Source organism: Lissotriton vulgaris, chromosome 3_2 (assembly GCF_964263255.1).
Source record: "Lissotriton vulgaris chromosome 3_2, aLisVul1.2, whole genome shotgun sequence".
Taxonomy (NCBI): Eukaryota; Metazoa; Chordata; class Amphibia; order Caudata; family Salamandridae; genus Lissotriton; species Lissotriton vulgaris.
Window position 1 is genome coordinate 231,200,234 of NC_141690.1, and position 144,179 is coordinate 231,344,412.

A 144,179-nucleotide genomic window follows, 5' to 3' on the forward strand; every position below is an offset into this window, starting at 1 on the left:
CCTTGATAGAAGGTAACACAAATCTCCACAATAGCACTAAATGGATTATAGGTAGCTATTACATAATCAATAATAGAAGATTATACCCACCTTTTCTTTTTAGCACAGCTAATTTATAAGGGTTCACCCTCCTATTTATTATTATCCCTTTAATTCTGCTGAGCGATTGCAAATGTTTATCGCTCCTTTTGCTTACAAACTAAATTCAGTGTTTTTATTAATAATAAATAACTGTCATGGTTTAAAATTCCATGTTTTACTTTACTTTGTAAATAAAAGTTCTTTAACTCTGAAATTTAACAGACATCTACTGGTTACCCCTATGTTTACTCTAGGGGGCTACACTGACGGGCCGATTTGGATGTCGGTCGGAAAGCGGTTTAAATTATGACCGCTGTATTATGAATATTGTGGTCAGAATTCAAACCGGCCGGTCATTCCGGCTGTATTCCGACAGGCTGAAGTAGTCCGTCGGCCAGTTGGAGACCGGCCAGTAATCTCTATGGACGGCGTTTCCGCCTTAGGGATTACGAGGTTGATTTCCAACAGGCTTTCCATGTCAGGCTTTCAGACATGGAAAGGCTGTCGGAAAGCAACATTAGGGGGCCCTTCAGCCTCTGGTTGGGGGCCATTGGGGCACCTGTAGTGCCCTCCTGTTAATCCCTGTACGGCGAGGTGCCTGCCACGCGGTGCAGGGATGAATAGATCCACCCATTTTTCTATGGGAGATTGTGCTACGGTCGGTTTACAGCTGCAGCACAAGCTCCCATAGACAAATGGGAGTATGTCCGTCAACAAAAGGAGAGGCAGGGTTCAAGGGCACTCTTAGTCCCCAATCAGTAAATACATAAACAAAGGAAGAGTGTCCGTCAGTATAACGTTTTATATGGTGGAGATAGCACGTAAGAATATGAGGCCAGCTGTTGTTGGTCAAAGGGCTGGACCAACTTTCAAGAAAAAATACATGATTTTTTCAGGAAACCCTCACTCACCCTAGTGGTGACATGCTTCATCATCGGGTCCACAGCACCATGTGCGGTTGCATTGTAATTCCGGTGTTGGGACCACCAACCGGAGGTAGGTCAGTCCTGTAACCGCAACCGTGTTGGTCAGAGGCAATTCCAACCGACATCGTAATGTGGCCCTAAATATCATTGATCTTTGTCCTGATGAAACCCCCATCAACTTTAGTATTTGGGATGAAATATTCAGTTGACTTTTCAATAGTTTCAGACTGTGTATTTTTTAATAAATTAAGTATTCTGATTATTTGAACTGCTGTATGTTCATTGTATTATACCACAGACAAACTATTCTTCTTTGTTGTAATCATTTTGTTGTCCACTGGTTTTCAACACACTTGCAATGCTCCGTTGCCTCACTTTATGTTTTTTGTAGCACCTTTGTCATCTTAAATGTATATTTTTTCCTGTTTACTCCATAGGATACATTTATATTGTTTACTTGGAATTAACTTTAACATTGTTCTCTGAAAGTACCTTGTGGTCTCTCTCTTTTTTACAGCTATAATAGTACAAATGAATTAATTCTTTAACTTATGCATGGTCCTTTACTCTTCTGGGGCTGCATTAATTGGTCCTTCTTAGTTGCTAAGTAAATCTTAAATTAAGCCAAATGAACCCCAGTATTACTATATTCTGTAATATTCCTATATTTCTGGGGATATAGATCAGCCCCTTGTTTTTTAGACTCATCCATATGGCAGCTGGGCATTTTTTAATGAAAGGGCACAGACAACTTGCAGTCCTCAACAGCTCCTTTGACCATTTCCCCCACTTTGGGCAGAATCATTACTGCCCCACCAAGGAGAGCTTAACAAGTGACAGCTTTTGAGATGCATCCCCCTTCAAGGAGTGCATCAAATATTGTTGACCAACCCTAGACACTGCTATGGAGGCTAGTTCCATCAAGCTTTCAGAATCCATGTCTGCAGGACAGGGGACCCTACTAAGAGACATTTCCTCATATTTATCTAATGGATCCAGAGGCAAGCCAACTTCTACAGTTTCATTAATATGTCTAGCAGTGATATGGAGCAGAGGATCAATACACAAAGTGCTTGGAACATAATCTGTGAAAAATGGGGAACCACTACCCTCGCTGACTCATCTCATTCCTTCAAAATAAGAGAGAAAATGTTTTATGCGTAAGGGGATTTGGAGCAGCGATAACGGATGGCAACAGAACCTCCTGCAGGCACCCATTGCCATTAAGGTGGAAGAGAATTTCAACCATGACAACCCTGCACATGAATGTATTTCCTAGCACCTTGAAGATTCACCATCTCCTTTGGAGTTTTCCCAAGGTGGAGAGGATCATCATAATCCTCCACACTAGAAATCGTAGGTGCAGTGAGGTGAGGAAATAACTAAGGGCCTTATTATGAGTTTGGCAATGTGGGAGCGGGACCGCCCCATTTCCGCACCACCAAATACATCTACAAACCGCTCACAAGATCAGGAGGTTTCTACTGTCTGGCAGACGGTTCTTTGGCTTTCCCAGGGCGGTGCTTATGAAATAGGCACCGCAATGGGAACGTCAAAGGCAGTACCTGCATGACATAGACTGTTGCAGTCCATGCCGTGCGGGTACTGGTGTGCATGCACACAGGGGGCCACATGTGGTGCCCCTTGCATGCATCCACATGGCGGGAGGCACCAGGGGGCACTTTGTTTCCTCACCACCACACTTTTCATGACAGTTGCACCGCCATGAAACGTGTGGCGGTGAGTAAACTTGTAATAAGCTCAGCGGGGCCTCAGCGGCCTTAATACCTGCCAGTTGCCATCGCGGTTAGTTCAGCGGTGCTGAAACTGGTTTTGATTCAGCGGTGTCGAGTCGCCATTGGTTAAGAATAAACATATGGGACTTCTGTTTGCTTGGCAGACATGAACTGATGCTCTATGAGGAAGCAGAATCTGATTGGTGGAGGACGTGACGTGAATAGAATGTGGCACAGCTTCATAAGTGGAAACATCAAGAGCTAACATTGTTGTAAATAGGGCAATTACACCTATACAACTTCAGAAATACAATGTTCATACAAAGCAAATGTTCCTAAAATAAATATTTCACATGAATCGTTTTATATGCAGTGTCCCTTTCTGGCCTTTTGGAGTAAGTCAAGGGGCATTTTCACCGAGGGGGAGTCAGCTTCCTGTGCACTACACAAGATAATCATGTTTGCTGCAGCCTTCAGGCGCCTCAGCCCTGATGCTGGCTAGGATTTCATGTGCACTTATGACCTTTCGATCATGTTAAAATTCCTCTAGTTAACACCGACGAATCGGGTCACACAGCAGGCCCAGATGACCGCCGTCTGCACCAGCTGCAAGGGGGAGCATTAGAGCAGCTGGGCCCAGCAAGCAGACTCCTCCGACGGAAAAGAAAGCGAAGCTCAAGCCATTATATTGGATAGACTCAAGAGTAAACAGGTTGTTTCTAGGACGACAGTGAATTGTATACTTACTTCAATTTATACAAATTACATTTTCTTCAACCGCTAAAGCTGGGCTCTTCTGGCTGAAAATGTAAGAGAACAACTTAAAAGAGTGCACAATACTTTGCACGCCTCACCGAACTCCTGGGAACTCAAAAGCCAATTACCACAATTAATGTTTTTAACATTGATCCTATGTCAAAATCGTCCCAATCATCACAGACCACTGGGGAGCAACCAGATTACATAAGACCCCCTCTTAGAATGGGTGGTCACATACCAGAGTGCAAACGCTGAAGACCATAGTGGAAATTGACAAAAGTAGGTATAAGGATATGTATTCTCGTATTTAAGAGATAGTCAAATCCATGACAACTCTACGCTAATTCGGAGGCACTGCTAATTTCCTTTTTTAGCACAGCCCTGGCAGATCCGTCTGTCTGCTCTACTTTATCTGTCCTTCCTTCCGCCTTCAAAGAAGAAGTCATTACTCCTACAACTACTGTCATCTGTACTCCCTACCCACCCCCTTGAAGCACCCTGAAAGGCACGCCTTTAAGAGACTTACAGACACCTCACCCCCAGCAGTGAAATCCCTTACCATTTGGACTCCAAAGTAATTAATAATCTCTTCCCAACACCAACCATCTCTCCTTCATCATAATTCTATTTGACTTCTTCCACCATCAATTACCTGATATTGACTTACTACAACCTGCTCTGTCAAGCTTGTACCTAACTGATGCTGGGATGCTGCACTTTCCTAGTTATTCTCCCTCTCCACCCCCCCCCCTCCTCACCCCCCCCCCCCTTTTAACTTGTCTATCTTGGCAAATCTGATGGGTTCAAACCATGCCCGAAAGCCTACTTGTGCTAATATGATATTTTTTCACTTTTTGACTTCTGACTTGTACCTTGTTCATTTGATTGTTCTACATGTTGTTCTACAGTAAGCGTTGCATTCCTCTTTTTAACGTTGTCGCCTTCTCTGTCTTGTTATTTGTTTTCTGCTTTGAAGGTATGGCTTATATGGTATTTTGATGGTATTTTGATGCGTACTACGAAAAATCAACAAATCAGATAAATCTAGGGCACGGTGCTTGATGAGTAAAAATCAATAGGGTCCACACTATTTGACATCCAGTTGAGCTCCAGCTCCTACTCTTCACTGGAGTAAATATCTTAGATACCAGTGGACATCATTAAAGGCCCCATCCTAGGCCTTTCCTCTTCTTTGCAGGCAAATGCTCTCTGGAAGGCATCATTTTACGGGTCTGATTTCCCTATAACCTCTTTTTTAAGGATGAACAACGCTCTTCATTCTCTTTCCCTGCCAACATCTTCTATCTCCCTCTACCTAACGTCTCTCTACCATTTTGTATGTCACTAGAATACTTTGTGCTGGTCATTGCCAAGGCCACGACTATTTCTTACTTCCAACCGCTGTTAAATGTATCATTCTATTAGATGCCATCTCAGGGCAAGCAAGGGGTTGAACAGCACCTGGAGACACCTGTGTAGACTGTGATGTACAAATATCATACATATATTTATCATCATCATAACCTTCATTGCCATCTGTGAGCACCCAGCTTAATTTGTGCGTTTGGTGACATTGGAGCAGGAGAGAGAATTTCTGGGCCTAGCTGTATGATTAAGGTTTTCCTAATCCACCCAAACTTTACCAACTTAATGCATAAGTGGTAAGAAAAACATGCAAGTGCCTTGGCTTGCTGCAATTGTGAATATTTTTGCATCTGCAAATTCAGGGGTGATGACCAGTGCCAAGGGCGGTTCCATCCCTAGAGCATTTGAATGCAGCCCCCCAGTATGAGGCTCTGTGCCATGCAAAATTTACAAAATGATGTGTGCCTTTGGCTGCTTGCTCCATACTTAGGGGGTTATTTATGAGAGTCTTGCTTCAATTTTGCACCCAGTAAACTGGTACATGTATGACACCGGGCTCTGAATCAAATGTATGAAGCCATGCAAATCCACCCGCCGTGGCTTTGAGTGAGCTCATAAATCTTAAATAATGCAACGCAGTGCACATCTCTGCATCACCTTAGTCTGCACTCTGGGGGCTGTCCATGGGCAGTGCGGTGGGTGTTTCCACGCAACACCCAGGGATTTTGACACCACCTCAGATGTACAAAATCGTGTAAACCTGGGAAAGTGCCCAATCCCCAGGTGAGGCGAAACAAGGGGAACTATCGTTATTTCCCCTCATTGTCTCCTCTTTCTACGTGTACTGCAATCGGCTGCACACTTAGAAAGAGGAAAACGCCTCTTAGGATTGTTTCTGTGCAGGAAGGGCAACAATCCTACATGCAACAGATGCACCCTTGCACCATGGTGCAAGAGTGCCTACGTTGGTGCTAGGCTGCCAAAACAGCACCAGTGCAGGGAGAAAGGACAAGAACGCACCGTATTTCATAAATATGGTGCATTCCTTCCCTTTGGCGTGGGGCAGCGCAGCAAGGTGACTTGCAGTGCCGCCCTACGCCAAAATCCCATAAATGAGGGTCTTAATATGGTGCAGCTTGCAGGGAGGGATGGCCAATCCAGGTGAGTGGCAATGTTGATAAGCAGCATCATCTTAACTTCAGTGCGTATGACAAGTTGGACACGTCTCTGAAACCAAGCTCTGTTAAGGAGATAAGGGCAACACACAACAACCTCCTTGGTCTCCTTTGGAGCGCTGCATTCACGTGCTTGGACCAATCCTCGCTTTGCACTCATGCAGCTTTAATTATTAAACAAGCATTTGCAATGCAATAGGTCTCGTATTTATTCGAGTTTGAGCTATTGACATTGCAAATAACAATGTCTTTTATTTTTGTTTTCGTTTTTAAAACATAAATAAAAGGCATTATCATTTACAATGCCAATAGCTTAAACTTGGGTAAATGAGAGACTTATTGCAAGGTTTTTTACAATACTGATGTTGTTTCGAAGGCATAACATTTGGTGGCCAGGATGTTTAAACATTTTGCTATTTCTAGGCCTGCTCCTTCCTTTTTCAGCTCCTGCGTGGGATTTGTCGCTGGGTTTTAAAGCCTTTAAACCTTTAAGCACAGTGGATTTAATATTTTTATCATATAAGGTTATGTTCTTGGTGGCTATCACCTCTACTTGAATTTTTGGGGAACTGTCTCCTTTACTATGTCATCATTCTTTCTACACTTTCTTGTTGTGGCTAAGACGTAGGCCCAGTTCCACGTGAGTGTTCTGCCAGTGGTGACGGGCTGTAGAGTGCAGTACTGGGAAAGCTTACAACCGCTCATCAATACTGTTCCAGACTCAGCATCTTAAGCCAGACCTCCAAAAGGGTGAACACGTCTAAAAGGCAAAATTAAGCCATTAAATATTTTATCTCTTCCTGAATAATGGTATCTTGGATTGCCTGTTTATCATCTGTCCATTTGGATGGAGAACAACAGATGAGCAGCAGAGACATGTAATACTGCAGTGGCACCAGAAAATGATCATTGTGCAAGTCAAGATTGAGTTGCATTGAGCCTCTAGTACTTGGAGTTAGGAAACATTCCTAACCTGTGCCAAGTCGAGCCCGTGGGGGAGTGTTCAAGAATTTAATTTCTTTATAGATTGTATCACATGATGCAGTGTTAAATCCCTGTTGCCGCTGAGCATTTCTCACTTCTCTGCCCTTAATCTTGTTTAAATGTACGCCAGGCTAATTGATGTATTATTCCTATCTTTGACCATGCCTCCTTGAGGGGCAGTGCTTTTGTGCTCCGTAGCCTGGCTTAAGGGCCCCCGGGAAGTTAGCCTGTTTCTCCTACAGTTTTATAAACGTCCATCAGGGTAGTCAACTCTACTTCAAATCTTTGCCTTTTGGCCTCAGACTGGGTTCTCACTGTTCTTTCTCAACTCCTCTGTGGGTCATTCATTTTGCTCTCCATAAGAACGTTTAAATCTTAGTGGTGTGATCACTTTGCTCTCCCTATCTTTGCATAAGTCTCATTCAGGGACTGTCCATTTGCTCTCAGTGAAGTCTCCTTCAAGGGCAGGCAATTGGCTCTCCATTCCCTCATGTAAGTCTTATTCAGGGACATTGTTTGCTTTCGCTATTGTCTCAAGTCTCCTTCAGCGGCAGTATTTCTGCCCTAATCCCTCTGCCGACTACTCAAATTGGCTGCCCTCTGTAGCTGCGAGAGCATTTTAAACTGTGTAACTCTCCTCGAACTGTGTGGCTGGAAGAGCAGGACTGGTGTGGAAGGAATGGCAGCAGTGGTGAGCTAGATTACTTCATGCTTTGATGCATTGGGAGTTTAAGACTTGATTCTGGTGTGAGTTCAGACTAGAGTAACAGCGTAGGGCGAAAAGGTACATTGTAGTTCTGCACAAATGTGCCATAGTCCATTTGGATGCAGGCTCCACCGTAATAATAATGGTGAACTTAAAAGTTGCATAATTGTTGTCAAAAGGGCTCCCATAAATGAAGGCAGGCAGAAATTTGCTAACACTGTCTATCCTTTCATGACAAGGGCGTCTGTATTCCAGTGCATAGCGGCATTCAATACCTAAAGACATTACACTGTAGGCCTAGAAAGCTGTCAGGAGCAGTGTGCATTAAGAGCATCATGACTTTAGAAAACAGGATAACATAGAAAAGGAACTATTCATTAGCTGTACTTTGTTTAGCAAATATCAAGTGTCCAGCAGTCTGTGTAACCTATAATGTGATTAAATAGCGTTTAGTGCCTGCAAGAGGTCCTGAACTGCAGACTGACATCAGTGTGTATAGGCAATAGGAGTGGGTTTATATATTTGGAGGTCTGGGGAAGAGCAGACCCAGGAGTGCTGAAATGGTCTCTTAGGGCCATATTATACTTTCCCTGCTCTTACAAAACTACCCAATCCAGTGCCTCACATGCAGAAGTTCTCCACTTGGCATCTCCTTCCCAGCAGATGCAGTGTGCTCCCTCCTCCCAAAGACAAAATCTGCCAGTCAGTCACATACTGCATGGTGCCTGTAAACTTGCTCACATCTATCCCCTTTCCCGGCCCATGTAATCAGTTTTTACTGTTCTTACCCTGTCATATGGATACTTCATTACATATATTGCGTTAAGTTAGCATGAGTGTATTACATGTTTAAACAGCCGGTTTGCCTTCGGCTTCAGTTTTGCACACGACACATACTTGTTGTTGTCGCCTTCACCCTAGAAGTGGTGAGGTGGTTTATTTGAGAATAATATGTTATTTCTATGCTATCAGCTTTGCCTGGTACACTTGGTACAACTGTCTGCACACTGAGAGCTGCACACTCTGAAATTAACCTAACACAAGGTTGCTGGGAGGCTTGATCCTCGCACCACATTAGACATAACACAAATAATGTTGATGCCAACATTTTGGGCTCTACGCGGGTTTAAGATAGAGTTACACGGAATGAACGCGGACACTTGGTGCTGCGCATGAAGAGAGCTGGTAGCTGTTGATGTGAACTGCTCCTACTGACATTGAGAGGTATGGGGCCGCCCTGCTAAAGCCCAAATGAGACCTTCTTAGATATAATATAATATGCTAGATAGGGTGCGCGAAATATAGGTGATATAGATTTCTATAGAAATTGCATTATAACATGCTAGCACCTTTTGCTTACTATGGATTAGTGACTATGCTGCTGACTCTGATTTTTATAATCTGCATTTTGGTATTATACAAGATACTGCGTTTGAGAACTTTGCATTGAATAATAAATATTTCAAACTTGCACTTGTGTTCCTTGACTCTCAGTTTTGGTTTGAAATGATTATATAACGAAAGAGTGTTCATGTGTTCCACGACTCCTGAGGTATTCTAAAGATCATGTTCTGGTTTGTCTAAGACATGGATCATTCCATAATGATCCATGAGACACTGTAGCTAGCTAGGTAAGGAGATTTCTGACACTGAGATGAGTTTTTGGATCATCCTAACTCACTGAGGTTCTAGATCTCTATGCACAGTTCTGTGGGAGAACGGAAACCCTGCTACATGGCGCCCAACGGATTGGTTGGCCGTATTTCATGACACTCGAGTAGTATATCATTCTAACCTCAACACCTTCATTCCCGTTTCCGGTAAACGGTGGTGTCGGAAAAACCTACCTATTTTTGAAATAGGTCTTTTCAAGCTTGAATTCTTCTGAAAACGGTTTCTTTGAATTACTACCCAGTTGCGCTACAAACTGTTCTTTGTCTCTTTTGACTTCCTGTGCTAACATGGCCGTGGAAATTGCGCAGCATAGCCGAGTCGCGGTTCGCGATCACTTGCGGGCATATAATGTCCCTGCGGAAGGCTTGGCTGTGGTTCTAGTGGTGAGTGCGGAACATGCGTACCCGTACGAATTGTTTTATTCCTGGGTAACATTTCCGGGTGTGGCCGCTAATTCGGGTGTCTTCCATTCATACACTGCCACGGATGTACCGGCGGCTTATGCTCCGTACAGAGCACTGGAAGTACCTATTGACGCTTGGCAGCACGGAGTTTGGTTTGGTGGCGCCCTACCCCATTCTTTAACGGCTCCGAGGTTAGGTCCTTTGTCCATTCCGGGCACAAATTGGCCCGCTTTGGGTGGATTTACTCCTCATCCTAATCGCACCACTTGTAACGTGGGTGACCTGCGGCGTCTTCATGAGGTCGCGGTTGGAGTGATTAGAGCGCTTGTTCATTACATTGGTCGTAATATTCATAGCGCAGCCCCCGCAGGTGCGCAGCTTCGGGCAGAACAGGCTGGTTTGAAAATCAGTCCTGTCTTGGTGAATTCCGTTATGGGCAGGAAGCCAGACAATAAGGATGATTTTCCTTACTGGCTTGCCGAGAAATTCGACCAGCTGGAGGCTGTGTTTCCTAATACGACTCCGGGTGAAAAACACCGGATTCTTACGCTTAGTTTACCGAAAGATTTAGCCCCGGAACTTGCTGACTGTGAGACATGGGGTAAGACTTTTGCAGCGGTTTACTCGAGGTGCTTTGGCACACCGTCAGTATCGAACCTGTCTGCGATCCTCAAACGTGTTCAGGATGATCACGGACCTGAGTCGGCGGTTGAGTTGGGTATGCGCCTGAACGGTTCATTTGAGACAGTTTGCGGTATTATCCTTGCCAATGTAAAAGGGGATGCAGTGAACTTTCAGGTGGCCAATGGTCTGGCGTTAATTCCCGATGCCGAGAAACCCCGTCAGCTGGCGAGAATTATTGTGGCGGCTTATAAAACGGTTGGCCGCAATTCTAAGGGCGCGAAGGTTTTTCTTGAAAAAGAAAAGAAGCAGCCCCAGGGACAGTCTTCGGAAACAGGTGGACAGCCCAAGTCCAAAAAACAAAATTGGCCTAAAAAGCAGAATCAGGGTAAGCAACAACAACAACAGACACAGGTTTCGAGTCCGGCGCCTTCACAACCTGCGCAGTCAGAGCGAGTTTATGAATTGCGCGATCGCGCTACGATTAAATCGCCTGACAGATATCAGGCATCTGAGCAACGCTCTCCTCGTTCCTTTCAGGGCTCATCGGCTCCATCAACCGGTGGTGGAGGGGGCGGCAGGGGCAGGGGTGGTCAGCAAGGACGTGGCCAGCCCCGCACGCGAAGTGAAGGGGATCAGCGGGACGACTCTACGCCAAAGAGACCGCAGTTTGCCAAGAAGAAAGTCGCAGCCTTGACGGCGCATCGTTATGCCCCAGATAGTGAGAACGCGGCTTCGGAATCTGACGTGGGCTCTGACCTTGCTGGACAGCGCGGCAGAGATTACCATAGTGAGAGAGGCCCTCCGTCCACTGTTGAAGGTGACAGCGACTGACACTTATGTTGTAATCGAAACAGCTGATACACATGTTGCTCCCCCTGAAAGACTTTTTGAAATTGTCCTGTTAATTGAAGGTGACATGCAGCGAACTGTAAAAGGGGTATTTTGGGAGAATCTTTCGGATACGTATGACATTTTGCTTTCGGAGGCTGACTGGCCCCCACCTTTTGTTCTCGCAGCTCCGCGAGGGGAGGAGGTGATCCTCCCCAGTTTCGCGCACACTGTGCCGAGAGTGGAAGCGCTGCATTTTGCAGAAGAGTGGGCTCTGGCGCTTGCGCCGGCTGTGTACCGGAATCAGTGTGGCTGGGATAAATTGTCCCCTAGCCATGAGATTCCGTTGCGGTCACAGCCGCAGCCACAACCCCAGTATCCCATACGGCGTGAAGCTAAGGCTTCGGTCGCGGCTATCCTTGAACAATTGGAATATCAAGGTGTAATTGAAACGTGTGTGTCACCAATGAATAATCCCCTTTTTACTGTTAACAAGCCGGACGGCTCATTTCGTCTGGTTTTGGATTACCGGCATTTGAATTCGCATTGCCGTAACTGTGCAGTACAGAATACTCACGGCTCTGCCCTAGTGAATAGTCTTGAGCGTAAACGGTTCAAAACCACGCTTGACATTTCCAATGGTTTTTATGCACATAGATTAGATGGTCTAAGTTCCCAATGGACCAGTTTTACATGCGGCGGCGTACAAAAAATGTTTAAAAGACTCCCAATGGGATTTAAAAATAGTCCTGGAGTGTTTTCCGCCCGCATAGTCTCTCTTTTGGAGAGTTTCGATCCAGTTGCATGTTCGTATGTGGATGACATTTATCTCACAGACGACGAGCTTTGGGTGCATCTGTGTCGAGTAAACAGCATAATTTGTAACTTTGCAGACATGGGTTACAAGTTTAACTTTGCAAAATCACACATTGCGGAGTACACAGTGTTGTTTCTTGGTTATGAACTTATCCACGAAGGAAAGGGATTGGCTCCTCATTTCCTGGGGAAATGCGCGCAGTTGCGCTCTCCGACAACGCTGAAAAAATTACAGTCTTTACTGGGCTTCTTAAATTTCGGGAGAACATACATTCCGGAATATGCCCAGCGTATCAAGTCTTTGTATGCTTGATACAACCATCTTTTTCCAAATCATGCTGGCTGCCTGAGCATTCAGCCATTCTGCAGTCTTTGCAGGCTGATTTGCTCACTTCTGACTACTTACAGACCCGTGATAACCAGACCAACCTGGTGATAAGAATTATCCCTGGGACGGTAGGTTTCACGTACCTGACTTTTAATGAGGGGGATACTGTACCTATTGCTTACAAGTCACACTTGTACACTTCGGCTGAACTGCGTTTTTCCACTGTGGAGAAAGTTTTAACGGCTGTGCAGATGGCAATTCTTAAAGAACGTGCCCTGTCGCAGGGAAAGCGCATGTTGGTTGTTACCCCGTGTCCTGCCTTGGAGGCGGTCACGAAAGCCAGTGTACCGAGTTCTAAAGCTCTGCACCCTCGGTGGATTCAGTGGGCTACATCCTTGACATCTCAGGATGTCACGTTTATTTTTGACGCCGCTTTACGGTCGCAGGAGTATTTACAGTATGAATTTGTTCATCCTGCTCCTTTAGCAATGCGGCCGTTGGAGGATTTCCACTGTATCATTTACACGGATGGTTCGGCGCAGGTTGCGCATGGCTCTAAACATGCCTACGTTTCCGCTTGCGCCATTGTGGTCGGTGCCATGGTGAACGATGAGTTCAAGTCCAGCGTCGTGCACACGCAGACGCTTGGGGACTGCACCGCACAATTAGCTGAGCTGCGTGCTCTGATGCTTGCATTGGAGTACGCTGATCCTAGTGTGACGACTTTAATCGTAAGTGATTCTTACTACTGTGTCCAGTCTTACAATGAGAACTTGTTCTTTTGGATTCAGAATGATTTTCGTGATTCCAAGGGTAGCACAATAAAACATAAAATGATCTGGGTCCGAGTGGCGGAACTTAAAGAGAAACTGCCGCTCGTGTTTGTGATTCATACTCTCGGCCACCAGCGCGTGGGAGTCCACGCTGTTGGCAACTCGCTTGCTGATGAAGCAGCGAAGTCAGCGGTATCAAAATACTTAGTTGCAGCAGTCACGAGGTCCAAAAGCAAAATAGATGATGACATCTTGGCAGCTGTTGCTGCCACGGCGAAGGGAGGTAAATATCCTGCGGGGTTCCCTTCGAAGTACACATACCACTTAAGTCCCGATAAGGTTCCTTATGTGAAAATTCCTGAAGTTGGAGAGCGTCTAGTTCCCAACTCGGATCGCAGAGCTTCTCTGATTACAGCGGCTCATGAAGGTGTGGCGTCTGCGCATGCGGGCGTCTCAGCCACTGTATCTCAGCTACAACAAAGGTTCTGGTGGCGGGGACTGTACAAACAGACGCGCGATTATGTCCTTATGTGTGACGTTTGTCAGCAGATTAAGCCTTCTACTGCTGCGCGTCCGCCTCAGACACAGTTGTACATCTCTAATAAACCACTTGGTTGTGTTTATTTGGATCACTGCGGTCCTTTTTCTTCTGATACTGCGTATAAATACATCTTAGTAGCAGTTGACTCATGCACACGCTTTGTATGGGTATGGCCGCATCGAAGCGCTGATTCGCGAACTGTCATTAAGGATTTGCGTGTCTTTGTGGGAATCTTTGCTTGTGGTGCTTTCCATTCGGACCAGGGTCCGGCTTTCGCCTCTAAGGCGTATAAGGATGCTATGGTTTCGTTGGGAGTACAGGTGAAGTTTTCAAGTCCATACAGGCCTGAGGGCAATTCTGTTGTAGAAAGAATGAACCGCGACTTAAAGCAATCTTTGACAGCCCGTGTTATAGGCACTGGTAGAAACTGGCTGACCCACCTCTATGGCGTGCAGCGTGCGCTTAATAATCTCCCTAGAAGGTCTCTGGGTGGGCGGACCCCATACGAAATGCTCTTTGGTATCAAGATGTACGTCCCTGACCTTGATGGTGCAGACTGCCAGGCCCAGGCCGCGGCCTTTGACGTAGATGAACATTGCAATGTTTTACAGGATCTACAAAAGACCAGAGACAGTCTTGCAAAAGAACACTTGCCCTCCACGTCGGATGATGCGTTGCAGATCCCGGTAGTTGGCTGGCTACCCCAAGTTGGAGAACTGGTTCGAGAGAAGATCGATAACAAGAAAGAGTTTGGTCCCTCATATCGTGCACCAGTTCGAGTCCTTGGAGTGAAGGGCACAAGAACAGTCATTTTACCACCACTTCCAGGTCGTAAAGAAAACAGATTTATTTCTATTGACAATGTCAAGACACACAGGGTGGCCGATTCTTCATAGCATGACACCGGCTGTATCCTGTCCTTCCATGGTGAGGCACTCTGTGCTGGCTATTACATCTGGTGCAGATCAGGAGGTGTCCCTCGAGATGCCTGCCATATCAAGTCCTTTATTAAATACTATTCCTGTTACTAACATTGATGAGGTGACCTATGCAGATCCTGCTGATTTATCTATGTCCGATTTACATGCTCGTTTGGCTAACCAGTCCAGATTCTCTTTTGACTCTGATTCGGAACTTTCAAAGAAACCATCGACTATTGCAAAATATGCCACGTTGTTTAAAAAACATTTTTTAGTTCCACCTTGGACATACATTTGGCTGATACTATTTTCATTTTATCTTTTTATGTCAATTGGTTTTGTGTTTTATTTTTTCCGCCTGATTGATGGCCATTATGTGAAAGAAAGAACAGGAATTCGGTACCTTAATGGAACATTGGCCCCTCTTTCCTCCTCACATTCAGCACACAGACTAAAGAGAGACTTACATTCAGTAGAGATTACTGCTTGGCCTGTCCTTGATGGGATTGTGTGGGATGCGGTTAGGTTTCAGATACATGGCCCCACAGAGGTTATTAATGTTCCTAATGTGCTTAGAGTAAACATGGGAGATGTGATTAAGCAAAATATTCGCTCTGATGATTGGGATCTTCAGGCCGTAGAAGCATTGTTCTCTGATTTGAAATATTATGCGGCCTTTGATGATGAGGATTTGTATTTCGATTCTGTCAATTATGGTGATTTGTTTTGTTACCAACATTATGGAAATCATTTCTTGCACAAGACAAGTTCCAGGCGGGTTCCTGTGAATTACACTCAGTGGGAACATTGCCCTACTCCTTTACAGGGGAGCTCAAGTACGTTTCTGGGAAAATACTCTTACTTTACAGATTTTAATCAATCAAATCCTGAGTCGTTTTATTTTAAAGTGAACCAGAAATTCATGCCCAAAGTTAGGCTTACTGACACAAAATTGCTGTATTCAAAGTCCTTTCTAGAAAGGTTATCTGTGGATGGCTATGAGTTATGGAAGGATGCTATTGACCTTAAATCGGTTTGGGGTACCAAAGATTGGCAGGTACAAGGCACTGAGGCTTTGCATCGTGCATGTCTCATCCCGAATCACATGTTGTTTTTAAATTCGACTGTTTCCCAAACAACATGTTTTGGATTGGCTACATCTAAAAAATTAAATACCCCTACTATCCCTGATTTGGAAGAATATTCAGGTTGGAGTAATTTCACTACATTATCCATAAGGGAAATACAAGCACTTTTGCAGAATTCCTCCTTTAATATTTCAAGTTTTGATCCAGATGGGTGGCTTTTATGGCAAAGAAGCTCTGATTCTTGCCAACGTCGTTTTTTGGGTTTGTCTGAAGGTTTTACACACATCAGGTCAGATCCCAGGTTTGACACAGATCACACTGTTACAACTTATTCAGTAGGCAAATTGTGTCAGAACTGGTTACAACATTCCACTTTAGCTGCAGTTAAACTGCATCTGTCCCAGTTGAATGAAAATATAGAGCTAAATGATTTTATAAAAGGCCCGACTATGGGTAGGTCTAAACGCTTTATTTATGCTGTTTACAATGAAATTTGGAAATTTTCACAAGTCGAAGCAGCTAAACGCCTGAGGGCTATTGATCAAGCCAATTTGGAAAAAGTGCTTGCAGGGGTCGATAATAGTATTAACATGCTTTCTTCCAGAATTTACACATTGGATAATATTGTGTCTTCTGTTGTTGATATTGTACATGATGAAGTGTCCACGTTATACCATGGTCAAAATCAATTGCGCTCTGTAATGCAGTTTGCATGGACTCTACAGACAATTAAGGCTGGTCGAGTTCCCTGGACCTCATTGAACGTTTCATCCCTTTTCGCCCCTTTTAATCTTACTGAAAAACAGCGCATGCTTTCAATGCGTGATGCATCATTTTCTATGTTACATATTGAGAAACTAGAATCCTTGCCTTTTTCTGTTGCTGAAACCACTACTGCCACGTGGCTTATTCATGGTTTAATTACATTACCATTTCCTTTATATAAATTTACTAACTGTATGCGGTATATTGCTATAGGACAATATGAACCACTAGGCAATGCATTCTTACATGAGGCATGGTCATTACCATACACATACAGATGTCTGAAGGATGGGAAAGAAGTGAATCTTAATGGTGAGGAATGCACACAGTCACCTGACCATTCATTAATATGCAGACACATTCAGTTACACGGTTCTTGTAATCAGGACCGCCCAAATTTAGCATGTGTTTTAAAAGGCACGCCAGTTCCAGCAGTGGTTCCCACATTTACATTATTAGCTAATGGTAGTTATTTGCTTTTAAACAACGAATTATGTTGTGGTTTATTAATTGGTGTGGCTTATGTGGTAACTGTATCGGAGCGTGTAGTGTGCTGCAAGAATGTTCTATACCCACCCACGCATGGTTCTTCAGATGTCTCCATCTGGCCACGGATTCCAACCTTGGAAGCAAAATTCAATGGTTTAAGCAGAATAAGGGCCCTTTTGTCTCAAAAACAAGTGACCCTGAGTTCGGCCCGGGAAACTTATGTCCTTCACATAGCCAACACCCGCACAGAGGTGCAGGCGCTTTTAAATACTGATTTGCCGTTTCATTTCTGTGAGCTGGTACACCAGATATTGATTGCTTCTTCAACTACTGGGCTGGCACATTTTTTCAAGTTAGTCAGCAGTGGCCTCGTGACTACGTTTGAAAAGGTTTTTGGTATAATTCCCACGTTTTTCCACACTATTTTTTCGAGTTTGTTTGGTGGACTACCTGTGTTACTGGCTGTAGCCGCAGGGATTCTGTTGGTATTTTTCTTCATAAAACATGGATGCCCATCCTGCGCAAGACGCCGTTCAACGCCTCCTGACACTGTGCCGTAATCGGATGCTCAATTACTATGGAACATTGCCGCTTGCAGCATTAAGCACGGCCTATAGATTGTCATTTCGGTTCACCGACTTCACGTGTGTCCAACCTGTGTTTCACTGCCTGAGCTGCGAGTTCGATTGGGCCATTGATTTGTGCCTATGCTTGAGGACTGCTCCTGACGTCGATTTTGATCAACTAATGCGTCCCGTGGTGGCTCATGAGCTGATCTGTTCTGGCGAAAGAGTTATGGCCTTGGCAGCGATAAATGGAGTTCTGGGCCAATGGGAGATCTCTGCAGCGGCGGACGCCTTTCTGACACACAGCGATCTGGTGAACCCACCGAGTTGTCCTCTGACGTTACAGGAGGATCCGATGCTGGAGGAGCACGTATGTTCTTTCCCATTGCTGAATTGGATTGCTGAACTATTTTCGGATGATGGCAGTGATTTCATACTGGAGGCTGTTGCAACTTTCTTTGCATATACTTTCCAATCATGACATGCCTGAAGGAGTGCTTTGTTGTGAAATATGACTTTCCCCTCGCTGAATTGGAGGGATGGACTGTGTTCAGCTGATGGAGAGTTCAATCACGTGATGTCGCTGAAGATTACGTCAATGTGGCACATGACTTTGGAAATCGGATAAGTGCCTTATTTTTCCTATTTTGCAAACATTTGAATTGATGCGACATGGTCCTACATATTCATATTTTTGAGACCTGGCGGATGACTTTTGGTTCAAAAGTTTTGTTTTTATTTTTAGCTTTGAGGCCACTGTAGGCATTCATACATATTCATTCATACATATTTTTAGCTTATTTTTGCTCAAGATTATTGAACTTTGCTTTCAATTGTGGTGTCTGATTTAGTATTGCCTTTTCCCTTATGTTTGACGGTGCTCGGACCAATGGGGGGGTGTCATATGGATACTTCATTACATATATTGCGTTAAGTTAGCATGAGTGTATTACATGTTTAAACAGCCGGTTTGCCTTCGGCTTCAGTTTTGCACACGACACATACTTGTTGTTGTCGCCTTCACCCTAGAAGCGGTGAGGTGGTTTATTTGAGAATAATATGTTATTTCTATGCTATCAGCTTTGCCTGGTACACTTGGTACAACTGTCTGCACACTGAGAGCTGCACACTCTGAAATTAACCTAACACAAGGTTGCTGGGAGGCTTGATCCTCGCACCACATTAGACATAACACAAATAATGTTGATGCCAACATTTTGGGCTCTACGCGGGTTTAAGATAGAGTTACACGGAATGAACGCGGACACTTGGTGCTGCGCATGAAGAGAGCTGGTAGCTGTTGATGTGAACTGCTCCTACTGACATTGAGAGGTATGGGGCCGCCCTGCTAAAGCCCAAATGAGACCTTCTTAGATATAATATAATATGCTAGATAGGGTGCGCGAAATATAGGTGATATAGATTTCTATAGAAATTGCATTATAACATGCTAGCACCTTTTGCTTACTATGGATTAGTGACTATGCTGCTGACTCTGATTTTTATAATCTGCATTTTGGTATTATACAAGATACTGCGTTTGAGAACTTTGCATTGAATAATAAATATTTCAAACTTGCACTTGTGTTCTTTGACTCTCAGTTTTGGTTTGAAATGATTATATAACGAAAGAGTGTTCATGTGTTCCACGACTCCTGAGGTATTCTAAAGATCATGTTCTGGTTTGTCTAAGACATGGATCATTCCATAATGATCCATGAGACACTGTAGCTAGCTAGGTAAGGAGATTTCTGACACTGAGATGAGTTTTTGGATCATCCTAACTCACTGAGGTTCTAGATCTCTATGCACAGTTCTGTGGGAGAACGGAAACCCTGCTACATGGCGCCCAACGGATTGGTTGGCCGTATTTCATGACACTCGAGTAGTATATCATTCTAACCTCAACACCTTCATTCCCGTTTCCGGTAAACGGTGGTGTCGGAAAAACCTACCTATTTTTGAAATAGGTCTTTTCAAGCTTGAATTCTTCTGAAAACGGTTTCTTTGAATTACTACCCAGTTGCGCTACAAACTGTTCTTTGTCTCTTTTGACTTCCTGTGCTAACATGGCCGTGGAAATTGCGCAGCATAGCCGAGTCGCGGTTCGCGATCACTTGCGGGCATATAATGTCCCTGCGGAAGGCTTGGCTGTGGTTCTAGTGGTGAGTGCGGAACATGCGTACCCGTACGAATTGTTTTATTCCTGGGTAACATTTCCGGGTGTGGACGCTAATTCTGGTGTCTTCCATTCATACACTGCCACGGATGTACCGGCGGCTTATGCTCCGTACAGAGCACTGGAAGTACCTATTGACGCTTGGCAGCACGGAGTTTGGTTTGGTGGCGCCCTACCCCATTCTTTAACGGCTCCGAGGTTAGGTCCTTTGTCCATTCCGGGCACAAATTGGCCCGCTTTGGGTGGATTTACTCCTCATCCTAATCGCACCACTTGTAACGTGGGTGACCTGCGGCGTCTTCATGAGGTCGCGGTTGGAGTGATTAGAGCGCTTGTTCATTACATTGGTCGTAATATTCATAGCGCAGCCCCCGCAGGTGCGCAGCTTCGGGCAGAACAGGCTGGTTTGAAAATCAGTCCTGTCTTGGTGAATTCCGTTATGGGCAGGAAGCCAGACAATAAGGATGATTTTCCTTACTGGCTTGCCGAGAAATTCGACCAGCTGGAGGCTGTGTTTCCTAATACGACTCCGGGTGAAAAACACCGGATTCTTACGCTTAGTTTACCGAAAGATTTAGCCCCGGAACTTGCTGACTGTGAGACATGGGGTAAGACTTTTGCAGCGGTTTACTCGAGGTGCTTTGGCACACCGTCAGTATCGAACCTGTCTGCGATCCTCAAACGTGTTCAGGATGATCACGGACCTGAGTCGGCGGTTGAGTTGGGTATGCGCCTGAACGGTTCATTTGAGACAGTTTGCGGTATTATCCTTGCCAATGTAAAAGGGGATGCAGTGAACTTTCAGGTGGCCAATGGTCTGGCGTTAATTCCCGATGCCGAAAAACCCCGTCAGCTGGCGAGAATTATTGTGGCGGCTTATAAAACGGTTGGCCGCAATTCTAAGGGCGCGAAGGTTTTTCTTGAAAAAGAAAAGAAGCAGCCCCAGGGACAGTCTTCGGAAACAGGTGGACAGCCCAAGTCCAAAAAACAAAATTGGCCTAAAAAGCAGAATCAGGGTAAGCAACAACAACAACAGACACAGGTTTCGAGTCCGGCGCCTTCACAACCTGCGCAGTCAGAGCGAGTTTATGAATTGCGCGATCGCGCTACGATTAAATCGCCTGACAGATATCAGGCATCTGAGCAACGCTCTCCTCGTTCCTTTCAGGGCTCATCGGCTCCATCAACCGGTGGTGGAGGGGGCGGCAGGGGCAGGGGTGGTCAGCAAGGACGTGGCCAGCCCCGCACGCGAAGTGAAGGGGATCAGCGGGACGACTCTACGCCAAAGAGACCGCAGTTTGCCAAGAAGAAAGTCGCAGCCTTGACGGCGCATCGTTATGCCCCAGATAGTGAGAACGCGGCTTCGGAATCTGACGTGGGCTCTGACCTTGCTGGACAGCGCGGCAGAGATTACCATAGTGAGAGAGGCCCTCCGTCCACTGTTGAAGGTGACAGCGACTGACACTTATGTTGTAATCGAAACAGCTGATACACATGTTGCTCCCCCTGAAAGACTTTTTGAAATTGTCCTGTTAATTGAAGGTGACATGCAGCGAACTGTAAAAGGGGTATTTTGGGAGAATCTTTCGGATACGTATGACATTTTGCTTTCGGAGGCTGACTGGCCCCCACCTTTTGTTCTCGCAGCTCCGCGAGGGGAGGAGGTGATCCTCCCCAGTTTCGCGCACACTGTGCCGAGAGTGGAAGCGCTGCATTTTGCAGAAGAGTGGGCTCTGGCGCTTGCGCCGGCTGTGTACCGGAATCAGTGTGGCTGGGATAAATTGTCCCCTAGCCATGAGATTCCGTTGCGGTCACAGCCGCAGCCACAACCCCAGTATCCCATACGGCGTGAAGCTAAGGCTTCGGTCGCGGCTATCCTTGAACAATTGGAATATCAAGGTGTAATTGAAACGTGTGTGTCACCAATGAATAATCCCCTTTTTACTGTTAACAAGCCGGACGGCTCATTTCGTCTGGTTTTGGATTACCGGCATTTGAATTCGCATTGCCGTAACTGTGCAGTACAGAATACTCACGGCTCTGCCCTAGTGAATAGTCTTGAGCGTAAACGGTTCAAAACCACGCTTGACATTTCCAATGGTTTTTATGCACATAGATTAGATGGTCTAAGTTCCCAATGGACCAGTTTTACATGCGGCGGCGTACAAAAAATGTTTAAAAGACTCCCAATGGGATTTAAAAATAGTCCTGGAGTGTTTTCCGCCCGCATAGTCTCTCTTTTGGAGAGTTTCGATCCAGTTGCATGTTCGTATGTGGATGACATTTATCTCACAGACGACGAGCTTTGGGTGCATCTGTGTCGAGTAAACAGCATAATTTGTAACTTTGCAGACATGGGTTACAAGTTTAACTTTGCAAAATCACACATTGCGGAGTACACAGTGTTGTTTCTTGGTTATGAACTTATCCACGAAGGAAAGGGATTGGCTCCTCATTTCCTGGGGAAATGCGCGCAGTTGCGCTCTCCGACAACGCTGAAAAAATTACAGTCTTTACTGGGCTTCTTAAATTTCGGGAGAACATACATTCCGGAATATGCCCAGCGTATCAAGTCTTTGTATGCTTGATACAACCATCTTTTTCCAAATCATGCTGGCTGCCTGAGCATTCAGCCATTCTGCAGTCTTTGCAGGCTGATTTGCTCACTTCTGACTACTTACAGACCCGTGATAACCAGACCAACCTGGTGATAAGAATTATCCCTGGGACGGTAGGTTTCACGTACCTGACTTTTAATGAGGGGGATACTGTACCTATTGCTTACAAGTCACACTTGTACACTTCGGCTGAACTGCGTTTTTCCACTGTGGAGAAAGTTTTAACGGCTGTGCAGATGGCAATTCTTAAAGAACGTGCCCTGTCGCAGGGAAAGCGCATGTTGGTTGTTACCCCGTGTCCTGCCTTGGAGGCGGTCACGAAAGCCAGTGTACCGAGTTCTAAAGCTCTGCACCCTCGGTGGATTCAGTGGGCTACATCCTTGACATCTCAGGATGTCACGTTTATTTTTGACGCCGCTTTACGGTCGCAGGAGTATTTACAGTATGAATTTGTTCATCCTGCTCCTTTAGCAATGCGGCCGTTGGAGGATTTCCACTGTATCATTTACACGGATGGTTCGGCGCAGGTTGCGCATGGCTCTAAACATGCCTACGTTTCCGCTTGCGCCATTGTGGTCGGTGCCATGGTGAACGATGAGTTCAAGTCCAGCGTCGTGCACACGCAGACGCTTGGGGACTGCACCGCACAATTAGCTGAGCTGCGTGCTCTGATGCTTGCATTGGAGTACGCTGATCCTAGTGTGACGACTTTAATCGTAAGTGATTCTTACTACTGTGTCCAGTCTTACAATGAGAACTTGTTCTTTTGGATTCAGAATGATTTTCGTGATTCCAAGGGTAGCACAATAAAACATAAAATGATCTGGGTCCGAGTGGCGGAACTTAAAGAGAAACTGCCGCTCGTGTTTGTGATTCATACTCTCGGCCACCAGCGCGTGGGAGTCCACGCTGTTGGCAACTCGCTTGCTGATGAAGCAGCGAAGTCAGCGGTATCAAAATACTTAGTTGCAGCAGTCACGAGGTCCAAAAGCAAAATAGATGATGACATCTTGGCAGCTGTTGCTGCCACGGCGAAGGGAGGTAAATATCCTGCGGGGTTCCCTTCGAAGTACACATACCACTTAAGTCCCGATAAGGTTCCTTATGTGAAAATTCCTGAAGTTGGAGAGCGTCTAGTTCCCAACTCGGATCGCAGAGCTTCTCTGATTACAGCGGCTCATGAAGGTGTGGCGTCTGCGCATGCGGGCGTCTCAGCCACTGTATCTCAGCTACAACAAAGGTTCTGGTGGCGGGGACTGTACAAACAGACGCGCGATTATGTCCTTATGTGTGACGTTTGTCAGCAGATTAAGCCTTCTACTGCTGCGCGTCCGCCTCAGACACAGTTGTACATCTCTAATAAACCACTTGGTTGTGTTTATTTGGATCACTGCGGTCCTTTTTCTTCTGATACTGCGTATAAATACATCTTAGTAGCAGTTGACTCATGCACACGCTTTGTATGGGTATGGCCGCATCGAAGCGCTGATTCGCGAACTGTCATTAAGGATTTGCGTGTCTTTGTGGGAATCTTTGCTTGTGGTGCTTTCCATTCGGACCAGGGTCCGGCTTTCGCCTCTAAGGCGTATAAGGATGCTATGGTTTCGTTGGGAGTACAGGTGAAGTTTTCAAGTCCATACAGGCCTGAGGGCAATTCTGTTGTAGAAAGAATGAACCGCGACTTAAAGCAATCTTTGACAGCCCGTGTTATAGGCACTGGTAGAAACTGGCTGACCCACCTCTATGGCGTGCAGCGTGCGCTTAATAATCTCCCTAGAAGGTCTCTGGGTGGGCGGACCCCATACGAAATGCTCTTTGGTATCAAGATGTACGTCCCTGACCTTGATGGTGCAGACTGCCAGGCCCAGGCCGCGGCCTTTGACGTAGATGAACATTGCAATGTTTTACAGGATCTACAAAAGACCAGAGACAGTCTTGCAAAAGAACACTTGCCCTCCACGTCGGATGATGCGTTGCAGATCCCGGTAGTTGGCTGGCTACCCCAAGTTGGAGAACTGGTTCGAGAGAAGATCGATAACAAGAAAGAGTTTGGTCCCTCATATCGTGCACCAGTTCGAGTCCTTGGAGTGAAGGGCACAAGAACAGTCATTTTACCACCACTTCCAGGTCGTAAAGAAAACAGATTTATTTCTATTGACAATGTCAAGACACACAGGGTGGCCGATTCTTCATAGCATGACACCGGCTGTATCCTGTCCTTCCATGGTGAGGCACTCTGTGCTGGCTATTACATCTGGTGCAGATCAGGAGGTGTCCCTCGAGATGCCTGCCATATCAAGTCCTTTATTAAATACTATTCCTGTTACTAACATTGATGAGGTGACCTATGCAGATCCTGCTGATTTATCTATGTCCGATTTACATGCTCGTTTGGCTAACCAGTCCAGATTCTCTTTTGACTCTGATTCGGAACTTTCAAAGAAACCATCGACTATTGCAAAATATGCCACGTTGTTTAAAAAACATTTTTTAGTTCCACCTTGGACATACATTTGGCTGATACTATTTTCATTTTATCTTTTTATGTCAATTGGTTTTGTGTTTTATTTTTTCCGCCTGATTGATGGCCATTATGTGAAAGAAAGAACAGGAATTCGGTACCTTAATGGAACATTGGCCCCTCTTTCCTCCTCACATTCAGCACACAGACTAAAGAGAGACTTACATTCAGTAGAGATTACTGCTTGGCCTGTCCTTGATGGGATTGTGTGGGATGCGGTTAGGTTTCAGATACATGGCCCCACAGAGGTTATTAATGTTCCTAATGTGCTTAGAGTAAACATGGGAGATGTGATTAAGCAAAATATTCGCTCTGATGATTGGGATCTTCAGGCCGTAGAAGCATTGTTCTCTGATTTGAAATATTATGCGGCCTTTGATGATGAGGATTTGTATTTCGATTCTGTCAATTATGGTGATTTGTTTTGTTACCAACATTATGGAAATCATTTCTTGCACAAGACAAGTTCCAGGCGGGTTCCTGTGAATTACACTCAGTGGGAACATTGCCCTACTCCTTTACAGGGGAGCTCAAGTACGTTTCTGGGAAAATACTCTTACTTTACAGATTTTAATCAATCAAATCCTGAGTCGTTTTATTTTAAAGTGAACCAGAAATTCATGCCCAAAGTTAGGCTTACTGACACAAAATTGCTGTATTCAAAGTCCTTTCTAGAAAGGTTATCTGTGGATGGCTATGAGTTATGGAAGGATGCTATTGACCTTAAATCGGTTTGGGGTACCAAAGATTGGCAGGTACAAGGCACTGAGGCTTTGCATCGTGCATGTCTCATCCCGAATCACATGTTGTTTTTAAATTCGACTGTTTCCCAAACAACATGTTTTGGATTGGCTACATCTAAAAAATTAAATACCCCTACTATCCCTGATTTGGAAGAATATTCAGGTTGGAGTAATTTCACTACATTATCCATAAGGGAAATACAAGCACTTTTGCAGAATTCCTCCTTTAATATTTCAAGTTTTGATCCAGATGGGTGGCTTTTATGGCAAAGAAGCTCTGATTCTTGCCAACGTCGTTTTTTGGGTTTGTCTGAAGGTTTTACACACATCAGGTCAGATCCCAGGTTTGACACAGATCACACTGTTACAACGTATTCAGTAGGCAAATTGTGTCAGAACTGGTTACAACATTCCACTTTAGCTGCAGTTAAACTGCATCTGTCCCAGTTGAATGAAAATATAGAGCTAAATGATTTTATAAAAGGCCCGACTATGGGTAGGTCTAAACGCTTTATTTATGCTGTTTACAATGAAATTTGGAAATTTTCACAAGTCGAAGCAGCTAAACGCCTGAGGGCTATTGATCAAGCCAATTTGGAAAAAGTGCTTGCAGTGGTCGATAATAGTATTAACATGCTTTCTTCCAGAATTTACACATTGGATAATATTGTGTCTTCTGTTGTTGATATTGTACATGATGAAGTGTCCACGTTATACCATGGTCAAAATCAATTGCGCTCTGTAATGCAGTTTGCATGGACTCTACAGACAATTAAGGCTGGTCGAGTTCCCTGGACCTCATTGAACGTTTCATCCCTTTTCGCCCCTTTTAATCTTACTGAAAAACAGCGCATGCTTTCAATGCGTGATGCATCATTTTCTATGTTACATATTGAGAAACTAGAATCCTTGCCTTTTTCTGTTGCTGAAACCACTACTGCCACGTGGCTTATTCATGGTTTAATTACATTACCATTTCCTTTATATAAATTTACTAACTGTATGCGGTATATTGCTATAGGACGATATGAACCACTAGGCAATGCATTCTTACATGAGGCATGGTCATTACCATACACATACAGATGTCTGAAGGATGGGAAAGAAGTGAATCTTAATGGTGAGGAATGCACACAGTCACCTGACCATTCATTAATATGCAGACACATTCAGTTACACGGTTCTTGTAATCAGGACCGCCCAAATTTAGCATGTGTTTTAAAAGGCACGCCAGTTCCAGCAGTGGTTCCCACATTTACATTATTAGCTAATGGTAGTTATTTGCTTTTAAACAACGAATTATGTTGTGGTTTATTAATTGGTGTGGCTTATGTGGTAACTGTATCGGAGCGTGTAGTGTGCTGCAAGAATGTTCTATACCCACCCACGCATGGTTCTTCAGATGTCTCCATCTGGCCACGGATTCCAACCTTGGAAGCAAAATTCAATGGTTTAAGCAGAATAAGTGCCCTTTTGTCTCAAAAACAAGTGACCCTGAGTTCGGCCCGGGAAACTTATGTCCTTCACATAGCCAACACCCGCACAGAGGTGCAGGCGCTTTTAAATACTGATTTTCCGTTTCATTTCTGCGAGCTGGTACACCAGATATTGATTGCTTCTTCAACTACTGGGCTGGCACATTTTTTCAAGTTAGTCAGCAGTGGCCTCGTGACTACGTTTGAAAAGGTTTTTGGTATCATTCCCACGTTTTTCCACACTATTTTTTCGAGTTTGTTTGGTGGACTACCTGTGTTACTGGCTGTAGCCGCAGGCATTCTGTTGGTATTTTTCTTCATAAAACATGGATGCCCATCCTGCGCAAGACGCCGTTCATCGCCTCCTGACACTGTGCCGTAATCGGATGCTCAATTACTATGGAACATTGCCGCTTGCAGCATTAAGCACGGCCTATAGATTGTCATTTCGGTTCACCGACTTCACGTGTGTCCAACCTGTGTTTCACTGCCTGAGCTGCGAGTTCGATTGGGCCATTGATTTGTGCCTATGCTTGAGGACTGCTCCTGACGTCGATTTTGATCAACTAATGCGTCCCGTGGTGGCTCATGAGCTGATCTGTTCTGGCGAAAGAGTTATGGCCTTGGCAGCGATAAATGGAGTTCTGGGCCAATGGGAGATCTCTGCAGCGGCGGACGCCTTTCTGACACACAGCGATCTGGTGAACCCACCGAGTTGTCCTCTGACGTTACAGGAGGATCCGATGCTGGAGGAGCACGTATGTTCTTTCCCATTGCTGAATTGGATTGCTGAACTATTTTCGGATGATGGCAGTGATTTCATACTGGAGGCTGTTGCAACTTTCTTTGCATATACTTTCCAATCATGACATGCCTGAAGGAGTGCTTTGTTGTGAAATATGACTTTCCCCTCGCTGAATTGGAGGGATGGACTGTGTTCAGCTGATGGAGAGTTCAATCACGTGATGTCGCTGAAGATTACGTCAATGTGGCACATGACTTTGGAAATCGGATAAGTGCCTTATTTTTCCTATTTTGCAAACATTTGAATTGATGCGACATGGTCCTACATATTCATATTTTTGAGACGTGGCGGATGACTTTTGGTTCAAAAGTTTTGTTTTTATTTTTAGCTTTGAGGCCACTGTAGGCATTCATACATATTCATTCATACATATTTTTAGCTTATTTTTGCTCAAGATTATTGAACTTTGCTTTCAATTGTGGTGTCTGATTTAGTATTGCCTTTTCCCTTATGTTTGACGGTGCTCGGACCAATGGGGGGGTGTCATATGGATACTTCATTACATATATTGCGTTAAGTTAGCATGAGTGTATTACATGTTTAAACAGCCGGTTTGCCTTCGGCTTCAGTTTTGCACACGACACATACTTGTTGTTGTCGCCTTCACCCTAGAAGCGGTGAGGTGGTTTATTTGAGAATAATATGTTATTTCTATGCTATCAGCTTTGCCTGGTACACTTGGTACAACTGTCTGCACACTGAGAGCTGCACACTCTGAAATTAACCTAACACAAGGTTGCTGGGAGGCTTGATCCTCGCACCACATTAGACATAACACAAATAATGTTGATGCCAACATTTTGGGCTCTACGCGGGTTTAAGATAGAGTTACACGGAATGAACGCGGACACTTGGTGCTGCGCATGAAGAGAGCTGGTAGCTGTTGATGTGAACTGCTCCTACTGACATTGAGAGGTATGGGGCCGCCCTGCTAAAGCCCAAATGAGACCTTCTTAGATATAATATAATATGCTAGATAGGGTGCACGAAATATAGGTGATATAGATTTCTATAGAAATTGCATTATAACATGCTAGCACCTTTTGCTTACTATGGATTAGTGACTATGCTGCTGACTCTGATTTTTATAATCTGCATTTTGGTATTATACAAGATACTGCGTTTGAGAACTTTGCATTGAATAATAAATATTTCAAACTTGCACTTGTGTTCTTTGACTCTCAGTTTTGGTTTGAAATGATTATATAACGAAAGAGTGTTCATGTGTTCCACGACTCCTGAGGTATTCTAAAGATCATGTTCTGGTTTGTCTAAGACATGAATCATTCCATAATGATCCATGAGACACTGTGGCTAGCTAGGTAAGGAGATTTCTGACACTGAGATGAGTTTTTGGATCATCCTAACTCACTGAGGTTCTAGATCTCTATGCACAGTTCTGTGGGAGAACGGAAACCCTGCTACAACCCTTTGCAGTCATCTCACAAAGATGAAAAGCTGAGCCGTCCCACATAGGGATTCGAACAGGAAGCATTCAGATAAAACAGTTCCTGACGGAGGGGGTAATAGCAGCCTAAACTCTCTTATCAGGCCAAACACCTTATGTTGTCGTTAATACGTTACTTACCTTACCCTGCAAAAGAGTTCCTGCAGCTATATTTTTTCTGGTCATTTGCAAGTTGGACAGTGGTTTCAGGAAACCACAAATACAATCTGCAACTAAAAACGCTTTCATTGCAGGGACTCCATTTTGGCAGTGCCAAATTTATAAAATGGCATTTAGTCGAGTTATGTGGTATGGTGAATGCTTTATGAACAACTTTCAGCCGGCACACTGTGGAATTAACTCCCTGAATAACTTCCTGCTCTCCATCAGGAACAACTTGCTTTCAGTCGCAATATTAAGAAAGTCTTCTGATGTATTGGTAGCTTGGGCGGTCTACCGTGGTTTTTTTCCGCTCTCTATCCAACACTGATGCCTTATTTAGTACTGTGCACATTTTAGTTTAAAGCCAAACCACAGCCAGTATTGGTGCCCCTTTCCACAAGTCTAGTTCTCTTTCGCTTCTACGATTGACGTGACTTCCTGCTCATTTGTGTTAGTGGCTATTGACTGCAGAGGCAGATTGAGTACCTACTGCGGACATTTTGAATTAATTGATGGTACGTTTGGCTAAAACGCCATGTAAGCTAGAATTGCCCGGGCCTCCTCTGGCAGGTGGAAGGGCCGCAAATAAAGAGTGAAGAGTTACAAGTGAGATATGGTGCCAAAGGGCTTCAGAGACGTGTATTGAAATGGCAGAAGTGGAAGACTTAACGACATAGCGTGCCTCCTAGGGCGAGGGCGGTAAGGTTTATTAAGATTGCATCGGAAACGAGCAAGCCAAACTGACTCCACTTCAAACCACATACTCTGGAAAGATCCCAACCAATAGTAGAAATCGCTAGTAAACAACTGCCAGGGAAGCAGTATTGGGCATATAGATATAACAAGCTCCGAGGGGCCACGAGTTGCTGACACGGAGGAGGACGCTACGGCGCGCACCAGTCCTGAAAACGAAAGCTATGGTGGGGGCGGGACTTCCGCTTTGTGCGCGAAGCCCGCACCCACGAATGCCTTGCCTGAGGAGCAGCGGTGACGCGGGGCTGCAGATCTCCGGAGTGGCGGTAAGTGCCCTTACTTGTAGGGGGGCGGCAGGGGGGCTGCGCTTGTGTGTGTGTATGCATGTGTGCGATGGGGGGGGGGCTTGGTGCACGTGTGTGTGTGTGTGCGCGCGTGTGTGTGTTTGTGTATGTGCGTGCATGCATGGGCGCTTGGGGGAATTGTCAGGAGAAGAGGTGCGGCGTAGACAGAGTGTGAGGCGAGGTGGGGGAGGGGTGGGTGCAGTATAGTGGGCAAAGGAGAGAGCGAGCGAGGCTCTGGGCGGCATGCGAAGGGGGGCGAGAGGTGCCGGGATAGTGGGCAATTGAAGATCAGCGAGGTGAAGAGCATTTTCCCACAAGATTAGCGGAGTAGCAACGGCATAAGGGGCCCGTTTGCTGGAGAGTTTTTAGAGGTGCGCATCTGTTGGGGGGGGCGGGCGGCTCTCGTATTGGTGGGGCTCTGTTTTCGGAGGAAGGACTCGGGTGGAGACAAAAGGTGGATGTGTGTGTGTATGCGTGTATGCGCATGCATGTTTGAAGCTTCTCAGGAGACAGCAGCTGAGCCCGCGGAAATCGCCTCCTTCAACAGGAAATGCGCGTGGCCGGTACTTTCTCCTGGGAAGCACAGTCAGTGACAAAAGATCTCTGGCGAGACACAGCGCTTACGCGCTGTTTTCGCTACGAGACCTAAAAACATGAGAGCAAAGCCTGGATTGGATATGGGCAGGCTAGCCTGACCCCGCGGGCTCAGGCGTTCAAAGCAGTGCGGGGTAGGATGAAAGGACATTACCAATCACTGTGGGCTTTAGTTTAAAGCGACACAGCAATTTATATGACGTGATTGCGCTGCTTTTCCCCCCTCATGCACAGTGCTTGTGATGGCCATGTGCATGAAGGTACTGGAGAAAGCAGGCGTCTTCTTGAATGATGCCTCCGACTCAGGCCCAGAAAGAGCACGTGCAGCATGCCTGGTGGTTGTAAACGTGTACTGGCAGAGGCAGGCTATTGTAGGCAATCGTTTTGAACAGTGAGAATAAACATGAAGAAAATATAGAAGAGTGGCTAATATATATTAAAACAGATTTACCAATTATCTGTACTTGCAAGGTTATATTCCAATGTGTTTGAAACTGACACCAATATTTTTATTTGAGGCCATTGTTGATGAAGCTCCCTGAGAGTTAATGTGGTGCACCATTAAATCGAGTACATATAATTTACTGTCCAGTGTTTAAAACAGATTAGAGGAAAGTGTTTGAATTCTAAATGTGTGTCTCCTCAAGTCTGCACAGTCCAATTTGTCATTTTAGATCATTCATTTGAAGACGTGCGTTCTATAGTACAACCTATCAATCATAAACAGTTAACTGGTTATAACACTGCCATGTAACGGCAAAAAAAAACTATAGGTCAAATGTTAATGTAAAAAGAGTTTCTGTTTCACTCTGCATTTTTTCTCTCAACAGCAGCGCTCTGTAAACTGACGAATAACAGAACAATTAAAGACAACCATTTTACTTTAAAAGAATGTGTTTGTGCCAGAATTACAGGCAACTAAATTAGCATACTTTTTTAGGTCTCGCCTAGGCAGCGCATGCGCTGTCTCGTCGAGAGATGCTGTATACAGTATAGCGGGGGAAGCTCCACCAACTTTCCGCCTATCTTCATTGACCAAAATTCTAAATGCTGCATTCTGACTGGTTTTACGCAACTTAATCTCGCCTCCTAAGGGCCATGTCATAATTGTTCTCCTTCCATGGCTATCGGCCCCTTTACTTAAAAATCTCTTTTGTTCCCCTGCTTCCCCCCCGTTCCCTCCCACAGTCCGTGACTTCTTGCCCACCACCACCTCCCCATCCCATTTGTACGTTCCTAGACGCCCGCACTTTTGTTTACAATGCAATAGGTCTCACGTAATTACGAGCCCTATTGCATTTGTAACTGCTTGTTTTCTCCTGGGATTGGCTGGGTGAGTTTGCACTATATTTTGCCTGACCTGTCCTGCCCAGAACACATGCGCATAAAACGTCTTTTTTTATTCAGAAGGAGTTGCTTTAATGTTTGCAACAAGGGACAGTTCACGGCGGGAGGCCGAGACAGCACAAGCAACGAAACGAAACAGGACAAAGTCAAGCGCGGTGGGTTCCACTCCCTCCTCCTCACTCCCAGATCACTCGCCTGACCACTCTTCTTTGGTGTGGCGTTTATCTTTTTACATTTGTACCAAGGGGTGGTGCGGCAATTTTATTGCCTGTTTATTGAAATGCTGTGCCTGCATGTTTACACTGCAAGGCTGGACCGGTGTTATTTGTCACTTGTACGGCGTCTGTCTGTGTGTTTTATAGCCATAAGCTTTATGTGTAGGTGCCCATCTGGGTGGCAACTTGGGGGCTCTACCATAGCAACAGGGTGTGGGCTCTTTTTAGGCACCTCCGATCCAGCTCCGGCATAACAGATTGGCTGGGATGTGTGGAATCCTCTCTGGCAGAGGGTGTCTGTTAGACTTTGCAATTTTTGGCGTGTTTCCACTGAGATTTTGCTTTCTGCCCTTCCGGTTTTGACTCAGTTTTTGCTGGCGTAGTGTTTCTGCGCACTTTTCTCACTGCTGATCTGTTGTGAAGTGCAAGTGCTCCTGTGGTAAATTGTGTTATGGATTGGTGTTTCTATGATTGAATATTTGATTTACTTGTTAGTCCCTAGTAAAGTGCACTGCATGTGCCAGGGCCTCTAAATAAAACGCTACTAGTGGGCCTGCAGCACTGATTGTGCCACCCACGTGAGTAGCCCTAAAAAGGTAACTCAGACCTGCCATTGCAGAGTTTGTGCGCAGTTTGTAACTGCCAACTTGGCAAGTGCTCCCACTTGGCAGGCCCTAAACCTTCCCTTTTCTTACTTGACAGGAACTCCTAAGGAAGGCCCAAGGTACCCCTGTGGGCATGGTGCAGTGTATGTGAAGGGTAGGACAGGCCCTGGTGTGTGTGCGGCATGTCCTGATAGTGAATTACAGCCCATTTTGTTTTTCACTATTGTAAGGCTACCTGTTCCCCATATGACAGAATGGGACGTTTGTTTATAATATCCTATAATCATACCAAGCCCTGGGAACTAGGTAGGAAAATAAAATTTATTATGCCTGAACTCAGAATCTAAAGATGCATTTTTAGTGAAGGTGATTTTTACATTCTGTGTTTGAAAATACCACTTTTAGAAAGTAGGTATTTTCTTGCTCAGTCATCCTTGGTGCCTCTCTAGGAATGTGGGTTGTCTGTCTGGGTTTTGGATGACAGAAGGCCGGGGAGCAGGAGTCGCTCCAGATAGTCTAGGTGGGTCAGGAAAGGGCTGAATAGACTTGGGCTGCGATGGGGGAAAGGGGAGGAGATTTCTTTGCACCTCAAAGGGCCTGGTCTGCCTCTGAGAAGGCAGAACTGATTCTGGCTGGGCACAGACACTCTCTGCTTAAGACATTAAAGGATTTTTAAATATAAATATTGGGGCCCAGACCCCTGAACTTTAGAACTCTTTTGGATCAAGAAGACTGCCAACATGAAGAGGTGGAGAAGCTGTGAGGAGGACCTACCCCTTTGCTGTGTGCTTTGCTGTGTTGGCCCACAGCAGCTGCTTCGCTCTTGGGCAGTGAAAGGACTGGACTGAACTTTCTGCAATCTGCTTTGTGAGTTTCTCCAAGGGCTGAGGTAGAGCTTGCCCCCTGTTCAAGAAGTCTCAGGAACAACAAAGACTTCAAGCTCTTCTGCCCTCAGCACTGGGGACTTTGTGTTTTGTGCTGCAACAAAGGGAAAAGCAACTCTACGACGTCTACAGCTCCGCGTCCTGACAACACCACAGAGGGCACCACTGTAACGCCGCAGCGTGACCTCGGTCTCACCGATGACGCCTGCTAATGCCGCCATTGACATAGACATAGATGGGTGTCTGAGTGAAGCTTGCTTATATGTTCTACTAATGTTAATCCGCTTGCAAATAAAATGGCTGCTGCTATGATGGATTTCTTACTGCACATGTGTCAGTCACACTCACGTGACATGACGTATCTTTCGCTTGGAGGGAAACACTTGCTTCTGCGCACTAGAACTAAATGGCTGCACTGTGTAACCACGTGCATGAAGCTTGCTCAGCTGCTTTTGCTAAGCTGTAGATTCTGCCTAATCTTAATGCTATAGGTAAATATAAAATAATGGGTACAGAGTAGAGATAAGTGGTATACAGAATACACTTTTATTTTTTGTTCTAAAAGCGGTTGTCTTCTATTTTTAACTCCTTTGGGCCTGACGAGATCCCACTGCATCCGTTTTGAACATGCGCATAAGAAACCAAGGGACGCTTCAGAAATGGCATTGGATGGTTGCCAGGAACAGTCTCATCCAAGATGCGCCTGGGAAACTGACCCTTTACCTCTGTCAGAGGAAGCTCAAATGTACAATGTTAATACAATGTATTTACTAATAGAACATTCATTGTTGGGTGGAATAAAGATGTCATGAGAAAATAAAATGATGGGCGGGAACTTTAATTTAATTATGATATGCAGAAAGTTTCATTTTGGTAAGGTGTGATGACCTCTCCTCATTCCTTGCCCAATCAAAATTGGGAATCCTTACACTTGCAACATTGGGGGGTGGTGCACTGACCTGAAAAATAGTATAACTAGGGTAGGCTTAGTTAGTTAATTTGTCTGACTTGTCCGAATAGCTGACCTGTCACTGACCCAGCGCACTCAATAGGTGACAAAGAGCAGAGGGCTGCGGAGCACTCTGTCAGAAGATTCGCTGACCCAATCAGGGTTCTGGGAAGCTGAAGAGCTGGCGAAGCACTTTGTTGGTGAAATCGATAACCCAATCGGGGTTTTGGTTGTTAGCTGCAGAGAGGGAGTAGCGCAGGCGTTGCAACTGAACTGCGGGTGCCGGTCTTAATCCTTTGGTGGTCCTGTCCTGATCCAATTTGGCTTTACCTGTCCTGATTCTGAATCTGCACCTGCTGGCCTACTGGCAACTGCAACTTCTGGGGTTTCTGTCCTTTTGCCCAGCCCGTGGCCAGGGTTGGTCTTCACACTGTTCTAGGTAAATATAAATACGTGTGGGTTTGTCATGGTATTATTTTTTTCTCTTTACCCTTCCTACTGTTAAAAGTTTTTCATTATATATTGTTCCCCTTTCTTACCCTCCCTATTGTTGAAATCTTAAGACAGTCTTGATTACGTATTTCCTTTTTTTTCCCTGACTCTTCCCTGTTGGTAAAATGACAAATCGTTTAATTATATAGCATGTTCCTTTTCTTACCTTCCCTTATTGCTAAATGTTCAGTATAATATATCTTTTGCATAGTTACACATTAATTCTGATCTTCCTAATTGAAAGTCTGTTGGTGTTTAATCTTTGGATCATGACCATTTAAGAAATTTAGATAAAGATTTTAAAAGCTTCCCGAGTCTGTGGTTATTATATGAGTGCAAATATTATTTTTATTCTAACACCCTTGATCCCTTAGGACTTTAGGTACCAATCACGTGGATTGGTAAGTCAATGGTATAGGTCCTAAATGAAAATTATAATTCACTGATTAGAGGATGTGCACAGGTTACCTGATTAAACTCGCGAGAATAAGTTGGTGTTGTTTATGGGCCCAGGTGAGTATGGTAAACTGAGTCGGATGACCTGCGCGCTCTATCAAAGCTATTTCCCAGAGTCACATGGTGTTGGGCAGACCCCTGCTGCCATCGATCGAACAGTGATCCCCAGCGTCCGGCATCAGTCGCCCTGGCCGCTGCGACACACCTCCTACAGCCATGCTTAAAGTCCTGTGGGTGAATAAATGCAGCGATGAGGGTTTTTCACACAACTCAGTAAAACTACAGCGCTCTGCCTAGTGTGTACGTCTCAAGGTATCAATAATTTGGTGGTAGTGTGGTGCGTTAAGAGCGAGCGGAGAAGCCCCTAACCGCTCAAAGGTGAAATTCAAAGGAATCCCACTGAACTGAAAACAGCATTGCTCTCGCACACAACAAACATAGGGTTTGCAACTGGTAAGTGATTAATTTAAACACAACAACAGTATCATCAAAGGACAGATGCAGAATCTTGAAAGTATGTCTCAAGGTAGGTCGTTTTAATAGGTCCACAATCAGCCGACACGTGTTTCGTCGTGTAGGTATAGTCCACAACGACTCTTCAGGGCTTGTGGCAAGCCTGCACGTGAGCAGGTTTAGTGGAATAAAGCTCAATGTAGATATCAATCAAATATTCATTGGGAATCGATAAGTTGTGTAGAAAGTATGGCAAGTGTGTATGCCTCTGTTAGCAGTAAGATCGTCGAGTTGAAGGTGGTAGTCGTATGCTTAATAGGTGTGTGTATTAGGCCGTAACCGGGAGGGGATCTCAGAAACATCAACTCAGTCTTGTCGCCGTTTAGTTTGAGATGAGACAGATTCATCCATTCGGCTACTGCTTTAAGGCAACTGCCTAGAGAGCTGGATGCACAAAGTTCAACACAAAGCGGGCAGTATAACAAATGAATGAACCAGCAAAGTCTTGCCCGCAGATTTCAAAAGGATATCAGAGTCAAGAGGGGTGGCCCTGCCCTGCCTCTTCTTGGCAATAACGGGCAAGGACAGGACCGCCCTTGACCTGGATTTCGCCCGGGCGCGGCTTGCATGCGTCCCACGTCACAGTGATTCTCTGTGCTTTTTGAAGCGTTGCCTGGCTCCTCCTCCTCCCTCCTGGGAGGTAATACAGCAGTGGGTTATGGGGGTTGCAGTCCCCCAGCCACAGCAAAGCGCGTCCCGCGCTGATTCTCTGCACTTTTGAAGCGCTGCCTGGCTCCTCCCCCTCCCTCCTGGGAGGTAATATAGCTGTGGGTTATGGGGGTTGCAGTCCCCCAGCCACAGCAAAGCACGTCCCGTGCTGATTCTCAACGCTTTTTGAAGCGCTGCCTGGTTCCTCCCCCTCCCTCCTGGGAGGTAATATAGCTGTGGGTTATGGGGGTTGCAGTTCCTCAGCAACAGCAAAGTGCGGCCTGCACAGCGGTGATTCTCACTGCTTTTTGAAGAGCTGCCTGGCTCCTCCTCCTCCCTCCTGGGAGGTAATACAGCAGTGGGTTATAGGGGTTGCAGTCCCCTAGCAACACCAAAGTGTGTCCCGCGCTGCGGTGATGCTCTACGCTTTTTGAAGCGCTGCCTGGCTCATCTTCCTCCCTCCTGGGAGATAATAAAGCAGTGGGTTATGGGGGCTGCAGTCCCCCAGCAACGCTCAACTAAAAACAAAAATAAAAATAGGCCTTTTAAGTACCATTTTACCATTTCTGGTATATATAACATTGGAAATGGCTTGCTTTCAACTTTTAATACCAAGTATTTACTTTAATACTAACATATCTTCAAACAGCAGAAACAACAGAAAAAACAATCAATGGATATGTTTGTGCTGCTGGGTAACATCTGCCCCACTGCGTTAACCACTGTATCACTTTTTTTTGTGCTATTCAAGCTGTGTCTGCGACATGGTTGGTATCTTTTGAGGTATGTGGGTGGGTGGATGCTCGCCTCTGCAAAGTTGGGGTGTGCAAGGAGTGGGTGGGGGGAGGTATGCCTAATTGGGTTGTTTGTTTTCTTATTTTTTCTTTTATGGATCACATGCTCACCTTTTGTATGCATGGTGGGAGGAGTGGATGGTGGGGCTAGCTTACCCGAACAAATGACCTTCATGACATGGAATGTCCGTGGTTTAAATGACCACAGCACGTTCCGGAAAATCATTGCCTATCTGAAGCGTAAAGAGATTGACGTGGCATTGGTTCAGGAGACGCATTTGTATCCGGGTTGCACACTTCTTACAGGTAGCAGATTGGCAGGGTTCTCTCATGCAACTTGTTTCACCTCCCATTCTAGAGGTGTGTTGACGTAGCTTAACCTCAAAGCAGGTCACAAATTAGAACCATTGACGATCGACCCGACAGGCAGATATGTTGTGTCCCGCCTGTCTTCTGTTTTGACTCTGCACTCTGTATTTCATTGTATTCTGTTTTATTCATTGTACTTCCTTTGCATTGTTTGTGTCCATCGTTTTCTCTGCCTGATCTGCTCTCCTGCTGCTCGCCGCTGCGGCCCACCCCCCGCTCGCCCATTTGTCCCGCTCCCGCCTACCAGCTTCTCCTCGCTCCCACCCCCCCTTTTTATGGCGGCCACTGCACGGCCGCGCGCAGCGGGCACGCCTAAGGCAATACCGTCTGCACCCGTTCACCCCTGGACCGTGCCCAGCACCAGACCCCCTGGCCCCCGCGAACGCCAAGACACCCGACGGAGCTACAACGCCAACACACTCCACGCACTCAACACCGGTCGATCACACTCCTGCATCCGGGTCACCCCGAAGTGGACCCATGGACCCTTCTACTGCTGGAACTGCAGATACATCATCCTCCAAACCACCACCACGCCCACTTGGGTAGGTCGCAACAGCCTCCGATGCTTTCTACTCAACACCCGCTCCGCCCGCAAACACACCATGGAACTTTGGGACCTACTCGACTCCACCTCCCCAGACGTCGCCTTCCTGACGGAGACCTGGATGAACCCCTTTTCTGCACCCGATATCGCCATAGCCATCCTTGACGGCTACAAGATCACCCGCAGGGACCGCACCAAAAGAACAGGAGGCGGAATCACCATCGTCCACAGAAACACCCTCAGAATCTCGACCAGCACCGAGGACACGCTTATCACCGCCGAACACCTGCACTTGCAGATCCACACCGACCTCAACACCACCCTCAGAGGAACCCTCATCTACAGACCACCCGGCCACCGGCCGCAGTTCAGCAACTCCATCGCCAACTTTGTCAGCATGCAAGCCCTTGCGTCCACGGACTACATCCTCTTTGGTGACCTGAACTTCCATCTCGAGAACACCAATGACAGCAACTCCACCACCCTGCTCGACTACCTCGGAATCAAGCAGCTCGTCACAACTCCCACCCACTTCCCCGGACACACGCTCAACCCTATCTTCTCAGCCAGCAACCACGTCATCTTCAGCCACACCACCGAACTCCACTGGACTGACCACCGCTGCGTCCACTTCACCTTCAAGAAGCCTACCACACACCACACACACAACGGGCCCCCCACCGCAGCTGGAGCAAAGTCACCGAAGACCAGCTAGTCACCACCCTCGCCCGAAACCCACCAACGGACACAACCGACTCCGCCGCCCCCAACCTCAGGGAATGGTTCGACGACTGCGCCAACCGTCTTGTCCCAATCAAGAAACCCTAAAAACAGATGCACCCACAGAAAAGCCATCTGGTTCACCGCTGACCTCCAGGCATCCAAGCAGGCCTGCCGTAGTCTCGAGAAGAAGTGGCACCACGAACAGATTCCGGACAGCAACACAGCCTACAAGAGCACCATCTGCAGACACCACCAACTCATCCAAACCGCCAAAAGGACCTCCTTCAAAAAGCGCATTGACAACAATGGACACAACAGCAAAGACCTCTTCAACATCGTGAAGGAATTCCTCAACCGCAGCTCCAACTCCAATGACATTCCGCCATCACAAGACCTCTGTGACTCTCTAGTCACCTTCTTCCACTGCAAGATCGCAGACATCCACAACAGCTTCAGCAACCAGACCCCCCGACATACACAGACACCTCTGACTCACCGCCCCCCAGCCACATCAACCCCCTGCTTTCTTGGATCCACGTCAATGGCGAAGACACAATCAAAATCATGAAAACCATCCACTCCGGTTCACCATCTGACCCCTGCCCGCACCACATCTTCAACAAGGCAAACTCCACAATCGCACCCCATCTCCGCAAGATCATCAACAGCTCCTTTGAGACCTCCACCTTCCCGGAGAGCTGGATGCACCCCGAGATCCACGCCCTACTCAAGAAACCCAACGCTGACCCCAAGGACCTGAAGAACTTCCGGCCCATCTCCCTCCTCCCGTTCCCGGTGAAAGTCATCGAGAAGATCGTCAACAGGCAACTGATCTCCTTCCTCGAAAAGAACAACATCCTGGACTCAACCCAGTCCGGATTCCACAGCAACAACAGCGCTCATCGTCGCCACCGATGACATCAGGGCCATGATGGACAACGGAGAAACCGCGGCCCTCATCCTCCTGGACCTCTCGGCCGCCTTCGACACTGTCTGCCACCACACCCTCCGCACATGCCTCCACAAAGCAGGGATCCGTGACAATGCACTGGACTGGACCACCTCCTTCCTTACCAGCAGAACCCAGAGTGTCCGCCTCCCCCCATTCCACTCTAAAGACACCAAGATCATCTGCTGCATACCCAAAGGATTGTCCCTCAGCCCGACACTCTTCAACATCTACATAGCATCACTCGCCAACATCGCCAAATCGCTCGACCTCAACATTGTCTCATAAGCTGACGACACCCAGCTGATCCTCTCTCTCACCAAGGCCCCACCACCGCCAAATCCAACCCCCACGAAGTAATGAAGGCCATCGCCAGATGGATGACGAACAGACTCCTGAAACTGAACTTGGACAATCATCGGATCCACCCCCTCTGCGTGGGACGACTCATGGTGGCCGGCCGCACTGGGAGCTGTACCGACGCCCACTAACCACGCACGCAACCTGGGAGTCATCCTGGACTCCACATAGTCTATGACCCAGTAAGTGAACGCCGTCTCCTCCTCCTGCTTCAGCACCCTCTACATGCTCCGCAAAATCTACAGATGGATCCCCACCAGTACCAGAAGGACAGTCACCCAGGCTCTCGTCAGCAGCAGACTGGACTATGGCAACGCTCTCTATGCAGGAACCTCAGCCAAACTCCAGAAACGACTACAACCCATACATAATCCCTCTGCACGCCTCATCCTCGACATCCCCGCCACAGCCACATCACAGCCCACCTGAAAGACCTTCACTGGCTCCCTGTCAACAGGAGGATCACCTTCAAGCTCCTCACCCACGCCTACAAAGCTCTCCACAACACCGGACCAGCGTACCTCAATGAATGACTCACCTTCTACACCCTGAACCACCCAGCTTTGCTGCGCTAACCTCACCCTCGCCACCGTCCCCAGCATCTGTTGAGCGACCGCCACCAGCAGATCGTTCTCTCACCTCGCCTCTAAAACTTGGAACACCCTCCCCATCCGCCTATGGCAGACCCAGGACCTGCTGACCTTCAGAAGACTCCTCAAGACCTGGCTGTTCGAGCAGTAGCAGCACCCCGCATCCCCAGCGCCTTGAGACCCTCTTGGGTAAGTAGTGCGCTCTACAAATGTACTGATTGATTGATTGATATATCCCAGAGTAGAAATTCTTGATTGTCAACTCCTATGGTCCGAACTATGACGATCCAGGGTTTTTTCGCTCACTGTTTACATTAATCAGAGATCAGTGTTCTCTTCCGATATTCTGGGGGTAGAGATTTTAATTGCATAATAGATACGACTTTCGATCGCTCGAAGGTCCCAGCTTGTCCACTTTCTGACTCAGCGAAGGCAGTGGCAGACATTGCTTTACAACTACAGCTGGCTGATGTATGGAGGTCTCGTACAAGTGCCCATGGGGGTTATACACATTATTCTGCGCAACATGATATCCACACGCGCATTGACTATTGGTTTATTTCACAATCTCTGTTGCCTAAGGTGCTGGATATCACTGTCTTGGCCCCCTCTTTTTCAGACAATTCATCGGTCATTGTTACTATAGCAGTGCCCCCTCGTTCCCCTCCTCCTTTTTTGTGGCGTTTTCAACCTTATTCGCTATTAGATTCCGTTTTCCACTCCGAGCTGAGCGACGTGATCTCTGAATTCTTCAATATTAATGTACGATCGGTCGACTCCTTCACCACGGTGTGGGAGGCGTTTACGGTCTTTATAAGGGGTGTTGCCATTAGTAAGCATGTGGGTCTTCTCCGGGCTATTCGTGGTCGCCTTGCTTTGCTAGAGACCCGTCTATCAGGCCCCAAGGCACACCTATCTCTCACGAATGATCCTGAGCTGCGTGAACAACTTAAGGCCACACTGGCTGAATTCCATGAGGAGGCTGACAGTGAGGTCAAACATATGGGCAAGTGTGCTTCTGCTAGAGCTTATGGAGAGTCTGACCAGCCGGGCTTCATGCTTGCGGCAATGGCCCACCACCGACTAGACTCTGGAGGTATTGTAGAATTGAGGGCGATGATGGGTCGGTCCTGACGGAACGCACTGAAATAAATGCTCAATTCCGCTCATGTAATCAGTAGCTGTATTGCTCTAAACTCGCCCCCAGCGACGATGATATTTCTAACTACCTAGAATACATACAGCTCCCCTGGTTACAGAACTGGCAGCGTGAGTTTTTGATGCGCCCCATTGAGGAGGCGGAGGTTCAACTCGCTTTGGGGTGGATGTGTGAGGGCAGTGCCCCCAGACTTGATGGCCTTATGGTCACATTCTGTAAGGGCTTCAGCTATCTTTTTATCCCACATCTTATATGTTTATTTCATGAGATAAGCGCAGACGGTATAATGCCCCCTTCCATGTGTGAAGCGTTGATTATTACTCTGTTGAAGCCCAATAAAGACCCTCGTAGGTGCCCATTTTATCGTCCGCACTCTCTACTTAACGTGGACACCAAGTTGTTTGCGAAAATTTTGGTGAACCGTCTGTCGCCGCTTTTCCCTCAGCTTATAGACCCTGAAGAAGCTGGTTTCATCCCGGGTCGCACGCTATCACATAACCTCCGCACGGTTTTTGGGGTTCTGTAGCATGTTCGTCCCGAGGTCAAGGTTGCTGCGGTTTTTTTAGATGTCGAGAAGGCTTTTGATTTGATTGAATGGAAGTTTATGCATTCTGTTTTGCGACAAATGGGGTTCGGCGAGGTCTATTTGCAACTGTTTTTCGGTACTATATAATTCCCCAGTGGCTCAGGTGCGCACATGAGATGTAGAGTTTGCCCGCTCCCAATCTCACGGGGTACTCAGCAAGGGTGTCCGCTGTCCCCGTTGTTATTTGCGGTGTCTGCTGAGCCCCTGCTGCGGGCATTGCGTGAATATCACGGGCACAGGGGACTTTGTTTCCTCATTACAATTTCATTACTTCTACTTGCGCGGATGATATGCTTTTATATATTAGAGATCCCGAGATCCATCTATCTCCTGTGATTCGTGAGGTGCAGTGCTTTGGTGTCTCTCCAGCCTAAGGATTAATTGGGATAAATCCATATTGTTCCCACTGACACCTTCCACAATGCAGTTTCCGCTCGACTTCCCACAACAATGGACCACTGAACCGGTGCGCTATCTGGGCATTCAGGTCCATTCTTATGCGGATGTGGTGATTAAAGCTCATTACGGTAAAGTGGTTGATAAGTTCGGTGATGACATAGACAGATGGATACGACTCCCATTGTCTTTGGCTGGTAGAGTTTCTTTGATGAAAATGGTTGTGCTCCCTCGCCTGCTCTTTCTTTTTATTAATATATCAATAGTGGTGCCATAGTATCTGTTTCGAGCACTCCGATATCTCATGATAAAATTAGCGAAGGCTGGCAAGTCCCCTAGAGTTGCTTTGGACACTCATGCTTCCTTACACTGCCGGGGGACTGAATGCTCTGAATTTTGAACTGTATCTGCCTCTCATGCATACAGTTGGGTGCACCAGCCCCATGATTTACCTCATCTTCAGATTGAGAGGGTTGCCGCTGCCCCGCACTCCCTGCCTCGCTTTATAAGTAAATGCTCCTTCCTTGTAACCGCCCGAAGAGTTTTTGGGGTACGTTTGCTCAATATCAATCTGTGCAACGAGCCACGGCAGATGCTCCTGAATGTATATGATTGTGGTTAATCTCTGTAAAATCAATTCCTTACAATGTTACTGCAGATGATTTTGTATTATCCTGTGATGTTCTTATGTCCATTTGCATTCTTTATAACAGTATTGTGCCCGCCGTATCATTCAATTGTGTTTTTTTTTCTCTCCAGCTGTCATGTCACTCGTGCCTCATTTGCCCTCCCTCTATTCGCCGCCATGCTCTGTATCGACACTGTTAAGTTTCATATTTGCCTTCGATTTAAGTGATCCACATTTGTATTATTGTATGTGTGTTGTTTTTATCTGTGTCTTAAATTGCAATAAAATACAATAATACAAATCAATCAATAACACAAACATTAACACAACAAGTACTATTAACAAAGCATTGTCAATCCTCATGAAACTGGCATCCATAAACTTATGTAAAAAGATAACAGTAAAGAAAAAGATTGACACACCCAGTTAGATCAGAAACTATGTATAAGTTTGAAAATGAGTTTAGGTTGTGCAGAATTCCAACACAATCCACATCTGTCTAAACCAGCAACTATGTACATCAAAATAATCTTAAGAATAATGCATAAGTAGAGTAAAACAACAATACACAAAAGCAGGAATATCTGAGATACTACTTTTCACTAAGTGAAAAAAAACACAACACATATGAATAAGCCCGGAGATCCAGTGAAAACATTCAAAATGCCAGAAACTTTGTAATATAAAATGTAACCCAAGCAAAACCAAAAGAAACAAGAGGGGGGATATTGTCTTTTTATGGCTTTTTCAGACGAGAGAGAGGGCAACCCCCTCTTTCTTAAAAAAAAAACCACCCCAAAACCCATGAAATATGTATTTCATGGAAAGTAAAAAGTAGTTAACAAAAAATAGTTTTTGAATTGCCTCTCCAAGTTATCTCTTTACAAAAATCTTGCATATTTGATCCGTAGATGGCCTGATTGCTTCCATTTTGTAAATCAATTGTGACACATGTAAAGTAAAAAACAAACATCAAAAACCAATCAAACTTGCTATGTCGCAAAACAAACTAATCCCACCATTTACAAATCCCAACAATTTATAAATGTAGCAAACAATGCATAGAAATAAAAAAAAAGCATTACCTGTGGCACTGCACCCAGAACAATTCCGTCTGCTTCAGGATGCTCTGGACACTGATGAAGGAAAAAAACGGACTTTATGCATACACAAAAAATGCTTTTTCTCCATACAAGGCAATTTAAATACTTTAGTTTACAAATGTGTTTAATATATTCCAGAAAATATTTTTTTTTAGGTTAAATAGGTATGACAGTAGTTACGTATGTATTAAAGGTCTCACCAATAAAGGAGAAAGATGCTGGCACTGAAAAGAAAATCGGTTTATTTCACCAAACAAAAGTACTTTTCTCTTGTGAAATAAATGGATTTTGTTTGGAGTGCCGGCATCTTTTTTCTTTATTAGTATGACCTGTGATACATGTGATGGCGGGACTGCACCAGTAGCTGCGCAGTGGTGCTGGATGGTGGAAAAGGCTACTCTTACAGTACTTCTTGGGGGGTGCATTTAAATATATCAAAGTGTACATTTTGTATAATATATATATTTAAATGATCCCAACCAGTTTAATGTTTTTATAAATTATTTGTTTATATAAATACTTCTATGTATATCACTGCTTTGCTTAAAATTATTTGCATATTCATTATTTTTATTCACAAGTAATATTGTATTTAAAAAAAAACTATATTTTTACTTTCTTTATAAATAAAAGTGTGAACCCTTTAACTAATTGGTATGGATGATTGCTGTTTTGTATCCAAGCAAAAAGCAGATGTTTAGATTAAAAGCACTATATGAGATAGGTTCATGCCACACCACTGCTGCAACAACTGCATTGGTTACTGGTCAAATAGAGAGCAATGTTTAAAGGTCTGTGCATTGCTCACAAGGCACTGTATGGTACTGTCCCAGTTTGGTAAACAACCTTTACGACGCAGTCATTACATCGTACTACACTTACAACGTAGTCATTACATCGCAAAATCCTTTACAACGCATGTCACTACAACGCAGGCATTACAACGCATACCATTACAACACATGACACTACAACGCATGTCACTACAACGCAGGCATTACAACGCATACCATTACAACGCATAGTACCCCTACACTATCCAAAACGACCCTACTGTTGCACCCCCTGGAGTTAGAATAGTAATTTTAACCCCATAAACTATCCAACACTTACCCTACTGTTGCACCTCCTGGAGTTAGAATAGTAATTTTTACCCCTCTACTACCCAACACTTACCCTACTGTTGCACTTCCTGGATTTAGAATACTAATGTTTACCCCTATACTATCCAATGCTTACCTTAAATGCAATGTAATGGTATGAGTTGTAAAGGTTGTATGCAAATTAATAGAATGCGTTGTAAAAGTAGTTTTTTAATATGCGATGTAGTGTCAAGCGATGTAATGGAATGCATTGTAGTGGATGTTGCGATGTAAAAACTGCGTTATAAGTGCATGCTTTGTAAATGTATGCGTTGTAATGTCACGCATTCTGCCGGTTTACATCAAGGAACGTCTGGGGCACCCTGATGTTGGATCCTCCAAGGCAGTCTTACTGACCTGTCCACGCTTTAATAAATCAGCCTTGGAAGGCTGGGCATTTTCAATCCTAATACCTCATATCTGGAACGGATTGTCAGACTGAGGAAAAAACCCGAGCTTCTTCCCTTTCAGAAAAGAATGAAAACGTATTTTTATAAACAAGTGGGGCAGTAACATGTTTTACAACCCACAGATAAGCGCCAAGATGCCAGTGGTATTTATGCGCTATATAAATGTTAATAACATAACATAACATACACCTGTTCATCCTAGGAAACAAACAGGAGGGCAGTCATTATCTCCCAAAATGTAGATTCATTTTTTTTTATCTCCCACTCATACTTCCTTTCTGTTTACACTCAATCTCATCTTCATATCCATAGAAAATTCATGGACGGTGTGACCATTATGAAGCCTTCCCAGGGCATTACAACATTTTGAATCCTCTCTGGATCACTATAAAAGTAAGTAACATATCCTGGCTTCCTTTATTTATGTTAGGTTTTGCATCAACCATATCGTCCTTTGTTCTTTACCTTATGTATGATTATTTTTGCAAGTTTCTAACTAAAAACATTTTTTTGTAATTGTTATATGATCCAACTATCAGAGGTCCAAGTAATTTCACTGTATCCATAATGCCTGTAATTAAGAAAAAAATGTATATACTCAGACCCTGCACTTACTGTTGCAAGGTGCTACCCTGCTTTATATACAACATCAGAAGGGTCACTCAATACCCCACATTAATTCAACTTAATTCTATAGCTACCACATTTTGTTTTGGTTGCATTAGACTTGGGAGATGCTTTCTATATTTCTTTACACACTAATTCTGCACAGCACGTTTGTTTTTTTCACTCCATTCCAGACAGTATCATAATCTCTAGTCTTGTCTGGGTGCCCTCCACCTTTACTATCACTTTCCCACCTTAAATTTCAAATTTTATTTTTTAATTGCCTTCATGCTGATTCAGTACCCTTGTTTGTCTCAGTATGTTTCCACTCTACATTTCGCATGGGCTTATTGAAACTCAGGTTCTGGCTGTTCATCATTTCACCATCTGTGTGACTTTGATGGTAGTAACGTTGTAGTCTACAGAAAAGTTCCGTAGGGTAGATATTAATTACTTTTGATAAACAGTTTTTTACAACTAGAAAACTATTCTCTAACTCAAGCCCAAAACACTTCATTGTAGATACACATATTTATTTTTCTTTTATATTTTTGTTGAAAACAGACTGTCATACAGTAAATATAAACAAAGTGAGTGGTTAATTAGTGACTACTGTGACATGGGGTGATTAAAGTGAAAAACCTGTCAGCCAAAACATAGATGCATAAATAACACAAAATGGTAAACAGTATATATAATTCTCCTTCCAAGCATCTAGTTCCAGTAGTATCCCGAAACTTCAACTTTTTATGGTTACACTGTCTGAGAACATGAACGAGTAATACGTTGATGTTTCGACCCAAGTGTCTGTGTTAAAGGGAGATCATCTACGGTCTTCTTCAGGACAAAACGAAATACACTGTGACAGCCGAGTAGTGGTAAAATGGACTCCTCCAATCCTGGATGGAGTAAAAGGTAACCCTCTTGTCAAGGCATCATAAATTACTTACCATACCACTGAGATATCTTCATCATGTGTACGGAGCTGGCGCTGATCCTTTCCCAAAGGGATATTCAATGAAGGTGCTTACGGGGCCCTCAAGTAATAAGCAGCAGAAATGCATGGGGGGTTGGAAAAAACTTCAAGGTTGGGCCGATGGAATCAGTTCCAGATTCAGAGTCAATATTTAAATGGCGGGAGGAACTGCCGTCTCCAGGGATACAGAGATTGCGCCAAGTTCCAGAGTTGCACTTAATGAAGAACGAACCATCAGAGAATGGTAGTAGGGCAGCTTCATTATTGTGGGTTGTTCTGACCTTGGAAGTACCATCAGTCTATGATGTCTTCACACTATGCATTTGTGCTGTTTAGTTTTCCTTTGGAGAGCTTACATAAGTTGTTCTTATCACATTTTTATGCTGGGCCTGATTTATTGCAACCCTTCCAAGTTTTTTGAGGCTACATCTGTGTCTATTTCAAAATGATGGTGCATGTAAATGACACAATATTATGTTGATGGCCATGCCAAATTTTGACTTTAGGATTGACCCATCAATACTACAAAATGAACCATAAATAGTGTCTTTGAAAAATAATGAAGTGGTTTACAATCTTAATCTCTTTGTAAAATTGTCACTAAGTATTTGCATTGTATATACTATGCACATCATGCCTCACTACACCGCACTGCACTGCCTGCTATGTTGTTGGACAATTTCCTAACCATTTAAGTTATTGATCCTGTGTTTATACACCGACTGAAAAAGCATGAACTGTTAAATTACACTAACATCAACACATGAAACACTATCATTTAATGTAGATGGTCTGTACGTTTCTCATACACAATTATACAAAACAATGTAATAAGATTTCATTATGAGCACTACCTGTGATAGAAACTGCCAATACTATATTGCGTTTTCTAAAACATTTAAACTTAACTCAGGTAGCAGCCTCTCCTTATTTTCAGGATGTGCTGGGTGCAGATCATGCACTAATTCAGAAAGTTCAGTCAAGTATATGATCTTTAGAAGCTGGACTGCCTTAAAAAAGGTATGCAACACTGCTGTGTGGTAGCACCCATGTATGTTTGTGCACTTAATTTTTACCCCAAATGAGCCAATACCCAGTGGGGTACTTTGGCTTATTAATAATCATTCACTTTCTCTTAGCTTTACAAGTTAAATATGTTGTCGGTTACACAAAGAATCAATCCACTTTGGAACTGATTCACAAAGATAACTTTTGAGTAAGTGTGATACTTTTCGGTAAGTTACTACAAAAAGAACAGTAGCAAGCCCATCACTACACATGACTTACCGCTGATACTGTCACATCCGCCCATAGAAAATAATGGAGGTAGGGACTTAAAACCCTATAGGACATAAAGGTAAATTACATATCATTATTTAAAATAGTTCAACATAGAAATACATATAAATTAATGTTCAAACATATATAAAAGAGTACATATTGATAATTTGAGTATACAATATTTAAATAAACTATCTTGTACTTAAAAATAATGCAACATGGGGGCGTGGCTTGGACGCCGATGGCGATGGTCGCCTGAGAGCTCGGCTCCGGGACTGAGCCCGCTTTTATCCTGCAGATCGAGGATTTTGGGGCGCCCCGACCCCCACAAATCGAAGATCGGGTTGAGGCCGACCTGGTGAGGCACCTGGGAATACCCGAAAACTGATTATTCTGACGAAAAAGCGAAGTTGCGGAGGAAACGGAGCGGAGCCCAAGATGGCGCCCGGACCCTCTCAATAGCCTTGCCGAGACCCCTGGCCCGGAAAAGCCTACCAGATCTGCTTGAACCTTCTCCACGTCTCATCTTCCCGAGAAGCGACCGTCCGGCTGGCGGTTTGGGAGTGTCTGGACGCCGTGGCCATCCCTGGACTGATTGTTAGTCGCTTTTCTCGGCGCGGGCTGGCCACAGACGGCCGAAGGCCCGGAGCGGAACGACAGTACCACTCGAAACGATCGGCTGTCTCCCGCCACTAACCTGAATTCGCCGGGTCCCAGGTAACTTTATGGGCGGCACTGCGACTTGGCACCGTAGGGATTCCAGCCGCACTGGTGGCAATAACTCGAGGTCTCCCTCGACCCGACGGGCCTACGCCAGTCAGCGCCGATCGCCCCCGCTTCCCCCTTGGTGGCCTCCGGGGTCCCAGCGGTGGTTCATCCCGAAAGATCGGAGTAGTGGTAGGCCTTGGCGAGGACGATCGAAGGCCCCCTTCAATACGACCACACACCAAAGTAACAACAGCCGACGCCCATACTTGGTGGAGAGCCTGCCGAACTTTCTCCCACGAGGCACGTCTGCCATGGGAAAGCCAAGGGGACCTAAAGGAACCACCCCGGCCGCCTCGGACACCGAGGCGCCGGACAAGGACGATCGAGGTGACCCGGAGTGCTCTGGCGGTCCCCACCTACAGCAGCAATTCGACCGGGTCCTGGAGGCGATCGCAAATATACGATCTGCCCTACAGCAAGACATCGCCCAGGTCGCGACGAGCTTGGGCCTCCTCAGGGCGGACCACGGCAAGCTCTCGGACAGAGTCAAAGAGGTGCAGAGCTCGGTGAAGGTCCTGGAACCGGCACAGAAGACTCTGGCTGCTACGGTGAGGGATGCCCTGTCCCGAATCGATACCCTGGAGAGACGGGCAGAGGACGCTGAAGGGCGTAACAGACGGAACAATATTCGTCTGGTGGGCCTACCAGAAAAGATCGAAGATGGCGACATGGTGGCCTATCTAGAGGCTTGGCTCCGGAATCTGGTGGCCCCGGAAGGTCTGTCCTCCTTCTATGCCCTGGAGCGTGCACATAGAGTGCCGGCGAGACCACCGCAACAAGGTCGCTCCCCACGCCCGGTGGTGGCGCGCCTATTGCATTTTCGGGACAGGGATCTGCTCCTCAACGCTGCCAGACATAATGGCCCTTACCAGGTGGAGAATAGCCGAGTGAACATTTTTCCAGACTACACTTATGAGACCCAACGAAAGTGGACCTCTTTCCTAGCGGTCAAACGTGAACTTCGGAGCGAGGGTATTCAATACTCGCTCCTCTTTCCTGCGAGGCTCCGCATTATCCTTGACAATAAGACCCAGTTCTTTGATACCCCGGAGGACGTCTGTACTTGGCTCGAACTATATAGGGCTGGCAAAGATGGTTTCGGCTCTTCCTCCCAGTCGACTTCGGAACCCGGACAGCAAAGGCGTTCCAAGAGACTTAGGAGCCGCGGCGGCAAACCGGGCAAGCCTTCGACTGTAGAGACTATGGTGGAGCGGCGCTGGAAATGGTTTCTAACCTATCTGGCTCCCAGGGCGGCCCCATCGTTGAAGACTCAGAACCGGGCGGCGAGGGGGCTCATTCGGACACGGAGGAATCAGAGACTGATAGTGTTCACTTGCCAGTGGTTACTCCGGACTCGGCTGAGGGCATGCTGGATGGGCAGGGATGAACTCGGTGAGCTGATTCCATTTGGGCGGGGGTTTACCTTGGGGGAGGTGGAGGTTGCGGTTAATGCTATGAACCACTGATGGGGTTGGGGGGCCCTGATCCAGCTGACACTTTTGACTTGGGGCTCGACCTAGTCTCGGTAGACCGAGACTCGACGGCCCATTACTGGCGCCCGGCCCGCACCTAGCCCTTAAGGCTTCCCTGCGGTGGCGACCGCAGGATTAGTCGGGGATCGGGGGTTTTCCGGGGACACGGTTTGGATGGGAACTAGATGGTGCTGTTTGGGTCCTATTCTGGGGTGGGTGGGGAGGGGTTTGTTTCAGACGGGTGTTGGGTCGCTGTTGGGGGGGATGGCCGCCATTAGTGTTGACTTGACTGTTGCTTGTTTTTTGTTTGAGCGTTGTTGTGAGTGCCCAGGAACGACGATATGGGACAATGGCTGAGATCGCTAATGTAAAATGCATCACTTGGAATGTGCGGGGGCTCCACACTATGTCCAGACGTCACAAGGTACACGCTTATCTAGTGCGTAGAGGGGTGCAAATAGCGCTGCTGCAGGAGACACATCTCACCAAGGCGGAAGGGGCGGCGCTGCAACGTAGATGGAGGGGGCAGGTTTACTGCACTACATACTCAGCTTACGCGAAGGGGGCACTAATATGGATAAGAGCTGGGGTTCCCCTGCAGGTTTCAAAATCGGTGGTGGATCCGGAGGGTCGGTACGTGGCTATCTCTGGTACATTGGGGGGTAGGCCCCTGAATATTTGTTGTGTTTATGCACCTAATGTGGACCAGCTCGCCTTCCTTTCCGGGTTATCGGGCTCCTTGGCCCATTTCCTTCCGGGAACCCTCCTGCTAGGTGGTGATTTTAACTCGGTGGTGGATGTTGACGCCGACCGCTCACACCCCCCCCTCCTGGACTCCCCGGTCCGGCGGGTGGCTAAAGGCAGGAAGGAATGGCAGACACACTGGGGGCTGACGGATATCTGGCGAGCGCAACACCCCGACACTAGAGACTACTCCTTTTTTTCTGGCCTTCACGAATTACACGTGCGGCTAGACGGATTTCTGGGGTCGGCGGAGTTGGTGTCCGCGACGGTGCGCTCTGAATATTTGGCTAGGACCATCTCTGATCACAACCCCCTCCTAGCGGACTTCCGTTGGTTTCCCGGGGCCCCTAGTGTACCTACTTGGAAACTGCGCCTAGAGATATTAGAGGATATAGTTTTCAGGGCGGACCTGGAGGACAACATTTCTGATTATTTTGCGACCAATGGGGGCACTGCTGGGTCTAGAGCGTCAGAGTGGGATGCGTTTAAGGTAGTGGTCAGGGGCTATTGTATCTCTAAGAAAGTGGGAATGCGACGTGTCATCCTTGATGACCTGGCCACAGCAGACCGGAAGCTCCGCGAGATGGAACTTCGCCGCCCCGGCCATCCAGAACTTCAAGAACGTACTGCCGCGGCGAGGGAGGCGGTGGCAGCGGAGGTCGAAAGACTGCGCTGTTTTGATTATAAAGCTTACACCACCAGGTCGCTCACGGAGGGGGATAAGTCGGGCGCGCTTTTGGCTTGGTTGGCCAATCCCACGCGCCGGACCTCCCTGACGACATCCATGCGCACCGCGGAGGGTCTTGAGGTGTACACCCAACCGGAGATATTAGATTGCTACCAGCGCTACTACGAACGGCTATACCGCAGTAACCTGAGCCGAGATCCCACCCTGATTGATGATTATCTTCAATCCTTAGAGATTCCCGCGCTGGAACCCGATGTGGCGAAGGCACTGGGCGCCGATATTGAACTGGGGGAAATCCGTAGCGCCATAAAGGGGATGGCGAGAAATAAGACCCCGGGCCTTGACGGGCTCCCGGTCGAGTTTTACTCCGCCTACGTAGACCTATTGGCGCCCCGACTATTGATAATCTACAAAGAGGCGAGGCGTTTGGAACGACTCCCCAGCTCGATGTGTGAGGCCTTAGTAGTTCCCCTCCTCAAACCTGGTAGGGAGTCAGCTGACCCGGCATCTTCCCGACCGTTATCAATGTGAACGGTCGATTATAAGATTCTAAGCAGCATACTGGCATCGAGGCTGCTGGGGCACATGCGCTCCTTGGTGCACGAGGACCAGGCAGGATTCATCCCAAAACGTAACACGACCATGAATATTCGCAGGTTGTTTCGTTTGCTAGAGGAGCCGCACACGGAGGCCCTTTGCCCGCTGGTCCTTTCGGTCGATTTGGAAAAGGCTTTTGATAGCCTAGAATGGGACTACTTGCGTAGAGTACTGCTGAGCTTTGGTCTGGGGGAGGGCTTTATCAGGTGGACCACGGTGCTTTATGCCTCGGCGTCGGCCAGAGTGAGGGCAGGCCTGCTGATCTCCCAACAGTACCCAGTAGAACGAGGCACGAGGCAGGGATGCTCGTTATCCCCATTGCTCTTCGCGTTAGCGGTGGAGCCACTGGCGCTGTCAGTTCGATCCGGAGCTTCATTCGGCGGATTTCGGACCTTGTCTGGTCAGCACTATATCTCACTGTATGCTGATGACCTGCTGCTCTTCCTTGAGAATTCAGATACTGCTCTGGATGGGGCCGCAGAGGCTCTGACATCCTTCGGGGAGGTCTCGGGCCTTAGGGTGAATTGGGCCAAGACCTGTCTGTTCCCGGTTCGTAGAGGTGAACCCAGACCCGACACCAGCAGAGAGATTAGGTGGCGAACCTAGCTGCCTCAAGTACCTGGGGGTGTATGTGTACCATGACCCCGCCGACCTTCTAGATGGCAATATAGCCCGCTGTACTTGCGCGTTGAGAGGCAACATGGATTTTTGGGCCACCCTGCCGCTTTCAGTGGCGGGGCGTATTGCACTGTTGAAAATGGTGGCACTTCCCCGGTTGATATACTATTTTAGAGCGCTTCCGATTTGGATCCCGCCGGCCACCTTTCGGCTCTTGAGATCCATGGTGGTGGGGTTCCTCTGGGGATCGGGCCGCCGGAGAGTGGCTCTCAAGACCCTGATGAGACCAAAATCGGAAGGCGGCCTTGCGGTGCCAGACTTTGAGAAATATTATCTGGCAGCTCAATTGCAGACCTTCACCCAGGAGATAGCGAGAGAGTTTCGTGGCCCGGAGGATGGGAGGGGCAGGGGAATGCCCAGACATATTATTTCCTTCATCGCACTACGCCAGCGTTTAGCCCTGCGAGACCTAACGCTCGAAGAAAGGACTATTAGGTTATGCTGGAATCGTGCCCACGCCCGGGGGGAGTTGAAACTCCCATATGCACCGGAAATGCCGCTGGGGATGTTAACGGCCTTACCGCACGGGGGAGACTGGTCGCGCCTAGGGCATTGGGAAGATGCAGGATTGCAATTGGTGGGGGACCTTTATGAAGACGGGGTGTTACTGCCCTTCCAGGAGATCCTGGACCGTTTCGACGTTCCCCGAGGCGACTTCCTCCTACACACGGCTCTGGTTAGAGCAATTCAGACGCACTGGAAAAGTGGTTTGGAGGAACCGCCTACGTCTCCGGTGTGCCAATACGTTATGATGTCCGCGGGGACTGTCAAGGCAGTCACGTGCCTATATAATAGATTGATTAACGAGGGGTTGCCCCCGCTCACCACACTGCGGGGCCGCTGGGAGGCGGACATAGGAAAAGAGATACCCGAAACTACGTGGACACAACTAATGCGCCGAGCCTGGAAGGGAGCGCGCCATGCCCGGTTTCAACTGGTCCAGTTCTATGTACTCCACAGAGCCTATCTAACCCCGGCTAAAATTCAGCAATACTTCGCCACAGACATAGCAGATTGCCCCAGATGCCGGGCGTCTGAGGCGGACCTCATTCACATGCTGTGGTCCTGCCCGGCGCTGTCCTCATACTGGCTTTTGGTCGAGGACACTCTTAATAGGGTTACTGGGAGAACCTTGACGGTCGACGCAGCGGTGGGGCTCCTACATTGGTTCCCGCATACCCCTAAAAATAAAATTTCGAGCAAATTTATAGATCTAGGGCTCGTTCTCGCTAAACGAGAGATAACCAGGAATTGGAAGGCAAGAGTTGGTCCAACAGGAGCTAAATGGCACAACGAACTTCTGAAGTGGGCTACAGGGGAGAGCACTCAGCGATACCAACTGGCGAGGCGGCAGCAAAACGAGAGGGCGCTAGAAACAGCGTTGGAATGGGAAACACTAGTGCAGGCCCTTAGAGATTACTGCGCTTCCAGCGATTCCGAGGGTGATGATGCAGCACAACTTGAGTCCCGTTAGACGTCTACGACACTGATCTCTACCCAATCACCTAGGGTTTCTTCCCACAAGCTCTTTCTACATGTACCACCACACACTGATGGCGGGGTTGGGTGGGGGGAGGGTGCGGAACTGAGCGACTGTTGGGTAGGGTTTTTTTTTCTGTTAGGTTGATCTAGAAAAGCAGATGAAGGCCGTTGGATTATCCGGATCAGCTTCGACTTTATATCAGATCCCCACCTGTGTTTTTTGTTAGAAGACGCCGCCCGACCCTCGGGTTGTGGGCTGAATGGCTGTGTATTCAAGATGTTTTCTCACGGGGATCAGATGTTTCTTTCTTATTTCCCCTGCTGATATGTTGCTGATCTAACATGTAACTTTGGCTAATTCCTGCAATAAAAATATATTTAAAAAAATAAAATAAAATAATGCAACTATACATTATTAAAATAATGACTGATTTTATTAATTCTATACATCACTTGTAATATTTATTAATGCACACTAAAACATTTGTTTTCTTTAGATGGAAATCTATATTTTAATTTAAACTTCAGAAACATAACTGTCATTTAATATATTTCTATTGACTTACTAAAGCTTTAATTCAAAATTAATTTAATAGTGTTATACCATTTTTTAAATTGTGTTCTGCATTTGAAGTAGATATATAAAATTAATTTACCTTAATACTTAACATAAAAATATTTGTATTATTGCTTTTTAAAACGTCAAAAATTCATATAAAAAATATTCACATGCTGACTTCTTATTCATTAAATCCACCCCAGTACCGTTCAACTCGTAATATGGGCCTAAAAAAGAATTAAAATGAGGGAGTAGATAATGCTTCTCATATTCAATCTGTTGAATAAGTCTTGGGGCTGTAAGGCGTTTTAGGCTATAAATGAGTATGAGGTATGTTGGTATGTGGGTGTCAAAGGATTAAAAATTGTATATAGTGGGATCACCAGCTAAACTGTTTGTATGTGGATGTACTGGCTAAACTTAGACCTCTGGTTGCCGTGTAAATATGAAGTAACTTGGTGAGATAGTGCAACAGTTTACCATGCAATACTTGTTGGTTAAGCTTGACAAACTGCAAGATCAGGAAGGCATTCCGAGACTTCTGGAGTTTATTGACTGTCTTGGCTATTTGGTCACTGTAAGTTGTTTTTCAATATTGCATGTAAGAGGTTACGAAAAGTAAATCTAGAAGGATAATATGTGGAAGTAAACGAAATGGCAAATATCTCAAAATTATTTCAGGTGGCGCTTTTAGGTACGGGCTGGTGAGCTGTGAGTGGTGGCCAACTGAAAGGAAACCCATTGGTTCACCATGGTGAAAGAGCAGAATCTCTGTTTTATGGGTGATGAGGCAAAAAAAGTTGCAGAGTTCCTGTCTTGAAAGTGAGACAAACAGGCTCTAATTATCTGATATGGCTCTGTACCTCCTGATGACTTTGGTGCAATGTACATGTGATAGCTGATGGGAGATTTGATGATTTCGGCTAAAGAGGCAATTTTAAACTAAAAGGGAGTGAGTAGCACCTCATGATACTATGTGGCGGGTCTTAGTAGATTTGTTGAAGTTAAACATGTTTCTAAGAAGTACGTGAATTAGATTATGGGATTTGTTGCTAACCCCCACAAGCTCTGCTAGACGTGGTTGGAGTATTCTGCAGTTGTAGTTAAGAAAGTGAGGGGTCATCTGATAATAATAATAATAGGGACACTTATAAAGCGCGACAACTACCTCAAACAGAGGTGTACCGGCGCTGAAGAGGACAGTAGTGCAGCAGAGGGCAGCCAAAACCAATTTGGCACATTTACTGTGTAAAAGAGGCCAGACGTTGCGATTTTTCAGATTATCAGCTTCAGTGTTGGGTAATTTCAGTAACAGTATCATAATAGTATACTGAATCTTCTGATAGATGAACCCAGTGGAGAAGCAAACACTGAGGAGAAAAGAAGAAACAGGACTAGAGCCCGGGTTACAAATGCATGTGGAGTGACTGTTTATGCAGGTCAGAAATTTTCATACTTCTTATTAATTGGATGGATTGGGCTTGACCTTGAGGATGAGAGCATGCATGTGGTTTGCCTTTTTGGTAACTTTATAGATTTATGTAGCACTTACTACCCCTGATGAGGCATAGAAATGCTTTCGCTGGGCTGCATGCTACACCAGAATCTAAGTTTAGGGGTTAATCCAGTGGTTACTGATTGTTATGTTATGTTATGTTAATTTATTTTATAATGTGCACAGCTACCCAACAAGGGTTTCCCGGTGCAAGCCAACAGAAACTCGAAAATCATCTGAAATTAGCAGTGTTGATTAAAAAAACAGCTTTTTAATTGTTTTCGAAAGTTGGGGAGCAGCTTCTCCCTTCGCATGGCATCAGGTAAAGAATTCCACATAGTGGGCCCCAGCAGAGAGAAGGAGCGGCCTCCCATTCTTGACAGCTTAATCCTGGGAATCACAAAAACATCGTCCGAAGAAGAGCGAAGTAGTCGCGAAGGATGGTAAGGGCGAACTAGATCTTGTAAGTATTTAGGAGCAGAACCAATCTTAATTCTGAACATATAACACAGGGCTTTAAATTTTATGCGATGTTCTACCTTAAGCCAATGCTGTTCTCTCAGAGCATTACCCGTGTTGGACATTCTGGGAAGTCCACATAGCAATCTGGCTGCAGAATTTTGCACCACCTGAAGCTTACGCAATACATCTCTGTTAGACCCCAAAAAATAACTTTTCCTTAATCCAGGCGAGATGTTACAAGTGCCTGGACTACTGTCCTTTGGGAGCCTCCAGATTATTTTTTTAACCATTTTAAGATGGTAAAACAGGTGGCTGCAATTTGTACTGCCTGTTGTTAAAGCCTAGATTGCGGACCTGAGAGGAAGGTGTAGGTAAAGGTCCAATTTCATCTGTCCAATGTTGAGAGCCCCAATGTTCAGAGTTTTTTCCAAAGATAAGCACTTCCGTCTTATCCCTGTTTAACTTGAGCAAATTGAGCTGCATCCATGCTGCAATGTTGCGCAAGCCCAATTGCAGAGTAGACGGGCCCTGTTTCCTATCCGCCGATAAAGAAAAGATGATTTGAGTATCATCGGCGTATGAAAACAGTGCAAGCCCTGCCGCTTCAGCAATCACTGCTAGGGGCTGCACATAAATGTTGAAAAAGAGTGGACTCAAAATTGAGCCCTGTGGTACTCCATACCGAGATGTATCGGACTTAGAAGTGGCCCTAGAGGAGAACACCTGGAAGGTTCGCTCCAATAGAAAGGAGGACAGCCAGCCAAGCGCAGAACCAGCGATGCCCAGTGCCTGTAAAGATTTTATTAATACGGTGTGGGAAACCGTATCAAAGGCGGCACATAGATCTAATAATATAAGGGCCACTGTATCACCATCATCCAAGCGCCGACGTAGCATCTCAGTGACGCCCAGCAATGTGGTCTCTGTAGAAAACCCTGCTCTGAAACCTGATTGTGAGGTGTGCAGAAATTGAGAGGAATCCACAAACATGGCTAATTGGCCATTTACATGCTTCTCCAAAACTATAGAAAAAGTTGGGAGCAGGGAAATAGGCCTAAAGTTAGACGGTATGGCCGGATCTGCATTTGGCTTTTTTAACATTGGCAAAACCATAGCATGTTTCCAGACCATTGGCATTACTGCCTCCCTAAGAGAAGCATTTAGTAGCTCCATGACCACTCTTAAAGCGGGTTCTTCCATCTGTAGAAGCACTGTGGAAGGGATCAAGTCGCATGGAGAGCCCGATTTAATGCTCGCTAAAATTTTTATAAAGGCACCAGTGTCCAATAGAGCCCACTGCTCCAATTTTAACCGAGAGCCTTCTACCATGGTATGCACCCGCTCACTGTCAAGTTTGACACACAAATTCCATCTAAAGTCTGATGGATTTGTTCAACTTTATTTATAAAGAAGTTAGCAAGAGAGTCACACTGTGGTTTGTCAAGAACAGGCGGACTAGGTTGAGTCCCTGAACCTGCTAACTTCTTAACCATGGAGAATAGAGTACGAGAACAATTTTTTGCCCCCCCAGGATAGTAGAGGAGACATAGTCAGCTCGTGCCTTTTTGCATAGAGCATGATATTTTTTCAATGTGACTTTATAGGTGTTTTTGGACTCGAGAATATAGGCCTAGATGTATCAAGCCTTTTGCGATTCGCAAAGGCTGAAATTCGCCGAATTTCGGCCTTTGCTAATCGTAAACGGTCTTTTTGCATGTTTTGAGATGCATTAAAAAATCGCAAAATAAAGAATCGCAAAAATTTGCGATTCCTTATTTTGCTATAGCTTTTAAGGAATCACAATTTTGCGATTCCTTAAATGCTATGTATGAAACTTTTAAATTTTGCGATTTTGGGTTAAGAAATTGCAAATTACCACCAACTTGAAGTTGGTGGTAATTTGCGAAATCTTAAAATAATCCCAAATGTTGCATTTTTAAAGGTGGCATATGACGCACATACATGCCCATAGGGCATGTATGTGCGCCATTTGCACACAAATGCTGATTTCCGGGGTACAGCAGGGTGTCCTTGAGACACCCCTGCACCCTTGAAATCATTCTCATTTTGCGATGAGCAAATTGCGAATCGCAAAATGAGATGTATTTCACAATAATTCCTATGGGCCTCCTGGCCCATAGGAATGAATGGGAAAATATTCCTTATTTGCGAATTCGCAACTTGCGAATTCGCAAATTAAGAATATTAAGAAATCGCAAAAAATTGCGATTTTAAACATACATCCCATTTTGCGATTTCTAAATAGCGATTCGCTAAAAATCGCTATTAAGAAATTGCAAATAGGAACGATGATACATCTAGGCCATAGTTCCTTCTCCAACTTCTTTCCCTAGCTTTGCACTTGGTTTTGTCTACTTTAAGCTGTTCTGTAAACCAGGGAGCAAGAGGCCAATAGTTATTACATTTTATCGCCTTGGCTGGAAGGCAAACATTAGAAGCGGAGGTAATCCAACTATAAATACTATTCATCGAAGCCAATGATATGGAGTTATAAGGCGGAGCACTGTTTGACATAACTGATTGAATTTTGCAATATCCAATTTTCCCCAATTACTGGTTCGACCTGATGTATCAGAGGACAATGGGGACAGGTTAAGTAAACTACAATATTGAAACTTAACCACGAAATGGTCGGACCAAGATTATTGTTGTTTATTTGTATTCGTTGTGTGCACACAAGGAAACCATCAAAGGTAGATGTGATAGTGGGGGGTATATGATTTCATGCAAATGATTGGTGGGATAAATGGATAGGCGAGAAGAAATTAGGAGTTTGTAATCTATGAGGTGAGTTGGGGACACTTTTTTATAAATACACAAAAATAGAGAGTAATGAGGGAGTTATGGGTCTCAGAGTAGGATGCACTCATATATTATTTAAACATACAATAACATCTTATAAACTAAAGTAACCATAGCCTACCATTATTATTTTTACAGTAAATGCAAGTTTATTTACTTATAGATTCATTGAAAAAACCCAAGGGATAAAGGGGTGTTCTAGTTTGGTAAAAGAAAACACCTCATTTTGTGTGATTTTAAACTTTAAAAAATACGGAAATTTACCATTTATGGTTTAATGAACTAACTATAACTGGCACCCTTGCCATGCACTGCTTATGACCTCCCACATTACATCATTCATGACATGATGACATCACTCATGACATTTCAAATGCCATCACTTATGACATCACTTATGACATCCAGTAAGTGTGATAGTTTGCTATATGCGTCTGACACTGAAAGATATTTAGTGAGCTACATCTAAAGTACGTTTTTTAAACATTTTCTACTGCAAATGAGTCCACGTTTATACAGCTTTCTTGGACTTCTAAGAAGGATTGGGTGTCTGGAGGGAGTGGGTTCTTCATCAAGAGTTGTACACAGGAGAACATCTTTACATAGTAGGGGCTTGGCCACATATTTGGGCTTGGAGATGGGAAGGTACAGGCCTCTCCGTGAAGAGCTGAGGACAGGATGCAGGCTGCGCATAGCAGAAGCTTGTCTACCTAATAGGTCTTGCCCGTTTGAAGGGAGTAACCTTTTTGTGCACAAGACAAATGCTGAGCATAATAATGGCTTGTCCACTTAATGGGACGGGTCTGTCTTCTCAGACCTTTATGCAGGGGGACGGCTGTTCATAGTAATGTGTGGTAAGGGACTGGGCACTCTGCTGAGTCCTCTTACCAGATCAACTGCTGTGCAAAGTAGGGTGTGGTGAGGGACTGATTTGTCCGGTCAGATCTCGGTGCAGGGAGAGGATGGGCATAGTAGGGTTGGGGAAGTAACTTGCGTCTCCACCGCTGAGATCTCTGTGCAGGAGTATAGCTCTGTGTATTTGGGTGTGTTGAAGGACTGACCTCTCTGCTGAGACTTTTTTCTAAATGATCTATCCATTTAAAGTGTAATTTGAAGAATAGTATGGTATAACAGTAATAGTATGACATATGTCATCAGTGATGTCATTGATGTAATTTAAGGCGACAACAATTTCCTTGAACATATCATGATGTAATCTATGAGGTCATTAGAAGTACATGGTGACAGGCGAGTTTCAGTTTTTTTTTAGTTTAAAACACCACAAAATACTACAGTGAGACCACCCCAAAGCCTAAAAAGTTGTGTATCGTATATTTACAGATTGTTGCTTAACTTTGAGGTCAGAGGCTTTCTAGATAGGTGAGAATATGAAGCCCCTTTGGGTGCCGGTATATAAAAATTTGTTTTTGTTTTTTACAATCTTTTGAGAGTGACACTGTAGTCTCGCAAAGTGCCTCGAGATCGGTGTCACACACATGAAACACTTCTGATTGGTTGAAATGACTGTCTTTCTCTACTTAGCAGGAGAAGAAAGGTCCTTGCAAACATTGTCAATCAATCAATCACTTGTAAAGTGCGCTACATACCCGTGAGGGTCTCAAGTCGCTGGGGGTTAGAGGGGCTGCTACTGATCGAAAAGCCAGGTCTTGAGAAGTCTTCTGAAGGCCAGCAGGTCCTGGGTCTGTCGTAGGCCTGTAGGGAGAGTGTTCCAGGTCTTGGCGGCGAGGTAGGAGAAGGATATGCCACTGGCGGTAGTTTTCCGGATGCGTGGGACTGTGGCGAGGGTGAGGTTTGCAGAGCGGAGGCTGCGGGTGGAGGTGTAGAATCTGAGTCGGTCATTGAGGTATGCTGGTCCGGCGTTGTGTAGGGCTTTGTGTGCGTGGATGAGGAGTTTGAAGGTGATCCTGTTGTTGACAGGGAGCAAATGCAGGCCTCTCAGGTGTGGTGTGATGTGGCCGCGTCGGGGGATATCGAGGATCAGTCGTGCCGAGGCGTTCTGGATGTGTTGCAGCCGTCTCAGGAGCTTGGTTGTTGTTCCTGCGTAGAAGGCGTTCCCGTAGTCCAGTCTGCTGGTGACGAGGGCCTGGGTGACTGTTTTTCTCGTGACGAAGGGGATCCATTTGAAGATCCTGCGGAGCATTCAGAGGGTGTTGAAGCAGGAAGCGGAGACGGCGTTGACCTGTTTGGTCATGGAGAGAGCAGAGTCGAGGATAACCCCCAGGTTGCGTGCGTGGTCAGTGGGTTCTGGGGCTGTTCCTAGCGATGTTGGCCACCAGGAGTTGTCCCAGGCTGAGGGGGTGGGGCTAAGGACGAGGACCTCCGTCTTGTCAGAATTCAGCTTCAGCCTGCTGACCTTCATCCATTCGGCGACGGTCTTCATTCCTCTATGGAGGTTGGCTTTGGCGGTGTGGGGGTCTTTGGTGAGGGATATGATCAGCTGGGTGTCGTCGGCGTAGGAGATGATGTTGAGGCTATGTTGTCGTGCGACGTGGGCGAGTGGTGCCATGTAGATATTGAACAGCGTCGGGCTGAGGGATGATCCCTGTGGAACGCTGCAGATAATCCTGGTGGTCTTGGAGTGGATGGGTGGGAGGCGGATGCTCTGGGTTCTGCCGGAGAGGAAGGATGTAGTCCTAGCCAGGGCCTTCTCTTGGATTCCGGCGTCATGGAGGCATGCTGTTAGGGTGTGGTGGCTGAACATGTCGAAGGCTGCTGATGGGTCCAGAAGGATGAGGGCGGCTGTTTCTCCTTTGTCCATAAGGATCCTGATGCCGTTGGTGGCGGCGATGAGGGTGGTCTCGGTGACCTGCAACCTGTGCCACCAACAGTTCACCAGAAGCACTGAAAAGTAATAATTGTATGAAACATCCGGGATGCAAAAGCACATGTGGGTAATGCATCCATGATGTTTTGCTGAAGCTAAGTGCAGACACCAGGCCCAACTGGATGAAAAGTAGGTGTCCACATTTGGCACTGGACAGTCTGTGGGACCAAGAGAGAACCTACCACCTCAAGCCCTCCAGCAGAACGCTCTTTCCCACAGTTTGATGGTTACAATTTGCAGCCAATGTTAAAAAAATTGTGGTGGCCAGATAAAAGAGTGTTGGAATCCGGAAGATGCTTGTGATTGAGCACAAGGGTGGGACTGCCACAGCCCCGCTGCAGCTGCCAGGGAACCGCCATTCCCTGGCGTTGATGCGACAATCAGGAGGCAGCCATGTGCTTGGTGGAACCACTGCGGACCTGCCAAGTGTATTAGGAGTTTCCTCTTTGCCAAGGTTTACATGGCGGTTCCTGCTTCATGTAAACCCTGGCAGAGAGAAAACAAAGGGGGCCCTACTGGCCCCCTGCCCTGTGGATGCACACAGGCATGGACCTTCGAGTCCATGCCATGCAGGAACTGTTTTTGACGTTCCCATGCGGTGCCTGTTTATAAAGGCACCACGGTGGAATGCCCCAAAAAAGCCAGCCTGACCGGAGAAAACTCCTAATCTGGCAGGAGACCTCACCAGGGGTTTGGCGGTGCGGCGGTGGGGCATGCAGAACCGGCACCACACCATCAAACTTGTAATTGGGCCCTATGTATCATCTACTAGGGTTTGCATGTCTGTAGGTAAAGTGTTAGGGGAGGCACTGTTCTGTCCGCAAAGACTTCTATACAGGGCTAACACTGAACGTAGTAGGATTTGATGTGGGACTGGCATGTTCTGAAAGACTTCTGTAATAGGTGAGTGATCTGTATGCTTGCAAAATCAGAGCAAATGCTGTACATAATATGATTTGGTGATGGACCAGCCTGTCCCCAAAGACTTCTGTACAGGGCGAGCACTGCCCATGGTAGGTTTTGGTGAGGGACTCACCTGTTTCCAAAGAGCTCTGTAAAAATAAAGACTGTTAATAGTAGGTGAGGGACCAGCCTGTCCACAAACACCTCTGTTGAGGACAAAAGCTATGAACAGTAGAGCGTGCTGAGGGACTGGCATGTCTGCAAAGACCTCTTAAGGGCATACACTGTGCATAGTAGGGTTTGGGGCGAGACTCATCTGCCCACAAAGAATACTATGTGTAGTAGGGTTTGGTAACGGTGTGTAAGTGGTTCCATGCGCACACAGAATTCTCTACTAATGAGATTTCTATAACTAAAATTCAACTAGTCTGACTGATGAAAGTGCACGTTAGCCAGCACATAATGTTTTGCCAGTAACAGACATCAAACCCTTTCTCCATCGCCAGTACTGTACAGCGGCTTCCTAGGCAACCAAATTAGAGCTGAATATAAACATGCCACTAGTGCAAATGTTCACTAGGCATAGTCTGGTTTGTACTGCTGGTAGGCCTTTCAATTGGCAGATCACATGTTTCCTTAGAGACTATAAACCAATAACACTCAAGCTTATAGTCAAACTTCATTTTATTCAAATCAAAATGAACAAACGGAATGGCAGTTAACTACCTGAACTACTATTTTGCCACAAAAAAACAATCACAGCTCCAAGATTGGAATGTTTTTTCTTTTCCTTATCATGCTGCATACTCTTCCAAAATATTTCCCATTCTGCTGCTGACTTATCCTGTCTTCTGCTCAGCATACCAGCATGATGGTTGGAGTGTGGATTGGGGCCCCAGTTTGGTCTTCTGAGTTAGAGAGCATGCCAGGAATTATGGAACTGACAGTTATCTTGAATTTCCCCAGGTGGAACTAGTATTCCGAGACGACGCCCGAGGAGACCGCATTTGACTGCAACTCGACCAAGGTGAATACTTTTATCACCGGTTGTGGATGTGTATTTGACATCCATCCTTTCTGCTGGAATATATTCATCACATAAAACTCTATCCATTCATTACATAACAAAAGGACATCTACCATTCCAGTTCTTGGAGACTGGTGTCATCACAGTACCTGGAGATTTTTTATCACAGTACCTGTAGATTTTTCTTACTGTTAAGATCCAGAATACAAAACAGTACCTTATCATTTCGCCCTGAAGAAGTCCTTCGGACGAAACACGTTGGCTACTTTGTGAAGATTTGAAATAAAGAAAGAAGAGAATACATCATGGCTTATTGATATTTTTTGACTACATTGATATTGTCACTGTATATTATATGGTGTGCTGAACCATTTTGTCAAATTGGACAGTACTTCCATGGCCACAGAAGTATAAACTTGCATCAACTGTTACCCATAGTTGAAAGCATTTTGAATTGTGAACACCCAGACCTGAGGATTGTGCACTGTGCTTGCAACGATTTGGGCTCAGATACAGGAGTTGGAGTCAAAACTCAAATGACGAAAACCTTAGCACACTTGATAACTCCCTTACTTCATGCTGCCTTTGTCAGTTCGGGACAGAACATCCGGGATGCAAAAGCACATGTGGGTAATGCATCCATGAAGTTTTGTCGAAGCTAAGTGCAGACACCAGGGCCAACTGGATGAAAAGCTGGTGTCCACATTTGGCACTGGGCTGTCTGTGGGACCTAAAGAGAACCTACCACCTCAAGCCCTCCAGCAGAACACTGTGACCCACAGCAGTTTACCGAGGATCATCTATCCTTCAGGAAGCACCTCAAGACTTGGCTCTTCGAGCAGTAGTAGCTCCCCCGGCCCCAGCGCCTTGAGACCCTTGTGGGTGAGTAGCGCGCTCTATAAAGGCTCTTGAATGATTGATTGATTGATAGTATGGTTACAAATTGCAGCCAATGCTCAAAGATAGTGGTGGCAAGATAAGAGTGCTAGAATCCGGAAGAAGTTTGTGACTGAGCACAAGTGTAAGCCCAAGTGTAAGCAGCACAAATATAAATCCTTATTTAAATGCCAGGAAGCCGGAGCTTCCTAGCATTTAAATATGGAGAGGAGCCACCCGAGTTGTAGTCGCACTCGGAAGGGGGGGCTTGCTACACAGAAGCAAATGGATGGGCCAATTAGTATGGAGAAGGACCAGGTAGTCGAGTGTACAACAGGGGTCAACAAGGATGAGATGAAAGACTCTACAGACTTTCCTTTATTCTCCAAAAAAGTATCTCAGTCGGCTCCTCCCAAAATCACAGCAAAACTGCAGCTATTAATGGAGGCTGGGCCAGAAGATGAGCCAATTGGTTTCTTACAGACCTCATCTTTATCACGACGAGCTCAGACGCGTAGGCAGGCTCCCTCTACGGTAGCTCTGGTAGTTCAAAAGTGTTGTCAACCCTTGGATGGTCAGGTTACACCCTCAACCCCAATACCATCAATGTCACAGAGTCAGCCGGTCCAGTCATCTCCTGAAGATACTATAATGCCGCAACGAGAGGCTCAAACACAGCCCCAGATCCGGTCCCAGATACCTGGTAGAGCCGGATGGGAATTTTTGGGTCAGCCTCCTGGCAACCATAAACTAGATAATGCATAAAATACCTCAGTGAGGGATGGTCTTTATCCTGTGCAATCTGTCCAGAACGGGTTACCTTGCTGCAGCGCAGGGACATACTGTGTAGTATAAACAGGCGCTTTAGAAACTCATTTCTTCTTCTCATTATTAGAAGGGAGTGTGCAACAGGACAATTCACAATCCTAGATAGAAGTAGCTATCACTCAACAGATCGATATAAAGACCATGCTGAACCTTATCTTGGAGGAAATAAGAGAAATTAAGAAATCCCAATAGAATGGCATAGCCTCCCTCCACCAGCATCTTGGGAAAAACGAAGAGACAGTGGCTTGTTTTCAAGCAAAAATCCAAGAAGCTGAATCAAGGATCCCCCTGCTGGAAGATCAAATGAGTAATATGCTTTTGAAAGTAAACATAGCTGTAAAAGATAAAATCATTTTAGAGAATAAACTCGAAGAACGTGAAATCTCTCCTGACGGTCGAACTTATGAATAGTAGGGGGATCCCAAATTCTTCAATGGGCCGACTTGTTTATTAAGCAGAAGGTCTTGCCCAAATTTACTGGAGACTTTACTATTACAAGGGCACACCGAGTCTCGTCACACCCTCTGCCTAACTCAAAGATATCACGTACCATCTTGATTAACTGTGCTGATTTTCATGTTACGGAGAAGATTTTGGCCAAGGCAATATAGCAGAGTCAGTTTTCTATCAATGAAGTCACGAAATGTCGGATATTTTATGATATGTCAGCTGTTGCTGCACGCAGGCGCTAAGATTTTGTTAAACTCTTATATTTATTTCAAAGCTCAAGGGGCACAGGCTTCAATAGCCCAGCAATCCAAGCTTCGAGTCCTCGTGAGGGGGAATTCCATATGTTTTCAAATATAGAGGATGTTCAAGGTTTGCTGAAAGAGATCTGTTCTCTAAACTGAAATTATATATAGCGTGACGCGAAAGGTCTTTACTGCCGGGGGGAGGAGGGTCACTCATTACATTTTGTGAATTATTATGGCCCGGTCATAGACAATCCCTCAGCTTTACTGAAGGTTAGTGAGCAAATTAGGAGGGCTCCTGGACAGATTATTGTAGGAGCGGATTTTAACTTTATCCGAGACCTGAGAATAGACACTTCCAACAAAAATAAGAAGCAATTGAAGCCAAAGACTAAAAAAGTCCTAGATGCCATAAATCAGTTGATAGATCCATGGCGTAAAACCAACCTGACAACATGCAAGTTTACAATTTCATAAAGCTTCTCGAATCAACTTTTTTTAACATCTCGGTTTTTGAATTACGTAGATGCAGAAATTGGGGCTAATTCATTCTCTGACCACCTCTATGTAGAATTAGATCTGGAAATTGAAGAGGGAAAAAGGAAGAGATCCAGGTGGCAGATGGATCCTCTCCTTCTCCTAGATCTTCAAAGGGTAGCTGATTTAAGAGAGTGGATAATTGATTATTTTAAGATCAATGAAGGAACAGCGGAACCATTTTCAGTTTGGGTGGGTTTAAGGCGGCTGTACAAGGGCAAATGATCGCCTTTTCGGCAGCCCAGTCCAAAATACGTTGCACCAAAATAGCCGAACTCCAGCAGGCTGTCGACAGTGCCTTGAATCAGAGAAATGCCAGGACTACACAACAGGTGAAACTTAAAAAGTGGACCCGAGACACCAAAGACCCTAGTATGGAGCTACTAGTAGAAAGATGTGAGAAGGACCTGAGTCCGCCCAGCAACTTGCTAAACGTCAACAAGCTCAATGATCACTACACTACATCAATGACGAATATAGTGAACTCCACCGTGCTTCTAAAACTAAAAAGAATCTCAGAAAAAGATAAAAATCCATGGTTCAACGGGGCACTGAATGAAGACAGACGGAAACTTAGACTAGCAGAAAGAAAATGGAGACAGCATCCATCATCCCCCCAGCTGAAAACTCTCAGAAAAATCAGAAACGAGTACAACAAAAGTGTCCTCAAGTCCAAAAAGGAATTTTTTAGATCAGAACTGGATGAAGCCAAAAACAGACCACGGAAACTATTTGAGATGTTAAAGCAACAATCCAATAAGCTGGCCAAATCTGCCCAAGAGACAGCTAAAACGCAACTGAGCTGCGAGGAATTCGCAACATTCTTCACGGAGAAGGCCATCAATCTGGAAAAAGAACTCAAGATGACAGCCAACAACCTCGCTAGCCGAATACCACAGCTGGACGATGTAAACACAAAAAACCATCCTGAGAGTTCAAAAAACAATGCACATTGGGCAACCTTCAAACTTTATGACCAAATTAACATTGCAAAAACTATATCGGAGATCAAACCAAATAACCACCACAATAACCCTCTCCCCTCAAAATGCCTAAAAAAAATCAACCATGTCATCGTCCCTGGATGGACAAAAATAATCAATGCATCACTATCTCAAGGGATCCTACCAGAATGCCTGAAAACAGGTCAAGTCCTCCCCATCATTAAAAAACCTACAGCAAACCCGGCAGATCCAAATAACTTTCGCCCAGTAACAAATATTCCATTCCTGGCCAAACTTATAGAGAAATGTGTGCAAAATCAACTGAGTGACCAGATTAGTAATTTCAATCTACTGGACGACTGCCAATCGGGATTCAGACCAGGCCACAGTACGGAAACAGCAATCTTACATATAGTGGATGATGCGCTGCAGGCCCTAGATCACAATCAAACATGTTTATTAATTCTTCTTGACCTGTCGTCAGCATTTGACACGGTAGATCATGTAAAATTGCTAGCACGGCTTCAAGGCGGGATGGGAATATCTGGAAATGTTCTGAAATGGTTTGAATCCTTCCTCCAGAACAGAACACAAAAGTTCCTGGTCAATCAGATGCTGTCCCCTGCGTGCCTGAATTCGATTGGAGTTCCTCAAGGATCAACACTATCACCATCACTGTTCAACCTGTATGTCGAACCCTTACAGAAATTCTACGAGACGCAAACATATCACATCACATGTACGCAGATGACACTCAGATCTACCTCAAGATCGCATAATTGGAAGACATCAAGACGATGAATGAGGCATTAAAAGTGTCACTACAATGGTTAACTATCAATCACCTGAAGCTAAATGCTCAAAAAACGGAATTCCTTTTAATATCACCGCCAAAGAACCCCACAAATGTGAAGGAATGGACCAATCTGATCACAGCGCTAAACTGCACCCCTACCATAGTTGACTCAGCTAAATCACTGGGAATAATGCTGGATAAGAACCTAGACATGAGAGCCCATGTCAATGCAATGGCGAAAAGTGCCCGCTTCCTCCTGAACTATATCAGAAGAATGAAACAACTCATCACACCGACGGACCTCAAACTGGCGGTTCAGTCCTTAGTTATTTCAAGGATTGAATATGGATGTACCACACTAGCAGGGCTTCCAAAAATTTCGACAGCACCACTAAAAGCCTGTCTCAATGCGGCCGCAAGACTCGTTACTGGATCTAGAAAATATGACCATATCACCCCACACCTCAAAGCTTTAAACTGGCTACCATACGAAGCCAGAATCCAGTTTAAGATGGCATGTATTACCGACAAAGCGCTCCACTACAAAACACCAAGGTATTTAACACAGAAAATCGAGATATCAGGGGGAAGCAGACCAGGTAGGAGTGCCAAGGAGATGCTACTGAAACCACCCATATTTCGGAAGAAGAAAACGTATGACAGAGCATTCTCCGGAGCAGCCCCCAGAATCTGGAACTAACTTCCTCCATTCATTAGAAAAATTCCAAACACGGCAACATTCAAGAGGAAAGTGAAGATCTTCTTAATGAACAAATTCCTCACTTAAACAAGACTTCCTCTGTACCACTCTGGGTCCGTTAGGTAGAACTTAATACAAATACAATTCAGAACCATTCGGAGAGGATAAGGGGTACACCTTTGTACATTAAACAGATCCTAAATGCGTTCCTGTTGAAACAGCTAAGAAAGACATACATCGGAATATAACTTATGTTAACAATACTATAGTTTTTGCTTTCTAATTGTAACACATGTAACTGTGAAGCGCTCTGATACCCTTGGGTCATGTTCGCGCTATACAAAACTCTATAAATAAAATAAATAAACTACAGGGAGACGGGGCAGCAGTGAGTCAGCTTGAAAGGGCTAAAAAGGCGCTTAGGGATTTTTTTTAATTGAAGAGATAAATAGATCTCGGACTTTCCAACAACGTGTATATAAGGAAAGCCAAATGGTTGGTAAATTGTTAGTCGGGTTAACTAAGACTAGACAGGAAGTGGCCTAAATTACCGAGGTCATAGATCCCAAGACTAGAGTTGCGGTAACGGACAGGGATAGAATTGCCCAAGTGTTCATGGAGCATTATCAACAGCTCTATTCTACCAAATACGTGGGTAGGCAGGCCTCAGTTCTGGAATATTTGGAGAGAGTAAATCTTCCGAGTTTGTCTAGTTCCCTTGAGGAACAGATTCAACTCGATATATCAGGCACGGAAAGTTTGACAGCTCTCAATTCTATTGCGGGAGCCAAAACCTGTGGAAATGATGGGCTGCCTATAGAATTTTACAAGGCATTTGCTAAGTAATTGATCCTCTTCTTGACAGGGCTTTTTAATTATATTAAGATGGGTGGTGCTGGCCCCTCAATCTTTAAAGAGGCTATAATTGTAAACTTTGTGAAAAGGGTATAAATTCCAAGGACGTTAATTCTTATAGACCAATTACTCTTCTAATAGCCGACTACAAAATTCCAATGACAAGTTGGGCCTAATGCTTCACTCCCTTAGCACAGGAAGTGATTCATAGAGATCAGTCTGGGTTTGTCGCCGAAGGTCGATGTCCTCTAATACTGGGTTTTTAATTCAGGCTCTTGATTTTTTTAACAATAACTCTATTCCAGCGCTCATTATGATGGTTGCCGCCGAAAAGGCGTTTGACCTGGTTAATTGGGACACACTCTTTTATGGTCTGGGCAAGTTCAGTGTCCCTTTCCAGGTCATAGAAATGCTTAGGAATATTTACCAGGGGGCCCAGGCTTAGGTGGTGAAAAACGCAAACCGAGCTGGGATAGTAAATATCAACCGCGGGACTAGACAAGGGTGTCCACTGTCCCCCCTCTTGTTCACCTTCTTTATTGAACCCCTGGCTATAAAAATCTGTGACAACGTGGAAATCAGAGCGCCGATTCCGGGCATGGCAAAATTGAAGTTGTTCGCGTAAGATATTATTTTATATCTAAGGGCCCGATTCACAGAACTAACTTAAGACAAAATCCTAAACTTACTACTTTTGGTATTCACAGAAGGCATTTAGTAGTAGTAAAGTTAGGATTTTGTCTTAAGTCTGTTTTAAGTCTTTCTTAAGTCTGTCCTAAGTTTGTTTTAAGTTTGTCTTAAGTCTGACAAACCTAGGACAGATTTAAGACAGACTTAAGACAGACTTAAGACAAAATCTAACTTTACTACTACTAAATGCCTTCTGTGAATACCAAAAGTAGTACGTTTAGGAGTTTGTCTTAAGTTAGTTCTGTGAATCATGCCCTAAGTCCTGAGAGCCTGAATCTAGATTGGGTATTAACAGATTTTAGTCAATTTGAATAGATTGGGTGCTATAAAATAAATCAAAACAAAACAGAGAGTTTAACTTTAAATACTGACTGCGATTTTCTTCCCTCAAATCTTAAACGTCAGGCTTTAAAATCAGAACCAATACTCTATTTAGGGATATTTGTTTCCAATCAATATGGGAATCTATTTAAATTAAACTATGAAGCAATGCTGGGTAAAATTGAAATACTGCTGGATAACTGGTCACTTTTACCTCTAAACTTGATAGGCCGTTTAGCCCTCATTAAAATGTCCATACTCCCTTTACTAGTTTTTCTTTTCATAAATGTACCCTTAAAAATTAAAACTAGTTATTTTTAAGAGCTAGAATCTATGTTTAGAGTGTTTGTCTGGAGCAAGAAGGCTTCCAGGGTTAAACTTCCAGCATTACAACTAGATATTAATCAGGGTGGGTTAGCATTGCCGAAAATCCGAACATATTATGAGGTGGCTATTTTACATCTCACAGCTTGTTTGCTGGAATCAAATGGATTATTAGATAACTTTTTCTTGGACAAAATGGTATAGGAATCTGGTTCACAAATCCCAATGGGCCCGATTCACAGAATGAACTTAAGACTCAATCCTAAACTTACTACTATTTTGGTATTCACAGAATGAACTTACTACTTTTGGTATTCACAGAAGTTAGGATTTTGTCTTAAGTTTGTCTTAAGACAGACTTAAGACAGACTTAAGACAAAATCCTAACTTCTGTGAATACCAAAAGTAGTAAGTTCATTCTGTGAATACCAAAATAGTTGTAAGTTTAGGATTGAGTCTTAAATTCATTCTGTGAATCGGGCCCAATATTTTTCAAAACATCTAAACTCCCAAAGAGGACTTGATATAAGACTCTGCAGGATTATGCCTCTAGACTACAGTCTTTTTTTAAGCAAGCTTGTTCCTCTGCATTCCACTATTTAAAATTAGGCGAATGCAAAAGTTTGAGTCTTCAAATCCAATTCAGTCAGCTTAGAAATTGGAAGGATTGTGGTTTAGACGAGCTGGGGCGATTTGTTATGAAGAATAAAGTATTTACCTGGCAAGAGGTTCAGAATAGATGCGGTGGATGGAACAAACCTGGCTTTTTTAAATATTTACAGATTATACATTTTTTAAACAGATATAATCTTTCCTCTAGTGGTGTCCCAACTAAGGTGGTGACCGCTCTATTTTGAGCCAAACTAAGAGCAATCAATCAAACATTTGTAAAGCGTGCTACTGACCTGTGAGGGTCTCAAGGCGCTAGAGGGAGAGGGGATGACGCAGCTACTGATCGAACATCCAGGTTTTTTTTTTATGTTCAGAAAGGTTTTATTAAGTTTTAAGACAAAATGAAAAGAATAAGTACAATACAAAAAAGAGGAAGGAATTAACAAGCGTATACAATCAAAGAATCAATATGAAATGCATTAAACCAAAATACGCAATATAAATATATAATAGTAAAATAGAATCGCAATTAAAGAGGAAGGGAAGGGAGGAAAGGGAGGGAGAGGGGAAGGAAAGCACATGTCATAGGGTCATAAAGTCAAAAACTACAGAGTTACAATTAAATTGTAATGCAAAAATAGAACATAAGAAAATATTTAACAATATCATTGCAAAACATAAGAATCAATAGGAAGCCAAAACGACTGAAATGATTGTGAATTATGAGTAACGCCTTAAGAAGTCTCCTGAAGGTCAGCAGGTCCTGGGTCTGCTGCAGGTGGATGGGGAGGGTGTTTCATGTCTTGGCGGCAAGGTGGGAGAATGACCTGCCGCCGGTGGTCGTTCGGCGGATGCGTGGGACGGTGGCGAGGGCCATGTCAGTGGAGCGAAGCTGGCGGTTCGGGTGTAGAAGGTGAGTTGTTCATTGAGGTAGGCTGGTCTGGCATTGTGGAGAGCCTTGTGAGCTCAAGTGAGGAGTTTGAAGGTGATCCTCTTGTTGACCGTGAGCCAGTGAAGGTCTCTCAGGTGGGCGGTGATGTGGCTGTGGTGAGTGATTCCGAGGATGAGGCGTGCGGAGGCGGTTTGTATGCGTTGGAGTAATTTCTGGAGTTTGGCCATGGTTCCTGCGTAGAGGGTGTTGCCGTAATCCAGTCTGCTGCTGACGAGGACTTGGGTGACCGTCCTTCTGGTTTCGGTGGGGATCCATCTGTAGATCTTGCGGAGCATGTGGTGGGTGCTGAAGCAGGAGGAGGAAACAGCATTGACTTGCTGGGTCATAGAGAGCGTTGAGTCCAGGATGAACCTCAGGTTGCGTGCGTGCATGGTGGGTGTCGGGGCAGCTCCCAGCGTGGTCGGCCACCAGGAGTCATCCCATGCACAGGGGTTCGAGCCGAGGATGAGGACCTCTGTTTTGTCAGAGTTCAGTTTCAGATGGCTGGTCTTCATCCACTCTGCAACGGCTTTTTTTCCCTCATGCAGGTTGGATTTGGCGGTGCCTGGGTCCTTGGTGAGGGAGAGGATCAGCTGTGTGTCGTCGGCGTATGAGATTATGTTGAGGTGGTGCGCTTGGACGATGTCGGCGAGTGGTGCGATGTAGATGTTGAAAAGGGTCGGGTGAGGGAGGATCCTTGGGGTACGCTGCAGGTGATTGTGGTGGCTTCGGATCGGAAAGGGGGAGGCGGACTCTCTGGGTTCTGCCCGTGAGGAAGGAGGTGATCCACTTCAGGGTTTTGTCATGGATCCCTGCATCGTGGAGGCATGTGCGCAGGGTGTGGTGGCAGACGGTGGACAGACAGTGTTGAAAGCGGCCGAGAGGTCTAGGAGGTGGCGATTAGAGCGGTTTTGCTGCTGTGGTTGCTGCGGAAGCTGGATTGGGAGGAGTCCAGGATATTGTTCTCTTCCAGGAACGGGAGCAGGGAGATGGATCAAAAGTTTTTGAGGTCCTTTGGGTCAGCTTTGGGTTTTTTGAGTAGGGCGTTGATTTTGTTATGTTTCCAGCTCTCCGGGAAGGTGGCGGATTTGAAGGAGCTGTTGATGATCTTTCGGAGTTGGGGGTGCATTGATGGAGCTTGCTTTGTTGAAGATGTGGTCTGGGCAGGGGTCGGATGGTGAGCCGGAGTGGATGGTGTTCATAATTTTGATGGTGTCTTTGTTGTTCCAGCAGAGCAGGAGGTCGGTGTGTTTGGAGGGCGTTGGAGGGTGTTGGCGACTGTCGTCGGAGTCTGGGTGTCGAAGCTGTCATGGATGTCTGCGATCTTGCGGTAGAAGAAGGTGGCCAGGGAGTTGCAGAGTTCTTGCGACAGTGGGATGTTGCTGGAGTCGGGGGAGGCAAGTTCTTTCACGATGCTGAAGAGCTCTTTGCTGTTGTGTGCATTGTTGTTGATGCTTTCCTTGAAGGAGGTCTTTTTGGCGGATTGGATGAGTTAATGGTGCTTGCGTCTGGCTTCCTTGTGGGCCACGTGGTTGTCTAGAGTCTGGTCTTGGCGCCACTGCTTCGCATGTCTTCGGCAGGTTTGCTTGGAAGTCTGGAGGTCGGAGTTGAACCAGATGGCTCTTGTGTCGGTGTGCCTGTTTGAGATTTTCCTGAACTGGGCAAGGGTGTTGGCGCAGTTGTCGATCCATTGTCTGAAGTTGTGGGCCGCTGTGTTGGCTTCCGAAGGCTCGGATGGAGGGTGGTGAGGAGCTGGTCTTTGGTGACTTTGTTCCAACTGCTGTGTGGAATCCGTTGTGGTTGGCTGTGCGCTGTGTGTTTCTCGAAGGAGAAGTGGAAGCAGTGGTGGTCGGTCCAGTGGAGTTTGGTTGTGTGGCTGATGGTGACGTGATTGCTGGTGGAGAAAATGAGGTTGAGTGTGTGTTCAGCCGAGTGGGTTGGAGTTGTGACGAGCTGTTTGAGTCCAATGTTGGCACGGTTGTCGATCAGGGTTGTGGAGTTGATGTCGTTGGCGTTCTCGAGGTAGAAGTTCAGGTCTCCAAGGAGGATGAAGTCTGTGGAGGCGAGGGCGTGCATGCTGATGAGGTCAGCTGAATTGTGGTCGGGGCCCAGGGGTATGTAGACAAGGGTTTGTCTGAGGGTGGTGTTGTGATCGGCGCGGATCTGGAAGTGTAGGTGTTCGGCCATGCTGAGGGAGTATTCGGTGTTGGTCGAAATTCTGATGGTGCTCCTGTGGACGATAGTGATTCCTCCTCCTGGTTTGTTGTTGTTTTGGTCCCTGCGGGTGTTCTTTTACCCGTCTGGGATGGCTATGGCTACGTTGGGCGCTGAGGAGGTGTTCATCCAGGTCTCCGTCAGGAAGGCGACATCCGGGGAGGAAGAATCGAGAAGGTCCCAGATTTCGACAGCGTGCTTGTGAACTGAGCAGGTGTTGAGTAGTATGCATCTGAGATTGGTGTTACCTGCTTTGTTAGGATGGGCAGGATGCGCTGGAGTGCACTTGCTGGTGTAGCTGCAGTTTCGGCAGGTGAAGGGTCCATGGGCGAGCTTCGGGGTGGCCTTCTGGAAGCAAGTTGAGTTTCGGCCGGCGTTGAGTGCGTGGAGGGAGTTTGCGTTGTATCGGCATCGGGTGTTGTGGCGCTTGTGGGGGCTAGGGGGTCTGGCGCTGGATACGGTCCAGGCACGGACTGGCGCAGACAGGCTTGCCTTAGGCACGCCAGCGACGCGCCCCTAGCGCGACCGCGCAGCAGTCTCTATTAAGTAGGGGCAGGGGGAGGAAGGAGAAACTGGGAGGCGGGAGTGGGGTGGGCGAGAAGCCGAGGGCATAATTGACATGGGGACACAGAGAGGAGTCAGCGGGGGCAAAAACTAAATACAATCAGAACAACACCAAAACAAAATACAATCCAGACAAGGCAAGATAGTGTCACAATAACAGCAGGAAAAAAACAGTACCGGCAACAGACACCAGCAGGGAGCAGACTCGAACCCTGCCTGGGCGGACCGCAGGCAATGGACAGCATGGAGGAGCTGCGGGGAAGGGGCTGAACCCTGGTTGAGGGTCAGGGGTCTAGCTCGCACTCTCTGCAGCGATCTCCATTAAGTAGAAGCGAGGGGAGGGAGGAGTACCTGAGAGGCGGGAGCGGCGTGGGCTGGAAGTTGAGGGCAAAATAGACGTGAGCATGGGCGTCCGCAGGGGGGGGCATGGAGGGGCGCTCGCCCCCACCCCCCCGGAGATCCCCTCCTTGCCCCCCCTGCGGACCCCCTTGAAAACCGTGTTTTAAGATGGGGTTCTCACTCTCTTTCCTCTCCTTCCTTTTATTTGCTTCCGTGTGAAATGGATCCAAAAAAGAAAGTGTCGTATTTTTCTGACATTTTAATTCCAAAGTGCAACATTGGGAATAAAAGGCTAAAAATATGAAAAATAGATAAATAACTAAATAAAGTAAGACAGAGTGGTAGCAAACTGCCCAAACTGATTTTATTCACACCGGAACACATTAGCGCCACTTTTACAGAGTTAGCCAGTGAAGCGCTATTTTTGTTTTCTTGTCTTTGTTTTCCCTGGACTTGGAACTAGTGCACCAATCCTGGAGGTACTGCAATGTGTGGATTGGAAAACAAAATGTGTGCTGCGGCTCTGCGTCCAGTGATGTGGTCTTTTTTATCATACTGCTTATGTTTTGTAAAGATATAAGCAATGGCCATTGAAATGGGTCCTTTCAGGGCCCTGTAGTCGTGTCCTTAACTTTTCAGGCAAAAGCACTCACTGATTTCTGAGTGAGTGTAAAAGCATTAAGGTAACCATGTTGTTCCTGCTTACATTTCCCATGGTTTGCTAAATGTTGCATTCCCTATAAGTGTTTGCTTTTTCCAGGATGTTGTTACTTTTTTTTTTGTAGGCCGCATATTGCTCTTGTCAGGTGCGTAATTTAAATTGAGCCGCATCCAAGTGTTTATAGCGGGCAGCAATTGGGTTGTAGTTGAAGACAGTGGGAGTTTTTCTCAGTGGGGCAGTATGGTGTTCAGTGGGGGAGAGGATGTGGCAATATGGTCAGAGCTGCTGAATTTGGAACTGTGAACCAGGTTCAGCATTAATAACCAGTCCACCAGACCACTCTCCTGTGAGAGCACAATCACATGCTAGACCTTAGAAGGCTTTGCAACACCTTAGAAGCCCTGGTGTCTTCGCACCAGCAGGTGGACCCTAGCATGACAAGTGTAGGTTAACCTTCAAGTCTTGTCCACCACTATCCATACTGAAGTTCACCACTATCCATACTGAAGTTCACCTCCAGTCTTGCGAGCAAAACTTTGAAGCAGCACGCCCTAGAACAATAGTGACTCTGTCACTGATGTCACAGAACCCTTGAGAAGGGCCAGCTCTAGGGCAGTGCAACCAGTGTGACCGCCCCGGGTGCTGACTTTAGGTGGTGGCATCATGTTTGCAAGTATATTATGGTTTTAAAAACGCTTGCTGCTTCCTTCCTGACCTCAAGCAATTTTCTGCAACAATAAAAATGTCATGATGACTCTGGTGATTAATGTTCCTAGAGAGAGATCAGAATTTTGTCTAGTGGAAGTTTTGACTCATGGGAAGGTAGCTCAGAGGGTTAATGTACCGGCTGCAAAGAACATGCAGTTCACAAAGTGCACATAATGTAAATAGGTCAGTGGGTACAGCTTTTGTCAGAGAGATCCTTTTGTTACTTGCAGTTTATAAGTTAAAATCCTAACTTAGAACAGTGAGCTATTAACTGTCATTTAAGAGCTGCATACAAACTGCAAGGTATAAATGAGAGCGTTATGTCCCCCCCACCCCCCGTCTTTGATTATCCTAATGAATGTCCCAAAAAATGTTCTTTTGGACAGAATCAATTCTGATTTTTAAGGAGAACCACCAACCATGGTATTATGTTTTAAATTCCGGGTATTGTGTTTCTCCAGACCAATCACTATAAAACTATAAGGGCTACTAGTATGGTTGTCATGTGACTCCTTCACCTTGTAGTCCTTAGTCTTACGTAACATTTTCTATACAGTGATTTACACACATATTTATTGTCTCTGTGTAATGTGTGTGATGTAAAGTGCTCTGACACCCTACAATGGTATGAGTGGCGCTGTAAATCAAATTAAATGCATCTGAGAGAGAGTGGTTATGGAGACTTGGGGGGGGGGGCACAGTTAAAGGGTGGTAGTGAGGGAATCCATGGGAGATGTGGTCATTGGGGGTGCACTAACAAACATTAATGCACAGGACACCACCAGTGCTATGGCTGGCCCTGCCCTTGAGGCCAGTCTGCCTCACCCATAGGTACCTCCATTGGCCTTGTTTCAGCAGTAGTAGCTGCAACTCACCAGTGATTGACAATGCAGGATTTGCACGCACACCAAAGTAAGTTCACAATTTTCACAGTCTCACTGCTTCATTTACAATCACTTTTAACATGTGCTGCCTGCTATGGGGCCACTGGAATAAATTATGCAGCAAAGGATGACAAAATGATGTCGTAGTGTTGATTAAATTATGCATTAAAAATACGGCTGCAGCGTAATGAAGTATATTTTCAGATATTTTATTATTTTGACGTGTGTACACATGCTAACAGTCTCTGGAAAGATTTTGCCTTATTAGTACCAGTGTAACATGCAAACGCAGCAGTGAGAAAGGTGATCAGTCAACCTTTACAATAGCCCATCCACTCAGCAGCACCACAAGTCACATTTTTTATTAACTTTTGATATGTTTGAGCTACAGACAATTTATTGGATTAAATGGTCAGATCATGCAGCAGATCTTGCATTATGAGGCAACAATGGCAGAGCCATAATTTTAGAGAAAACATTTGTAAACGTAGGATATTTTGCCACTCATGTTTGAACTACTGTTGTGGAAAAAGGGAGAAGTGCTGATGACAGAAACTCCATGACTCAGAGACAAATGGCTTGTGTTTCCACATTTTATCGTATTTGGTACATTCTGTGATTAGAAGCATATCCCACTTTCTGAATATATTTTAATGTCAATAACTCATTATAATCTTAAATAATCATGTGTATCCATTGGTTGATTAAACAGGGCAGTGAAATGCCAAACAAATACTAAAAATTGGGTTGTCTGCCCATTCTGGCCACACTTCTGGCTCCACCCACAGGTCCAATCCTTGGTTTATTCCAGCCCTCTGATTCTCCGCCCACTGTTCTCATACTTTTTTCCCCCGCTTCGACCACTGTGTAAGACTCAGCATCCCTGGACCTGTGATGTGCCGCCGCTGCGGGCGCCGCATGTGCCACACATTTACGGTGCGGGGCTTCCGCATAAGGGAGCGGGCCATTATTGTATCCCTAAACATGTGCACGTTGTCAGTTTGCCATTGACTACATGTAGAGGGACTCTAGGTTTCTTTTAAAAAATATAGCTAACATTTGGACCATATGGACGTATAAATGAATTGAATATGTGTAAAATTTTGCAATGCCCGGGAAATTCTAGTAAAGGGAGCGCCCCTTGGCGAATCACTAGCGTGTGTGATTGCTGTATTATTGATTACTGACTTTGACGTTGTGCTTTAACTTTGGATAACATTTATCATGAATTCCAGCGCCAAGAAGCCAATATTGGTAAATATGTGCGCTACAAATAATCCCTAACATACACTGTGTATTCAGTATATTTAATCTTGTGCTTTAATCATAGGCTGTTTTAAAGTATTCAGTGCTGAAGACAGCCTTGATTTGTGTTGGATCGAGTACCCGGAAGTCTGCACACCTAGCAGACAGAGATAAAGCAGCTTGTCAGAAAGTTTAGCATTTTCCCTACAGGCGGTGTTCGTTGGCCTGTGGCAGGGTCAGTCACATGTCCTGGATTCCTGTCATTTAATTGAGTCTATACCAGTTCTGCGCCCCAGTGTTTCTTGTGCCCCACCTGGCACACATCATGTCGGAGGATGGTTATGATGTTAACATTTTGCCCCCCCCCTGGAAAAAAGTCTGCGGACACCCATGGGGACACAGATAGGAGTCAGCGGGGGGAAAAACAAAATACAATCAGGACAAAACCAAAATAAAATACAATCCAGACAAGGCAAGACAGTGTCACAATAACAGCAGGAAAAAAACAGTATTGGCAACAGACACCAGCAGGGAGCAGACTCGAACCCTGCCTGGGAGGACCGCAGGCAGAGGACAGCACGGAGGAGCTGCAGGGAAGGAGCTCATCCCTGGCCGAGGGGTGGGTAATTGATACTCTCAGTTGTGCACTCAAAATTAATCTCCACTGGTTGAGAAATTTCTACAAAGAGAAACACAGGAAACTAATTACACTCTGTCAAGTCAGGAGTGGCAGTCCATATCCCAGCTAGGGAGCAAGGCATTAAGAGCTGCCAATTTTAAAAGAATGGTCTTCTTGTCTCGGTGGATGGCATACTATATACCTAAAATACTTAACAAAAAATATCCTGAAGTAGAGAATAGATGCTTCCACTGTTTGGCAGAAGGGGAAGGGGCTTGTCTACATATATTCTTCACGTGCCAGGCAATCCAGAAGAGACTAGACCCAGAGGTCTAGTCTCTTCTGGTATTACAGGAGTTAGGGAAAACTTGACAAAAGCAGAGGAGACTTTTATAGCGATTTGCTCCCTCGTTGCTTGGTCTTTACTTCTCCAGAATTGGAGGTCAGTGGAAGTACCTTCATACTCGAAGTGGCTGAATAAGATGAAACGAACCATGATGTTCGAAGAAGCATATGCAAGGAGGGTGAGCTCTGCAAGAAAGTTCACTGCTGTTTGGAAATATTTAGTGAACCTTGAAACTACGGTGGGAATAGAAGTCCTATAGATATTTTAAGTAGGATTAGTAATTATTAAGGCTGGGTTCAATATCTCAACCCAAAAATAAAAATAGCACACATACTTGAATTCTGGCTTATCCCCGTGGAGATTTTTTGTTTGGTGAATGATAGTCTGTTTTTGATCTTTTTGTGTATTATAGCACTTTAGAACTTTATCACTTTAGTATGCTAGATTTGCACATCTGTAAAAAGTAGGGATTTTGACCAAAGCACTTTTGAAAATCGAGGATGCTGCCAGATCATTGTTGCAATATGTTCTGTTGTACTTAATCTATGCTGGTTTTATGATGGGCGAAAATAACTTATTCTGGGTCTTTCCGTGTTTTATAGCACTTTAGCACTTTAGGTTTACACATTTGTAAATAGTCGGGATGATGACTAAAGCACTTCTGAAAATCAAGGATGCAGACAGATTATTGTTGCAACATGCTTTTTTTCTTTCTTCTTGTATTTATTCCATGAAGGTTTTATGCATAAGTTGCAGGTTTTGATCATTTTAACTACCTGTTATCAATTGTTCTTGCTATGTCTCATTTGCTCTGCTCAATAAAAAAAAAAACACAAAAAAGGAGCTGAGGTGGATGAACTTTGTTTGTGGAAAGTTTCGTGAGGATTCGACAAACAGCACCGAAGTTATTTTCAAAATAAAAAGCATTCTTCCTATGGAAAGTCTGACCTAACCACTCACAGTGGTGACCGCCATGGTATAACAAGTAAGATGTTTATTTACATATAAATTAATAAGATGTTTATTTTGTACAGAATAAATTGTGTGTTTATTTATATTCAAATAAATACAGTGTTTATTTATATATAATTAAATAAGAAGTCATTGCCAATGAAACCCACATACAGACACATACAGACACACATACATGTACACACATGATTTCTTGAAATAGTGCACCGATTTCTTTTTCAGGCTCCATTTTCTTAGCTAACTCTGATAATAACCAAAGGCAACATGCTCTATTTACCACCCAAAATATACAGTTCAAAATTAAATGTTGAATGGATAGTAACCGAATTACTATAAAAATTAGAAAAAATATTTAAAGTACTAGTCCTCAAAAGATACCATGAACCTGTTGTTTCTCTGTGTGGCTGAAGTTGATATTCAAGTGGGGTAAAAGGGCCTCTTTGGTAATAAAAACAACCCCCCAAGTGCTTTGGGAATCGTGATTCTGCCTTGCTTCAGGTCTTGTCTGCTCCGGTTCCCACGTCCAGGTAAGGCCCAATAGCCGATAATTAGCCTCATCCTTCATGACAGTGTATTGATTTCTGCTTTTGAAAACTGTGCTTAGTTTATAGGGTATAATCCCCAGTAGAGCCCTGGCTTAGACTAAGTTGTAGAGAAAAGAGTGTACACAGATGGATTTCTTTTCTGCAGTGACAGTAAATTAAAGGATTTGACTTTTTGTTCCCACCGTAGTGAGTCAGACTTGTACTCCTTGTATGCTCCATTCTAAAACATGAATCGATTTGGTATTTTTTTTGGATTACCAAAAATCTCCATGTGTACTCACAGAAATCTACGCAAGACTTAGATCACCGTGAGCCCTCTTTCAGCTTCACACTTACTACTGCCAGGTGTGTGAAATGTGCTTGGGCCCCTTTACTTTGTCATTTATAACCCTTGGATTACTTGGAGAGCAGCCACACCTTGTCTGCATTTATAGAGTCACAACTTTACTTTTCACAAAGCAGCAGGAGTGGGTCTTTAATTTTAATTTGGTGTCAGAGCTAAAAAAATGTGATAAACTATTGCTCATTTATATTAGTGTACATTTACTTAATACAGGTTAGTGTAACTGTAATTAAATGGAAAAAAACAATTGGGAGTTTAGGTTATATTATTCTTGCATGTTAGTTTAAATAGGTTTTAATAAGCCAATTATATGTACAGTTGAGGGCGAGTTCGTACTAAAGTAATTGAATACAATTAGATTAGTAAATGATTTTGAGAAATGTAGAGTTATGGTTAGTAGTTGGACTGGAATAAGATGTATAATTATTTTAATCTGATTTAATTTAGGGATAGGATAATAATACATTTAATACACTGAAAGTTGATGTACTTTGATTTAAATCACTTACATTGAACCACGTTCTAGTTATGGCTAGCATTATCACTATAATAAGACTATCATTCTAATGTAATTAATATATTAAAATGGTGGCTAGAATTAGTATTAATTTATCATAATAATAAATCTATTTATTTTACTTTAATTCATTTTGGGGTAGGGGTTAGGTCCAGTGTTGGGATAAAGAAAATAATTCTTTAATTTGCTAACAAAAGTAATGTAAATCAGTTAGAGTAGGGGCAAGATTTAGTATTAGTGAAAAGTAATGAAATTAAATCCCAAAGTAGAATGGTATGGTTAAGGAAAGTTATAGGTAACAAAGCGAAGCTAGGACACAGTGAAGGGCAAAATTAAATGTATGTACGTCCTCCACCGCTTGACCTGCCCCTGAACCTGGAAAGAAACAAACACAGTAAACATTTCACATAACCTGCCTGGCAGACTTGCCCCATCCCCCAAAACTTGCACATAGTGCCTGCAAGACTCCTAAGGCATAATGTCTGCACATGCCCAGCCTCTATTCCTCGCCTCAGATTCAGCACCATTTCAGAAAGAGTGTGTTCCATAGTCCCCAGGGGGGAATGCCTAAAGGCAAGTGTTTTACAATGCATAGACAGTAACTGAAACGCCGTGGCTCTGAACCCAAACCTGTGACGAAAAACCATGCCATGATCCGATCCACAACAGTGCGCCCAACACTCGCCCCACTATCCTGGACGATTCCTCGAGGGTCCTACAGCTGCAGAACTACTTTTCTCCCCTGTGCTATTTGATTTGTTTTCAACTACCAAGGCAAATGTCCCATGCATTACCCTTCCATGACACATCTTCTCACAGACGCCTCCCCTACCTCGACCATCCAGCAACTATGACACTCTGAGAGTGCCAAAGCAGATCCATGACATAAGAGCTGAGAACAGGCATGACTCTGATGCATCTGCACACACCTCCATTACTTCCGTAAACCCTGACAAGCAAGTTCCATGATAACAACCTCCTGATCCATCCTTCACACTCCTGCGTCCAGCATGCCTCATCTCACCCGCCATTGGAGCATATCAACAAAACATCTTTCCAAAATGCGATGCTTGCTAATCGTCTTGTGATTGTAACGAGCACCAAGCCCTGCTCTGCTAAGTCCAAAATAAACTGAATCCACCACAACCAACCCTCCTCCCGTTGCTGTGCCTCTGATTTTATAAAACTCCAACCATGCCTGACCGTAAGCTTTCCATGTTGACTCAGACAAATTATCTGGAATGTCATCCCCGCCCTGCACATGTTGTGCCCTGAAAAAAATGTCATGTCGCAGGCAACCCAGAACAAAAACGCGCAAAGTTTCAGTACCTGCTGATTGCCTATCCACCACTTCTACAATTGACATGTTGTCTACCCGAAACTGCACCCTTTTGTGTGTAACTTGGCTCCCCACAATTCCTGCTAGAATCAGCTGAAACAATTCTAAAAAAAGGCAATGTTCCTGCCATCATTCTTCCCTTGTTGTGGCCATGACTCAGCACACCAACTGCCCAACTGCCCATGCCGTCAACCACTACACCAACCAGTGTGCTGATCCCTGTCCATATAAGCCTAACAAAATCAGACCACCTGCTGCTCCTGAAAAGATTTTGTATACCCTTTGCCATTCATCCTGCCGCACCAACAGAATCTCCTTGAAGGACTATAAGAAGAAACGCCACATTAGAAGATCCTTCTCCAACCCTGCAGTGATCTGGATATGATGTTGCTGTAGAGACAGGCCAAACAGAGCAAGCCCCAAACACCAACAGAAAGTCCTGCCTGACCTCACCCCCTGCATGCAAAATGTAAATGACCAAGCAGAACCTGAACCTTTCTCGCCTTCACCTTTCCTCTAGGTAGCATGCACATTAATCAGCTTAGCAACTTTTCCTTCTTTTCCTACCTGATGGTACTCCCTCCCTTGACGGATGGTATCTCGCTGAGTGAGACTCTTGATGTGCCTTTTTTAACCAACTTCTCCTCACTTGATAATATTCCACGTTTTTGAAACCTTTTTTCTTTTGTTTTTCTCTCTCCACATTTGCAGTGCTTGAGGCCCTGACGAGAATCCCTCACGAATAGATGGGGATTTGAAACGCGTAGGCCATGTCTCAACTGGTCTGCTTGAGAATCTAGGAGATATTACTACTCTTGGATCCCGTATACAATTTTTTGTATTCTTTTGTGCATTACCTATCATTGAATTCAGTGTATTTAATGGTGCAGAATTCGAGAATTTATTGGATTGTACCGTTTTTCAATTACTTTGTACTGATGTAGTGTATAATTTGTGCAGATCCAGCTTGTACTTCATTTTTTTTTTTTTTTTTGTGTAAGACATTTATTGCACATTGTCATAGAAATATTACATTCGATAGCGCCTACATCCTGATAAGGCCGGCTGTCCACGTTACTTACAAGCAAATCAGAAATACATCTTTACACAGCCCATCAGCCGACAACCTTAGGTTCGGTGGCGCGTTGGCAGTTGCAGTGTAAGTTCGTTGTTCAACAATGCATCAAAATGGTGTAAATGCCTGATCAGTCTCACATTTTCAGTATTTTCAGTCAAAACAAATCCCCCCAAAACCTTAGTGGGAGGACATAGCAACAAAACAGTAACTCCCCTTGAAACTCAAAGCACTGTGTCACAACATTCTCCCCCCCTCATTGCTCCGTTACGTTATGCACAGAGTAGCAAGTGATCTGTGGTGATCAAGCGTTCAGCATGTTTCGTCATCAGACGCCATTGATAGCAGGTATTGCCTGAAAGGTTCCCAAAAGTCTCTGGGGCGGGACCCCATGGGTAGCTCCTCCTCATATGTGACTAGAGTATCTCTACAATAGGTCAAATCCTCTAGCCAGTTTTTTACCTTTGGTTTCCGCTTACTGTTCCAGTGTAAAGATATTCTCCTCTTCGCCATCAATAGTGCAATTACACACAGTTTACGACCTCTCGCCCTCAAGTGCGGCACCAATCCCAGGAGACAGACTTTAGCAGTACATGGCAATGTGGCCCCCAGCATAGTGTTGAGTGTCTGTATCAACTGGACCCAGTACTGTGCCACCGCTTAGCAACACCACGCCAAGTGTATGAAGTCTGCGTGTTCCTGCCCGCACCTGGTGCAGTTGGAGTTATCTCTCAAACCATATCTATGCAGCCTTTCTGGCGTGTGATACGTGTGGTGCAAATATTTATAGTGAATCAGTCTCAGATTCCCGTTTGGTGTTAACATCCCAGTTAGCATGCAGGAAGTCTCCCATTCCTCCTCTGTGAGTACATCCCCCAGTGCCGCATTCCACCTCTCTCTGGCTTTTGTGGTGTTTCCCCCATTGCTAGATTGTGCGCTGCGGTACAGTCGTGACACCAAATGGGATGCTGAAGGGGTGGTGAGCACGAGTGTCAGTGGTGCAAGTGTTTGTGGTTCCTCCGGGAATGTGCCAAAATGCTCTTTCACCGCCCTCTGCAATCGGTAATAAGTGAAGCTAAATAACAGCGTTGGGTTCTTGATGTATGTCAATTGGTCCAATGTTATGAACTGCCCGTCCCTATATAAATCCCCTAGGGTATCTATGCCCGCTCGTTTAAGGAGATCCATCCCCACCTGTTCCTGTGTGATAGACATTGCCGGATGGTGAGCCAAAGGGAGTCGTGGTGCATAGAGTGGAGTACAATGTGCCATCCTACTCAGTGTTCTCCATGCGTCTATTGTGGCGTTCACTGGGTTAATGTCATGATCGTGTAATCTGGGACGTTTGTGCGGCAATATACTTGTCAGTGGGATGGGATCAGCATCTCCCTGCTCTACAGCAACATGTGTTAGAAACGGGATCTCATGAAACCAATAATGTGCGAATTGTGCCTGCGCACACTGATAGTATAGGTAAATGTCTGGCACCCTGAAACCCCCTTTAGCGTACGGCAGCGTCAGGGTTTGCAGGTCCAATCTGGCCTGTTTTCCCGCCCAGATCAAGGAAAGCATGAGGGATTTTATGTTGCGAAAAACCTCCGCCGGGGGTTTGATAGGTATGTTATTGAAAAGATATAAGAATTTTGGCAATAGCACCATTTTTACTATGGCGAGCCTGTCTGCCAGTGAGAGCGGTAGCCCAATCCATCTCTTAACTTTGTCTTCCAGAGCTGAGACGGTTCTCCCGTAGTTGGTGCGGATGACTAGTTCCGGGTCTCTGTGGAACCAGATGCCTAGGTATTTTGTCGGCTCCTTCTGCCATTCCAGGGGATAATCTAGCGCTGTGGGTTGGGTACTGTCCGTCAGTGGGAGTATGAGGGATTTGCTCCAATTGATACGGAGACCCGAATATTGGCCGAATTTAATGTATTCCCTCAGCAGTGGGTTGAGATTCGTCTCCGGGTTTTTTACGTAGAGGACCATGTCATCTGCGTACAGGGCTATGTGTATAGGCCGCGTTGGTAGCTGGATTGCTGAGTAGTGGTGGTGCTGTCGTATTTTGCACGCTAGGGGCTCTAGGATAAGGGCGAACAGCATTGGCGACAGAGGGCACCCCTGTCTAGTGCCTCGCCTGATGTCTATCGGGGGCGATAGATGTTTGTTCACCCGTATGCGGGCAGACAGGCCTGAGTACATCCAATGAATAATGGGGGGAAGCCCATCCTGATTAGGACCGCGTGTAAGAACGGCCAGTCAATCGTATCGAATGCCTTGGCCGCATCCAGTAGGACAGCTACCGCTTTAATATTTGGAGCCAAGTAATGTGCCAGAGCGAACAGGGTTCGAGTATTGTGCGTGGTCGACCGATCCGGAATGAAACCTGCCTGGTCCGGTCGTATTAATAGCGGCATGAGCGGCTTTAGCCGGTCCGCTAGTAAGCTAGCCAAGATCTTAGTATCTACGTTGATTAATGAGAGGGGGCGGTACGAGTCACATTGTTCCTCGTCTTTGCCTGGTTTGAGAAGGGCGATGATCAGCGCCTCTCTCATGGATGGTGGGAGTGTTTGGGCTTCGTGCGCGGTCTCGTATAGATTTACCAGATGTGGGGCTAGTGTGTCTGCGTATGTTTTATAAAATTCTATGACGAAGCCATCCGGGCCTGGTGCTTCGCCATTAGGGAGTCTTTTGATAGTATCTACGACTTCTTGTGCTGTGATAGGTCTCGCTAAGTATTCCCTGTGTCCGTCCGCCAGCCAGGCGATCTCCACGTCAGCCATGTAGTCTAATATCTCCTCCCTCGGTATTTGATCCCTGGCCTCGTACAGTGCCCCATAGGTTTCCCTGAATTCGCCCATGATGGTCGGGATATCGTGTGCACGTGTACCGTTGCTGGTGCGTATAGTCGCAATGTGTTGCGGTGCCCTACCGGAGCAGATCCTTTCCGCTAGTGCTCTGCCCGGTCTGCCCCCTTCCCCATATCTCCTGGCCGTGGTCCTCTTAAAGATGTACTTAAGTTCATCATCAGCAAATGTGTTGTATTCCTGCAGTAGTACCTGTATGTCGCTCAACAGTGTCGTGTCCCCAGTGTTAGTGTATCGCTGTTCTAGGTCTTGAATCAACTCCTCCCTTCTTTGAAGCTGGTGACGGATATCCTTTAGTATACCTGCGGACGTGGTAATACAAACGCCCCGTATCGTTGCTTTAAATGCTTCCCATAGGAGGCACGGGTCCTCCGTGGTGGGGGCATTCAGCTCAAAGTAGTCGGTGATTGCTTTCAGGACTGTGTCAACGTACAGTGGATCTCGCAGAGCCTGCGCGTTGAATCGCCAGGTGTAGGGCGGTGGGACATAGTGAGGGATTCGCAACCTTAAAAGTACCGGACTGTGGTCCGACAGTGTTCTCGGGAGATGCGTTATCTGCTCTACCCATGTGAGGACGTCCTGCGTAGCTAGCCAGTAGTCTAACCTGGACCAGCTCCTATTTGCCGCATAAACGTGTGTGGCTACCTGTTCCCCAGGGTGCAGTGTCCGCCACAGGTCGCGCAGGTGCATGTCAGATATAGCGTCTAGCAGCACGTCCCTCGCCTTGGTATGTTGCTCAAGTGTGTGTGATGCTCTGTCGAGCCCATCGCTTAGTGTGACGTTAAAGTCCCCTCCCCAGATCACATTATCTGCCTGTACATCCGCTACCGTGTGCCATAGCCTTTAAAAAAACCCTGCATCATCCACATTCGGGCCGTATACATTCACCAGAGCTAGTTTCTGCTGTCTCACCTCGCCCACAACTATGACATAACGCCCCCCTGTGTCAGTGTGCGTGTCCCTGATTTTGAAATGAGTCCCTTTCTTGATCAGAATACTGACGCCTCGGGAGTACGTCGAGTAGTATGAACCAGTGGCGGATTCTGCCCATTTGCTCCCCAGTCGGGATGAGGAAGTGGGCGCTATGTGCGTTTCTTGTAGTAATGCCACATCCACCTTAAGTCTATCAAGGTATGCAAATAGTTGCCGCTTCTTTTTTGGGTTCCCCAACCCCCTGACATTCCATGTGAGAAAGTTGAGTGTGTCAAGGCGTGCCATTAACACTTGGGTTGGTGTAGTCGTGCTTCGTGTGCGGTGTGTGGCCACCTGTGAAATAGCGCAATTTTGACATGAATAGTACAGCAACAAAAGAGGTCGCAATGTTTCTCAGACACAGTGCTAACATATGAACCATACTCAGTGCCCCCTCCCCCCCACCACCCACTTCAGCGCCCAAACTGTGCCAAAGCCATTCCCCCCCGAACTTCAGAACTGTAATCAAACTTGGTGTGGGGTACACCCTCTTGGGGGTGTCGCCCGAAGCACACATCTCCATCCACATGGTGGACGTGGACGGGCGCGATGTTGCATAATGGTATCCTCAAAATCTCCCTTCCCCCTTCCTCTCCCCCCTCCATCACCCCGCTAGCAGTCTCGCCAATCGTGCACCCCCCCGCCTCCCCCTGTTGTACCAGTACATGTATATGCAGTTCTGCTCACCCTCAAAGTCAGAGTCACAGGTTTTCACAATGACAGTGCAGTTAGTACAGTCTGCCAGCCGCATGTCTGTAGGCAGGTGACCCACTGATTCCTGGTGCGGGCACTACATCAACACTCCCCAAGTGTACTCACTGCGTTACTGCCATGCATAGCCCCCCGTTAAGGTTCGCCAGCAGCTGCGATCACACCTTCTCGGCGTGCAAATTACAGTCTCGCTCCCAATGTAGCATCCGCCGTCTGCCGCCGACTTCAACGAAGCAATCCATTGATATCCATAGGTCAGCCATCCCGTCGTCAGTCGTCGCTCATTCTGCCCGCATTTTCCCGATCTTTCCTACATTTGATGAGGGTCTTGACGTAGTCCTGCGCAGCTTGTACCGTCGTGAGGACCATCGGCCTGCCATCTGTTAGGATTTTAAGTTTTGCTGGGTACAGCATCGCGTATCCAATCTCCAGCTCACGAAGCTTCTTCTTCACTGGAGCGAACTCCTTTCTGGCCTGCTGCACCGCCATGGTGTGGTCTGGATAGAACTCCAGTGAATTGCCCTGGTGCGTAATGGCGCCCTTTTCCCTCGCCAAGCGAAGTATAGTATCCCTGTCTCTGTAGTTGAGCACCCGGGCGATGATTATTCGAGGTGGGGCCCCTGGCTTCGGAGTGGGGGCCAGGGAACGATGCGCTCGTTCAACCAGGAAGACGTCAGAAAAGCTTCCAGCACCAAATATGTCTTTTAGCATGTTTTCCACGTACGTCTCCATCCTGCCAGTGTTGGTGGATTCCGGCAGGCCCGAGATGCGCACGTTATTGCGGCGGGACCTCGCTTCCTGGTCCTCCACCTTCGCTTTCAGGGTTTCCAGGGTCTTCTCAATGGCGCTGTGGGTTTTCGTGAGGTCTCTGGAGTGGTCTTCCACCGAGGAGATCCTCTGTTCCGCCTCCGCTAATCTCTCCTCGTGGTTTTCTAGCTTAGTCGACAGAGAGTCCACTCGTGCCACGACACTGTCCATCTTGCTGTTCATATCTTGCAGACTCTGCTGGATAGCCCTCAGCACTGATTCCATGCCGGCGCCATCCCCCAGAGATTGATCGCCGTCCGCTTCCTGCGCCGCTCCTGTTTTCGCCGTTTGCTTTCTTGCCTCGAAGGGCAGCTTTGACTGCTGCTTGTCAGGCTTCCCCATACCTCCCGGTGATACAGCAGGATCAATAAGTTTCGGGCTCGGTGGGGATAGTGGCTTGGTCTTCGCCCTCGTGCGCCGTGATTGTGCACCAGAAGCCCACTGTGCGGGGGATCTATTCATCAGACGTGTTTCTCATCCACGCATCCGTTCACTTCAGCACGGCGCTCTTTGTAGGCGGGATCCGTGATAGGTCAGTCGTTATGGGGTTGTACTGTTATCTGGGTAGCTCCCTGCCCGTTAGAGATGGCCCCGCGGCAGATGGCGGGTCCGTTTCGCGCCTTCAGGCGTAGCGTTCAGCAGCGCCGGGGAGCCTCTCTCCTCCTCCCATTCGCTGGCATGCCTACGGCCGCCTTACCGCCTTTGCCGCTTTCCCAGCCGCGCACTGTTGCGTCTCGACACCAGGTCACAACCCGGTGCACTGCAGCAGGGAGCCGGCAGTGTCCGGTGTAGGGTCGCCGATCGTGCGTTCCACCGCCGCCGCCATGTTGGCCGTCCTGGAACGCACAAAGTCCGCTGCGAGTTCCACATGTAGCACAGGCATAGGACACTTGAATTTCGCACGTCGTCAGCCCCTGCCTCTAGCGTATCTGGTCGGGGTCAGCAACAGGAGTGCCCGGAGGCGGCATCGGTCGTTTTCTAGTGGCGGACGCCACTACCGCTATCCGCCATTTTGGCCAGCTACACCGTGTTGCGCGGACATTTGCCGATTTCTCCGGCGCTCCGTTTTCCTGCTTGCTGAAACTTCCACAGTGCTGAGCCTGGACCGTCAGGAGTCCATTCCACTAGCTTGCGTGGAAATTGGGGCAGGTTGGGGGCCAAGGGGTCCGAGTAAGCGCGCCCGTCCGGCGGAGCCCGCTCAGCAGCCAGCCATTCCGCAGTGCGCCCTCTAGCGCCCCCCTTGTACTTCATTTTTACTGTAGTGTCAGTATGTGGTATGTGTGTTGATAATTAAGTATGAATGTGCCGAATGTTTATGACTGTGATATGATTGAGGTTTTAGGATGATTGTAGATTCTATTGTATGCAGTATAGTGTGTCTTTGATTTTTCTAATGCTTCTCTTTTTTATGAAAAAATAAACTGTGTTATGACCATTGAATTTCTATGAAATAAAACTGCGATTAAGTAGCAATACCCTATCTTGAATTAATTGTCTTGATGTGGATGATGAATGTATTTCCTGAAATTATGTTATCAGCATTGGCAATTTCTTTTGTTATTTGATATGTAGGCTCAGCCTTGCTGATCAGAGCCAACCCTATTTTGTTTCACATTCTCCACATACAAACATCCTTCCAATTGTATGCTCATAAGCTGAACATTATCAGGGTGTATCAAAAGCCATAGAAAATCTGACTTAATGTCACATCATGCCATGAGTGTCCCGGACCCGCTGTCACCACCTGTGACATGGCCATGTCCCCTGAGTATTATGACATCGAGGACCCATCCTCTGCAATTAAATCGTTCCCAGACCCACCTTTTGATCAGGACAAAAGCTGAATCAACCTAAATTGCCCTTGTTCTTTGTCGAGAACCACCCCTATTGGGGAGACGATCAGCTCCTCAGTTGGCCAGTCCTAAAAGGGGCCTGTCATCCTGGCTTCTAAAATAGCCTTACCTAACTTGTCTTGTACCACGTTATTGTGCTCTTTGCTGACCTAAAGTTATCACACCACTGACGTACCAGAGGACCCTCATACCTCAGCCGGAAAACCCCTTAAAGCTATTCTGAAGCACTCACCCCTTTTCTGTGTGCCTATAAAGACCCAACCAGTACTCCAATTTGATAAGCTTGACCTGAGTACTATGTTCTTACACCAGATCCCTGTGACCCCCTAGCCCCAGGGTTGCCAGCAAAAGATTCTACTGCTGATGTGACTCCTGTTCACCCTCCTGCTGCTGCCATTGACTCATGTCCAAAGGAACTGGTGAGAGGGTGATGGCCTGTGCACTTTGAAGACTCGAGGCGAAACTTACAGTCTTCACGAGTATCCATCCCTTTGTTAAAATCCAAACCTATGACCCCTGACCCCATGCTAAATTCCTCGTCTAAATGGGCCTAAGCATAGCCCCCCATGATTTGGGCTTTCGGTATCACGTCCATGTATTGAAACACGGCCATGCAATGCTTCAGGTACTTCTCACAATAAACACTGGCATAATTTAAGAATGCTGCAGTCCAATTCTTAATCATGAAAGGCACTTTTGGCCGCTTTGACATCTCATAGTCCTCGAACCTTCTTTAGAACACACTTCCTAATGTAATAGTTTAAGCATTTCCACTTAATCCCCTTTGCAGAGCCACTCCTTTGTGGGCAATGTTAGGTTAGCCCCTAACAGCTTTGTCACCCCCATATATGATAACTCTTCTATCTTAAGCTCTTTGCTCTCCAGCCCATCCTTCTTAGCCTCCTTTCGTGCTACCCCTTCTTCAACTACTGTCACCTCCCTGCTAATTATACCCTTCTGTTATACAGGACCTTGGGTGTCTTTGTGCCTGCACCCACTTCAGCCCCACCCACAATAACGTCAATAACGTACTGTCCTTTACGCAGCTGCTCCATGTCCCTGCTGGCATTGCTCCTGCATCCCCACTTGTATACACCATTATTGTCTCCCTTCCCAGGGGCCAAACCTGGCTCTAAGGACAGTGCCTGTAGTACTGCATTCCACCTCACCAGGGGCCTTTGCACCTCCCACACCTAATGTGGCAGTTCCATACACCTTGTAGTACTGCATTCCACCTCAACCGGAGCCTTTGCACCAACACTTTATTTGCTGTGGCCCGCAATGCACTGGACAAAAACTTAGTTGCGGCTCTCCCCAGCTCTCAAGATCATAATCCAACATTGTAAACCCCAGCGGGTCCACTACTCTGCCCCAGCTGGGGCCCGCACATACGTCATGCCTGTGAGCTGAACAGTTAAGGGGAGTCTGAGGGCAACATACCGCATCCAGGCAGGCCGCAATAACCCCTCCGTACTAAGACTCCACAGCACAACACTTATCCACTGTGTTGTGTGCTCTGGATGCTGTCTGGGGCTTACCAGCCGATGGGATCGATGAGGCCATCCCGGATCTTCTTCTGTCAGCCCTGAAGGGGTCTCCCTGCAATGTCAGGCGAACCACACAGGTCCAACCATGTATTTCTCTCTGTGCCTTTGAGCCGCACCAAACTCTACCAAGTCCGAAACTCTGCACTGCTCACGTACCTGTAAGAAAGAGGAAAAGGCTGGTGTTCCGGGTCCCTGCACCTGCCATGGCAGCTCTGTTGCCCTCCCAGCCCCACAAACTACTGACTATGCCCTGCCAGTGTCAGGGAGTTCCCCCTTGCTTCCACTGCAGTCTCCCCCCGGATCCGTCACATGGCTGCACTGCTGGAACATCCTCCGATGGGCCATCCTCATCTGCATCATCCTCCTTCTAGATCCCTTCCATCATCGCCCGACTAGTGCAGACACGGGGCCCTTGACCCATCCAGCCCTCTTGCTACCCCACAACGTATTGACCCTCTGAGCAGTCCTCAACCCCGCTCCAGGGTTAGCCCCTCCCTCTAAGGACCTCCTACAGTCCAACATGACTGGAGCCCCTGAGGGGCCTTTTGCAACCACCCTCACTGATCCAGACATTCAGAGAGCTGCCAAACCCTGACCCCCTCCCTACCATCGCCTCCTCACCAGAGAGTCCCTCCAGAAAATAAAAGAGGAGACTAAAAACCTGGAAGATGAGATACAGAGACTGTCTGATAGTTTAGAGGGTGAAAACTTTCTTATTCCCTTAGTTTTTACACTGTCTGATTATTGTTTTCGTTGTGTTGTGCTGCTGCCTTGTCGGGCGCCAGGACACTCCTTAGCTGGAGCATCTGTGCGCCAAATAAAAACGCATAACATAACATAACATAACATAACATAACATAGGGAGAATATGACTACTATAAACAGTTTAACATCCGCTAAATGTAAACTAGCTAACTATCTAGAAGCTATATTTTTAAAAAAAATGGGAAGCCATAATTCATGACATGTTTTATGACATCATTTATGACATCTCAAGTGACATTTATATATATATATATATATATATATATATATTTATTCAGAGTCCCCAAGCTATAGAGACGCACTCCACAAAGAACAGCTTAACCAAGCGCTTTATTAACATGAGGCAGCAATTCCAACCTGAAAGATTTGTGTCCCTGACGCGTTTCGATGCCACCTGCATCTTAATCATAGGGTGGGTGGTTTGGAAGTTCCGAAATGGACTGCCATTTATTTTCATCCATCATGTCTTCTCCAGTGAATGGCATGATGGTTACAGTAGTCCTGAATTATTCCCCTTCGGTGAGGTCCGTTTTTCCAACCTAATTTTCTTTCCATTTAAATTGTTAATACTTTTCCTGCCCTCCGGTGGGCCTCAGGTTCGTGAATCTGCCTCGCAATTGTTCAGTTCCTTGTGCTGGAAAAAGGCTGCAACTCCATTTTGCAGCCACACAGACCTTCATCCGGTGTTCACGGCGGTGCAATCTCCCACGGCTGGAGCAGCCGTGTGTAACATTTAGTTGCACTAACTATATATCGCGCACCCGCAATCCACTGCTGATGATGTCACATATTACATCATTCATGACATGGTCAGTGACATCACTGATGACATCACTGATGACATCTCAAATGACATCACTGATGACATCTCAATTGACATCACTGATGGCATCATGACACACCAATACCAGTTACTACATACGCACTCACTGATTCCTACGTCTACGCACACATTCACTCATTCACCCATACAATCACTCGTACATACAGTCACTCATTATTACAACACTGTCATATGCACTCATACACCTATGCAGACACTCACACACTGCCACTCATCCATGGAGTTACTCACACACCTAGTCAGTCCTGTAAAGAATCAATCACACTTCGATTTCCTCATCTATACAGTTAAACACAGAACACCTTACTTTTTCAAACATATACTAACACATACTTACTCTCTTATACAATTACTGATACAAGTACACATTGATCTGCACAGAGTCACTCACCTCCCAGCCAGCCACACATACACTCAGTCTTCCGTACAAATACTTGGGCAACCAATCAATAAGCTATATAGCCACTCATATAGCTACTGATCAACACATGCAGCAGCTTGCACAACAACAGACATATTGATGCACACTTTCAGACAGTTTAGTCACTAACCCATGCATTCAGTAAGACACATTCATTCACTCGCTCAGTCAGTCACGCACCTACTAAATCCTTCATCCAGACACTTATACATCCACTCATTCTTCAATATGTAAAACATATTTAAACTTTACAGAAACACACAGTCACTGGATGATGTCATCAGTGATGTCACTGACCATGTCATGAATGATGTAATATGTGACATCATCAGCAGTGGATTGCGGGTGCGCGATATATAGTTAGTGCAACTAACTATATATGGAATTTCATTGGGTTTTATGTCAATAAAATGTCCAGCTAACTATATATGGTCTCTAACCTATGGTTTTTTCAGTGAATTTGCAAGGTTTTGTAAATGCAAATTCCTAACTATATATGGTCTATAACCTATGGTTTTTTAAGTGAATTTCATTGGTTTTTTAAAAGCTAATATCTATAGCTGTAAAATATATTCTTTATTACATGACGTATCACGTAGCCACGTGAGACGCCTCATGACGCGTCGCATAACCGTGACGTATCGGCTCTGCAGCGCAAACAAAACCCGTAACGTATGCGCGCCGGTGCACGCTTACAGATATATATATTTTTTTAACCTTAATTAGACAAAATCCACACGTGCAAAAATCCTAACTATAGATCAACTTTTTAATATGCATTTTATCCAGAATTGTGGTTTTAATTCTCATATATATATATATATATACACACACACACACACACACTCTCTCTCTCTTTCTCTCTCTCTCTATTCGATTGCCTGTTGTAGGTGGACCCATCAGTTTCATCTATGACCCAATGTAAGCCACTCCAAAAAAGCACTTCTAGAGATGCCACTGGATAGAGGCTGTGTCAATGTCCCTAAATTCCTATCTTTATAAGAAAAGTAGAAAAGTGCTGTCTTTAACCAAAACCGTAACTCACCAAAACTGTCCACTATAGATGCTAGAGCGTATAATGTGCCACATTTGACAAATAAAATTAATGGGAAAATATCTATTGTGTAAGTGGTGGGTCTGAAAAGTGTTTTCTGCATCTTTCCATTGCCCAGAATTTACATAAACTTGCAGCAGTAACCATCAATACTCTTTTATGCAGTGCTCTCAAATACCATACACCCGTTAATTTAAATTACAAAATGTTTTTTGTTAGGGAAAATAAATATTTTTTTGAGGAGAACAAAATGTATCTTAACCCACCACTTTCTTTGCCTTGGTTGTGTGAATTCGGCAATTACAAAGCCATGCAGTGACACCGAATGTGTGCCTACATAAGTAGATAAGTCTTGGCAGAACAAATAGTTGTTTTTTTGCAGTTTTAATCTTTCTCTTGATCTGCCATGTGGCTTCACTGCTGACGAATTTCCATTCTCTAATTAGACACGTTGGCAAGAATGTCACTCATTTAGTATTAAAAAACAATTAGAATATACACAATAACATAAGAGGAACACAATACAGAGTTATATTTGTTGAACAATGTTCCTATAGTTAAAAACACAAGTTCTCATATCTATACAGTTCATTTAATGTCGTCAGAGCGGGGGTGCTGACATCAATGTTACATCACTGAAGTCATAGGGAGTGTGAAAATCACTAGTGTCACGAAAAGAACGTGTGTAGCAAAGGTGTTCAGAGGACAGTGGTCAGGATGTATTACGCAGCTGGTGGTGCCTTTATTGCAGAACCCTGTCACAGAGATATTACTAAAATATGGTAGTGCAGTATAAGTAACAAACAGCACATTTTCTGTTGCAATGGGCACTAAATGTGATCAGACACACAGATGTTTTTTCTGTTAAAGTGTGCAAACAATGCGTGGAAATTCGCCTCCTAGAAAATAATTATGTCGATTTATTTTAATCCTATTTAAATCTTTTTTTTCCATTACACTTCAGAATTACAAGCAATTGTGCTTCATTTAAAGCTTTCCGAACTGCTGATTTAGTCTGAAGGATATGTACAGTCCATATGCAGGTATTAAGATTTCATAATTTGTGTCAGATAAAATGGCGTGTGATGTATCCCTGCGCAACCGCCACATAGTTCACTTTACAAACTCGTCTCACTTGGCAGTTAGAGAAAGTAAAATAATAAAAAGCCACGGGCAGAGGCTACTGCCGGACTGTGACGTCACTCTTTGAGGCACCGCAACTCTTACCAGATAAAAACAAAAGTTAAAGTCGTGCTGCATTACCCCCAGCACCCCGACTTCCAGCACCTTATGGTAACTGCCTGGGGCAGCTGCCATATTTCTTGGATTTCTGTGGGGGATGGGGGGGGGGGGGGGCGGGTTAAGGTGGCGGTGTCCTGGGCCTGTTCGGGTGTGCCTCGAGCGTTTAGCTGGTGAAATGTTGCGCCCTGCACCTAGTGTTCTCTAGGAGACATCACCTGGAGACACCCCCCGCCGTCGGTCTCCCTACAATAGACCCTTTGCTGATCACATACCTGCGGTTTTCGCTGACCCTGGAGACTTGCCCAGGAGCACACAGTGCCTTTGCGGTTGTCGTTCTGTCTGACGGACTGACTGCTGTGCTCCAGTGACAGTCTGGGCATGTGATGGGTGACAGAGCTGGGCGTCAGCTGGGGCTGAGTGTATCCGAGGAGGCGGCTCTCCCCGAGCAGGGTCTGAACAGGAATCGAAACTTAAATTTCGGGTAGAACCGACCTTGATTCCTGCCTGGAGGCTCGGCGATCTGTGTAAACAGATTCGAGGTAATTACCCGCCCCCCGCCTGCATGTCATCTGTCGACCGGACGGGCACATTGAAGGCTTCCCCCAGGCAGGGGGAAGCGGAAACAACGTCCTCCCGGCCCCGCGGAAACAACGTCCTCCCTGCCCCGCCCACAACCAGGCGGCGGCCATCTTGAGGCGGCTCGGGCCGCGGCGGTGATCTCGGGGGTAAAACGAGGGGTGGGCACCCTCGAAATTAAAATAAAAACATTACAATGAAAGACAAAAGGCCCCCGAGCCCCCCCCCCCGCAAAAAAACAAATTCCGAAAATTCGCGGGGGTGCGCGCTTATAGATATATAATTTGTTTCTCTTTTACTTTTCTCAGGAACCACTGGAGGGATTTACACTATTTTACCAAAAGTGTGATCTGCGTACCAGACACTACCATTTTGACAAGTTTGGTGTAATTCCCTTCAGCGGTTCAAGCTGTAGCCGAGTCTAAAGGTCCTATGGAAATTAACATGGGGAAAACACGTTTTGGGACCCCCCTTTTTTCTCAGCCCCCACTTGACGAATCCCCCCCAAACTTTCAGGGAAGGAGCGGAGCGGACCGAGCCATCTTCTTTGAGAAATTTGCGAAGATTCATCAACCAGCGCCAAAGTTATTCCCAATAGAATGTTGGGGATTTCCTATGGAAACTAGGTCCTAACTATATATACCTACTGGCTACCGCCAGTAGGTAATATATATATATATATATCTATATATATATATATATATATCTATATATATATATATATATATATATATATATATATATATATATATATATATATATATATCTATATATATATATATATATATTTCCATTCTGCTCTGCTGCTATTCTTCATAGCATCAGATTATGATGGAGCATTATTTCACTAATGGCACAGTATTTCTGATGGAAGTGTTTTCCTTGGTACAGTATTATTTATCATAATCATTGTGAATTATTTGTGAAGGGCTTTATATTTCTGCCATTGCATTTATGGCGGGCATTACTTAACCTGTGGCTCATTGTTTCCAGTGGACTCAATTTGAGCTGTCCTACATTTGCTATGTCCTACGGTGCACCAAGTTCTCCATTTGGGCACAAATGTATCTGATGGAAATGCGGATTCTTTTGGGGGTACAGCACTGATGAAAATTGTGACATCTGTGATTACTGGATTCTAACACGTTTCATAAACCAGAATGCTTTTAACAGTGGTGGCTGGCATGGCTCGCGGGTAGCGAGGGAGGGGTTCGCGCGGTGTGGAGTCGCGATTTCAGGAGGGTGCACATAATAAAAAAAAAATGTTTTACCTTACCTGGCCACTCGGTCTCGCATGTCAGCTCCTGCTCTCCTCGATAAACAGGAAGCACAGCCAGACCCCACTGACCAATCACAACCCTGCATGGAGAACGGGGAAAGTGCGCATGACTGGTTTGGCAGTCATTGCCCACTTAGGAGGGGCCAAACCACTTCTCCCCTGCACTGCTCCGAGAGCAGAGATTCCCCGCTCTCCCGCAAAGCAGCACACACATAAAATGATAACAACTGAAAGTTATTATCATTTTATGTTTCTACTTCTTGCGCTGCTTCTAAGTAGTGAGGCGATGCTCCTCCGCCACAGTGGAGGAGCCGCCACTGGCCATTTTAATTATCTGTCTGTTATCACCGACCAGCATTCCAACTCTGAAAGAATGACAAAGGGTGGAAAAACCTTTCCACCTTTTTAAATGGAATCTGAGTAATAAATAGCGCCGTCCTTTGTTGACTTCATAAATTACACACTACATGTCCATTCGCTGGCTTGATCAGGCTACATAGTTGGGGCATTTAAACCTCACTTTGAACATCACAGAGTCGCTCTGTAGCTTCCTCTAGTCAGATGAGTGCTTTTATAAATACAGTGATTACATAAAAGATCAGATGCTTCTAGAGTTTCAATAAATGTGTTGTTTATGTCTATACCTTCCATTAAATCTAATAATGATATCTTTGTATGTAGTGCTGCATACCACACTTCTGCTGTGCCAGTGTTATGGTGCCCTATTTATTGACCTCAGCAGGACAGAAGTCGGAACTAGCCATAGGCTGATAGAGCGGAGGTGGTCCTGGATAGCCCCTGCCCACCCTGCCTTAGTTAGTAGCACCCCGTGCCTTTCACTAGCATCACACAGCATTGCCTCCTCAAAGGGCCCCACATCACATACCATTGCCTCCTCCAAGGGCCCCACATCACACAGCATTGCCTCCTCCAAGGGCCCCACATCACACAGCATTGCCTCCTCTAAGGCCCCCACATCACACAGCATTGCCTCCGCAAATGGCCCCACATCGCACAGCATTGCCTCCTCTGAGGGCCCCACATCACACAGCATTGCCTCCTCTAAGGGTCCCACATCACTCAGCATTGCCTCCTCTAAGGGCCCCATATCACACACCATTGCCTCCTCTAAGGGCCCCACATCACACAGCATTGCCTCCTCTAAGGGGCCCACATCACACAGCATTGCCTCTTCTAGGGGCCCCACATCACACAGCATTGCCTCCTCTAAGGGCCCCACATCACTCAGCATTGCCTCCTCTAATGGCCCCACATCACTCAGCATTGCCTCCTCTAGGGGCCCCACATCACACAGCATTGCCTCCTCTAAGGGGCCCACATCACACATCATTGCCTATTCTAGGGGCCCCACATCACACAGCAGTGCCTCCTCTAAGGGCCCCACATCACTCAGCATTGCCTCCTCTAAGGGCCCCACATCACTCAGCATTGCCTCCTCTAATGGCCCCACATCACTCAGCATTGCCTCCTCTAAGGGCCCGCATCAGTCAGCAGTGCCTCCTCTAAGGGCCCCACATCACACAGCATTTCCTCCTCTAAGGGCCCCACATCACTCAGCATTGCCTCCTCTAATGGCCCCACATCACTCAGCATTGCCTCCTCTAGGGGCCCCACATCACACAGCATTGCCTCCTCTAAGGGGCCCACATCACACATCATTGCCTCTTCTAGGGGCCCCACATCACACAGCAGTGCCTCCTCTAAGGGCCCCACATCACTCAGCATTGCCTCCTCTAAGGGCCCCACATCACTCAGCATTGCCTCCTCTAAGGGCCCCACATCACTCAGCATTGCCTCCTCAAATGGCCCCACATCACTCAGCATTGCCTCCTCTAAGGGCCTGCATCAGTCAGCATTGCCTCCTCCAAGGGCCCACATCACTCAGCATTGCCTCCTCTAAGGGCCCGCATCACTCAGCATTGCCTCCTCTAAGGGCCCCACATCACACAGCTTTGGCTCCTCAAAGGTTCCACATCACTCAGCATTGCCTCCTCTAAGGGCCCCACATCACACAGCATTGCCTCCTCTAAGGGCCCCACATCACACAGCATTGCCTCTTCTAGGGGCCCCACATCACTCAGCATTGCCTCCTCTAAGGGCCCCACATCACTCAGCATTGCCTCCTCTAAGGACCCCACATCGCTCAGCATTGCCTCCTCTAAGGTCCCCACATCACACAGCATTGCCTCCTCAAATGGCCCCACATAACACACCATTGCCTCCTCTAGGGGCCCCACATCACACAGCATTGCCTCCTGAAATGGCCCCACATAACACACCATTGCCTCCTCTAGGGGCCCCACATCAAACAGCATTGCCTCCTTCAAGGGCCCCACATCACTCAGCATTGCCCCTCTAAGGGCCCGCATCACTCAGCATTGCCTCCTCTAAGGGCCCCACATCACACAGCATTGCCTCCTCTAAGGGCCCCCACATCACACAGCATTGCCTCTTCTAGGGGCCCCACATCACTCAGCATTGCCTCCTCTAAGGGCCCCACATCACTCAGCATTGCCTCCTCTAGGGGCCCCACTTCACACAGCATTGCCTCCTCAAATGGCCCCACATAACACACCATTGCCTCCTCTAAGGGCCCCACATCACTCAGCATTGCCTCCTCTAAGGGCCCCACATCACACAGCATTGCCTCCTCTAGTGGCCCCACATCACACAGCATTGCCTCCTCAAATGGCCCCACATCACACAGCATTGCCTCCTCTAGGGCCCCACATCACTCAGCATTGCCTCCTCTAAGGGCCCCACATCGCACAGCATTGCCTCCTCTAAGGGCCCCACATCACTCAGCATTGCCTTCTCTAAGGGCCCCACATCACTCAGCATTGCCTCCTCTAAGGGCCCCACATCTCACAGCATTGCCTCCTCAAATGGCCCACATCACTCAGCATTGCCTCCTTTAGGGGCCCCACATCACACAGCATTGCCTCCTCTAAGGGGCCCACATCCCACAGCATTGCCTCTTCTAGGGGCCCCACATCACACAGCATTGCCTCCTCTAAGGGCCCCACATCACTCAGCATTGCCTCCTCTAAGGGCCCCACATCACTCAGCATTGCCTTCTCTAAGGGCCCCACATCACTCAGCATTGCCTCCTCTAAGGGCCCCACATCTCACAGCATTGCCTCCTCAAATGGCCCCACGTCACTCAGCATTGCCTCCTCTAGGGGCCCCACATCACACAGCATTGCCTCCTCTAAGGAGCACACATCACACAGCATTGCCTCTTCTAGGGGCCCCACATCACACAGCATTGCCTCCTCTAAGGGCCCCACATCACTCAGCATTGCCTCCTCTAAGGGCCCCACATCACGCAGCATTGCCTCCTCTGAGGGCCCCAAATCACTCAGCATTGCCTCCTCAAATGGCCCCACACATCACTCAGCATTGCCTCCTCTGAGGGCCCCACATCACACAGCTCCCACCTCATGTTTTTATCGATGCGCAATAAAAGCTGCAGGGCTAATAAGCACCCCGCCGTCCCGGTGTGTGTTACCTGGCACTAACGACTGAAATGAGATCAAAAGATGAAAGCGAACCGGTTATTAAGCCTATGGATTGAATACGGGAGCCTGTCGGACCACACAGGTCTGACTGGCGTGTGTGGTCTTGAACCATTTACAGCGGGGAGTCGACACGTCTGAGCCTACAGAAACCTGGCAACGGCGGCCATTTTATCCCCCACAAATAACAGCGCTATTTAATGTTACTTGTGGCACATACGTTACACATTTGTTGCATTTTATCCACGTATCAACACGAACCAAACATTAAAGGAGCTGGCTGTGTTATTTTGCTCAATTGTTCGTTTTTTTGAAAAAATATTTATGTGTAGTCCTTCAACTGACAGCCTGCACTAGTAACGTCAGCGTCGAAATTTCAGTTATTTTGAAGCTTACAGGCTAGATAAAGGGTTAATATGTAGGTAAATATGTTGAGAATTGGTGTGTGATACAAATTAGTCTACTGATGATTTATTCACAAGAGTTGCAAATGACTTGATGATATAAAGTGAGAGAGGTTATGCCTTTTTGTTTCAAGAAAGGTGAGGTGTACTCATTTAACAGGTGAGCTAAGTGATGTAGAAACTGAACATGGGAAAACCTACAATGAGCGTTTTAACGTATACAATAATTAAAAGTACACCAGATACTTTACCTCCATAAGTGCTTAAGCTTTTTCTACCAGAGTTAAGCTGTTTATGATGTTTAGGGCAGTTGATGCTTAAGCTTTCTTAACTTATTTTTCCCAAAAAAGATATTTAGATCAAATTTGTGTCATTTTTTCTACGTGTTGGGGAGTGTAAAGACCACCCTCTTCTCAGCTTTCAGGAACAAGCGGAACTATAAAAATATTATTTTTTACCACAGATTTTGCAATTTCCAAGTAGGAATCGATTTTCCCTATTTTTTGGGGGTTTCCACCTTCTTGCACTTTGTTTTAGAAACAGGTGTGAAACGCATGTGTGAATCTGGAAATCTCAACATTTCTGAAAAGCAGACAACATTCAGAATTCAGCAAGTGTTCATTTGTGTAGATTGGTGATAGTTTTCCAGAAGAAACGGAAAATTGGAATCAAAACATACAGAAAATAAGTAGGGATTAAATAGAAACAGGTGACAATGTTTTTGTCTGTAATTTCTTTTGCTGCTGATTTATAAAGTGATAGACCATTAGCATCGAAAATTCTTCTGGGCATAAGAATACATAAGGATATACAGAGTTTGCTGGTTGTCTTGAAACATACGTGATAGCTAGAGCCATCAATTTAGCTTCATCCTATAATGATTTTTATTGTGTACTACAAATATGGTTAAATCTAAAGAATTAAAAATAGGCATGAAGTAGGGGTGGGCAGAATGTTTTGTTCCGCTCGCGGAATTGGCAGAATTTTGGTCACTCCGTGTGATGCTTTTACGCAGAGTTCTGGACCAATTCCGCCAATCACGCATGGCAGAATTTTTCTCCCGTGAGGCTCCAGAAAATGCGAGCTGGCTAGTAAGATTTGGCATCCCCTACCGTGATTTCTTAGGGAAGTCACGGTCAGAGGACTGCCATTCAGGTAGATTTGCTGTTACTCAAGTTGATTTTCTACTCAAGCGACAACCAAATCAACTCGAATGGCTGCGTACTCTTGCGCAACGCATGATGCAGTTCGTGCTGATTTTCAGTGCTGCTCGTGCTATCAAAGCTAAATGGCAGCACGAGCAGCGTGAGCTGCATATTTTCCACCTGTTGGCGAAACTCTATGGAATCTTGTAGAGTTTTTATGTAAATCTGCAAAATTCCCCAGACTGAAAATCCTTGAGTTCCAGCCACCACTAATATGACGGAACACTATGCATTTGGAAATATGCTCTAGATAGATGGTTTTGCAATAGTGGTTAAATGCACTAATCCAGATTTAAGATGACCCATAATATAGTGATTCAAACATAATTTTTAAATTGTATTCTTTCTTGCACAAAGCCTTTCATTTTCAAGTCAAAATGGAGAGAAATGTAATTGATTATAACAATGTTCTACTTTTCTTTGTTAAAGTTGCCCATTTTTCTTGGCTAGGTCTAGCGCCAGCAACAGGAAAGGCCCCAAAACGCAACACAGAAAAATAAAGATTTTTGCTTTAAAATTCATTTAATTTAGCAATTTGGACAGCTGTACTATTGGAGATTGGGTTTTGCTGGCACTCATGTACCTCCAGCTCTTGACATTTCTGAAAACTAGACACTCAGGGGTGTCTAGGGTGGTGTTACTTGCTTGGAACCCACTACATTTTCTTACCCAACAATATGAAACCTCAAGCTTCGGCTAAATTCATAGATTTTCCTTACACTTCTGGAAGGGAAAGTTCTGAAACCTGTGGGGATCCACAAAGTTCCTACTACCCAGGATTCCCGTACTTCTTCTAATAAAACCAGTAACCCAATTGTGTGACTCGGCCTACTGCCCATGACAAGAGTAGATGAATATCGTGACCAAATGAAGTCAAAGTGCTATGCATGTTGTCTTCGCATGATCACTGATTTGGTCTGTTCCTGTGTCAGGCACTAGGCCCACCCAAACATGTGGAAGATTTGTTTTTTCGCTGGGAGAAGTCTGAGAACGCTGAGTAGTAGGAATTCTGTGGCTCCCCACAGATTACGGAATTTACTCTCACAGAAATGTGAAGAAAATCTGTATTTTAGCCTCCGTTTGATGTTTGCATTGCAGACTTGGTAAGAAAGATCTCTGCAAGGCATGCATCCTGGTCTCCCCTGAATTTCTACTTTTCAGACATTTTTGAGGTTGCTAGAGTTCCCATGGTACTGGCTAACCCTGGGCACGAACACCATAACATCATGTGTGAAAGCAGCATTAGGGTGCAATGTGAAATCTTTCCTCTCCCTAGAGAACTCACATACATACCCCACCAGTATAATTGTAGTCAGGAAAAGTATGAGAAAGATGAATGGTGTAGCATTCCTCAATGACAAGCAACATCACCGATACCAAAATTCCACAGGTGATGTACTCTTGATAGTTTTCCACTTCATAGTTGAGCGTTGCTTTATACTCTTGATTACAGGATGAAAATAAACCAAGAAGGTAGAACGCCAACCACATAGTGTGGTATGCTTCAACATTAGATCCTCCCATCTAGCACCACGGAACTTTGGGGGATGTTGTCAAGAACGCCTGATGATCATCGCAAAATTAGTTTAACGCAACTTTGCACATCGCGGTCTAGCGCGACGAAATAACACCATGTTATCGTTGTATTCCCAACCCTTCGGCACCATGCGATAATCTCACGATAACGTGCCAAATGACCGTGTGAAAATTAAAGCGACGCAGAAAAAATGCGAAACACGAACGCAAAAAAAGGTGCGATGCCCCAAATAGCGATACAAAAATCAGTGACAACCAGGGACAGGCCTGCAATTCCCACACGTCATGCGGGAAAATGCACTATAAAAGCAACAAAAAAAACACACCAAAACCATGGATGCACCCGGATTGAGTGCAGAGGACAACTCGAACCCCACAAGCCCCGGAGGACCATCCAGAAACCCCGTAGCCGGGGAAGGGCAAGGAGAAGAGGAAGAGGAAGACGGGGTTTAGTCCGCAGGAAGACTGGATCATGGTCACGGAGGTGATAGGACACTACCAACAACTGTTCGTCATCTCCATTGTGTCATTGGCAACACAAATGGAAATATGGCAGCCTATCGTCAACAACGTGAATGCAGTTGGAGTGTTGAGGAGGTCAATGGAGGAGGTCAAGAGGCGCTGCCATGATGTGAAAAGCCAAACCAAACAGAAACTTGCTGCCAACAGGAAGGCAGCAATGGCGACTGGAGGTGGGAGTCCTGCGCCACAAGAGGAGCTGAATGAGCTGGAGGAAATGGTGGCCACAGTCATCAGTGTGGAGACGATGCAAGGAGTGGGGAGTCCAGACACAGCTCGTTATGACTTGACCCAACAGCAACAGGGTGAGTAACGACCATGGACTGGGGGCACGGGGGAGATGGGCACAATGGCACACATGCACAATTATGTGTAGCACACTGCATACCCACAATGATTGTGGAACATGACCCTGATACCCTTGGCACACTGCAGCACACATAGAAAGACCAAGCAGGCCCCTGTCCACTATGTGCACAAAGGGCAGCCCTCCCTATCACCAATCCCACAACCTACCCATGCACATGTGCAGAATCCTGCAAAGCAGCGGCTCTGAGCCACACTGACACTGCAAGTGACACTGCATGACCGATAGCATGGCTGTAGTCAAAATACATGACATGGTGTACAACATGACACTGAGGTGGCCCAGTGTGGATCACATCCTCAAAGTAGCAGCTCACACTCTGACACATCCACGTGCACATACAACACCTGGCATCAACAACACATTTGCAGACAAACAATGCGCAAGGGTACAAAAACTGTCCAAGAGCACAAATTACCCAAGTCACCAACATCTCAGGACCGTAAAAGCACACAAGTCAAAGCCACACTGCCTCTACGGGATAAGGGGCCGCTAAATCAGAGCTGCAGGTGCGACTCTCCCACAATGCATTACACACATATAGAAATCGCAGCACATCAACATTGACGACAATGTGGTACAAAGTGCAACACTTTACTACAGGGCAGAGGACACAAGTCGTGCCGCTTGTGCCTAGAAACTTGACAATCACATCTGGCACAGGAGGAAACTGTGAGGTGAAAATGTACGGTTACAACCCCACACCCCTCATGTAGTTGAAATGTACACTGTCTCCCATCAAATAACCAGCTCCTCCAAAACAGTCACAATGTACATTGTCATGCTGTCTGTCTGGAAACATTTACAATGCGTCAACATACATGGAACACACTGTTAACCTGCATCACCCTTTTACATTGCAGAGGGACAATCAACACCTCCTGCTGAGCAGACCAGACATCTCTTCAGTGATGATGAAGAAGACCCCCTGGCCATCTGCTCCGACACCCTCCAACGGCTCGTAGACAGCCTCCGCACCCCACCTCCAGGAGAAAGGCAGCCCTGCTGCATTGAGATGACCCCACCCCCTGCAGAAGACACAAGTGGTGCCGCTTGTGCCTAGAAACTTGACAATCACATCTGGCACAGGAGGAAACTGTGAGGTGAAAATGTACGGTTACAACCCCACATCAAAATAACCAGCTCCTCCAAAACAGTCACAATGTACATTGTCATGCTGTCTGTCTGGAAACATTTACAATGCGTCAACATACATGGAACACACTGTTAACCTGCATCACCCTTTTACATTGCAGAGGGACAATCAACACCTCCTGCTGAGCAGACCAGACATCTCTTCAGTGATGATGAAGAAGACCCCCTGGCCATCTGCTCCGACACCCTCCAACGGCTCGTAGACAGCCTCTGCACCCCACCTCCAGGAGAAAGGCAGCCCTGCTGCATTGAGATGACCCTACCCCCTGCACAGACCACACAGCTGGAAGCACCCACCTCCACGGCTGGCTTACACCACCTCATTGAAAGACTGATGGCATTCCAAAGTCGTGTGTTAGACTGCCTGAAGGAGCTGGCTGAACAGGTGCGCATGGGTTTCGACCTCATGGCAGCCAAACTAGATGCCATACGTGGGTGTTTAAGTCGGTATACACCCGTTACAACGCATCTTTTACTCCGCACTACCATTACAACGTGACTTTTACTCCGCATACCATTACAACGCATTGCGCTGGGGGGCGCTCTAGGATAGGGAATAAGTATAATTTACTATCCAACACCTTCCCTAGGGTCCACGGGGTTTGGAGTTAGAATAGTAAATTATACTTACCACTATCCAGCACCCCAAAGCGCTATGCGTTGTAATGGTATGCGTTGTAAAAGTCGCGTTGTAACGGTATGCGGAGTAAAAGTATGCGGAGTAACATGGTACATCCGTTTAAGTCCCATCAGGGTCCTCTTTCAGTCCCTAACGGATACCCACAGTCTGTTCCATGCTCTCCAACAATTCTTGGCTGGTCTCGCTGGAGCCATTACTTAGTTACAAGAACTCTCTAGTCAGACAGGCTCCAGCGATGACAGCACAGAGTTGGCACAGCTGTGGAGGACAATGGAGAACATGGAGCGGATGCAGGCTGGAAGGATGGCTGCCACGGCAGAACACCAGCGCGATGGAGCTGGGATCTTCCATGCCCTGCAGATCCTCATCTTGCCATTGCTGCCACAGAGCCTGTCCCAGATGACTGCTACAGGAACTTCGACGCATACATCTCCGCCCCCTGATGTGTTATTGGCACACAGTGATGCAGCCCTACCACCTCCGCCCCCTGATGTGTCATAGGCACACAGTGATGCAGCCCTACCACCTCCGTCCCCTGATGTGTCAGTGGCACACATTCAATCAATCAAAACATTTGTAAAGAGCGCTACTCACCCGTGAGGGTCTCAAGGCACAGGAGGGGGGTAGAGCAGCTACAGGTCAAACAGCCAGGTCTTGAGAAGTTTCCTGAAGGTTAGCAGATCCTGGCTTTGTTGCAGGTGGGTGGGGAGGGTGTTCCATGTCTTAGCGGCGAGGTGGGAGAATGATCTGCCACCAGTGTTCATTCAGTGAATGCGTGGAACGTTGGCGAGGGCGCGGTCCGCAAAGTGAAGCTGGCAGTTCGGGGTGTAGAAGGTGAGTCGTTCATTGAGGTATGCTGGTCCGGCATTGCGGAGTGCTTTGTGAGTGTGGCTGAGGAGCTTGAAGGTGATACTCTTGTTGATCAGGAGCCAGTGGAGGTCTCTTAGGTGGGCGGTGATGTGGTTGTGGTGAGTGATTCCAAGGATGAGACGTGCAGAGGCGTTCTGTGTGCGTTAAAGTCTTTTCTGGAGTTTGGCCGTGGTTCCCGCGTAGAGGGCGTTGCTGTAGTCCTGCCTGCTGCTGACGAGGGCTTGGGTGACTGTCCTTCAGGTTTCAGTGAGGATCGATCTGTAGATCTTGCGGAGGGTGTTGAAGCAGGAGGAGGAGACCACGTTGACTTGCTGGGTCATAGAGAGTGTTGAGTCCAGGATGAACCCCAGGTTGCGAGCGTGGTTGGTGGATGTCGGGCCATTCCCAGCATGGCCGGCCACCAGGTGTCATCCCATGCGGAGGAGGTGGAGCTGAGTAATGAAATGAAATGAAATGAAATGAAATGAATGAAATGAAATTAGATTTATAAAGCGCATGGCTGCCCTTAAGCGTCCCAGCGCTAACTTAACTAAAAAACAGAAGACCCTGAGAGAAGGAAGAAAAGAACGGAAAGTTATTCAGCTTTAGGGAAAAGAAAAGTTTTAAGGGATTTTCTAAACTTGAGATAGGAGGGTTCCCTCCGGATTTCCCTAGGGAGGGCATTCCAGTGTCTTGCTGCATTCAAGGAGAACCGGCGTCCTCCAGTACGGGCTTTTCTCACTCTAGGGATGGAGACCAGGTTTTCCCCGTCAGAGCGAAGGGTCCGTGACGATTTATAGGGACAAATCAGCTTTCTTAAGGCAAGGAGGGCCTTTACCTTGCAGTGTCCTGTGAGTGATGCACAGTGACTTAAATGCAATTCGTTCCTGGATGGGGAACCAATGGAGGGATCTCAATAGTGGTTTGGCCGAGGCCCTTCTAGGTGCCCCCATGAGCAGTCTAGATGCAGCATTCTGTACCCGCTGCAGGGTGTTAATTGTGGTTTTAGGTGCAGCCAAAAGGAGAGCATTACCATAATCCAGTCTGGATAGTATTAGACCTTGGATTAGAAGCTTCCTAGATTGGAAAGGCAGGAGGGGGAGCACTTTCCGCACTTTATGCAACAGACCGAAGCAGCTGCCTGCGACTTTCTGAGCATGGGTCCTGAATGTTAATTGGGGTTCAAACCAGACCCCGAGGCTTTTAATTTTCTCCCTTGCTGGGGGCAGATCACCCATACAGGGCGGCCAGAACTCAGAAGGCAGGGATGTAAAATGGTGACCTAGGAGCATGATCTCCGTTTTGGCTCCGTTAAGTTTCAGCTTGGAGTCGGTCATCCAGGAGAAGATTGCGGTGAGGCATCTCGCGAGGTTGTCTGAGCATCCCCCTTGTTGAGTTAGCGAGACGACAAGTTGTGTGTCATCAGCATAGCTGATAGTTTTAATCCCGAAGGGGGCTACTATATCTTCCAGTGGGGCCATGTAAACATTGAACAATGTGGGGCTCAGGGAGGATCCCTGCGGAACCCCACATTGAAGAGGAGTGGGCTTTGACATGGCACCATTCTCCCAGACTCTAAAGGACCGATTGTCGAGAAAAGATTTCAGCCACCTAAGGGCAGACCCTACAATGCCCAGCTTAGTGAGACGGTGGACAAGGGTTGTATGGTCCACGGTGTCGAATGCAGCGCTCAGATCCAGGAGGATCAGAGCCGCTGATCCCCCTGAATCTAAGATGCACCTAGCCTCTTCCGCCACCACTATGAGGGCAGTGTATGTGCCCTGTCCAGGGCGAAATCCCGTTTGGGAGTTGCTCAGTAGGTCATTACTCTCCAGGAATCCAGAGAGCTGCCGATTCACCAGCTTTTCGGCGATTTTGCCCAATCCGGGTAGCAACGAGATAGGGTGAAAGTTTGCCAGATCGGCAGGGTCGAGTCCTGGTTTTTTAAGGAGGGTTTTAATTTTTGCCTGTTTCCAGCTCGGGGGGACGATTCCCGTAGTGAATGAAGTATTCAATAGATCAGTGGCGAGAGGGGCAATGGTACTCACAATTTGATTGAGAATGTGCATAGGGGCTGGATCAGAGGGAGAGCCGCTTTTAATGTTGGAGAGTGTCGTGCAGAAGTCTTCCCTGGTGATACACGAAAACGTCTCGAGTCGGGGGCCTGTAGAAGAAGGAAAGGGGGCATCAGAGACCAAGGGTGTAACAGTATGAGGAAGGCTGTCTAGGATTTTCTGTATCTTTTCGTCAAAAAACTTTGCTAGCAAGTCACATCTTGATATAGAGTCATTTTGTAAAGTGATCGGCGCTGGGATTTTAGTCAGCTGAGTGACTATTTTGAAAGTTTCCCTAGAGGAGTTGGCTGCAAGTCTAATTTTCCCTTCAAAAAAGGAGGCCTTGGTCGTTTGCAGTGCGGCTTTATAGAGTAAGTAAGTATGAGGAAGTCCATCTTGTCTGAGTTCAGTTTCAGGCGGCTGGTCTTCATCCACTCTGCAACGGCCTTCATTCCCTTTGGAGGTTGGATTTGGCAGTGGCCGGGTCCTTATTGATCAGCTGGGTGTCGTCGGCGTATGAGATGATGTTGAGTTGGTGCGCCTGGACGATGTTGGTGAGAGGTGCCATGTAGATGTTGATAAGGATCGGACTGAGGGATATTCCTTGGGGTACGCCGCAGGTGATCATGGTGGCTTCGGATCGGAATGGGGGACGGTGGATTCTCTGGGTTCTGCCGGTGAGGAACGAGGTGATCCAGTTCAGGGCTTTGTTGTGGATCCCTGCATCATGGAGGCGTGTGCGCAGGGTGTGGTGGCAGACGGTGTCAAAGGCAGCGAGAGGTCCAGGAGGGTGAGGGCCACGATTTTGCCATTGTCCAGCAGGGCCCTTATCTCGTTGGTGGTGGCAATAAGGGCGGTTTCAGTGCTGTGATTGCTTCGGTAGCCAGATTGTGAGGAGTCCAGGATGTTGTTCTGCTCCAGGAAGTGGGTCAGTTGTCTGTTGGCAGTCTTCTCAATGTCTTTCGCTGGGAACGGGAGCAGGGAGATGGATCAAAATTTCTTGAGGTCCTTTGGGTCCGAATTGGGTTTTTTGAGTAGGGTGTTGATCTTGGCGTATTTCCAGCTCTCCAGGAAGATGGCGGTCTCAAAGGAGCTGTTGATAATCTTACGGAGTTGGGGTGCGATGACTTTGCTTGCTTTGTTGAAGATGTGGTGGGGGCAGGGGTGTGAAGGTGAGCAGGTGTGGATGGTGTTCATGATTTTGATGGTGTCTTCGTTGTTGACGTTGTTCCAGGAGAGCAGGAGGGAGGTGTATTTGGTGGGCGTTGAGTCAGGGGTGTCGGCATCTGTCGTCAGTGTCTAGGTGTCGAATCTGTTGTGGATGTCCGGGCCGACGACGGCTGAAATACCAGAAACCGGTCCCCGGTAGCTTGTCTCCTTTCTGGTGAAGAATTGGCTTGGTAGTTTAGTCTGCCCTGTTCCCATGATGCACTGGGCCAGGGACAGACTGATTTGCATATAGCCAGGTTCTGAGCTGGGATGGTGCAGTGAGCTAAATAACGGTGATGGATCAAGCCCTGATCTTTGGACTGGGTAAGAGTGGTCTGCTTATTTCAGACACTCTGTTCATCACCACCCCCTTTTCTAAATCGTTTTTGGCCACTATAGGTGTGCCAGGGTATACTCAAACATGAGTCCCTTGCTCACTGCACCATCAGGATTCAAGCAAGCCGGGCCGACGACGGCTGAAATGCCAGAAACCGGTCCCCGGTAGCTTGTCTCCTTTCTGGTGAAGAATTGGCTTGGTAGTTTAGTCTGCCCTGTTCCCATGATGCACTGGGTCAGGGACAGACTGATTTGCATATAGCCAGGTTCTGAGCTGGGATGGTGCAGTGAGCTAAATAACGGTGGTGGATCAAGCCCTGATCTTTGGACTGGGTAAGAGTGGTCTGCTTAATTCAGACACTCTGTTCATCACCACCCCCTTTTCTAAATCGTTTTTGGTCACTATAGGTGTGGCAGGGTATACTCAGACATGAGTCCCTTGCTCACTGCACCATCAGGATTCAAGCAAGCCGGGTCGACGACGGCTGAAATGCCAGAAACCTGTCCCCGGTAGCTTGTCTCCTTTCTGGTGAAGAATTGGCTTGGTAGTTTAGTCTGCCATGTTCCCATGATGCACTGGGCCAGGGACAGACTGATTTGCATATAACCAGGTTCTGAGCTGGGATGGTGCAGTGAGCTAAATAACGGTGATGGATCAAGCCCTGATCTTTGGACTGGGTAAGAGTGGTCTGCTTAATTCAGACACTCTGTTCATCACCACCCCCTTTTCTAAATCGTTTTTGGCCACTATAGGTGTGGCAGGGTATACTCAGACATGAGTCCCTTGCTCACTGCACCATCAGGATTCAAGCAAGCCGGGCCGACGACGGCTGAAATGCCAGAAACCGGTCCCCGGTAGCTTGTCTCCTTTCTGGTGAAGAATTGGCTTGGTAGTTTAGTCTGCCCTGTTCCCATGATGCACTGGGCCAGGGACAGACTGATTTACATATATCCAGGTTCTGAGCTGGGATGGTCCAGTGAGCTAAATAACGGTGATGGATCAAGCTCTGATCTTTGGACTGGGTAAGAGTGGTCTGCTTAATTCAGACACTCTGTTCATCACCACCCCCTTTTCTAAATCGTTTTTGGCCACTATAGGTGTGGCAGGGTATACTCAGACATGAGTCCCTTGCTCACTGCACCATCAGGATTCAAGCAAGCCGGGCCGACGACGGCTGAAATGCCAGAAACCGGTCCCCGGTAGCTTGTCTCCTTTCTGGTGAAGAATTGGCTTGGTAGTTTAGTCTGCCATGTTCCCATGATGCACTGGGCCAGGGACAGACTGATTTGCATATAGCCAGGTTCTGAGCTGGGATGGTGCAGTGAGCTAAATAACGGTGATGGATCAAGCCCTGATCTTTGGACTGGGTAAGAGTGGTCTGCTTAATTCAGACACTCTGTTCATCACCACCCCCTTTTCTAAATCGTTTTTGGCCACTATAGGTGTGGCAGGGTATACTCAGACATGAGTCCCTTGCTCACTGCACCATCAGGATTCAAGCAAGCCGGGCTGACGACGGCTGAAATGCCAGAAACCGGTCCCGGTAGCTTGTCTCCTTTCTGGTGAAGAATTGGCTTGGTAGTTTAGTCTGCCCTGTTCACATGATGCACTGGGCCAGGGACAGACTGATTTGCATATAGCCAGGTTCTGAGCTGGGATGGTGCAGTGAGCTAAATAACGGTGATGGATCAAGCCCTGATCTTTGGACTGGGTAAGAGTGGTCTGCTTAATTCAGACACTCTGTTCATCACCACCCCCTTTTCTAAATCGTTTTTGGCCACTATAGGTGTGGCAGGGCATACTCAGACATGAGTCCCTTGCTCACTGCACCATCAGGATTCAAGCAAGCCGGGCCGACGAAGGCTGAAATGCCAGAAACCGGTCCCCGGTAGCTTGTCTCCTTTCTGGTGAAGAATTGGCTTGGTAGTTTAGCCTGCCCTGTTCCCATGATGCACTGGGCCAGGGACAGACTGATTTGCATATAGCCAGGTTCTGAGCTGTGATGGTGCAGTGAGCTAAATAACGGTGATGGATCAAGCCCTGATCTTTGGACTGGGTAAGAGTGGTCTGCTTAATTCAGACACTCTGTTCATCACCACCCCCTTTTCTAAATCGTTTTTGGCCACTATAGGTGTGGCAGGGTATACTCAGACATGAGTCACTTGCTCACTGCACCATCAGGATTCAAGCAAGCCGGGCCGACGACGGCTGAAATGCCAGAAGCCGGTCCCCGGTAGCTTGTCTCCTTTCTGGTGAAGAATTGGCTTGGTAGTTTAGTCTGCCCTGTTCCCATGATGCACTGGGCCAGGGACAGACTGATTTGCATATATCCAGGTTCTGAGCTGGGATGGTCCAGTGAGCTAAATAACGGTGATGGATCAAGCCCTGATCTTTGGACTGGGTAAGAGTGGTCTGCTTAATTCAGACACTCTGTTCATCACCACCCCCTTTTCTAAATCGTTTTTGGCCACTATCGGTGTGGCAGGGTATACTCAGACATGAGTCCCTTGCTCACTGCACCATCAGGATTCAAGCAAGCCGGGCCGACGATGACTGAAATGCCAGAAACCGGTCCCCGGTAGCTTGTCTCCTTTCTGGTGAAGAATTGGCTTGGTAGTTTAGTCTGCCCTGTTCCCATGATGCTCTGGGCCAGGGACAGACTGATATGCATATAGCCAGGTTCTGAGCTGTGATGGTGCAGTGAGCTAAATAACGGTGATGGATCAAGCCCTGATCTTTGGACTGGCTAAGAGTGGTCTGCTTAATTCAGACACTCTGTTCATCACCACCCCCTTTTCTAAATCGTTTTTGGCCTCTATAGGTGTGGCAGGGTATACTCAGACATGAGTCCCTTGCTCACTGCACCATCAGGATTCAAGCAAGCCAGGCCGACGACGGCTGAAATGCCAGAAACCGGTCCCCGGTAGCTTGTCTCCTTTCTGGTGAAGAATTGGCTTGGTAGTTTAGTCTGCCCTGTTCCCATGATGCACTGGGCCAGGGACAGACTGATTTGCATATAGCCAGGTTCTGAGCTGGGATGATGCAGTGAGCTAAATAACGGTGATGGATCAAGCCCTGATATTTGGACTGGGTAAGAGTGATCTGCTTAATTCAGACACTCTGTTCATCACCACCCCCTTTTCTAAATCGTTTTTGGCCACTATAGGTGTGGCAGGGTATACTCAGACATGAGTACCTTGCTCACTGCACCATCAGGATTCAAGCAAGCCGGGCCGACGACGGCTGAAATGCCAGAAACCGATCCCCGGTAGCTTGTCTCCTTTCTGATGAAGAATTGGCTTGGTAGTTTAGTCTGCCCTGTTCCCATGATGCACTGGGCCAGGGACAGACTGATTTGCTTATAGCCAGGTTCTGAGCTGGGATGGTGCAGTGAGCTAAATAACTGTGATGGATCAAGCCCTGATCTTTGGACTGGGTAAGAGTGGTCTGCTTAATTCAGACACTCTGTTCATCACCACCCCCTTTTCTAAATTGAAGATGTGGTGGGGGCAGGGGTGTGAAGGTGAGCAGGTGTGGATGGTGTTCATGATTTTGATGGTGTCTTCGTTGTTGACGTTGTTCCAGGAGAGCAGGAGGGAGGTGTATTTGGGGGGCATTGAGTCAGGGGTGTCGGCATCTGTCGTCAGTGTCTAGGTGTCGAATCTGTTGTGGATGTCTGTGATTCTGCGGTGGAAGAAAGTGGCCAGGGATTCGCAGAGTTCTTGCAAATGCGGGATGTCATTGGAGCTGGAGCTGGGGGTGGCGAGTTCTTTTGCGATGTCGAAGAGCTCTTTGCTGTTGTGTGCGTTGTTGTAGATGCGCTCCTTGAAGGAGGTTCTTTTGGCAGATCGGATGAGTTGGTGGTTCTTGCGTCTGGCGTTCTTGATGGCTGCATGGTTGTCTGGTATCTGGTCGTGGTTGGTTGTGCGCAGTGTGTTTCTTGAAGAAAAAGTGGATGCAGTGGTGGTAGGTCCAGTGGAGTTTGGTGGTGTGGCTGAAGGTGACGTGGTTGCTGGCAGAGAAGATGGGGTCGATGGTGTGTCCAGCTGAGTGGGTGGGTGTCATGATGAGCTGTTTGATTTCGAGGTTGGTGAGGTTATCGATCAAGGTTGTGGAGTTACTGTTGTTTGTGTTCTCGAGTTTGAAGTTCTGGTCTCCGAGGAGAATATAGTCTGGGGAGGCAAGGGCGTACGTGCTGATAAGGTCGGTTATGGAGTTGCTGAACTGCTGTTGAGGTCCCGGGGGTCTGTATACGAGGGTTCCTCTGAGGGTGGTGTTGTGATTGACGTGGATCTGGAAGTGTAGGTGTTCGGCCATGCTGAGGGAGTCTTCGGTGTTGGTCGAGATTCTGATGGTGTTCCTGTGGACGATGGCGATTCCTCTTCAACAGAATGAAAGCTTACAGTGGGTAAGTCCTCGTGAGGCGATGGGCTTTACCATAAAAATTACTGCCACTTACTCCTTCTCTGGAATTTGAGTGAATATGCCTTCTGGTCCAAGGTAGGTGTTTGCAACATAAGCTGCAAATTATAATGAGCCATATCTGCAAAAAAACAACTTTACCATCTTGGGAGTCTTTAATTTCCATCTGGAGGCCTCCAACAACACAGAGGTTAGGCTACTTAAGGAAGTCCTTGCCTGCCCTGGACCATCTCAGCAGGTCATGCTCCCTACACACACAACAGGACCTACCCTTGACGGAATCTTTACCAATGACACTCGTCTAGCAGTTCAAGAGGCACTGCCCCTTACTTGGTCAGACCATTTGGGTAGTAGCATGCACATTTCAATGCATATGATGGTGGAATGTAAACCTTGTGTTACCAAATCATGGCACAGGGCGTTCGATATTTATAGGCTTACAGTCTGAGCTGTGTGTGTATACTGTTAGAATCAGGTAAAGATGATTTGAGGCATGTGTACAGTCAAAATACCTATGCAGGACAGGTCTATACTCGTCAAACTATGCTTATGGAGCCACCTCAGAGTGCCACACAACTGTCATGTCACATATAACATGGCCCAAAGATGTACATGTCTAGATTGAAATGCTGGCAATGTGTTGCAAATGGATCACTGAAATATTATCGACGGTCACATTATTGACTTGCTAAAATATAGTTGAAAAATTATCGACGACAAAAATATCGACTTTCTATACTTATTACACCAACTACAAAAATATCGAGTCAAAAATATCGACTCTTTAGAATATCGAGTACATAAATATCGCCTTAATAAATATCGACTACAAATATATCGTTTTTTATGAAATTACCCCTAACACTACAAAAATATTGACTACTAAAATATAGAGTACTAAAATATCGTTTCCAAAAAAATATCGAGTTCATTTTTGTACCCTTTCATGTCTAAAATACCATATTAATCGTCAATAAAAGTCATTGCTCTATACAAAATACATTTTACATATAATACCTGAAAACTGACCCTGAACTCTAAAAATACCCCTTTACCCAAAAACTGAAAACTGACCCTGAACCCTAAAAATACCCCTTTACCCAAAAACTGAAAACTGACCCTGAACCCTAAAAATACCCCTTTACCCAAGAACTGAAAACTGACCCTGAACCCTAAAAATACCCCTTTACCCAAAAACCCAAAACTGACCCTGAACCCTAAAAATACTCCTCTACCCAAAATTATTTAATTACCAATTAATTATTAATTAACAATAACAATAAAGTAAATATATTAGCACATTAGCTGTAATTAATTTAATTTAATAATTAATATTATTTTTCCCCAAGTAATTAATTAAGAATAACAAAAAATTATATATATAATAAAATTACTCTAATTAATGTAATTAACTAATTAATATTAATTAATTACCAATTAATTACTAATAAAAAATATGCACAAAATTATATTAATTAATTAACTAATTAATATTAATTAATTACCAATTAATTATTAATTAAAAATATTTACAAACATATATTAATTGATTAATTATTATTAAATTACTCCCCACCCTTATCCCCTATTAACCCACATCCCGCTCCTAAACATTAACTACAATTTATATTACAATTTATATTACTATTAATAAATTGTTTTTTTTTTAACCTTTTTTCTACATATTATCGATATTTTTTACTTTGACTATTTATCAATATTTTGTCTTGTCGATTTTTTTGAGTCGATATTTTTGTACTCAATATTTTTTTATCATTATTTTATTCGATATTTTGACCAACGATATTTTTGTTATCGATATTTTATTTTTGTCGATATTTTTAACTCGATATTTTGTCCATTCGATATTGTGGAGTCAATAATACGTCTAGTTACCGTTGCAAATATGGGACGAGTCTGCATTGCCTGCAGAGGGCAAGGAATGATGAAGAATTGTGCCTATAATGGCCATGGCAGAGGCTGAGAGGCACAGTGACTCTGGGGTGCAATTGTGAGTCACAGGGTTACCTCCCTGTAGTTCTGCTGATTCTTGGATGTTTCCAGAATGCTTCCCCCACTATTTGTACAGATTGCCTTTGCATGTTGTAAATTCTGTATGTTGTCAGAGGTCACCCCCTGACCTGTTACTTCTTTCCATCGGCCCACACTGTGGATGTGTGTGATTAAATTAGGTCAGGCCATTAACTTCCTCAGGTGTGTTGTAACTGATCCCAACGTCATGCTTGCATTGTACAGGCCTAATGCTCATGTGACATTTTTACTGTCCTAAAAGCTGCTTATGTGTGAGACAATCAGCAGCTTGTTAAAATGCCACATATGCAACTAGGTATTCTAAAGTGTGAAGGTCTCACCCCTGTGTCAGTGCAAGATATAGCAAGAGGTATGTCCTATGATGCTAGTACCAACCACTGAAACTCTGTCGCACATTGTATGGTATCCTTTTTTATTGTCCACATGGCTAGACAATACCATAGTGGTATCTGTCAGTGGGACACATGCAAGCCCTTTGATTGTGAGCTTAGTGTTTGTTGTCAATCTGTACTATGGTGTCAGGCTATGTGTAAATGGGCATGGCAGTTACAGCGTGTGTACAAACATGCACCAGTAGGTTACCATTCAGAGGGTCTGAATGGTGTGTGTGCCACTGTAGCTTACAGCACACTAAATGTAGGATGGCCCTGGCCTACATGGTGTTAGTGGTCTGTCTTCGTTAGTGTAGGACACAACCAGAATTGAGGATAGGCCGCCAATGGCTACCAAAGTGTGTATAGCCCTCTATGTGGGACTAAGCATGCGAGGAGTGCACATGTAGTCTATTAAGAATTATTACTTGCTTGTGCTAGATGTGTACAAAATGTGTGTGACCCCGACATTGATCCAGTTGCAATGTTTTGCTTTATCTCTTGTACACATACAGGTCAATGCCCATTAGAAGCAAGGGCTGTGGAAAGCCATCGCCCAGAAAGTGTGGTCCCTGGAGGTCTGGGTGGTTGAGTAGGTGTGTGAGTGACTGTATAGGTTGATGAAGGGGTGTCTGAATGGGTGTATGAGTGAGTGACAGGGTGTATAAGTGGTTGTGTGGATGAGCCAGTGGCTGTTTGAGTGGGTGTTTAGTAAAGTAAGTTTGTGTATGAGTGACTGTATTGGAGAGTGTGCCTCTGTGTGAATGGCTGTATTGGTGAGTCAGAGGGATGTGGGAGTGCTGGTATGGATGTGTGAATGGGTATGTAAGTTGACGTGTGAGTGAATGTTTGAGTGCTTGTATGGGCGAGTGAGTGGCTGTGTTGAGAGGCTGTATGGATGTGTGAGTGGGTGTGTGAGTGTCTGTTTTGGTAAACAAGTGGATATCTGAGCAGCTTTTGAGTGAGGGTGTGGCAGTGAGACTGGCTGTACGGGTGAGTGCCTGGTTGTATGAGTAGCTGCATGGGTGAGTGAATGGTTGTGTGAGTGGGTGTGTTAGTGAGTGGGTGTGTGAGTGGCTTTATGGATGAGTTGTTGTGTGAGTACTTGTATGGGTCTGTGAATGGGTATAGGAGTGGTTGCATGTGTGTTTTGGTGGATATATGAGAGGTTGTATAGGAGTGTGAGTGGTTCTGTGGGTGATGTCATCAATCATGTAATTTGAGATGTAAACAGTGATGTCATCAGTGATGTAACTGACCATGTCATGAGTGATGTAATATGTGAGGTCGTAAGCAGTGCATTGTGGGTGTTTAGGTTATAGTTAGCTAAAGTAACTATAACTGCTGAATTTCTCTAGCTTTTTACGAGTGAAATGTCATCTTAACTATAACGTCCCTGTAACCTTTGTTTTTTTCAGTGAATTTCAAAGGTTTTTTCAATTCTATTTCCTCACTATAAAGTGCCTGTAACTATTGGTTTTCTCAATGAATTTCTAAGTATTTTTAATGTTATTTGCTGGCTGAATGAGTCTTTGAGTGGGCTAGTGAGTGGGTGCTAAACTCTGTGTGGGTCTATGAGGAGGTTCATGAGTCTCTGAGTGCGTCTGTGAGTGGGTGCATGAGTCTTTGAGTGGGTCCTTGAGTGGAATGCGTGAGTCTCAGAGTGGGCTTGTGAGTGGGTGCGTAACTGTGGGACTGTGAGGGGGTGCATGGTGTCTTTGAGAGGGTCTGTTAGTCTCTGAGTGGGCTTGTGAATTGGTGTGTAACTCTAGGTCTGTGAGTGGGCACATGAGTGTCTGAGTGGGCTTGTGAGTAGGTGCATGAGAGTATGAATGGGTCTGTTAGTGGGCGCATAAGCCTCTGAGTGGGTGCATGAGTCTTTGAGTGGGTCTGTAAATGGGTGCATAAGCCTGTGAGGTCATGCATTAGTCTCTGAGTGAGTATGTGAATGAATGTTTTGTTTTATGTTTTCATTGAGGTTCACGACTACATGGGGGGCTGTGCTGAGCATCGCAAAGGGTCTGCGACTCCAAGCATGTGGAAAAAACAGTTGGGCACATTTTAAAACTTATAACTGCCCTCTCAGAAACCCCTATATTATGCACCCATGGGGTGTAGTCCCTTCTATACCTTAGTAACTTTATTTCCATTTCCAGGGATAGTGTCTCGCTTCATAAAATAGCGGCAGCAACTTTCTACACAGGTTGCTGCCAGACAATCACAGCACTGCTCTTGGCGTGAGGATTCACGAAGGGTTCACGAAGCTCCGCGTAGGCGTTGCAAAAAAATATCGAGTTCATTTTTGTACCCTTTCATGTCTAAAATACCATATTAATCGTCAATAAAAGTCATTGATCTATACAAAATACATTTTACATATAATACCTGAAAACTGACCCTGAACCCTAAAAATACCCCTTTACCCAAAAACTGAAAACTGACCCTGAACCCTAAAAATACCCCTTTACCCAAAAACTGAAAACTGACCCTGAACCCTAAAAATACCCCTTTACCCAAAAACTGAAAAATGACCCAGAACCCTAAAAATACCCCTTTACCCAAAAACTGAAAACTGACCCTGAACCCTAAAAATACCCCTTTACCCAAAAACTGAAAACTGACCCTGAACCCTAAAAATACCCCTTTACCCAAGAACTGAAAACTGACCCTGAACCCTAAAAATACCCCTTTACCCAAAAACTGAAAACTGACCCTGAACCCTAAAAATACCCCTTTACCCAAAAACTGAAAACTGACCCTGAACCCTAAAAATACACCTTTACCCAAAAACTGAAAACTGACCCCGAACCCTAAAAATACCCCTTTACCCAAGAACTGAAAACTGACCCTGAACCCTAAAAATACCCCTTTACCCAAAAACCCAAAACTGACCCTGAACCCTAAAAATACCCCTTTACCCAAAAACCCAAAACTGACCCTGAACCCTAAAAATACTCCTCTACCCAAAATTAATTAATATTATTTAATTACCAATTAATTATTAATTAACAATAACAATAAAGTAAATATATTAGCACATAAGCTGTAATTAATTTAATTTATTAATTAATATTATTTTTCCCCAATTAATTAATTAAGAATAACAAAAAATTATATATATAAAAATTACTCTAATTAATGTAATTAACTAATTAATATTAATTAATTACCAATTAATTACTAATAAAAAATATGTACAAAATTATATTAATTAATAAACTAATTAATATTAATTAATTACCAATTAATTATTAATTAAAAATATTTACAAACATATATTCATTAATTATTATTAAATTACTCCCCACCCTTATCCCCTATTAACCCACATCCCGCTCCTAAACATTAACTACAATTTATATTACTATTAATAAATTGTTTGTTTTTTTTTACCTTTTTTCTACATATTATCGATATTTTTTACTTTGACTATTTATCAATATTTTGTCTTGTCGATTTTTTTGAGTCGATATTTTTGTACTCAATATTTTTTCATCATTATTTTATTCGATATTTTGACCAACAATATTTTTGTTATCGATATTTTATTATTGTCGATATTTTTAACTCGATATTTTGTCCATTCGATATTGTGGAGTCAATATTATGTCTAGTTACCGTTGCAAATATGGGACGAGTCTGCACTGCCTGCAGAGGGCAAGGAATGATGAAGAATTGTGCCTATAATGGCCATGGCAGAGGCTGAGAGGCACAGTGACTCTGGGGTGCACTTGTGAGTCACAGGGTTACCTCCCTGTAGTTCTGCTGATTCTTGGATGTTTCCAGAATGCTTCCCCCACTATTTGTACAGATTGCCTTTGCATGTTGTAAATTCTGTATGTTGTCAGAGGTCACCCCCTGACCTGTTACTTCTTTCCATCGGCCCACACTGTGGATGTGTGTGATTAAATTAGGTCAGGCTATTAACTTCCTCAGGTGTGTTGTAACTGATCCCAACGTCATGCTTGCATTGTACAGGCCTAATGCTCATGTGACATTTTTACTGTCCTAAAAGCTGCTTATGTGTGAGACAATCAGCAGCTTGTTAAAATGCCACATATGCAACTAGGTATTCTAAAGTGTGAAGGTCTCACCCCTGTGTCAGTGCAAGATATAGCAAGAGGTATGTCCTATGATGCTAGTACCAACCACTGAAACTCTGTCGCACATTGTATGGTATCCTTTTTTATTGTCCACATGGCTAGACAATACCATAGTGGTATCTGTCAGTGGGACACATGCAAGCCCTTTGATTGTGAGCTTAGTGTTTGTTGTCAATCTGTACTATGGTGTCAGGCTATGTGTAAATGGGCATGGCAGTTACAGCGTGTGTACAAACATGCACCAGTAGGTTACCATTCAGAGGGTCTGAATGGTGTGTGTGCCACTGTAGCTTACAGCACACTAAATGTAGGATGGCCCTGGCCTACATGGTGTTAGTGGTCTGTCTTCGTTAGTGTAGGACACAACCAGAATTGAGGATAGGCCGCCAATGGCTACCAAAGTGTGTATAGCCCTCTATGTGGGACTAAGCATCCGAGGAGTGCACATGTAGTCTATAAAGAATTATTACTTGCTTGTGCTAGATGTGTACAAAATGTGTGTGACCCCGACATTGATCCAGTTGCAATGTTTTGCTTTATCTCTTGTACACATACAGGTCAATGCCCATTAGAAGCAAGGGCTGTGGAAAGCCATCGCCCAGAAAGTGTGGTCCCTGGAGGTCTGGGTGGTTGAGTAGGTGTGTGAGTGACTGTATAGGTTGATGAAGGGGTGTCTGAATGGGTGTATGAGTGAGTGACAGGGTGTATAAGTGGTTGTCTGGATGAGCCAGTGGCTGTTTGAGTGGGTGTTTAGTAAAGTAAGTTTGTGTATGAGTGACTGTATTGGAGAGTGTGCCTCTGTGTGAATGGCTGTATTGGTGAGTCAGAGGGATGTGGGAGTGCTGGTATGGATGTGTGAATGGGTATGTAAGTTGACGTGTGAGTGAATGTTTGAGTGCTTGTATGGGCGAGTGAGTGGCTGTGTTGAGAGGCTGTATGGATGTGTGAGTGGGTGTGTGAGTGTCTGTTTTGGTAAACAAGTGGATATCTGAGCAGCTTTTGAGTGAGGGTGTGGCAGTGAGACTGGCTGTACGGGGGAGTGCCTGGTTGTATGAGTAGCTGCATGGGTGAGTGAATGGTTGTGTGAGTGGGTGTGTTAGTGAGTGGGTGTGTGAGTGGCTTTATGGATGAGTTGTTGTGTGAGTACTTGTATAGGTCTGTGAATGGGTATGGGAGTGGTTGCATGTGTGTTTTGGTGGATATATGAGAGGTTGTATAGGAGTGTGAGTGGTTCTGTGGGTGATGTCATCAATGATGTAATTTGAGATGTAAACAGTGATGTCATCAGTGATGTAACTGACCATGTCATGAGTGATGTAATATGTGAGGTCGTAAGCAGTGCATTGTGGGTGTTTAAGTTATAGTTAGCTAAAGTAACTATAACTGCTGAATTTCTCTAGCTTTTTACGAGTGAAATGTCATCTTAACTATAACGTCCCTGTAACCTTTGTTTTTTTCAGTGAATTTCAAAGGTTTTTTCAATTCTATTTCCTCACTATAAAGTGCCTGTAACTATTGGTTTTCTCAATGAATTTCTAAGTATTTTTAATGTTATTTGCTGGCTGAATGAGTCTTTGAGTGGGCTAGTGAGTGGGTGCTAAACTCTGTGTGGGTCTATGAGGAGGTTCATGAGTCTCTGAGTGCGTCTGTGAGTGGGTGCATGAGTCTTTGAGTGGGTCCTTGAGTGGAATGCGTGAGTCTCAGAGTGGGCTTGTGAGTGGGTGCGTAACTGTGGGACTGTGAGGGGGTGCATGGTGTCTTTGAGAGGGTCTGTGAGTCTCTGAGTGGGCTTGTGAATTGGTGTGTAACTCTAGGTCTGTGAGTGGGCACATGAGTGTCTGAGTGGGCTTGTGAGTAGGTGCATGAGAGTATGAATGGGTCTGTTAGTGGGCGCATAAGCCTCTGAGTGGGCGCATGAGCCTTTGAGTGGGTCTGTAAATGGGTGCATAAGCCTGTGAGGTCATGCATTAGTCTCTGAATGAGTATGTGAATGAACGTTTTGTTTTATGTTTTCATTGAGGTTCACGACTACATGGGGGGCTGCGCTGAGCATCGCAATGGGTCTGCGACTCCAAGCATGTGGAAAAAACAGTTGGGCACCTTTTAAAACTTATAACTGTCCTCTCAGAAACCCCTATATTATACACCCATGGGGTGTACCCCTTCTATACCTTAGTAACTTTATTTCCATCTCCAGGGATAGTGTCTCGCTTCATAAAATAGCGGCAGCAACTTTCTACACAGGTTGCTGCCAGCCAATCACAGCACTGCTCTTGGCGTGAGGATTCACGAAGGGTTCACGAAGCTCCGCGTAGGCGTTGCAAAGGATCCCCACCTCAAAATATACAAATTTGGATTTCTTTTAATATCTCTAAAATGGGTTTACACAAAATAAGCATAAGCACTCTTTCTGGACAAAGAACTACTTTTCTGCCAAATTTGGTGTAGTTCCATCTAGCAGTTTGGGCTGTAGACTTCCTCAACATCGCTTGACGGATTGCCCCAAATCTTCCCAAGCACAACAAGAATTACCAGCGCATTTTTTGGGGAAAATGTTTGTGAAGATTTGTCAAACAGCGCCAAAGATAAAGGCAAGTCATAAAATGCTTTTTTCAGTAGAAACCTGGTCTTAACTATAACTACCAACTGGCTAAGGTTAGGGTATTTTACACATGTAAAACTTCCCCGCAATGTAATGTCTCCCAATGTATACATTGTGATGGAGTAACTCCTGATGCAACCAGGGTGTGTCTGCTCCCTTCTGGTCTGGGGAGCAATGGAGAGGTATTTTAAGCTGCAAGCCTTTTGTAAGCAGAAAATCCACTTGTTCATGCTGCATTGTCTTAATGCCACTTATCCTTTGCAATTTTCACACCCTTATGTCCTTTTTTCGATGCCTACAATGTTATGCTTCCCACCTTGGTATGGAAATATTTTAACCCTTTAGCCATAATGATATTAAGGAAAATTTCTATTCTTCTTCTTAATAATTCTCTCGATCTTATTGAAAGCCAACTTTAGCTATTATAATACACTCATTTGTAAAACACCTCAGCTGTTAACATTTGAGTGTAAAGTAACGATTACTTGGTCAAATCCTGGCAGTTTCTCTCAACCTCTCATCCTACTGAAGAGGATACAGTGAATATCTTTGGATAGGGTCATATCAGCACTTATAATTAGGTGATAAAGCACTATACAAGCACCAGCTTATAATTATTCACCTCACACGAAGTGAGTATAGATGGTTCTGTTATTAAGTGATGATAATTGCAGGGTTGATGAAAGATAGGGTTTCCATTCATCGCTCAGTGGCTAAGTGGTGTTTTCATAAACTTGGGCTCCATGTATGAGACACATCGAACATTAAAGGAGGGCTAATTATTTAAGGTTACTGAAAATGTTTTGTTTGAGGTGCAGAATACATCACAGGATCCACAAAGATCAAAGAACCTGCTCACCTATTCCCAGCTGCAATCTTAGTATGTTTACATTCAAGCAAATAGTTGTAATACATTGAAATAGGAACACAAAGCAATGTAAAGACTGTAAAGGGCCAATTAATCCTGTTTAATTTGGGATATGAAGTACAAGCAGTCAGTGGCAATGAATATATGTTTTTGGTGGATATTTACAATCCCGGCTCCTGAAGAAGAAGTTCCACTAAGCTTATTTTCTGTGGCACAGAATTTACAATGATACAAATTACCAGATTTGTCCGGCAGCGTTAAGTCACTTAATGTGGCTAAACGCTGCCTTGGAAATAAGGCACCCTGTCACTCTGTACTTAGTGTGAAAGAGGAGGGCAATCTGGTCTTAAACAGGCGAGATGAGGAGAAATGCTTTATTTCTCCTCGTTTTTGATGTTTTCATGTGTGCTGCATTGTGCAGCACACATAGGAATAGAAAATTGCCATTGATTGTTGATGTGCAGGTGAGCCTTCTTGCACATAAACAATCACAAAGAAAATTACGTTTTGCAACTTCTATGTGTACTGCATTAAGCAGCACACATAAAAGTTACAAAACACCATTTAAAGATTGTTTATATGCAGGAAGGGACACGTTCCTGCACATAAACAATCTTCCCCTCAACGCAGACACCCTTGCGCTTTGGTGCAAGGGTGTCTGTGTTGGTGCTAGGCTGCAGGGGGAAGCACAGGGCTGCACTATATTGTTGTAAATATGGTGCAGCCCTGCGTTTCTGAAGTGGCAGATTTCCAAATGAAAGCACCACATTCCATTAAAATGTGAGGTGCAAAGTAATCATTTACTGCTGTCAACGGTGGCACTATGATCCGCTGCAGCACTTCAACTATTTAAGACATCAATCAACCTAAAACCATGGTATAGAAACAAGGCGTCAAATTATGCATGTTTCCTAAGGATTGGCAGGGATAGTGTTTGGGAGGATTATGCCTTAATGCAGAAGCTAATATGAAAACCAGAGTGCCCACCCTTGGTAGTGCACTGAGGATATCAGAAAACCGTTCAGAGTGGCAAGGGGCAAGCAGGAGTTACTGTTCCTAACCACAGGGTTGAGGCCTTGTACTGATCTTCCGGGGCCCAGCCTACTATGGATCCTCAGCACCATGGCCAAGTACCCCTTTAGCACAATGGCAGCGTGGGTCGAGCAAACAGAGTCTACTCAGGAGAGAGATAGATTCAGGGGGATGAACACAGGCCCACAGCTCAAAATAAGTTCAGTAGCTGCAATAAATGATTGTCTTGTCAAATACTTGCTTTTATGAAACAAGGGGTATTTATATACCAACACAAAGTAAAATGTTGCATTCATAAACAATACACACAGTTCCCTGAGTTCGGGGCTCTAGTGTTTTAATAGGTGGGTCCCTATTTCCCACTCTCTAGTAGCTATCTATTCTCCATTCACATAGTTGTGACATTCAGGTTAAGCGCAACTAGTAGTCAGAGTCTCAAGAGTCCCACTGTGTCTCTAATTTGACTCAAAAGTGTTTCAGCACCAAAGCACTTTATGGCAGGCTAGTTACCCTCTCGGCAGTCTGACCCGTAAGTCAATTTTACTCTCACCAGCAAATCCGGAGATTCCAAGCCAGTGCTTAATTTGTGCCGGTGCTTTCTGGTGCTTAGCACCAGCACTTATTTGCCAGGGCCGGTTCTAGACCTAAGTGGCAACTTACATCTACGAGTACATTCTGTCTCCACTCTCTCCCGTAAAGAGTGCTTAGCCAATAATAAATCCATGCCCGCCCTTCAGTCAGTGCTGCCTGTGGGCGTGCCACTGATTGGGCTGGATTTGGTCCTGACTGGGTCTGCGCAGCGACAGCGTGCGTGCATAACATTTTTTTTAATTCCACGCACCAGCCAGCCGTGCCCGGCTATTCAACCCGCCATATTCGCCTTCATGAGGCACACACATTCACGAGTCACTGCGCATGCACCCACAGTTCTGCATGACGCCACTATTATTTGAAGCAACGCGTCGAGCAGAGTGCAGCAGCAGGCCTCTAAAGGCAGCAACCTTAAAAGTAAGTGATAAGTTTGAGGCCGATCCAAGGATTCTATCTCGTATTTCCCCGTGTCATCAGAATACAATTTACAAGAGCTGAGCAAGTCGCAGAAAGCTGGCACTGTCCTCTGACTCAGCTCGAGGCACTCTTGGAGCATCAAACCTAAAATGAACTTCACTTTCATTTGGCTTCTGCGTGCCACCAACGCTAAATCCTTACACACAAAGAATTAAAAACAGAGCAGTTACCTTTGATGCAAAACAAAAGTAAAGAGGAAGAAATACACATTTAGTGTTGCCCAATTTCAAGTACTGTATGATGGTGATGGGAGTTAAGTTGCGTGACCGGCCCTCGCAGGAGTCAGTTGTTTCGGACTGCATTCGTGTAGTGTTATTGCCTTATGACTGGAGTCACTGTTGTATCAGTGATGGGCAACAATTTCTGTGAGGCACAACTTAGTCCCCGAGCACCAGCAATATTTCAGCTAGGGGGCTTATAAAAGTGAACCAAACCCCAGGTTCTTCAAGGCTATAGAAGTGAGGACAGTAAGACTGATAGCAATTCCAAACAGCTAGTTGCTGCAGCCATACAACGGGACTACAGAAAAAGTGGAGATTGCAGTTGTATTATGACACAGGGTTCACACTCCAAGGGTGTTTTTATTGTAATGGGTCGTAAAGTTTTGAACATGCTCTATTGTTTTAGAAAACTGTGAATGTCTACCGATTATCTCTGGTATTCGAACATCAGTGCATGAAATGCAGGCACTGACATTTCACTGCTCGGTTGATTAATCTTTGATTGCTTAAAAGAAATCAACTGAAACTTGATTTTTTTAAAACTGTTTACACATTCATTGTCTTTTCTAACACTTTCAGTCCAAACATGGCTTTTCAGGCACCGAAGAGATAAGCAGTGGGAGTTGTAGATTTTTAAAAACGTTGTACAAAGCGACTGCTAATCCCAAAATGAAATATTTTGCTGGCTAAAAATCCAACACAGTTTGAAGGATTTACACTTGACGTAAGATTACTTGAAAGCTGTATTTGTAATGTAGTAAGTGTTCTAGGCCATTTACATTCTTACTTCTTGATCCCCATATACAACCAAATAAAAGTCTGGTTCACCTATTTGATGGAAGTGTAATGTTCATCTCTCATCATGCATGAAAACCAGAAAAATGGCCACTTGTTTTTTAGTGTATAGAGGAAAGTTTTTACCAAGCTTCACTAACTGATATGCCAGGGGTAGCAGCAGGGCAAGTATTTTTAAAACACACGCAGATTGAAAAAAGAGAAGTGCCAGTGTAAATGTGCATGAGAGTGTGAGAGAGCATGTGCGAGTGTATGAGAATTTTGACCATATGTGAGTGTGTGTGCACACATTGTGTGTGTGTGTTGATGTGAGTATAGCAGGGTGTGTGTTTTATGCTTGGGATTGTATTCCTGGCCCTGGCATACTGGAGATAATTCTTGGCTAATGGGCAAGCGTACCCTTGGCATATGGATACTTATCCTGGAATATTTGATATATCATTTTTGGTAGGTGGGGAAACCCATGGCAATATGCTGGTTTGACATATCAAAGTAATTCTTGGTAAAGGAGAGGGCACCCATAACATAGGGGCACACAAGTCAAATTCTGGTCTTTGCATACCAGAGGTAATATTTAACTATGAGGCACCTATAATGCATTAGGGATAGGTGTGTATATGATAATACAAAGCACCTTTGCACATACTCCAGTATTGTCCTTTCCCCTAATCTGCACATAGAGCACTGGAATATTTCACGTGACCATTTTCAGTGTGCTAGTCATTTTAGGGAATTTATTCCAAAATTGTGTTCTAAATGCACTTATGATTTATTCTTTTTCAAACTTTTCACGGAGCGGGGGAAGCTCCCATCAAAACCTTACTTGAGAAAGGCTCCCTTGCTTAAATTCAGATCAGGTATTATATCTGGCATTTAGAAGTGACAGTTGAGGATGTGGGTAGAGCCAATAGAGGAAGTGGACGAGCCAATGGAGAAAGTGGTGGAGCTGGGGAAAGTGGGTGTGGCCTCCAACAAACATATGAGCACCTGCACTTCATATTTTACAAATTCCTTCATGGGCACCGAAGCTTTCCTCACATTCAGCCCTGCAGGGGCAGTGGTTGGGCGTCTTTGAATTCCTCACACATGGATCCAGGGGTGTCCTTGGTGCTCCTCAGATACTGGTAAGATTCCTTGGGTCCTCTCCATGGTTGGGCAGTGGAGGGGGATGTCTGATGCTCCTGGTTCTGATTCCCTGGAATGGCTTGGGCATGCATGGGTTACCACGGCAGCCTCTTCCTTTCAATGACGGTCTTGATCAGACCAAGCTTCTTGCTGTTTTTCCCAGTGATCCCTCCTGGCATACGAGGTCACTGTCCTCACTCCGCACGTGGGCTACAGCCTGATTACCACAGCAGTAATCTTCATGGCAGCCCCACCTGGCATATGGGTTATAACTGGAATGGTTTAGGAAAGCTCACCGCTCACTTCAGGGGGGCAGTCCTTTTGCATACGGGGGCCACTGACTTAAACCTGCACATGGGCAATGACCCGATCGGTACAGCAGCCGTCTCCTCACACCTTGGTACAGGGATCCAATTGCCAGAATACCCCACTGGACCTTGCTCCCTCCATCGCACCCCAATTCCTCACAGGTCACTCTAGTCTTGGAAAGCAGGCAGGCACTGGTTCTCCAGGCTCTAGTGGCAGGTGATCTTTGACTTGCTGGGTGATATCCCATTACCCAGCTGGAAGACTGATAGGTCTTAGCCTCGAACCATGGTCACAGGCACAAGTTTTTCAGAAGTTCTGCATCGCGCACAGCCCTACTGTCTGCTTGACAGTTGACAACTTTAGGGACCTCGAGCTCCCCTTTTTATAGTTCATTTTCCGAAACCAAATCCAAAGCAGTCTGTCACAGAAGGAATGACTCCAAATTGGATAACCCCACAATAAAGGCTATGGGAGTGATTAGGGGTTCACACCTGGATGTCAACCAAATGATATGCACATCTGAAGGTTTTCCCAGGGCCTCAGACCTACTCCTTAAGATTCTCTTATCAGCCCCATCTCCTTCCTGAGATGTACACAGGCCCCTTGCCAGTGACCGCTCCCTGAATCAACGAGCACCCTTTGGAGTATACTGAAGAGCCTTGCTCATTCTTTCTCCAGTGTTTTCTTCCCAGTTCACAGCAATGCAGCAATCCACAATCTGTCGGGGGGGGGGATTCCTCTACCTCCTAATGCTCCTCCAGTGAGCCCTGGGTCTCACAAAATGCAACCCAGAATCTTCCATGTATTGTACCATTCACAGGCACACATATGCTCAGCTCATTTATATAACACACACTCACTGCATATGCGATGTAGGAGGAGGAGAGCAGCCAAATTTTAAATGAGTGAGCCTGTAGGCCTCACTCCAGTGACACAGGTCCTGTTCACTCTTACTGATCACTACATGGAATGCTGCCACCACTCCACTTCCTAACTCCCGGTAAAGGCAGTAGCTTTTCACCATTTTGAGGGTATCGCTTTGGATGCCACTTCAGGTACAGAAAGACCGCAATCTGTGAGACAGTCCAATCTCATGTTCACTCATAACAACAAAAATCATCATCAGGTGTACAGACATCAATGCAGTTGCGGCACACGTCCATCATCATTCGAGGGACTTTTCCATCACAACAGAAACCATTTGCTCCATTTAGCTAAAAGTCTTTACTAATTGTCATTCATTCATGAGTTAATTCATCCTCCCACTGCCCAGCCATCCAGTTATTCTTCATTCGTTGAGCTATGCGGCCATGTCTTTAGTCTCTATGCTTCTATTCAATGTAAAAGGCACCATATTTGCAATTCTGTAAAAAACAATTCTTGGGGGCAGAATGCCTGTCAAGCTCTGCTGGTACTGGGCAGGTTTCTAGCTGGGCTGGTCTGATCAAATTTGCCAGGGCTGCTTTTGGTTCCCAGTCCAGCACTGATATGTTCTCCAGCACAAGAATCTGATTGAAAACTAAATGATCTGTGCTTGTCTTGCCACACGCATGTTCCAGGACAAGAATCAAAAAAGCACGTGCGAACCTGCTCACCCGCACATAGACCGGGAAAAAGCTTCTGCGGGATAATGGACTAATTCAGGTAGGAGTTGGATAGCAGTGTGCCCTTGGTCTCCCCTCGTTACGAGAAAGGACATTTAATAGGAAATAAGAGTGCATTAAACAAATTAAGCGCCTAATCAAAAAGAAAATAAAGAAGGCAAGTTAGTTTTAAATGGCAGGAAAAGACAGTGAGGCGAAAATATTATAAAATAGAAGTATCAGAAAGTAATTATCACACAGACTTGTGATGCAAATATGAAAAGACTTTTGCTCTTTTTGTAAAATCGCTTCCGCGGTCTGTGTAGGTACCAGTGGTGGGGCCGGGTAAGGGGGGACTTCGAGAGGTGATGCAGGGGGAAATTTTATTATTTATTTAATTTTCCCTCTGCATCGTCCCTCGAAATCCCCCCTTACCCGGCCTCACCGATCTTACCTGCACGGACCGCGGCTGTAAAATAGTATTGAATACACAAAATATTAGAGTCACATGAAATGCAAAAAATCTCTATTAAGAGTGGATGTTCCCTATGAAAAGAGCTAGTAACAAACAGTAACTCATATCCATGCGCCTCAATCAACTGCTTGTGAACTTAATTGTCGCTGGTGAAGACCTGACGACCATCACAAATAGCTCCTAATGGCTACCTGTGATTAGGAACATCATCCTAAGTCTCTGTCCCTACATTACCATGTGTTTCACTCAGATAGGTCCAAAATATGCATATGCACACTATACCTTGCATGCATTCAGTATGTATTCATTCTATGTCTTTTTTAGTGGGATAGAGGAGGTGTTGGCTAAGCCATACATTGCAATGATTATTTAATCTTGCCCCAAATTATGGGAACAAATAAAAATATTGGGAATAGTGGGAAATTGACTACTATTTCACGCAACGTGGCACAGCAGTCAATGGTGCTGTGCTGCGTTGGTGATAGGGAGAGAGCAGTACAGCACCATATCTAATAACATACGGTACTCCTGCTCTCTTCAAAAGTTTTGGAACACAATCAGACTGCTATGCACAAGCACACACCTTTTCACTATAACGCAAAGGTGTGTGTGATTCTAGTATAGGTTTTGTACTGGTAGGACACCCTTCTTGGACAATACACTATATTTATACCAACTTTAAAACAGTGTACAACATATGCAGGGTTTGGAGAAAGCAAAACATTTCTCCTACCTTGCGCCTGCATCATTGAGGTGTAGTTTTTTATGCAAAGCCATGTTTACCATTGCATACCTGCCAACTCGTACAAAAATCTCAGCATGCGAGGGGATCGGGCCTTGTAGGGGGTGGGCCTTGTGCCGAGAAGTACCTAAGAAGCACATTTTACCCCCACCCTCCCCAAGTTCCAGCAGTCAAAATGCTGGCTAAAGCTGAAGCTGATGTCCTGGGGTGTTTTCATACCCCTCAATGGACGTCTGCAGTTCAAAGCCTCGGAAAATGTGCTGGAAATCCACTATTTACAGTGGTTTTCAGCTCGTTTTCCCTGCCACCGTGTGATATCGGCTCTTTGTCAGGTGACCTTGTGATGGGAGCTGTTATCGTGTGTCATGCAGTGGCACTGTGCGAGTTGACAGGTCTGCCATTGTTAGTAGAGAGAGTTTTATGTCACGAATCATGGTTGGTAGGGATATATGACGTTACCACCCGCGCATTACAACGACGTACCATTACAACGCGGTTGTAACAACGCAAGTCGTTACAACGACTTGCGTTGGGGGGGGGCGCAAATTTAAAACATTTAATTTACTATTCCAACACCAGTCCCCGTGGATAGTAGGGAAGGTGTTGGGATAGTAAATTAAATGATTTACTATCCTTGAGCGCCCCCCAGCGCAATTCGTTGTAACAACTTTCGTTGTTACAACCGCGTGGTAATTGTACGTTGTGGTAACGCGCGCGTTGTAAACGTTGCATACCGGTTGGTAGCATAGGAATGCTCATGTATCACACATGGGACGCCCTCTTGATGCAAAGTAATTCAAAGCAGGGCTGTGTTTGTGTTACTTTGAGGCACAAAACAAGTTAACAACAAATCAACACCTTGAGCTTGTTTTAATCCTTCATGGTTACTTTGCACTAGTCCAAAGTGTTGATGACCCCATGCCAATAATTCCAGATGTAGCCGGAAACATGTAAAGGTCAGTCTAAAAATCAAGGACACTCGTGATGAGAGTCCATCTGTTTGGCAGTTTCTGTAATGCATAAACACAAATGGTACAACAAAAGTTGATCCATGTAAATGATACACAGTTGACTTCATGCCTCAGTCCCCTGAATTTGTAACTGGTTTGCACTAGGTCCAGTTATCTCAATGCCTGTCAAAACTTAGTTTGCACTGAGGTGCTCAACTCTTAGGAAGAGAGGGAAGGGAGGCCAAGCAGGACCCTGGAAGGTTAGCACACTCTTATTCAAATATGAGCACTGAATACCTTGAAGCTGCAATACTGGCTGGTGCTATAAGAGAGGTATATTAAAGGTGGGCGACCAAATAAACCCCTGTGAGATTGGACTGAAATATGATATAAGAAAAATTGCTTACAAGGGAATTCGACATATGAGTCCACATCTTTTACCTTTTTGATCAATTCGTCACAGCGTCATCTTTGTATACATTGAACAAGATCAGTTGTGATTTAACTTAAAAGAGTGGGCTGCAACGCAAGTGGATTTTAAGAACAACTAGTTTATGTCTTGTCCACTTGTACATTGTTGATTAATTTTCACATTTTTAAAGAAATTGTACCCTATAAAATGAAAGTTTTGATATAAAGAGATATTCTATAAATTCTACTTCCCGTGTAGCTTTTTTCATTATGAGTTGTTACCGCTTTGTTGAATTTGCAAGTTTCCATTTAGATGAAAACAGGTTTGAATTGAATTAAGTTGGTCTTAAGTTTTTTTCAGTCAAGATTGATCAACCTCCTGTTTCTGAATAATTTTCAAAAAGAATTCCCTTGTAAGCAATTTTTCTTATATCATGGTGCTATAAGAGACTGGTGATCAGAGCTAAACAATAATTGAGTAGGAAAATCCTGTCACAATTATGAAATGCACACAAGTGGACAGTTCGACTAGTGATTATTTGTATACCATCCAACTCAGATACCTGGTTGTAATCCTGGTGGCAGTATTTTACAAAACATTGTGTGATTCTTGGTAAATTCGGTTATGTCCCTGTAGGGGATGTGGTATCTGTGTGTGAAAGTCTCCAGTGTTTTAGGTCTGGTGATAGCCAAGACTTTCAGATTTTAAGAAGAATATACATACAGTATTCTAATTTATAGGGGGTCTCAGCTAGCCCTCTTCATCCATTGCTTTGTTGTTGTGCTCTTCACCGTTTTTATCCACATCCTGCTGCATACAACAAGGGTTAAAGTGTCAGCTAAGGGTGGATCTGAGGCTCTCAGGGGAATTGTTTCCACAGACATCTTGAAGATCCTGTATTGGATTGTCCAGAATGCTGTGCAGGATGGTTGGGACAGGGGCAGAACGATGATGTGGTATTCTAGGACTGTCCTTGGGTGCTTTGCTTCAAGAACATTTTACCTTAACTTAAACAACCCTGCACAAAGGAGAGGCAGATGAGAAGACACTAGAACTGAGAGCGAGGAGGGCAAAAGGATGACAAGCTGGAAGGAAAAGCCACCTGATGCCCTACAAGTATGGACTTTGAAACTTTGGTTCCATCTCACCCCCAGGACTATGACGTCTCACCAGGGCTAGTGGAAGAGGAACCACCTGAGGTAGAGTTGGAGGAATGGACCAGGTGGGAGACCCTGGGATGTTCCCCCATAGCATCTGTGAACTGGTGCGGTTCAAGAAGCGAGTGGGTGTTCTGCTGACTGGATGTGGAAGCGTAGTGGAAGATGCCCCATAAGCAAGAGAAGAGCACCTGGAGCTAGGCAGGTTATAGGTCTGGTGCAGGGAGAAAGAAAATCCAGCTCCCCCATAAAAAGCACCCCGTGAGAGGCTAGGAAGACTGAAAGAAATATTCCTGGTGGCTTGAGCTGGCCACCAAGAGCAAAATGAGTCACAATTAGTTGAAATTACCCAAACGGGCCAGGGAAACCATTATGTTAATTCCATGGAAGGCACAGAGGTTGGTAAATCTATATTTTCCCCAGGGGGGTAAGTGGGGTGCCCTCCACAGATTCCATGTGCTCCGGTGGCCCTCATCTCCCCAGATCCTATGCATGAGTGTATCCTGGGGACTCCATCCCCCTGGACCATGGAAACTGATGTTTCACATTTGCAGCCCTCCCCTTATGCCCACATCTAGAGGCAGGGCTGTGCCATCCTTTTGCCTCCCTGCCCTCCAGCACGGGCGGTGGAAATTGTGCGGCTCCCACCGAAGGGCTGCTCCTGCCAGGTGGGAGCACTGAGAACTGCTGCCAGCTCCTACACAGTACCCAAAGATGGGTGCTGAGCCAGCGCGGTTTTAGGGCCTTGGTGCTCTCTACATGGCTGCAAACAACCCCTACTGCTCCTGGGTGTCCCAGGTGGGACTGATACACTCATTAAACAAAGAATAAAGAGGGGAAATAGTACACAGCACAAGGCCGCTCACAGGAGCTCTTTCAGCTTATTAATATTCATGCTTCTGGCCTAGGCACGCCCCATATTGGCACGTAAGGGGGGTAAAATTGGCAAACTTTCCTCATGGTTTCCCGCAAAGAAGAACACGAGGGCATCATCAACATGTATTACCAGTGTTCTTGGGGCTTCAGGAAGTGCTGAAGCTCATAGGAGATTTTTACATAAAAGTCACCATACCTCTCCCATGGAATTGAAAGTCTAACCCAGGAGAGGTTTGCCTGCATTTTCTCTTGCTCTGTAGTGTGGGGACCACTTATGGTTGGGTCATGAATTTAAAATGGTATAACATTTATACTAACAATGCAAAATGTACCATTATACTGAATACTTCTATCATCAATACTATGCTTATTTTTAATGGTATTGCAATACTGAGTTATTGTATATGGTTGCTTTTACTAATGGGGTGAAATGATAACAAAGCAAGTAGGCCTGCCTTACTTATAATGACACTCCCTTATGATATGGCATCTGGTGCAGGTGGGGGTATTGTAGTTATAGGGTTTGGAGCCCACTCGAGGTCTATTATGATATGAGGCTGTCACCAATTGTATTTCCATCTACCTGAATGTATATATTTGTAATTTAACAAGTGTTATTTAGTAGTGTGTGTAATCAAAGTAATTTTTCTTTAAAAGAAAAGGCACTGAATGGACAGTAATCTATTGAGTGTTATTTCACCACCCTGAGAGAATCAAGTCCTGCAATGGGGTACTTCATTCATAAATAGTATTCCAATTTCTTACAGCTACATCAAAGACATATTTGTAGTGCAAATTCCACTTCTAACCCCAAACAGGTATTTTGTCACTATAGATATATCGCGTGGCCCAGCCACCTGATGAAGGATGTCCAAACACATCTAAAAATCCAAACAGACATCATCCAATAAAACATCATTCTATAAGACCTTTTGTTGGTAATTGTTAGTGATACAGGCCTGGGTAAAGATAAGGTTGTCATCTGTACACTGACTGTCCCTTTAAATTCATGAATGTCATTTAGAGGTCGCAATTGTGATCCCTTGGCTTGCCCTTTACTAACCCTAGAACTGCCTTTGCGATAATTTTTGATTACAGTAATAGTGAATAAATAAAGTATACTCCAATTTTAGAAGAAAAGGAGCGTGTAAATGTCCATCCTTCTAATTTCTAATTTCTAATTTAAAACATTTGTAGAGCGCAACGTTCACCGAGCGGTTTCTTGGCGCTAACATGGTCCGAGTTACTGAGGGTTGCAGGGGTGAGCGAGTTTATGAAGGGAAGGCCTGTCTAAACAAGAACGTCTTGAGGTCTTTTCGAAAAGAGCCATAGTGTGTGGCAAAACGTAAGTGATCAGGCAGAGAATTCCAGAAAGCAGGGGCCAAGGTAGAGAAATTGGCACCACCCCACTTTTTTCGCTTAAATCGTGGGGTTTGAAGGAAAGCTTTGGAGGAAGACCGGAGTTCTCTGGAGGGAACATATTCGCTTATCAGCGAGGAAATGAAGGCCGGGGCCGTGCCTTGCCGGGCCTGGAAGGTCATACAGGCGGTCTTAAATAGGGAGCGCTCCCTGATAGGCAGCCAGTGGAGCTCCCTGAGAAGGGGGGAGGAGTGATGGTAGCGTGGGAGACCGTAGATAAGCCGGGCCGCGTGGTTCTGCACCACCTGGAGCCTCCGTAAGCTGTATGCCGGAATGCCATTATATAGGGCATTAGCATAATCCAGCCGCGAGATTACCAATGCGGCCATAATCAATTTGAGAGCCTGGGGGGAAAAAAAACGGGAAACAGTACGGATTGTTCGAAGGGTGAGGAAGCAGGAGGAGACAACGGAACTGATTTGGGAATGAAGAGTGAGGTGACTGTTCACTTTCACTCCCAGTGTTTTTACTGTGACTGAAGGGGTAGGGGCGGGACCAAGAGTGGGGGGCCAAAAGTGGGGGTTCCAGGGACTGGATGAACCACCAGTGAGAACCAACTCGGTCTTCTCCGGGTTTAATTTGAGGTGGTTGTGGTTCATCCAATCCCTGATGAAAATCATAATGGACTGAAAATTGGAAACGGAGAGAGAGGAAGAAGAGAGGTCGAAGATGAGCTGGAGGTCATCTGCATAGTTAAATACAGTGACCTCCAGCTGCTGAAGAGCAAAAATAAGAGGAGAGATATAAAGGTTGAATAGTAAAGGAGAAAGAGAAGAGCCCTGGGGGACACCACAGGTGACGGGGAGTGGGGTGGTCGTGAAGGCTCCCAGCCGAACTGCCTGGGTACGGTCCCTCAGAAAGGAGGAGAGCCAAACCAGGGCTGTTCCCTGGATTCCGGCCGCCCTGACACGGGACAAAAGGATGTTGTGGTCAACCGTGTCAAAAGCGGCGGAGAGATCCAGGAGCACCAGCGC